Raw genomic sequence first — 144,179 nt, forward strand, 5'->3', positions numbered from 1 at the left:
CGCGCCTTCCCCTCCACACCACCCACCCATTATAGATAAACATTATAGATAAGCTGTGCTTCGCTCCCTGGGACAGACAGGACAGGCTATGCCTTCTCCCCCCCCCCCCCCCCCCCCCCCAAACCGGGATGGACAGACAGACAAACAGGACATGCCGCGCCTCCCCTGGGACCACCCAGACTGGCCGAGCCAGATAGAAATGTAACTGGGGGCTGGGATATTTCCCACTTAGTCCCAAATAACCTTGCAAGCCAGTGCCATAACGCAGGGATGTCCAACCTTTTGGAGCTGAGGGTCATATCTGTATTCAAAACAGTGAGTGGACTGCATTTCAAAACCCCCATACACACATAAAAGCAAGACCTCCCTGTTGACCATTTGTAATGGATAACTTCTCAGGTTCAATGTTGTCATTTGGTTCTATAAGTGGATCCCATGTCCCTTAAGTGCTGATGTTAATTCACACAGCCCAATATTTACTTATATGATAATGTAACAAGGGTACCTTTCTGTGATCTGAACTGGATATTCATGTCTTTCACATGTACTCCCACACTTGCCTCCAATTTTTTTTGAAGGCAGAACAAGAAAGATTGATTAAGAGGGGAAAAATAGGGTATGAGAGTAAACTTGCAAAGAACATAAAAGTGGACTGTAAAAGCTTCTACAAATATGTAAAAAGAAAAAGATTAGTGAAGACAAATGTAGGTCCCTTACAGTCAGAAAGGGAGAATTTATAATGGGGAACAAGGAAATGTCAGCAATTAAACAAATAATTTGGTTCTGTCCTCACAGAAGAGGACACAAATAAATGCTAGGGAACCAAGGAACTAGTGAGAAGGAGGAATTAAAGGAAATTAGTATTAGTAAAAAAATAGTGCTGGAGAAATTAATGGGACTGAAAGCCAATAAATCCCCAGGGCCTGATAACCTGCATCCCAGAGTACTAAAAGAGGTAGCCATGGAAATAGTGGATGTATTAATTGTCATCTTCCAAAATTGTATAGATTATGGAACAGTTCCTGCAGATTGGAGGGTGGCAAATGTAACTCCACTATTTAAAAAAGGAGGGAGAGAGAAAACAGGGAACTACGGAGCGGTTAGCCTGACATCAGTAGTAGGGAAAATGCTAGAATCTATTATAAAGGATGTAATAACAGAACACTTAGAAAATATCAACAGGATTAGACAAAGTCAACATGGATTTATGAAAGGGGAATCATGTATGACAAACCTACTGGAGTTTTTTGAGGATGTAACTGGTAGAATAGATAAGGGAGAACCAGTGGATGTCGTTTATTTGGATTTTCAGAAGGCCTTTGATAAAGTCCCACATAAGAGGTTAGTGTGCAAAATTAAAGCACATGGGATTGGGGGTAATATACTGGCATGGATTGAAAATTGGTTAACAGACAGTAGGAATAAATGGGTCTTTTTCGGGGTGGCAGGCAGTGACTAGTGGGGTACCGCAGGGATCTGTGCTTGGGCCCCAGCTATTCACAATATATACCAGTGATTTGGATGAGGGAACCAAATGTAATATTTCCAAGTTTGCTGATGACAAAACTAGGTGGGATCGTGAGTTGTGAGGAGGATGCAAAGAGGCTTCAGGGCGATTTAGACAAGTTGAGTGAGTGGGCAAATACGTGGCAGATGCAGTATAATGTGGATAAATGTGAAGTTATCCACTTCTGAAGGAAGAACAGAAAGGCAGAGTATTATTTGAATGGTGATAGATTGGGAATGTTGATGTACAAAAGAACCTGGGTGTCCTTGTACACTAGTCACTGAAAGCAAACATGCAAGTACAGCAAGCAGTTAGGAAGGCAAATGGTATGTTGGCCTCCATTGCAAAAGGATTTGAGTACAGGAGCAAGGATGTCTTACTGCAGTTATACAGGGCCTTGGTGAGACCACACCTGGAGTATTATGTGCAGTTTTGGTCTCCTTGCCTAAGAAAGGATATACTTGCCATAGAGGGAGTGCAGCGAAGGTTCACCAGACTGATTCCTGGGATGGCAGGACTGTCGTATGAAGAGAGATTGGGTTGACTCAGCCTGTATTCGCTCTAGTTTAGAAGAATGAGAGGGGATCTCATTGAAACATATAAAATTCTGACAGGGCTAGACAGACTGGATGCAGGGAGGAAGTTTCCCCTGGCTGGGGGGTCCTGAACGAGGGGTCACAGTCTCAGGATAGGGGGTAGGACACTTAGGACTGAGATGAGAAATTTCTTCAATCAGAGGGTGGTGAACCTGTGGAATTCTCTACCACTGAAGGCTGTGGAGGCCAAGTCACTGAATAAATTTAAGATAGAGGTAGATAGATTTCTGGACACAAATGGCATCAAGGGGTATAGGGAGAGAGCGGGAATATGGTATTGAGATGGAGGATCAGCCATGATCATATTGAATGGTGGAGCAGGCTCGAAGGGCTGAATGGCCTACTCCTAGTCCTATTTTCTATGTTTCTAAGAAAACACTTGACAAGATGAGGCCAAATTTATATTGTTGAGCTGTTTTATTTCACAGCAAATGTAGATATGAAGCAACAGTTATAATCAGACTCGCTTAATCCAATCAGGACAACATTGTCTTCACGTAATAATATAATATAATGAACATGCTACACTTCACCTCAGCAATAGGGCATCTTGCTTGGTTTAAAGAAAATAATTCCTTACTACCCTCTTGCATTCTCCTTCTGAAGCTGGTCAAAGCTTGCTGTAACGGCTTTCTGTTTAAAAGTCTGACTGACATCCCATGTCTCTGTCTCTTTTAATGTGTCCCATTGTTCAGCCAGAAGGGATGGTCTTACAGACATGTACATGGGATCAGAGATGTCCCAGCACAATGGGTGTGAGCTGTTTACAGATCACCAGGACAATCTAATTGCTTATTGTTCTCAGTCTTTGGGGAAACAGCAGAACAAACACATATACAAAAGTTTAAGACCCTTGGACATAAAAATGTAGAGACCCCAAATCATACAAAATTAAACCCATTCACATCCTCTCTGTATCCTTCCAATCCCCCCATCCTCCCCGATCCTCCTCCTTCATACCTACCCAAAGCCTCTTCCATCTTCCTCATCCTTCCCTTCCCTTCTCCACCCTACTCCTTCCCCTGCCCCTCCACCTTGCCCCTCCTCTCTGCCTTCCCTATCCCTTCCTCCTTCCCCTTCTGCCTTCCCACATTCTTTTCCCTCTCCTTCCCCAACCCCCACCTCCTTCCCCTTCTCCTGTCTTCCATTCCATCCAGGCTCTCTCACCTGCAACCTTTGATCTTCAGACTCTGGCCTTCTGAGCATCCAACCCTTCCTCTCCTCTACCAATGGTAGCAGAACTTTCAGCCGCCGAAGCCTTGCTCTGCAGGATTCCTTCCAATAGTTCCTCTGTCTCTCAACTTTCCTCTCCTTCAAAAAGCTCCTCAAAGCCTACATTTACTTCCAACCCTTCAATCACCTTGTCTGATTTCTCTCCCCTGGCTTGGAGTTCTGTTCCTTGTGTGTACTCCTCTCTAAAGTGCCTTGGTATATTTTGTATGTAAAGATGTTTTATAAATGCAAGTTGTTTTTCACAGTATTTGGAAACGAGTATTGTATTTGTGTAGTGTATTTAGATGCTAATATTGCATTTGTCTACAGTTTTAGGATTCCAGTATTGTATTTCTATACAGTACATATTTGGATACCAGTAATTTGTGTATTTATAGTTATTGTTTTTATGTCAGTATAGTATTTATGTATGGTATTTTGGTACCAGTATTATATTGGTATATAAGTATTGTATTTGTGTACAGTATTTGGATACCAATTTTATATTCAGTATTAGATTTTTGCATATTTTGGGGACCATATTTGTATATCAGTATTGTATATGTGTGCAATATTTGGGTACCAGTACTGTATTTATCTGTGAAGCGCCTTGGGGCGTTTTACAACATTAAGGGCGCTGTATAATTGCAAGATGTTATTTATTAGGATTATATTTGTGTGCAACTTTTGGGTGCCAGCATTATAATTGTATATCCATATTTGTGTACTGTACTTGTATAATAATGTTGTATTTTTGTACATTTTGTGGGTACCAGCTCTGCACTTGTATATTAATATTGTATTTACTTACAGTATTGAGTGCCAGTATTATATTTGTAATCTGTATTGTATTTGTGTACAGTTTTTTGGGTATCAGTGTACATATTTGAGCACCAGTACTGTGTTTGTGTACAGTTTTGGGGCATCAGTATTGTATTTGTACATTAGCAATGTACTTGTGTTGAGTGACAGGTGTCCGACACGCCCCCTGTGCAGTGCTTCCTGCTCGAACTGAACATGATTCAGACTGGCACGTGATAAGGGTCCAAGATGGCGCTGCCCAGGGAGCGGTGTTTGCTTTGGCTTTTCGCCGTGTTTCGGTGTCTTTGTTTCTTAAACGCTGTTTCTGTTGATACCGATAAATGCGACGAACTGCGACTCGGGCAATATCCTTTACTCTGTGTCATTTGTCTATTATTGGATAAATCGTTTGTCGAGACAGTCAAGAGTAACAGAGCAACTGCGCTAGTGTTTTTGTTACAGGGACAGTTGAGGACAAGATTCTCATTCTTACAATAATTAGGAATCTAAACTCACGGCCAACAGCGGAGAAACGGCAGGAGGGAGGTTGATGCATGATTTAATAAGTGACAAGTTATAAAGTCAGTTTATTTTTCAATGCTCCGCAAGTAAATAGGTCACACGTTTCAAACCAAAATTCACTGTAAATGAGAGAGATTGTACTCGTCTGATTTAACTGTTCTGTGTATGTTCTCTTCGTGATCATTGTAGTAGGGTTGTTGAACGTATTGATGCAACGGAAGTGAACGTATATATGTGGATAACAAGCTTTGGTTCCTTTCACTACTAACTGCACATACAATAAGCGTTGGAGAGAGTAACATTGCTCTTTTAAGTATTTTTTGGTACTCATTACAATAATAACAACATCTTACATTTGTACAGCATCTTTAACATAGTAAAACGTTCCAAGGCGCTTCACAGGAGCGTTAACAAACAAAATTTGACACAGTGACATATTAGGACAGGTGACTAAAAGTATAGTCAAAGAGGTAGGTTTTAAGGAGCATCTTATAGGAGGAGAGAGAGAAGTAGAGAGGCGGAGAGGTTTAGGGAGGGAATTCCACAGCCTAGGGCCTAGGCAGCTGAAGGCTCGGCCGCCAATTGTACAGCGATTAAAATCGGGGATGCGCAAGAGGCAAGAAGTGGAGGAGCGTAGCGATCTCTGAGGGTTGTAGGGCTGGAGGAGGTTACAGAAATAGGGAGGCCATGGAGGGATTTGAAAGCATAGATGAGAATTTTAAAATACACATTTGCAATATGCAAATGTATATACCCAATTTTACTAATGCAGGGGTTCAGTGTTAAATTGAACTACATAGTTCAGTGGGGATATACTTAGGTTTCTTGAGATTTGCATAAATTGTTTATATTGCTGTAAATTAATCTTATAAAAGGTTATTGTGGAAATAACTTTTTGACAACTTCCCTGTACACTGTATGAACTTTGTATTGATACTATTATTGACTTTCAATATTAATGATAAACACTAAATATACAAACTTAAAAATGTGTGTGTATATATATAATTTTAGAAATGTTTCCTTGATTTTTGTTCTGTACATACATCTGTGAAACACCCAAGATAAATGATGTAACACAAGAACCTGAAAATTGCACGAATTATACAGCTTTTGGTACATTCGATTTTTTTTATTATTATAATATGAAGATTCTGAGTGCAAGGGCAAATGACTTGTTCCCTTGCTCTTATTTATATCACTGACTACCTCTTGAGATGTGTGAGAACAGCTTGAGGTTGTCCTCCTTCCTGTGGTAGAGCACCTGGGAATAATTGTGTACCTTCTAGTGCGGAATGGCTGATATTGCTAAATCGCTGTGTGATAAATTGCTTTAGTGGCCTGTATTTTTCCATTGCATAATGTGGCATTTTGTATTTCCAATGAATTGTATGCTTTTCTGATGCAATATTTGTGTTCTACTGTATAGTTGTTCTTGATAGAAAATATTAATATGAACTGCACCCTCAGTAACTCATGTGCATAGATATACATAGAACTTACAATATGGAAATGGACCATTTGGTCCAACTAGTCTGTGTTGGTGTTTACCCACCACACAAGCAAATAGTTCTAAACACATTTACCAATCCTGTTCCCATATTCCTTCAACTCCTTTTCCTTCATCCATCTATCCAATCTAATCTTGAATGTTGATACAGTTTCTGCCTCAACCACTAACCCTGGAAATGAATCTTCACAGCCTCACAACTCTCTTTGTAAAGAAGTTTCTCCTACCCTCTGTCCTATGTCCTTTACATTCAATCACAAAGGAAGATGGTAGTGGTTGTTGGAGGCCAATCGTCTCAGCCCCAGGGCATTGCTGCAGGAGTTCCTCAGGGTAGTGTCCTAGGCCCAACCACCCAACCATCTTCAGCTGCTTCATCAATGACCTTCCCTCCATCATAAGGTCAGAAATGGGGATGTTCGCTGATGACTGCACAGTGTTCAGTTCCATTCGCAACCCCTCAGATAATGAAGCAGTCCGAGCCCGCATGCAGCAAGACCTGGACAACATCCAGGCTTGGGCTCATAAGTGGCAAGTAACATTCGTGCCAGATAAGTGCCAGGTAATGACCATCTCCAACAAGAGACAGTCTAACCACCTCCCCCTGACATTCAACGGCATTACCATCACTGAATCCCCCACCATCAACATCCTGGGGGTCACCATTGACCAGAAACTTAACTGGACCAGCCATATAAATACTGTGGCTACGGGAGCAGGTCAGAGGCTGGGTATTCTGCGGCGAGTGACTCACCTCCTGATTCCCCAAAGCCTTTCGACCATCTACAAGGCACAAGTCAGGAGTGTGATGGAATACTCTCCACTTGCTTGGATGAGTGCAGCTCCAACAACACTCAAGAAGCTCGACACCATCCAAGATAAAGCAGCCCGCTTGATTGGCACCCCATCCACCACCCTAAACATTCACTCCCTTCACCACCAGCGCACTGTGGCTGCAGTGTGTACCATCCACAGGATGCACTGCAGCAACTCCCAAACCCGCGACCTGTACCACCTAGAAGGACAAGAGCAGCAGGCACATGGGAACAACACCACCTGCACGTTCCCCTCAAAGTCACACACCATCCCAACTTGGAAATATATCGCTGTTCCTTCATCGTCGCTGGGTCAAAATCCTGGAACTCCCTTCCTAACAGCACTGTGGGAGAACTGTCACCACACGGACTGCAGCGGTTCAAGAAGGCGGCTCACCACCACCTTCTCGAGGGCTATTTGAGATGGGCAATAAATGCTGGCCTCGCCAGCGACGCCCACATCCCGTGAACGAATAAAAAAAATTATGTACCTATAGCCCCTCATTCATGAAACGTTGTCAGTGGGAAATGTTTCTGATACAGAAGGAATTTTAACATGAGCTTATCTTCAGTACCTCAGTGGGAAAATTATGATGCAATGATTTTCCCAAATTGTCTATTAAATTTCCCAGTTCATCACAAATGTACTTTTTTGTGCAAATTGTAGCTATTGCAGTTAAATATTGATAACTGTAGAACTAATTGGCTAGGAAATATTATTCCTTGGTTAGAAGTTAGATAAAAGTGAACAGATTGTACATTAAATTCATGCTGTAATATCTCAGTCAGTCTCCATTATGGATCACTTTGCTGATCATTCGCCAGTCCTCACGACAGTTAGGTGTAGAAGTACAATATTTAAAGCGGTGTTTCAGTGTATCAGTTTTCAGAGACATTGCCTTGTGTATAAAGGGCTAAATGTGGAAAAATTAAATGATGCAAGCTTTGTTCATGAATATAAAGTGAAATCCTTCACAATTCAGTTAATATCTCTGGTTTCTTTTGGATTTATTTCTAGTTCCTTGTATACCGGCTCCTAATATCACCTGCAGAAATTATAACGGGATTGTGAACACTTTTAACGGCAAGGAAGTGGGTTTCTATAAACCCTTTTCATGCCGTAATGTGTAAGTATTTAATTTCTTTATATTGTGCCACAGCATGAAAATATTTCAGCTCTGTTTGCTATCAGTTTAATTTTAAAACATTGCATTTATGTTGTGCCTTATTACGTCACAGCCATTATTGAAGCAGAGTCTATAATTTTTTTTTAAAAACACAGTCTGATAGTTGCTTGAAAAAGGAATGTTAAAGTTTATGGGGTTAAACTTGCTTCCAATGGAGAAAAATACCATTTATAGGCCAAATGGCCTGTTTCGGTGCTGTAACATTCTATGAATTACTTTGAAGTACTATGTAGGTAAACATGGTGGCCATTTTGCACCCAGCAAGATCACATAAACAGCAATGTTATCATAGAATCATAGAAGTTTCCATGTTGTAAACTTCTATGATAATGTTCAGTTAGTCTGTTGAACAATGAATGTTGGTTGGGGCACTCAGAACTCCTTGCTGTTCCTGGCTTAGCGATCTTTAATGTCCATTTATACCATTAAATAAAACCTCAAACACAGTAACTAAGGATTTGCTGAAAATTACTAATTTATAATTTTATCCCATCTATTATCTGCTGTATTTAATGACATTTCTTTTGTATAACACTAAAATGTTAAAGTGACTATTTCTCCTTATGTTTGCCAAGTCCCAGGTAGTACCAAAAAAAGGCAAAATAATAAAATAAATTCTGTAATATAACCCTCATTTAGCAACCTGTGGTTGTTGTGCTCACTTTTTTTTGAACGATCTGGTTCTGAAAGTACTGTTTTTTTGTACTTGATTTGGATCAGCTTCGCTTTCTCTTATTTCTTCTGCAGAATGTAGTAGAGCAATAAATTGCGTTAACTGCTGTTGTTATCAGACCTATAAATAAAATTATGTAAAACACACCTAGAAACAGACTTGAAGTAAATGTATAGAATGTTGGCCTGGACAAGCCAAAGATGAGCTTGCAAATGCAAAAGCTGCAATGCTAACCTTGCCATTAACTGCTTTTAAAAAAAAATAGATAGCAGCCACTGGAGACAACTGTAATGAAGAGGAACAGTTCACAGTAATCACCCTTGCCATCAATTAGATATATGATCAGACTGCTAATACCACTCTGAAATTAACAAGAACCTACCCTACTGTAATGATTTCATCTCTTCAACCTGCATTGTCTTCCAAAACCACTTTGTCTTACTACCTCTCTCGTTGCCTTTAAAAGCCTCCTTAAAAACTGACTTTGACTCTCTTTTCCACCCCTCCCCCCACCTTGCACCCCATCTCAAATTCCTGTAACAAAAACAAATGCTGGTGAAACACAGCAGGTCAGTCATCATCTGTAAAAAGAAAAAGACAGGTTTTATGTTTCATCGACAACTAAATTCCTTTAATTCATGCTTGGTGTCCACGAATGGCTGTAATAGTAGTAGGGCTGAGATTAGTTATTCAGTAATGCAGGACACTGGATGCAAATCCATGTTCTACCATTCTGTAGTATTGCATACTGCCGCTCTAATACTTGTATTGCTTTGCCACATTTTTTTTAAACTGGAAGAATACATAGGTTGAAAAAAATACTTAGTACAGCAGAATGTTTCCAGATCCCAATATATCTGTGGTTACTGTCTCTTCAGACAAGGACAGTGATTTTTGTTTTGATATTTTTTTCTTTTATTAAAGAACTGGTTACTCATATAAAGTGGCAGTGGCTCTTTCCTTATTTCTTGGATGGCTAGGAGCAGACAGATTCTACTTGGGATATCCAGCATTGGGTAAGTATAATTGAAATGTTTTCAAAAGCCATGAGAGAATCCAGGAGTTGAATGTTTTTGTAATACATTATCCTTCCATTCTGATTATGTGACTAATTAGCTGTTTCCATGTAAACCATATGGGTGCTGATCAAAAGATGAGAATTATTATTATTGCACCATATACCCCAGTTATACTGAGGCCAGGATTCTAATCCTGGACTACTCTGCCTTTTGATTCTAAATCAACAAAATTATACTTAAAAAATAGAGAAAATAAATGACAAAGTATGTATAGTTTGCATCAGAATGCACCATAAGTATATCCATGACATTGTATCATTGAGAGATGTATTCCAGTGTGCATAATCCAGGACTTGCAGCTACATTGCTACTGGGTACTGCACAAAACAGACTTGTAATGGTGATACTGCACCACGGAGATTGAATTTGGACTCATTTGAGAGCCATCCTAGTTTTCAAGTGTATTATAACTAGCTTTAAAACATGATTTAGAATTTAGTAATCTCTGCTTAGATTTTTGTTTTGTGTAAACTCTGTACAGGGATATTATTCAGTATTAGATGTAGGTGTGATGGACATAGCTATGTTCTTGAAGAACGGGAATTGAATGCACATTTGTAATAATATCCACAATGTATATGCAAATTCTAAAGTAAATGTAGAAAGATCTTCATATTCAATGAAAAGATTAAGTTATGCATCTTGTCAAAAGTGGAGACATTGAGATGTGGTAGCTACTGCAAAAGTAGATTTTTACACCCCCAAATATTGTAGCCTTATGTATTTGGTTTATGAAACCATTCTTTCAAGTTTCAACATGTTGATGGTTTCAAAGTAATGGCTGATTCGAACATACTATGACCTGGACATCAGCAGGGTTTGAAAACTTTATGCAATTAGCCAGGCAAGTCAAATAAGCAAACAGGATGATAGATGCATCATTTTCTATTTTGTCTTGTTTAGTTGATGCAGATTTTCAACATGTGGGTTTAATTCTTGACCAGATAATTCAAATAGAAAGTAACAGAATTCAAAATTCCCAAAAATATTTGCATATGATTCTGTAATTAAAATAAATGTACTTTGAACATATCCTAAAAGGGTATGGTAGTTTTGTAGTTATGGTTGTGGCAAGCAACCCAGAAGTCGTGAGATCAAATCCCAATAAATCTGGTAATTTGTGGGCTAGTTGCTGGATTGTTGTAAAAATCCAACTGGCCAATATCAGGGAAGGGAACCTGCCTCCCCTACCCAGTCTGACTCCAGTCCCACAATATGCGGTGACTCTTGATGCCCTCTCTGTAGCAAGTCATGTCATTGTAAAATAACTGCTACAAATCACGAAGAGTGACTGCACAATCCTTGTAAAAACGAAGTCTCATTTTTACACTCAGGGCACCCTCCATTGTGTAATGTTGCACTATAGCCATGCCAGTGGGACAGACTAAGAACAAAACTGGGCATCCAGCAGAATTGTATATTACTACAATCTGTAACTTCATGGTCTGGTACTTCCCTCACTGCTTCATCTCTATCAAGCTGGGAGATTTCTCTGACTCAATGGGAAATGTAGATGGACATGCCATAGAATGAGTTACCAACCTAATGAGGTTACAATGCAGGGGTACCTGCATGCTAAACACAAAATGCATCAGGTCACCAACAGAGCTAAGCTGTCGCACAACCAATGAATCAGAACAAAGCTCTCTATCCCTACCACACCCGGTCAGGAATGGTGTTGGAAATCCAGGCAACTCCATGAATTTATCCATCCTCAATCATGGTGGAGCCCAGCACCTGAATGAAAGAGACAAGTGTTTATAAGCATCTCCAGCCAAAAACACCAAGTAGGCGATCCTACTTGGCTCCCTTCCGGGGTCCCTCTCCCCATCATAGAAAAACCCTCCAGTGGCTGGACTTATGCCTGGAATGCAGGAAGATGGTTGTGATTGTTGAAGGCCGGTTGTTACAGCCCCAGGATATCGCTGTTGGAATTCTTCAGGCCAGCGTGCTCGTCCCAGCAATTTTCAGTTGCTTCATTAATGACCTTCCCTCCATCATAAGGTCTACAATCTACAAGACTTAAGTCTGCAGTGTGATGGAATACTCACCAGTCGTCTAGATGGGTACAACCAAAACAACACTTGAGAAGCTATGCACTATCTGTAAGCTGCACTGCAGTAGCTCACCAAGCTTACTTCAACAGCATCGCCCAGCTTTGTTACCTCTACCAGCAGAGAGAACAAGAGCAGCAGTGTCACAGGAACACCATCACCTCTAAGTTACACATCATCCTGGCTTGGACATATACAGTCATTCTTTCATCATCATTGGGTCAAAATCCTGAAATTCGCTACCTAACATCATTGTGGGAGCACTATCACCACAAAAACTCCTGTGGTTCAAGGAGCAGGCCCATTTTCTTGGTAACTAAGGATGGGTAATTAACACAGTTTTACGAGCAAAGCATACTTCCTGAGAAATAAATAAATGGGAACTAATTGGATCCATAGTATAGGATGCAGATAGAGTGTATGCAGTAAAATGGTATAGTCATTGGGGACCCACTATAAGCATTTTTAGTTATCTGAGCTCTTTTGGGTCACCGATGTCCAAGTGCTCCAAAAAAGAAAGTAACTCTTTTAGGCTTTAACACTTTTATGTTGACTACCTGAAGAGAAATCCTTCTGATTTTGACTGAAAATGTTGTTATTGCTGTTACAAATTGGATAGCCAGGTGGTGAAGGATAGAACATGAGAGCCCAGTCTTCAGTTACTTCCAAGCCTTTATTCACAGAGCTCCACATTACACTCACACCACACCCTAGATCAGCTCTCTTATAAATGGATTCTCGACTTCCCAATTGATACGCACCACCTGAATACAATTAACACGAATTGATATAAATCACATGGATACAATTAACAATTGCCACGTTTATTTCAACTTCCATATTCAGTTCGAAACATTGCATTTAAACAAAACAGGAGTAGTCAGATTAATTGCACTACCATCAGTGTTCCTTTTAAATTCAAAGGTTTGTGATGACATTTCTGGATAGGATTATGTTTGTCAAAACAGGTACCACTGGACACAATCACCTTTTTTGTTTTAATTAATTCTTTAGAACCATTATTATTATAAATAGTTCTTTAAAATATTAAAATTGCTTCAAAAATCTGTTGGAATATGTTTTGTGTATAAGTGTGCAGTAAGATTTCCAGTAGGTGTCAACATATTAACAATTTTACTTCCCTCTGCCTTGTATAGAGTGGTTGCTGGATCTGTTAAAACACCGTTGCTTTTATGTTTGCACATCAAAATTTCTGAAAATAATACTTCAGAATCATTGAATTCTTATTGGTGACTAATTTGTACCTTCCATCTGTACAGTATGTATGTACAAAGTACATCTTGCAGTTGGAGCGTTTTCTCCTCTCTCAGGATTATGCTAAGTATAAATTTGAGAACAAGAACCCCCTCAAATCATTTTAATAGTTTAGACACACCTTGAGATTTCTGCACTGAGTAATCCAAAGTAACTACTCCTGCATTTGGGTAAGCGGAGGAAGCTGCAGCTCTACCTTCCTCTTAATGCAGAGTTTCTCAAAAATTGCCTCTGTACTATGGCTCACAGACTAAGTCGGGTTACTACATCATCTGTCAATTCAAATGACCCCGGAGATAGGGTAGACAGATTAAGAATGGACACTCTAATTATTTAAAGATAAAATAAATATATTTTTACCGAATAGAATAAAGATACAGGCAATTACATGGTTCATCGATGTTGGAGAATGGAACATTTTTCCACCTTTTGCATCCAATGGTGCTGGGTGAACTAGATGTAAACTAAATCTCCTTTGCACTGCTGCAACAATGTACCCTAATCCCCAACTCCAGAACAGCTGTCCTGCTGCATCAACAATATTTCCTTAAGGATCTTTTTGAGTGAGTCTGCTGGTATATGGGTAGTTTTATGCTATTGATTCCTGATCTCCAGAGTTAGACAAATGAAGTGTAAACTAATTTCACTTAGGACCTTCAAAGTTGTCATAGAAAGGAAATGTTATTCCATCAGTGTTGCCTGGATTTGAGCCATGGTCTCAGAGGTGAAAGGGCAGCATTGAATTGATGTATCACTCAATTCCTGCTATTTTTCCCTAAAAGCCCAAAACATAAATAAGTAAGTAACTTCAAAAAAGTAACTGTGCGCGTAATGCTAAGTATAACTTTGGTTTTTAGTCTTTTCTAACAGTATTTTGGAATTTTCAGAAAATGGCTTGTATTTTATAACAAGATTACAGCCAGAGCCTGGACATGCACATAGTTTGACATGCGAGGCAAGGTTGGGGCACACTGCTGTATGTTTGTACAACAGAACTGATTGTGCATAGTAAATGGTCCTTAAAGTTTGCAACCTCAATCTAATAATCTGGAGGGGAGTGAGGTTAGAGGGGTGATAAACAAAAATTTAAAATGTTTTAAACGTATATTGCTGTACTGAATGTGGCGCAGCAGTTATTGTGAGCTCATAAGAGACAGCTCTGTGCAAATGTCTATAGATCGGGTGATGCAAGGCTTGTTAATTACAATACAAAGCTAGATCACGAGACTGTCAACAATAAAAGAGAATGCTAAAGCTGATACAGAACACAACAGAGCATGCTAAAGATGTAAGAAAAAAGTAGATAGAACAGGTTGAATACAGTTGTACAAGCAAGAAATAAGAGGTAGAACAGGAAGAAAGGGTTATTAAGCAACTTGTTACAGAGGAAGAGTTGATGGGACCCACAGCGACACGTCGTAACATAAACTGAAATAACTTTGTTAAAATTATTAATCTAATATATAAGAATATATTTAACCTGTGATAAATAGTAAACTAAATTCAGCTCTGCCTTATCTGGGTTGTATTTCTGATAGGCCTATGGCCTATTATGTTCATGTTGACAGTGTTCTGTCAAAAACTGAGCAACTACATCAAAATAAATGTGGAGCGCTGTACTTTGCTCATTTTGGCTAACTTAATTCCAACAGTTAGCTTATTTAATGTTCTGTCAGTTATGTATTTGAAAGCAGTTACCCAACATATGATTCTCTTGTATGTTTAACTGGTTTCAATAGATATTAGTTTTTGTGAAACATATCTGACTGCTTTGTGTTGATTAACATTTGATATTTGTACTTGGGCACTCTAAGAATCCAGCACATAATATACATTACATTAAGACCACTACTTCTGTAAGCTTTCCATATAAGAACCTTATATATCATAGTCTGGTACAGCACAGGAGAAGACCATTCGGCCCATTGTGCCTGTGCCGGCTCTTTGAAAGAGCTATCCAATTGGTCCCACAAACCTGCTCTTTCCCCATTGCCCTATAAATTTTTCCCTTCAAGTATTTACCTAATTAAGGCAAATAAGATAAGGCAAAAAAGAAAAGCTTATGTCAGAAACCAAGCACTCAACACTAGAGAAAGCCGAGAGGAGTATAGAAAGTGTAGGGGTGGAATTAACAAGGAAATTAGGAAAGCAAAGAGAGGGCATGAAAAATATTGGCAAATAAAATCAAGGAAAATCCAAAGATGTTTTATAAATACATTAAGAGCACGAGGTTAACTAAGGAAAGAGTAGGGCCTATTAGAGACCAAAAAGGTAATCTATGTGTGGAGGCAGAAGATGTTGTTATGATTCTTAATGAATACATTGCATCTGTCTTCACAAAAGAGGGGGACAATGCAGACATTGTAGTTAAGGAGGGGCAGTGTGAAATATTGGAAGGGATAAACATAGTGAGAGAGGAAGTTTTAAGGGGATTAGCATCTTTGAAAGTAGATAAATCACCAGGCCCGGATGAAATGTACCCCAGGTATTAAAAGAAGTAAGAGAAGAAATAGCGGAGGCTCTGACCATCATTTTCCAATCCTTCCTGAATAAAGGCGTGGTGCCGAAGGATTGGGGAACTGCTAACATTGTACCGTTGCTTAAAAAGGGAGCAAAGGATAGAGTAATTACAGGCCAGTCAGTCTCACCTCGACGGTGGGCAAATTATTGGAATCAATTCTGAGGGACAGGATAAACCGTCACTTAGAAAGGCACGGATTAATCAAGGACAGTCAGCATGGATTTGTTAAGGGACGGTCGTGTCTGACTAACTTGATTGAATTTTTTGAGGAGGTAACAAGGAAGGTCGATGAGGGCAGTGCATTTGATGTAGTCTACGTGGATTTTAGCAAGGCTTTTGACAAAGCCTGAAACGGCAGACTAGTCAAAAAAGTACAAGCCTATGGGATCCAAGGGAGAGTGGCAAGTTGGATCCAAAATTGGCTCAGTGACAGGAAGCAAAGGGTAATGGTCGACGGGTGTTTTTGTGACTGGAAGGCTGTTGCCAGTGGGGTTCCGCAGGGCTCAGTACTAGGTCCCTTGCTTTTTGTGGTATTTATTAATGATTTGGACTTAAATGTAGGAGGCTTGATCAAGAAGTTTGCAGATGATACAAAAATTGGCCGTGTGGTTGATAGTGAGGAGGAAAGCTGTAGACTGCAGGAAGATAGCAATGGACTGGTCAGGTGGGCAGGAAAGTGGCAAATGGATTCAATCCAGAGAAGTGCGAGGTAATGCATTTGGGGAGGGCAAACAAGGCAAGGGAATACACAATAAATGGGAGGATACTGAGAGGTGCAGAAGAAGTGAGGGACCTTGGAGTGCATGTCCACAGATCTCTGAAGGTAGTAGGACAGGTAGATAAGGTGGTTAAGAAGGCATACGGGTTACTTTCCTTTATTAGCCGAGGCATAGAATATTAGAGCAGGGAGGTTATGCTAGAACTGCACAAAACACTAGTTAGGTCACAACTTGAGTACTGCGTACAGTTCTGGTCGTCACATTACAGAAAGGATGTAATGGCACTAGAGATTTACGAGGATGTTGCCAGGACTGGAGAATTCTAGCTATGAGGAAAGGTTGGATAGGCTGGGATTGTTTTCTTTGGAACAGAGGAGGCTGAGGAGTGATTTAATTGAGGTGTATAAAATTATGAAGAGCCGAGATAGAGTGGATAGGAAGGACCTAGTTCCCTTAGCAGAGAGGTCAATAACCAGGGGGCATAGATTTAAAGTGATTGGTAGAAGGATTAGAGGGGAGCTGAAGAGAAATGTTTTCACCCAGAGGGCAGTGGGGGTCTGTAACTCATTGCCTAAAAGGGTGATAGAGGCAGAAACCCTCATCACATTTAAAAAGTACTTGGATATGCACTTGAAGTGCCATTACTTACAAGGCTACGGACGAAGTTCTGGAAAGTGGGATTGGGCTGGGTGGCTCATTTTCGACCGGCGCGGACACGATGGACCCAGTGGCCTCCTTCTGTACCATAAATTTTCTATGATTCTGTTCCCTTTTGAAAGTTACTATTGAACCTGCTTCAACCACCCTTTCAGGCAGTGCATTTCAGATCATGACAACTCACTGTGTAAAAACAAATGTTTCCTCATGCCGCCTCTGGTTCTTTTGCCAATCACCTTAAATCTGTGTCCTCTGGATACCGACCCTTCTGCCACTGGAGACAGTTTCTCCTCATTTACTCTATCAAAATAGTTCATGATTTTGAACATCTCTATCAAATCTGCTCTTAGGAGAACAACCCCAGATTCTATAGTCTCTCCATTAACTGAAGTCCCTCATCTCTGCTACCATTCTAGTTAATCTCTTCTGCACCTCTCTAAGGCCTTGACATCCTTCCTAAAGTGTAGTGTCCAGAATTAAGCACGATACTCCAGCTGAGGCTCAACCAGTGTTTTATAAAGGTTTAGCATAACATTTAACATTTTCCCCCGATTTTCAAAGGAAATTGCAGGGGTGGGGAGGGGCTGCGAAAACCCCAAGCTGGTGAGGAAGCCGGCTCCAACCCACCGACTTCTGGGTTCCTCACAGACGCATCTGCATACCCGCGCGCCCCACGAATGCGGTCGTCCCGCCGGCGATTAAAGCCAGCGGGATGATAGTTAAAGAACCAAATGTACCTCATGGAGGTACTTAAGGTACTTTATTTCTGACATAGTAGATAGCTAAATGATTTTAAACTTACCTGGGCGGCTTTCCCACGGCTTCCGATTCATGCCTGGAGTGAAGGGCCGAATCAGGCAAAAATAAATAAAATAAATTAAATAAAAAACCATTGCACAGAGTTAAAAAGACAAAATAAACCTGCCCTTCCACCCTGCTCCGATGTCCTTCTCAGCCCCCGATGTCTCCCTCTCCAATGTCCCTTTCTAACCCTGATGTCTTCCTCCCCAATCTCACCCTAAGCCACCTGATGTCTCCTCCTCCAGGATCCTCACTCTCTCCCGCCCCCCCGGATCCTCCACTCTCTCCCGCCCCCCCGGATCTTCTACTCTCTTTCCCCCCCCCCCCGATCTTCCACTCTCTTTCCCCCCCCGATCTTCCACTCTCTTTCCCCCCCCCCGATCTTCCACTCTCTTTCCCCCCCCGATCTTCCACTCTCTTTCCCCCCCTCCGATCTTCCACTCTCTTCCCGCCCCCCGATCTTCCACTCTCTTCCCCCCCCGATCTTCCACTCTCTTTCCTCCCCCGATCTTCCACTTTCTTTCCCCCCCGATCTTCCACTCTCTTCCCTCCCCCGATCTTCCACTCTCTTTCCCCCCCGATCTTCCACTCTCTTCCCTCCCCCGATCTTCCACTCTCTTTCCCCCCCCGATCTTCCACTCTCTTCCCCCCCGATCTTCCACTCTCTTTCCTCCCCCGATCTTCCACTCTCTTCCCCCCCCGATCTTCCACTCTCTTTCCCCCCCGATCTTCCACTCTCTTTCCCCCCCGATCTTCCACTCTCTTCCCCCCGATCTTCCACTCTTTTCCCCCCCCGATCTTCCACTCTCTTCCCTCCCCCGATCTTCCACTCTCTTTCCCCCCCGATCTTCCACTCTCTTCCCCCCCGATCTTCCACTCTCTTTCCCCCCCCCCGATCTTCCACTCTCTTTCCCCCCCCCGATCTTCCACTCTCTTCCCCCCCCCCCAATCTTCCACTCTCTTTCCCCCCTCCGATCTTCCACTCTCTTTCCCCCCCCGATCTTCCACTCTCTTTTCCCCCCCGATCTTCCACTCTCTTTCCCCCCTCCGATCTTCCACTCTCTTTCCCCCCCCGATCTTCCACTCTCTTTCCCCCTCCCGATCTTCCACTCTCTTTCCCCCTCCCGATCTTCCACTCTCTTTCCCCCCCCCCGATCTTCCACTCTCTTTCCCCCTCCCGATCTTCCACTCTCTTTCCCCCTCCCGATTTTCCACTCTCTTTCCCCCCCCGATCTTCCACTCTCTTTCCCCTCCCCGATCTTCCACTCTCTTCCCCCCCCGATCTTCCACTCTCTTTCCCCCCCCCCCGATCTTCCACTCTCTTTCCCCACCCCGATCTTCCACTCTCTTCCCACCCCGATCTTCCACTCTCTTTCCCCCCTCCGATCTTCCACTCTCTTTCCCCCCCCCGATCTTCCACTCTCTTTCCCCCTCCCGATCTTCCACTCTCTTTCCCCCCCCCCCCCGATCTTCCACTCTCTTTCCCCCTCCCGATCTTCCACTCTCTTTCCCCCCCCCCGATCTTCCACTCTCTTTCCCCCTCCCGATCTTCCACTCTCTTTCCCCCTCCCGATCTTCCACTCTCTTTCCCCCTCCCGATCTTCCACTCTCTTTCCCCCCCCGATCTTCCACTCTCTTTCCCCCTCCCGATCTTCCACTCTCTTTCCCCCTCCCGATCTTCCACTCTCTTTCCCCCTCCCGATCTTCCACTCTCTTTCCCCCTCCTGATCTTCCACTCTCTTTCCCCCTCCCGATCTTCCACTCTCTTTCCCCCTCCCGATCTTCCACACTCTTTCCCCTTCCCGATCTTCCACTCTCTTTTCCCCCCCGATCTTCCACTCTCTTTCCCCCCCCGATCTTCCACTCTCTTTCCCCCCCCCGATCTTCCACTCTCTTTCCCCCCCCCGATCTTCGACTCTCTTTCCCCCTCCCGATCTTCCTCTCTCTTTCCCCCCCCGATCTTCCACTCTCTTTCCCCCCCCGATCTTCCACTCTATTTCCCCCTCCCGATCTTCCACTCTCTTTCCCCCCCCCGATCTTCCACTCTCTTTCCCCCTCCCGATCTTCCACTCTCTTTCCCCCCCCCCGATCTTCCACTCTCTTTCCCCCCCCGATCTTCTACTCTCTTTCCCCCCCCCCGATCTTCCACTCTCTTTCCCCCCCGAACTTCCACTCTCTTTCCCCCCCCGATCTTCCACTCTCTTCCCTCCCCCGATCTTCCACTCTCTTCCCTCCCCAGATCTTCCACTCTCTTCCCTCCCCCGATCTTCCACTCTCTTCCCCCCCCCCGATCTTCCACTCTCTTTCCCTCCCGATCTTCCACTCTCTTTCCCCCCCCGATCTTCCACTCTCTTTCCCTCCTCCAATCTTCCACTCTCTTTCCCCCCCCCCCGATATTCCACTCTCTTTCGCCCCCCGATCTTCCACTCTCTTCCCCCCCTCCGATCTTCCACTCTCTTTCCCCCCCGATCTTCCACTCTCTTGTCCCCCCCCGATCTTCCACTCTCTTTCCCCCTCCCGATCTTCCACTCTCTTTTCCCCCCCCCCGATCTTCCACTCTCTTTCCCCCTCCCGATCTTCCACTCTCTTTCCCCCTCCCGATCTTCCACTCTCTTTCCCCCTCCCGATCTTCCACTCTCTTTCCCCCTCCCGATCTTCCACTCTCTTTCCCCCCCCCGATCTTCCACTCTCTTTCCCCCCCCCCGATCTTCCACTTTCTTTCCCCCTCCTGATCTTCCACTCTCTTTCCCCCCTCCGATCTTCCACTCTCTTTCCCCCTCCCGATCTTCCACTCTCTTTTCCCCCCCCCGATCTTCCACTCTCTTTCCCCCTCCCGATCTTCCACTCTCTTTCCCCCTCCCGATCTTCCACTCTCTTTCCCCCTCCCGATCTTCCACTCTCTTTCCCCCTCCCGATCTTCCACTCTCTTTCCCCCTCCCGATCTTCCACTCTCTTTCCCCCTCCCGATCTTCCACTCTCTTTCCCCCCCCCGATCTTCCACTCTCTTTCCCCCTCCCGATCTTCCACTCTCTTTCCCCCCCCCGATCTTCCACTCTCTTTCCCCCTCCCGATCTTCCACTCTCTTTCCCCCCCCCCGATCTTCCACTCTCTTTCCCCCCCCGATCTTCCACTCTCTTTCCCCCCCCGATCTTCCACTCTCTTCCCTCCCCAGATCTTCCACTCTCTTCCCTCCCCCGATCTTCCACTCTCTTCCCTCCCCAGATCTTCCACTCTCTTCCCTCCCCCGATCTTCCACTCTCTTCCCCCCCCCCGATCTTCCACTCTCTTTCCCCCCCGATCTTCCACTCTCTTCCCCCCCCCGATCTTCCACTCTCTTTCCCCCCCCGATCTTCCACTCTCTTCCCTCCTCCAATCTTCCACTCTCTTCCCCCCCTCCGATCTTCCACTCTCTTTCCGCCCCCGATCTTCTACTCTCTTGTCCCCCCCCGATCTTCCACTCTCTTGTCCCCCCCCGATCTTCCACTCTCTTTCCCCCTCCCGATCTTCCACTCTCTTTTCCCCCCCCCCGGATCTTCCACTCTCTTTCCCCCTCCCGATCTTCCACTCTCTTTCCCCCTCCCGATCTTCCACTCTCTTTCCCCCTCCCGATCTTCCACTCTCTTTCCCCCCCCCCGATCTTCCACTCTCTTTCCCCCTCCCGATCTTCCACTCTCTTTCCCCCTCCCGATCTTCCACTCTCTTTCCCCCTCCCGATCTTCCACTCTCTTTCCCCCTCCCGATCTTCCACTCTCTTTTCCCCCCCCCCCGATCTTCCACTCTCTTTCCCCCTCCCGATCTTCCACTCTCTTTCCCCCTCCCGATCTTCCACTCTCTTTTCCCCCCCCCCGATCTTCCACTCTCTTTCCCCCTCCCGATCTTCCACTCTCTTTCCCCCTCCCGATCTTCCACTCTCTTTCCCCCTCCCGATCTTCCACTCTCTTTCCCCCTCCCGATCTTCCACTCTCTTTCCCCCCCCCGATCTTCCACTCTCTTTCCTCCTCCCGATCTTCCACTCTCTTTCCCCCCCCCGATCTTCCACTCTCTTTCCCCCTCCCGATCTTCCACTCTCTTTCCCCCTCCCGATCTTCCACTCTCTTTCCCCCTCCCGTTCTTCTACTCTCTTTCCCCCTCCCGATCTTCCACTCTCTTTCCCCCCCCCGATCTTCCACTCTCTTTCCCCCCCCCCCGATCTTCCACTCTCTTTCCCCCCCGATCTTCCACTCTCTTTCCCCCCCGATCTTCCACTCTCTTTCCCCCCCCGATCTTCCACTCTCTTTCCCCCCCCGATCTTCCACTCTCTTCCCTCCCCAGATCTTCCACTCTCTTTCCCCCTCCCGATCTTCCACTCTCTTCCCTCCCCAGATCTTCCACTCTCTTTCCCCCTCCCGATCTTCCACTCTCTTTCCCCCTCCCGATCTTCCACTCTCTTTCCCCCTCCCGATCTTCCACTCTCTTTCCCCCTCCCGATCTTCCACTCTCTTTCCCCCTCCCGATCTTCCACTCTCTTCCCCCCCCGCGATCTTCCACTCTCTTTCCCCCCCGATCTTCCACTCTCTTTCCCCCCCCGATCTTCCACTCTCTTTCCCCCCCCGATCTTCCACTCTCTTCCCTCCCCCGATCTTCCACTCTCTTCCGTCCCCCGATCTTCCACTCTCTTCCCCCCCCCCGATCTTCCACTCTCTTCCCTCCCCCGATCTTCCACTCTCTTCCCCCCCCCCGTTCTTCCACTCTCTTTCCCCCCCGATCTTCCACTCTCTTTCCCCCCCCGATCTTCCACTCTCTTCCCTCCTCCAATCTTCCACTCTCTTTCCCCCCCCCCGATATTCCACTCTCTTTCCCCCTCCGATCTTCCACTCTCTTTCCCCCCCCCCGATCTTCCACTCTCTTTCGCCCCCCGATCTTCCACTCTCTTCCCCCCCCTCCGATCTTCCACTCTCTTTCGCCCCCCGATCTTCCACTCTCTTCCCTCCTCCAATCTTCCACTCTCTTTCCCCCCCCGATCTTCCACTCTCTTTCCCCCCCCCCCGATCTTCCACTCTCTTTCGCCCCCCGATCTTCCACTCTCTTCCCCCCCCTCCGATCTTCCACTCTCTTTCCCCCTCCGATCTTCCACTCTCTTTCCCCCCCCAATCTTCCACTCTCTCTTTCCCCCTCCCGATCTTCCACTCTCTTTTCCCCCCCCCGATCTTCCACTCTCTTTCCCCTCCCGATCTTCCACTCTCTTTCCCCTCCCGATCTTCACTCTCTTTTCCCCCCCCCGGATCTTCCACTCTCTTTCCCCCTCCCGATCTTCCACTCTCTTCCCTCCTCCAATCTTCCACTCTCTTCCCCCCCTCCGATCTTCCACTCTCTTTCCGCCCCCGATCTTCCACTCTCTTGTCCCCCCCGATCTTCCACTCTCTTTCCCCCTCCCGATCTTCCACTCTCTTTTCCCCCCCCCCGGATCTTCCACTCTCTTTCCCCCTCCGATCTTCCACTCTCTTTCCCCTCCCGATCTTCCACTCTCTTTCCCCCTCCCGATCTTCCACTCTCTTTCCGCCCCCGATCTTCCACTCTCTTGTCCCCCCCCGATCTTCCACTCTCTTTCCCCCTCCCGATCTTCCACTCTCTTTTCCCCCCCCCCGGATCTTCCACTCTCTTTCCCCCTCCCGATCTTCCACTCTCTTTCCCCCTCCCGATCTTCCACTCTCTTTCCCCCTCCCGATCTTCCACTCTCTTTCCCCTCCGATCTTCCACTCTCTTTCCCCCTTCGATCTTCCACTCTCTTTCCCCCCCCCGATCTTCCACTCTCTTTCCCCCTCCCGATCTTCCACTCTCTTTTCCCCCCCCCGGATCTTCCACTCTCTTTCCCCCTCCCGATCTTCCACTCTCTTTCCCCTCCGATCTTCCACTCTCTTTCCCCCTCCCGATCTTCCACTCTCTTTCCCCCTCCCGATCTTCCACTCTCTTTCCCCCTCCCGATCTTCCACTCTCTTTCCCCCTCCCGATCTTCCACTCTCTTTTCCCCCCCCCCGATCTTCCACTCTCTTTCCCCCTCCCGATCTTCCACTCTCTTTCCCCCTCCGATCTTCCACTCTCTTTTCCCCCCCCCGATCTTCCACTCTCTTTCCCCCTCCCGATCTCACTCTCTTCCCCTCCCGATCTTCCACTCTCTTTCCCCCTCCCGATCTTCCACTCTCTTTCCCCCTCCCGATCTTCCACTCTCTTTCCCCCTCCCGATCTTCCACTCTCTTTTCCCCCCCCCGATCTTCCACTCTCTTTCCCCTTCCCGATCTTCCACTCTCTTTCCCCCTCCCGATCTTCCACTCTCTTTCCCCTCCGATCTTCCACTCTCTTTCCCCTCCCGATCTTCCACTCTCTTTCCCCTCCCGATCTTCCACTCTCTTTCCCCCTCCCGATCTTCCACTCTCTTTCCCCCTCCCGATCTTCCACTCTCTTTCCCCTCCCGATCTTCCACTCTCTTTCCCCTCCCGATATTCCACTCTCTTTCCCCCCCCGATCTTCCACTCTCTTTCCTCCTCCCGATCTTCCACTCTCTTTCCCCTCCCGATCTTCCACTCTCTTTCCCCCCCCCGATCTTCCACTCTCTTTCCCCCTCCCGATCTTCCACTCTCTTTCCCCTCCCGATCTCCACTCTCTTTCCCCCTCCCGTTCTTCTACTCTCTTTCCCCCTCCCGATCTTCCACTCTCTTTCCCCCCCCCGATCTTCCACTCTCTTTCCCCCCCCGATCTTCCACTCTCTTTCCCCCCCCGATCTTCCACTCTTTCCCCCGATCTCTCTCTTCCCCCCCGATCTTCCACTCTCTTTCCCCCCCCGATCTTCCACTCTCTTTCCCCCCCGATCTTCCACTCTCTTTCCCCCCCCCGATCTTCCACTCTCTTTCCCCCCCCGATCTTCCACTCTCTTTCCCCCCCGATCTTCCACTCTCTTTCCCCCCCGATCTTCCACTCTCTTTCCCCCCCCGATCTTCCACTCTCTTTCCCCCCCCGATCTTCCACTCTCTTTCCCTCCCCCGATCTTCACTCTCTTTCCCTCCCCGATCTTCCACTCTCTTTCCCCCCCCGATCTTCCACTCTCTTTCCCCCCCCCGATCTTCCACTCTCTTTCCCCCCCGATCTTCCACTCTCTTTCCCCCCCGATCTTCCACTCTCTTTCCCCCCCCGATCTTCCACTCTCTTTCCCCCCCCGATCTTCCACTCTCTTCCCTCCCCGATCTTCCACTCTCTTCCCTCCCCAGATCTTCCACTCTCTTTCCCCCTCCCGATCTTCCACTCTCTTTCCCCCTCCCGATCTTCCACTCTCTTTCCCCTCCCGATCTTCCACTCTCTTCCCCCCCCGCGATCTTCCACTCTCTTTCCCCCTCCCGATCTTCCACTCTCTTTCCCCTCCCGATCTTCCACTCTCTTTCCCCCCCTCCGATCTTCCACTCTCTTTCCCCCCCCGATCTTCCACTCTCTTTCCCCCTCCCGATCTTCCACTCTCTTTCCCCCTCCCGATCTTCACTCTCTTTCCCCCCCCGATCTTCCACTCTCTTTCCCCCCCGATCTTCCACTCTCTTTCCCCCCCCGATCTTCCACTCTCTTTCCCCCCCGATCTTCCACTCTCTTTCCCCCCCGATCTTCCACTCTCTTTCCCCCCCCGATCTTCCACTCTCTTCCCTCCCCCGATCTTCCACTCTCTTCCCCCCCGATCTTCCACTCTCTTTCCCCCCCGATCTTCCACTCTCTTCCCCCCCCCGATCTTCCACTCTCTTTCCCCCCCGATCTTCCACTCTCTTCCCTCCTCCAATCTTCCACTCTCTTTCCCCCCCCCCGATAACTTCCACTCTCTTCCCTCCTCCAATCTTCCACTCTCTTTCCCCCCCCCCGATATTCCACTCTCTTTCGCCCGCCGATCTTCCACTCTCTTCCCCCCCCTCCGATCTTCCACTCTCTTTCCCCCTCCGATCTTCCACTCTCTTTCCCCCCCCAATCTTCCACTCTCTCTTTCCCCCTCCCGATCTTCCACTCTCTTTTCCCCCCCCCGATCTTCCACTCTCTTTCCCCCTCCCGATCTTCCACTCTCTTTCCCCCTCCCGATCTTCCACTCTCTTTCCCCCTCCCGATCTTCCACTCTCTTTCCCCCTCCCGATCTTCCACTCTCTTTCCCCCCTCCCGATCTTCCACTCTCTTTCCCCCTCCCGATTTTCCACTCTCTTTCCCCCTCCCGATCTTCCACTCTCTTTCCCCCTCCCGATCTTCCACTCTCTTTCCCCCCTCCCGATTTTCCACTCTCTTTCCCCCCACCGATCTTCCACTCTCTTTCCCCCCCCCGATCTTCCACTTTCTTTCCCCCTCCTGATCTTCCACTCTCTTTCCCCCCTCCGATCTTCCACTCTCTTTCCCCCTCCCGATCTTCCACTCTCTTTCCCCCTCCCGATCTTCCACTCTCTTTCCCCCTCCCGATCTTCCACTCTCTTTCCCCCCCCTGATCTTCCACTCTCTTTCCCCCCCCGATCTTCCACTCTCATTCCCCCTCCCGATCTTCCACTCTCTTTCCCCCCCCCGATATTCCACTCTCTTTCGCCCCCCGATCTTCCACTCTCTTCCCCCCCTCCGATCTTCCACTCTCTTTCCCCCCCCGATCTTCCACTCTCTTTCCCCCTCCCGATCTTCCACTCTCTTTCCCCCTCCCGATCTTCCACTCTCTTTCCCCCTCCCGATCTTCCACTCTCTTTCCCCCTCCCGATCTTCCACTCTCTTTCCCCCTCCCGATTTTCCACTCTCTTTCCCCCTCCCGATCTTCCACTCTCTTTCCCCCTCCCGATCTTCCACTCTCTTTCCCCCTCCCGATTTTCCACTCTCTTTCCCCCCACCGATCTTCCACTCTCTTTCCCCCCCCGATCTTCCACTTTCTTTCCCCCTCCTGATCTTCCACTCTCTTTCCCCCCTCCCGATCTTCCACTCTCTTTCCCCCTCCCGATCTTCCACTCTCTTTCCCCCTCCCGATCTTCCACTCTCTTTCCCCCTCCCGATCTTCCACTCTCTTTCCCCCCCCTGATCTTCCACTCTCTTTCCCCCCCCCGATCTTCCACTCTCTTTCCCCCTCCCGATCTTCCACTCTCTTTCCCCCCCCCGATCTTCCACTCTCTTTCCCCCCCCCGATATTCCACTCTCTTTCGCCCCCCCGATCTTCCACTCTCTTCCCCCCCTCCGATCTTCCACTCTCTTTCCCCCCCCGATCTTCCACTCTCTTGTCCCCCCCCGATCTTCCACTCTCTTTCCCCCTCCCGATCTTCCACTCTCTTTTCCCCCCCCCCGATCTTCCACTCTCTTTCCCCCTCCCGATCTTCCACTCTCTTTCCCCCTCCCGATCTTCCACTCTCTTTCCCCCTCCCGATCTTCCACTCTCTTTCCCCCTCCCGATCTTCCACTCTCTTTCCCCCCCCCGATCTTCCACTCTCTTTCCCCCCCCCGATCTTCCACTCTCTTTCCCCCCCCCGATCTTCCACTTTCTTTCCCCCTCCCGATCTTCCACTCTCTTTCCCCCCCCGATCTTCCACTTTCTTTCCCCCTCCTGATCTTCCACTCTCTTTCCCCCCTCCGATCTTCCACTCTCTTTCCCCCTCCCGATCTTCCACTCTCTTTCCCCCTCCCGATCTTCCACTCTCTTTCCCCCCCCGATCTTCCACTTTCTTTCCCCCTCCTGATCTTCCACTCTCTTTCCCCCCTCCGATCTTCCACTCTCTTTCCCCCTCCCGATCTTCCACTCTCTTTCCCCCTCCCGATCTTCCACTCTCTTTCCCCCCCCTGATCTTCCACTCTCTTTCCCCCCCCCCGATCTTCCACTCTCATTCCCCCTCCCGATCTTCCACTCTCTTTCCCCCTCCCGATCTTCCACTCTCTTTCCCCCTCCCGATCTTCCACTCTCTTTCCCCCTCCCGATCTTCCACTCTCTTTCCCCCTCCCGATCTTCCACTCTCTTTCCCCCTCCCGATCTTCCACTCTCTTTTCCCCCCCCCCGATCTTCCACTCTCTTTCCCCCTCCCGATCTTCCACTCTCTTTCCCCCTCCCGATCTTCCACTCTCTTTTCCCCCCCCCCGATCTTCCACTCTCTTTCCCCCTCCCGATCTTCCACTCTCTTTCCCCCTCCCGATCTTCCACTCTCTTTCCCCCTCCCGATCTTCCACTCTCTTTCCCCCTCCCGATCTTCCACTCTCTTTCCCCCTCCCGATCTTCCACTCTCTTTCCCCCCCCCGATCTTCCACTCTCTTTCCTCCTCCCGATCTTCCACTCTCTTTCCCCCCCCCGATCTTCCACTCTCTTTCCCCCTCCCGATCTTCCACTCTCTTTCCCCCTCCCGATCTTCCACTCTCTTTCCCCCTCCCGTTCTTCTACTCTCTTTCCCCCTCCCGATCTTCCACTCTCTTTCCCCCCCCCGATCTTCCACTCTCTTTCCCCCCCCCCCGATCTTCCACTCTCTTTCCCCCCCGATCTTCCACTCTCTTTCCCCCCCGATCTTCCACTCTCTTTCCCCCCCCGATCTTCCACTCTCTTTCCCCCCCCGATCTTCCACTCTCTTTCCCCCCCGATCTTCCACTCTCTTCCCCCCCCCCGATCTTCCACTCTCTTTCCCCCTCCCGATCTTCCACTCTCTTTCCCCCCCCGATCTTCCACTCTCTTCCCTCCCCCGATCTTCCACTCTCTTCCGTCCCCCGATCTTCCACTCTCTTCCCTCCCCAGATCTTCCACTCTCTTTCCCCCTCCCGATCTTCCACTCTCTTTCCCCCTCCCGATCTTCCACTCTCTTCCCCCCCCGCGATCTTCCACTCTCTTTCCCCCCCGATCTTCCACTCTCTTTCCCCTCCCCCGATCTTCCACTCTCTTCCGTCCCCCGATCTTCCACTCTCTTCCCCCCCCCCGATCTTCCACTCTCTTCCCTCCCCCGATCTTCCACTCTCTTCCCCCCCCCGTTCTTCCACTCTCTTTCCCCCCCGATCTTCCACTCTCTTCCCCCCCCCGATCTTCCACTCTCTTTCCCCCCCCGATCTTCCACTCTCTTCCCTCCTCCAATCTTCCACTCTCTTTCCCCCCCCCCGATATTCCACTCTCTTTCGCCCCCCGATCTTCCACTCTCTTCCCCCCCCTCCGATCTTCCACTCTCTTTCCCCCTCCGATCTTCCACTCTCTTTCCCCCCCCAATCTTCCACTCTCTCTTTCCCCCTCCCGATCTTCCACTCTCTTTTCCCCCCCCCGATCTTCCACTCTCTTTCCCCCTCCCGATCTTCCACTCTCTTTCCCCCTCCCGATCTTCCACTCTCTTTCCCCCTCCCGATCTTCCACTCTCTTTCCCCCTCCCGATCTTCCACTCTCTTTCCCCCTCCCGATCTTCCACTCTCTTTCCCCCTCCCGATTTTCCACTCTCTTTCCCCCTCCCGATCTTCCACTCTCTTTCCCCCTCCCGATCTTCCACTCTCTTTCCCCCTCCCGATTTTCCACTCTCTTTCCCCCCACCGATCTTCCACTCTCTTTCCCCCCCCCGATCTTCCACTCTCTTTCCCCCCCCCGATCTTCCAATTTCTTTCCCCCTCCTGATCTTCCACTCTCTTTCCCCCCCGATCTTCCACTCTCTTTCCCCCCTCCGATTTTCCACTCTCTTTCCCCCCACCGATCTTCCACTCTCTTTCCCCCCTCCGATCTTCCACTCTCTTTCCCCCTCCCGATCTTCCACTCTCTTTCCCCCTCCCGATCTTCCACTCTCTTTCCCCCTCCCGATCTTCCACTCTCTTTCCCCCCCCTGATCTTCCACTCTCTTTCCCCCCCCCGATCTTCCACTCTCATTCCCCCTCCCGATCTTCCACTCTCTTTCCCCCCCCCGATATTCCACTCTCTTTCGCCCCCCTATCTTCCACTCTCTTCCCCCCCTCCGATCTTCCACTCTCTTTCCCCCCCCGATCTTCCACTCTCTTTCCCCCTCCCGATCTTCCACTCTCTTTCCCCCTCCCGATCTTCCACTCTCTTTCCCCCTCCCGATCTTCCACTCTCTTTCCCCCTCCCGATCTTCCACTCTCTTTCCCCCTCCCGATTTTCCACTCTCTTTCCCCCTCCCGATCTTCCACTCTCTTTCCCCCTCCCGATCTTCCACTCTCTTTCCCCCTCCCGATTTTCCACTCTCTTTCCCCCCACCGATCTTCCACTCTCTTTCCCCCCCCCGATCTTCCACTTTCTTTCCCCCTCCTGATCTTCCACTCTCTTTCCCCCCTCCGATCTTCCACTCTCTTTCCCCCTCCCGATCTTCCACTCTCTTTCCCCCTCCCGATCTTCCACTCTCTTTCCCCCTCCCGATCTTCCACTCTCTTTCCCCCCCCTGATCTTCCACTCTCTTTCCCCCCCCCGATCTTCCACTCTCATTCCCCCTCCCGATCTTCCACTCTCTTTCCCCCCCCCGATATTCCACTCTCTTTCGCCCCCCGATCTTCCACTCTCTTCCCCCCCTCCGATCTTCCACTCTCTTTCCCCCCCCGATCTTCCACTCTCTTGTCCCCCCCCGATCTTCCACTCTCTTTCCCCCTCCCGATCTTCCACTCTCTTTTCCCCCCCCCCCGATCTTCCACTCTCTTTCCCCCTCCCGATCTTCCACTCTCTTTCCCCCTCCCGATCTTCCACTCTCTTTCCCCCTCCCGATCTTCCACTCTCTTTCCCCCTCCCGATCTTCCACTCTCTTTCCCCCCCCCGATCTTCCACTCTCTTTCCCCCCCCCCGATCTTCCACTCTCTTTCCCCCCCCCGATCTTCCACTTTCTTTCCCCCTCCTGATCTTCCACTCTCTTTCCCCCCTCCGATCTTCCACACTCTTTCCCCCTCCCGATCTTCCACTCTCTTTCCCCCTCCCGATCTTCCACTCTCTTTCCCCCCCCCGATCTTCCACTTTCTTTCCCCCTCCTGATCTTCCACTCTCTTTCCCCCCTCCGATCTTCCACTCTCTTTCCCCCTCCCGATCTTCCACTCTCTTTCCCCCTCCCGATCTTCCACTCTCTTTCCCCCCCCTGATCTTCCACTCTCTTTCCCCCCCCCCGATCTTCCACTCTCATTCCCCCTCCCGATCTTCCACTCTCTTTCCCCCTCCCGATCTTCCACTCTCTTTCCCCCTCCCGATCTTCCACTCTCTTTCCCCCTCCCGATCTTCCACTCTCTTTCCCCCTCCCGATCTTCCACTCTCTTTCCCCCTCCCGATCTTCCACTCTCTTTCCCCCTCCCGATCTTCCACTCTCTTTTCCCCCCCCCCGATCTTCCACTCTCTTTCCCCCTCCCGATCTTCCACTCTCTTTCCCCCTCCCGATCTTCCACTCTCTTTCCCCCTCCCGATCTTCCACTCTCTTTCCCCCTCCCGATCTTCCACTCTCTTTCCCCCCCCGATCTTCCACTCTCTTGTCCCCCCCCGATCTTCCACTCTCTTTCCCCCTCCCGATCTTCCACTCTCTTTTCCCCCCCCCCGGATCTTCCACTCTCTTTCCCCCTCCCGATCTTCCACTCTCTTTCCCCCTCCCGATCTTCCACTCTCTTTCCCCCTCCCGATCTTCCACTCTCTTTCCCCCTCCCGATCTTCCACTCTCTTTCCCCCTCCCGATCTTCCACTCTCTTTCCCCCTCCCGATCTTCCACTCTCTTTCCCCCCCCCGATCTTCCACTCTCTTTCCCCCCCCCGATCTTCCACTTTCTTTCCCCCTCCTGATCTTCCACTCTCTTTCCCCCCTCCGATCTTCCACTCTCTTTCCCCCTCCCGATCTTCCACTCTCTTTCCCCCTCCCGATCTTCCACTCTCTTTCCCCCTCCCGATCTTCCACTCTCTTTCCCCCTCCCGATCTTCCACTCTCTTTCCCCCCCCCGATCTTCCACTCTCTTTTCCCCTCCCGATCTTCCACTCTCTTTCCCCCTCCCGATCTTCCACTCTCTTTCCCCCTCCCGATCTTCCACTCTCTTTCCCCCCCCGATCTTCCACTCTCTTTCCCCCCCCCCCGATCTTCCACTTTCTTTCCCCCTCCTGATCTTCCACTCTCTTTCCCCCTCCCCGATCTTCCACTCTCTTTCCCCCTCCCCGCTCTTCCACTGCTTTTTTCCCCCCCGATCTTCCACCCCCTGTCCCCCTCCCCCGATCTTCCACTCCCTGTCCCCGTCCCCCGATCTTCCACTCCCTGTCCCCCTCCCCCGATCTTCCACTCCCTGTCCCCCTCCCCCGATCTTCCACTCCCTGTCCCCTCCCCCGATCTTCCACTCCCTGTCCCCTCCCCCGATCTTCCACTCCCTGTCCCCCTCCCCCGATCTTCCACTCCCTGTCCCCCTCCCCGATCTTCCACATCAGTCCCCCTCGCCCGATCTTCCACTCCCTGTCCCCCTCCCCCGATCTTCCACTCCCTGTCCCTCTCCCCCGATCTTCCACCCCCTGTCCCCCTCCCCCGATCTTCCACCCCCTGTCCCCCTCCCCCGATCTTCCACCCCCTGTCCCCCTCCCCCGATCTTCCACCCCCTGTCCCCCTCCCCCGCTCTTCCACCCCCTGTCCCCCTCCCCGATCTTCCACCCCCTGTCCCCCTCCCCCGATCTTCCACCCCCTGTCCCCCTCCCCGATCTTCCACCCCCTGTCCCCCTCCCCCGATCTTCCACCCCCTGTCCCCCTCCCTCCCTCTGTTCCAGTGCCGGATGACATCTTGCTCTCTCTCTTTCTCCCCTACCGCCCCCCCCTCCCCCCAGCATTGACAGGCTGGCTGCTGACAGGAGCTGCAATCAGGTTGGCCGCCGGGCATGAAACCTGGAAACAACTTCAATCAACATCAATTATATTGCAATCACATTGGAAAAGGTAATTTTTTTTTTATTCGGGTTTGCCATGCACACCTTCACCCCCCACCCCGCTCCTGCTGCCAACCTGCCATCATTTCAAAATTGAGCCCTATGCCTCTATTAATAAAGCCAAGGATCCCGTATGCTTTTTTAGCAGCCTTCTCAACTTGTCGTGCCACCTTCAAAGATTTGTGCACATACACCCCCAGGTCTTTCTGTTCCTGCACTCCCTTTAAAATTGTACCATTTAGTTTATATTGCCTCTCCTCATTTTCCTACCAAAATGTATCACTTCACACTTCTCAGCATTAAATTTCATCTGCCATGTCTCTGCCCGTTTCACCAGTCTGTCTGTGTCCTCCTGAAGTCTGTTACTATCCTCCACATTGTTTACTACATTTCCAAGTTTCTTGTCGTCTGCAAACTTTGAAATTATACCATGTATAACCAAGTCAAGGTCATTAACATATATCAAAAAGAGCAGAGGTTCTAATACCGACCCCCTGGGGAACACCACTGTATACTTCCCTCCAGTCTGAAAAACAACCGTTCACCATTACTCTCTGTTTTCTGTCCCATAGCCAATTTTGTATCCATGCTGCCACTGTCCCTTCAACATATTGTGCCAAGAGTATATACCAAGTGCATTTACAATATACTTGCTCTTAAGCCAACTATATATGAATGACTGTGAAGAACATATTTTAAATTAAGCATGAACATATTATAAATCAAACAGGAACAAACATGTACTATACATAAAGCAACTTCTGTTTTTGAAAACCACAAAAGGTGGAGTGCTGGAATTAATGCAGTTTTCAATCTTGTTCACTGTGTATTAAGTCATACATTTACTTTGACTCCTGTCATTGATATTTGAATGATTGAATTCTTTAAAGAACAAAGCTAAAATAATGTACTGGAACAGACAAAACTAAACCTGCTTTCCTGAGTGCAGAAGATAGTTGACACCTGTCCATATTACTTATTTTTTATCTGATTCATGCCAAATTCTAATTAGAACACCTGGTTGCTTTGTTTAATTATAAACTTGTAACAATTAAAGTACTGTTTTCTCTTTTAATGGTTTCACAGCATTTCTGGTGAGCAGACCCTTGTCCCCCTGTCTCCCCCCCCACCCCACAACCAAAATCTGGAAATACACTTGTTAAGCAAACTAGCTACTGGATTTTACATGGACTACTTCTACACCCTCAGTCTGTTGGGTAAGTGGAGTGTTACCACGCTGATCTGGACCTTTTGTAAGCTAAAACTATACAGTATTTAGAAATTAAAGATGCACAGAAGCATCAGGTTAGCATAATGCAGAGCACATATATTGAACATTGTTGAAGAAGTCAGAGACTAAAAAGGTTTATTTACCTACTGGAATCTTGCTCTTATGAAGATGAGTGACTGTTTTGCTGAATAAAGTTCTCAATCAAGCACTGTGACAAAAGCCACCAATTTTCACTCCTGTGCTTTTTGTAATTGCCCCACTTATCTATGCCTTCCCTTTGAACAATGGATACTATATTGATCACTCTCCCATCTTCTGTCACACATCCATACTCTGTCAAGCCCTAAAACGTAATTTCTAAAGCTGTGGCAGTTTTCTCCCTCACCTCCCTCAGGTTCCTAAGATGTATCCTTTCGGGCCTTTCTGTTTTGTTTTCCTTTAGCCTAACCAACTGATCAAAAACATTCCTTTTATCCATCGTTACATTACTGATCTTACTCTCAACTACTTTGGGATTCACTTCCTTGTCAATATCGTTCTCTTTAGTAAAGACAGATGCAAAGTACTTATTAAATATCTGCTATTTTTTGATCATTTACAAATTGATAATCATCACCTCTCAGGGGTCGCACTTTGCTTTTAACAGTTCTCTTTTTTTTATTCGTTCATGGGATGTGGGCGTCGCTGCCGAGGCCAGTATTTATTGCCCATCCCTAATTGCCCTTGAGAAGGTGGTGGTGAGCCGCCTTCTTGAACCGCTGCAGTCCGTGTGGTGAAGGTTCTCCCACAGTGCTGTTAGGTAGGGAGTTCCAGGATTTTGACCCAGCGACCATGAAGGAACGGCGATATATTTCCAAGTCGAGATGGTGTGTGACTTGGAGGGGAACATGCAGGTGGTGTTATTCCCATGTGCCTGCTGCCCTTGTCCTTCAAGGTGGTACAAGTTGTGGGTTTGAGAGGTGCTGTCGAAGAAGCCTTGGCGAGTTGCTGCAGTGCATCCTGTGGATGGTACATACTGCAGCCACAGTCCGCCGGTGGTGAAGGGAGTGAATGTTTAGGGTGGTGGATGGGGTGCCAATGAAGCGGGCTGCTTTGTCCTGGATGGTGTCGAGCTTCTTGAGTGTTGTTGGAGCTGCACTCATCCAGGCAACTGGAGAGTATTCCATCACACTCCTGACTTGTGCCTTGTAGATGGTGGAAAGGCTTTGGGGAGTCAGGAGGTGAGTCACTCGCTGCAGAATACCCAGCCTCTGACCTTCTCTTGTAGCCACAGTATTTATATGGCTGGTCCAGTTAAGTTTCTGGTCAGTGGTGACCGCCAGGATGTTGATGGTGGGGGATTCAGCAATGGTAATGCTGTTGAATGTCAAGGGGAGGTGGTTAGACTCTCTCTTGTTGGAGTTGGTCATTGTCTGGCACTTGTCTGACGCGAATGTTACTTGCCATTTATGAGCCCAAGCTTGGATGTTGTCCAGGTCTTGCTGCATGCGGGCACGGACTGCTTCATTATCTGAGGGGTTGCAAATGGAACTGAACACTGTGCAATCATCAGCGAACATCCCCATTTTTGACCTTATGATGGAGGGAAGGTCATTGATGAAGCAGCTGAAGATGGTTGGGCCTAGGACACTGCCCGGAGGAACTCCTGCAGCAATGTCCTGGGGCTGAGATGATTGGCCTCCACAACCACTACCATCTTCCTTTGTGCTAGGTATGACTCCAGACACTGGAGAGTTTTCCCCCTGATTCCCATTGACTTCAATTTTACTGGGGCTCCTTGGTGCCACACTCAGTCAAATGCTGCCTTGATGTCAAGGGTAGTCACTCTCACCTCACCTCTGGAATTCAGCTCTTTTGTCCATGTTTGGACCAAGGCTGTAATGAGGCCTGTAGCCGAGTGGTCCTGGCGGAACCCAGGACCACTCGGCTCCAGACCTGATACACTTTACTGTTTGTTTTGCTATTCTTTCTCATGCTCCCTCTTAGTGTTTCTTATCCCACTCTTAACCTCTTTTTTTCAGATTCTCCTTTTGATTTTCATCTTCATTATTGTTATTCTCAGAGTCCTAGTAGACTGTCTTCATTTCTAATTGTTTCTAACCTCTATTTATCCATGGCATCCTAAAATATTAACTGATTTCCCTTTTAAATGGAATATACTTATTCTGTACCTTTGCAATCCCTTCAAAACATCCCACTGTTGCTGTACAGACCTGTGTTGCAGTTTCTCCTTCTACCCCTCCTCAGGTAGCTCGCTCTTCATCTTTTTAAAATCTGCCCTAATTCAATCTGCTGCCGTAGTTTTTGTACTGTCTTTTTCTTAAACCTGATCAAATTGTGGTCACTGCTCCCAAGGTACTCATCTACCTGATCTGTTTCATTACTCCTAACCATATATAGCAACTTCTCCACACTTGTCGGCCTACTAACACATTGTTTGAGCAAGGAATCCTGTACACGTTTCAGGAATTCCATTTCCTTTTTTCCATTTACTCCCTCCCTGTCTCAATTGACAGAAATCTAGGTTGTCTATGGCCCTCCCCAAGCCCCAGCCTGAGTTTCTCTCTATGATGTCCTCCCTCCCTTCCACCCTCAACCACTGCACTGAGCAATTCCCCATTCATGGTGATTTTGATCTCCCTTATGCTCTCTGCTCTGAATTCACCACCCTCCTGTCCTCCCTAAATGTCTCCCTCCTTATAAACACTCAGTTATACTCATGATCACCGCTTTGATCTCACTATCTCCTGTGACCTCTCTATCTCAAGGACCACAATCTCCGACTGCTTCATTGTATGTCTTTTCATCGACTACCCCCTTCCAATCCCATTTGATACTGCGTCTCCTCCTCGAAAAAACTCTTCCCCCCAAGTCATTTACAACTGCACTTCCACGTTCCTAACTGCCTAGTCCTTGGCTCTTCATTTACTATGACTTGCTAGAGCCACCACTCTCACCTCCGCATTTGATGTCATTGTCGCAGCAAAACCTTCATCATCGCCCATGCTGGCTGTTCCCTGGTAGAGCTCCCATCTTCACTCCCTCAATTCCAAGGGGTACAGACTTGAGCGTATGTGGCACACAACTGGGTTAACCATCGGCCACCAGTCCTGGCCGGACCTATTCAAGCTCTAGTGAGCCTCATTACCTTTTACCAAAACTACCCAGTATCAAAGATCACCCTGGCTGGTAAAGATAACCCACGACTTCTTTTCTCCATTAGCAACTACATCCCAAAACTCCCCTCTCTTGTCCCCTCTACACTCATCTCTGACATGTGCAAGGATCTTATGGATTTCTTTGTTACCAGGATATATACCATCTGTTCAGCTGACTTCTGCTACTTTTCCCCCCTTCCTCTTGCCCAACGAACAAACCCTCCCCCGACTATCCTAGCCTTTTTTTTTCTCTCGCTCTCACTCTCTCCCCTCCACCTCGTCTCGCTCTCTATCTCTCCCCTCCCCCTCGTCTCGCTCTCTCTCCCCTCCCCCTCGTCTCGCTCTCTCTCCCCTCCCCCTTGTCTCGCTCTCGCTCTCTCTCCCCTCCCCCTCGTCTCGCTCTCGCTCTCTCTCCTCTCCCCCTCGTCTCGCTCTCGCTCTTTCTCTCTCTCCTCCCCCTCATCTCGCTCTCACTCTCTCCCCTCCCCCTCGTCTCGCTCTCGCTCTCTCTCCCCTCCCCCTTGTCTCGCTCTCGCTCTCTCTCTCTCCCTCTCCCCTCCCCCTTGTCTCGCTCTCGCTCTCGCTCTCTCTCCCCTCTCCCTCGTCTCGCTCTCGCTCTCTCTCTCTCCCTCTCCCCTCCCCCTTGTCTCGCTCTCGCTCTCTCTCTCTCTCTCTCCACTCCCCCACGTCTCGCTCTTGTTCTCTCTCTCTCTCTCCTCCCCCTCGTCTCGCTCTCGCTCTCTCTCTCCCCCCCCCCTCGTCTCGCTCTCTCTCTCCCCCCCTCGTCTCGCTCTCGCTCTCTCTCTCTCTCCCCTCCTCCTCGTCTCGCTCTCGCTCTCTCTCTCCCTCTCCCCTCCCCCTTGTCTCGCTCTCGCTCTCTCTCTCTCTCTCTCCACTCCCCCACGTCTCGCTCTTGTTCTCTCTCTCTCTCTCTCTCCTCCCCCTCGTCTCGCTCTCGCTCTCTCTCTCCCCCCCCCCTCGTCTCGCTCTCTCTCTCCCCCCCTCGTCTCGCTCTCGCTCTCTCTCTCCCCTCCCCCTCGTCTCGCTCTCGCTCTCTCTCTCTCTCCCCTCCCCCTCGTCTCGCTCTCGCTCTCTCTCTCCCCCCCTCCCCCTTGTCTCGCTCTCGCTCTCTCTCTCTCTCTCCCCTCCCCCACGTCTCGCTCTTGTTCTCTCTCTCTCTCCTCCCCCTCGTCTCGCTCTCGCTCTCTCTCTCCCCCCCCCTCGTCTCGCTCTCTCTCTCTCCCCCTCGTCTCGCTCTCGCTCTCTCTCTCCCCTCCCCCTCGTCTCGCTCTCGCTCTCTCTCTCTCTCTCCCCTCCCCCTCGTCTCGCTCTCGCTCTCTCTCTCTCTCCCCCCCTCGTCTCGCTCTCTCTCTCTCCCCTCCTACTCGTCTCGCTCTCTCTCTCTCCCCTCCTACTCGTCTCGCGCTCTCTCTCTCTCTCCTCCCCCTCGTCTCGCTCTCGCTCTCTCTCTCTCCCCCCCTCGTCTCGCTCTCTCTCGCTCCCCTCCTACTCGTCTCGCTCTCTCTCTCTCTCTCTCTCTCTCTCCTCCCCCTCGTCTCGCTCTCGCTCTCTCTCTCTCCCCTCTCGCTCTCGCTCTCTCTCCCCTCCCCCTCGTCTCGCTCTCGCTCTCTCCCCTCCCCCTCGTCTCGCTCTCGCTCTCTCCCCTCCCCCTCGTCTCGCTCTCGCACTCTCCCCTCCCCCTCGTCTCGCTCTCGCTCTCTCCCCTCCCCCTCGTCTCGCTCTCGCTCTCTCCCCTCCCCCTTGTCTCGCTCTCGCTCTCTCCCCTCCCCCTCGTCTCGCTCTCGCTCTCTCTCTTCCCCCTCGCTCTCGCTCTCTCCCCTCCCCCTCGCTCTCGTTCTCTCCCCTCCCCCTCGCTCTCGCTCTCTCCCCTCCCCCTCGCTCTCTCCCCTTGCTCTCGCTCTCTACCCTCCCCCTCGCTCTCTCCCCTCCCCCTCGCTCTCGCTCTCTCCCCTCCCCCTCGCTCTCGCTCTCTCCCCTCCTCCTCGCTCTCGCTCTCGCTCTCTCCCCTCCCCCTCGCTCTCGCTCTCTCCCCTCCCCCTCCCCCTCGCTCTCGCTCTCTCCCCTCCCCCTCGCTCTCGCTCTCTCCCCTCCCCCTCGCTCTCGCTCTCTCCCCTCCCCCTCGCTCTCGCTCTCTCCCCTCCCCCTCGCTCTCGCTCTCTCCCATCCCCCTCGCTCTCGCTCTCTCCCATCCCTCTCGCTCTCGCTCTCTCCCCTCCCCCTCGCTCTCTCTCCCCTCCCCCTCGCTCTCTCTCCCCTCCCCCTCGCTCTCTCTCCCCTCCCCCTCGCTCTCTCTCCCCTCCCCCTCGCTCTCTCTCCCCTCGCTCTCGCTCTCTCTCCCCTCGCTCTCGCTCTCTCTCCCCTCGCTCTCGCTCTCTCTCCCCTCGCTCTCGCTCTCTCTCCCCTCGCTCTCGCTCTCTCTCTCTCTTTCTCTCCCCTCCCCCTCGTCTCGCTCTTCCCCCATGGATAATTTGAAATTTCTTTCAGCTAAACAATGGGAGGACTGAAGACGTTGTCTTTGGCCCCTGCAACACACTCCAATACCTTGCCATCACCTCAATCCCCCTCCCTGACCATCATCACAGGCTGATCCTGACTGTTAACGGTCTCGGCGACCTGTTCAACCTCCATCCTCTTTATCGTAAAGACTGATGCAGCTGAAACCTTGATCCATGTCCTTGTCATCTTCAGACTTGACTATTCCAATGGTATTCTGGCTGGTCTCCCATCCTTCACCCTCCATTCATTTAATCAAAAACACTGCTGTACATGTCCTATCGCACCGTCCTGCTCACCCATCACCCCTGTCCTGCTAACCTACATTGGTTCCTGGTCCTCCAACACCTCTAAATTAGAATTCTCATCCTTATGTTTGAATCCGTCCTTGACCTCTTCCCTCCCTATATCTAACCTGCACAAGCTCTACAACCCCCTCTCTTCCTCCCCCCCCCCCCCCGACTGTTCATTCCTCTGACTCTTGCTTCTTATGCATACCCCCACTCTTTGCCCCACCATTGGTAGCCATGCCTTCAGCCGTCTAGGCCCCACACCTTTGGCTCCCTGAACTCTCCACCTCCCTCTCCTCCTCTTAAGACGCTCTTTAAAACCCAACTCTTTGACCAAGCTTTTTACTTAGCCCTCCTCATCTCTTACTTTGACTCTGCATCCATTTTCCCCCCCTTATGTCTGTATGAAGCGTCTTGGGATGTTAGTCTATAAAAAATATGCTATTGTAAATTCAAGTTGCTATTACCATTTTTTTCTGCGTTTGCTATTGATGATCAAGTCAATGATTCTGTAACTGTAATATGGATTTCTAAGGTATGTATTGTACATTTCATATCTTCCTAGCTACTCATTGGCAATTGTAGAATTGAGTGAAGTTTGGGTGAAAAATTTTCTATTCACATTGAACAAGAAATTAGTAAATAACAGAGGCAATTGGTTTAGCAAACTGCAAGGTTAATCAAGTTACCTTTTATGGATACAGTAAGAAGTTTATACCACTTAAAGGAGTAACTTGTGAATGCAGAGTTCAAAACATTCTTGTGGTTTGGCATAATGCTCAACCCAACAGGGATGAACAATAAGTTCAGATTTAACTGCTGTGGTATTTTGATATGTTCTGCCAGTTTAGGGATGCTTGAAAAAATTACTGCTGCTCGAGGATATTTTTGTTTGATTATTTTGTTCTTGTAAAAGTAAGTTCTACCCTCACATGCCCAAAGTAAACAAAAGATTAATGTAAAAATACCACAAATATCAGAAGAAAACTATGAGAAAATTTGCAAGCGGTAACTGGGGAAAGAAAGCATATCTTCATTGCCACAAAATAAATTGAGAGGGCCCCAGTACTCCACGATCCCATAGCTGCATGATTTAGTGTCCACTGTGGAATTTCTCCCCTGCCTTTTCTCCCCTCTTGTTTCCCTTCCCTAAAGTTTTCCCCATTGTAGTTGTATTGAAACCAATTTTCTACTCTCCATTGATATGCAATTAGTTCCCAGTAATTTCACACACGTAGCATAAATATGAAATGCATAGGCATTATGTCTGCTGTTGTACTGCCATGTCAGTGCAGCAAGCATCAACCCCAAAGTTGGTTGCTAGGAAAACCTGGTTTAAGAATAACAAAATTACATCCACAAGTCTGCTGCCAGGACACGAAGCAGGATGTAGCAACATAAATGCAGAGTTTCTGAATTAAAACAGTACCAATATAAAAGTAGCTTATTATTGGATAAGTGTGAAATGCATGGGGATTAATGAATTGCAAATCAGTGAGGATTGTGACACTATTCCAATTCAGAACACCATTACAGATTCCTGTACTAACCATTAAACTGCATAATTTTAGGACATTGATCAAGGTGTATTTGGTAGTTTATGAACGAGCTAGTAAAGAGAGTTGGGAGGTGGCAAGGAGAATAAATTCTCTTTGAAAATTTCAAGTTATTGATCAGTTGCCTTCCAGTTGCTAATTTGCAGATATGCTACATTTCAGTACCACTATTGGATCATTCTTAAGATAACAATATTAGATTAAAAATTTGTCTGTAGCAAGTCAAGGCTTCACGAATAAAACCCCAATGTGTTGCCATAGTAGATTTAAAAAGACAGCAAACTTGTTTTTTTCTTGGATCAGGCTAACCCCAACATTAACATCCCTTACCTCGGAGCAAAAACATCATAAAGAAGGTAGAAAAGTAAATATGAAGCAGTTATCAACAAGACAACCAAGTATTCTAGGGATATTTGATTACAAATCGAAACAAGTTACTTGTATCCTCTAGCTTTGTGCTTACAAAATTAAATAACCTCCTTATATCTACATTAGCCTTGCCTCTCAGCATTTTAAAAATCTCTCAACTTTGTTTGACCACAAATTTAGCTCCGACAAACTTTCTTCATAAGGTAAGCTTCAAGCCTTGGAATCATCCTGGCTACTCTTCTCTGAGCCTTGGGTCCGAATAACCCTCTCCACTCCCCATATACGTAGCCTGTCCAAGGCCAGCTGATTCCCTATGTTTGAGGTCTGATGTAAACAGACAATTTGAGAGTTGGACTTCAATGTAGCAGATTACAATTCCCAGGAACCACCATTTGATAGAGACTCCAGTGAATGTGAAAAAAAATGTACTACTTCTGTTTCTGAGAGCTAAAGAAAGTGGTTTTGGTTTTGCTGACATTAAGCTGGAGGAAATTTTGGCTCATCCAGCTGCTAACATCAAATTTGTAGGTGGAGATCGTGGCAATGACCATTGGATCAATGGAGGAAGTGGCAAGGTCGAACCAGGTGTTCACAGCAAATGTGTACAGGTGACCCTGTGCTTCTAGATAATGTCACTGAGGAATAGCATTTAAACGTTGGAGGAGGAGTGCCGGTGATAGAACCCTGGCTCCCTTCTCCATAAGTTACATGCTACCCCATTTAACCAACAGACCCAATATGCATATGGTTAGAAGTCCATCGCTGATGAACAAACTCTCAATTGTGTTTCAGCAGCATTGCAGCCTGGGGAATGTGGAAACCACAGGGGCAGTTGATTTGGTTGGAGAGAGGGAGAGGAAAAGAAACTCTCTCTTTGTAGAATGTAAACTTGGTTTTGGTGGTTATCTCTATCTTTGCTGGGAAAAGGAGACAATTTCATTTGAGCCTTATTGGATCCATGTTATAAAACGTAGCATTCTTAGACTCATCTTGAGCAACACCACATGAGAGTCAACTTTTATAATTCAATTCCTCTCATTCCACCAGGAGAAAACCACCACTGCCATTTAGTGAGGAAACAGCAACGGTCTGGGCTTTAGACTTCAGAACCACTATCAATATTGCTTTGTGATCTCTGAATAGGAAGGGCATATATAATGGGGTTCAACTGACTTGTCAGCCTTTCTACCATGAAACACATTGCTCAATGATCTACTAAAGTACTTGTAGTGCCCAGACCTGAGAAAAAGCTTCTTTCAGACTATGTTGGATTAATATAATTGACAGTTCAGTAGGTATTCTGGGATTTGAGTATGCAAGTATTGGATTGTGATTTAGGCACTGTATTGTCTATCAGGCCTTTGCCAGCATATGCTTGTTCAATCTTCATTGTTGCAGTCTATAAGATCCAAGCATTTTCAGTGACAGAATTAAATGTATGTTATAGGTAATGCCCTATAATCTTGCAGAAAGCCTGGGATCTATGGTCCATTGAACTTACAGATGACTAGCTAAGAAAATTGGAGTGGGTGTGTTTTTTTTCATATACTTAAATTGATGAATATCATTATGTTTTATATTTTCTTAGAAAAGCAGTTACTTATTTTTAATTTCTTCTTGGCATGTGGATAAGGCAGCATTTATTGCCCATTCTTAGTTGCCCTGAGGGCATTAAGTGTCAACCACATAGTATGGGACTGGTCACATGTAGGCCAGATCAGAATGTCATTCGGGACCATTTGGGTTTTTATGACAATCTGGCAACTGTCATGGTTATTCTTTCAGTTGCCCACTCTCAAATTACTAGATCTATTGAATTCAGTTTCAAAAATTACCAAGCTGGATTTGAACCTTTGGGCTGCTAGTCAAGTATGATAACCACGACACTACCGCTCATGATGAAGAGTTTGAAGATTCACGCTTGTGATTTTTATTTCGCTTCTAAAACATAAAAGATAGTAAGCAATAACTTTAGTGTATACCTGATGTTCTGATTTGCTTAATTGTACTTTTTGATTTGATTTGCTACCGGCTGTATGCAAAAATCACTCTATGTACTTAAAAGTGCATACAATGGAAGTATATTAATGTTTTTTTTAAGTGAACATTGAGGTATATATAACAGCTCTTTGAGATGTGGTAAAATGTTCAGCTAACTGAATGCCCCAGATGTTGTGATCTGTGTACAGAATAATGCACAAGGATTTAATTAAATCTTTTTGTTTTCTATCCAGGCTTGTTGAAGTTCTGCACTGTTGGGTTTTGTGGAATTGGCAGCCTTATTGACTTTGTTCTTATCTCTGTGCAGGTGAGTTGATACCATCAGTTCAAGAGATCTGCCAACCTGCTAGAAATCTTGTATGTTGAGTGATGTGTGGATTATGTTTCTGTAGACTAAGAGGTAATACCATAATTAAATGCAATAGCAACCATATGCAGGCGTGCATTAAGTTGTGTTTATTAAGGATAATTAAACAGATAAATGGTTAAACTGGAAATTCTGTTAAATTTCAGCTTAAACTGAAATGGGACTAAGGTGAATGGTGCTGTTAGGCCATCATAAAATTGTCATACTGTGACATAAAGTTAGATGACTTGCATCCTCAGCCCTATTTTGTATATGTGAGCAAAAAGCCAATTCAGGGATGATTGTACTCATTTGTGTTCATCTTTGTAGTAACATGGCATCAAAGCTAAAGACAAGCGCCAACACATGAAGAGTTGAGATCAAGTGTAGTCTTCAGATGAAGTGGGGCTAGAGAGCAGGAGACGATTGGACCATGAAGCACAGATAGAATTCAATTACAATTTTAAAGTCCTTATTTTTATGTAATAGTTTGATTTTTTTAATATAAATAGCAAAATATATCTTAATTTGGGAAGCAGAGTAGTAGTGTTGGTTGGAGCATAGAAGTTTCTCTGTAGTACAAGCTGAGGAGCTGGAAGACTCACCTCAATTGTTCTGTGGTGGCACCACTGGCTGGAGGGTGTAATTACAGCAAGAAAAATTTACTTAGGCAGATGCCATTATGAATGGGAACATAGGAATTTTACAAAAAAAAAATTCAGCTTAACTGCAACAATTGAATGGATATGAATACATTGAAATCCTTTAGTCTAGATATAACTTAGAGTAAGGACTCTGACCACTGGACTTTAGGATCAACCTATAAGGACATAAGAAATAGGAGTTGGAGTAGGCCATACGGCCCCTCGAGCCTGCTCAGCCATTCATTAAGATCATGACTGATCTTCGACCACAACTCCACTTTCCCACGCGATCCCCATATCTCTTGATTCCCTTAGAGTCCAAAAATCAATCGATTTCAGTCTTGAATATACTCAACCAATGAGCATCCGCAGCCCTCTGGGGTAGAGAATTCCAAATATTCACGGCCCTCTGAGTGAAGAAATTCCTCCTCATCTAAGTCCTAAATGTCTGACCCCTTATCCTGAGACTATGTCCCCTAGTTCTATACTCTCCAGCCAGGGGCAACAGCCTCTCAGCATCTACCCTGTCAAGCCCTCTTAGAATCTTCTATGTTTCAATGAGATCACCTCTCATTCTTCTAAACTCCAGAGAGTATAGGCCCATTCTATTCAATCTTTCCTCATAGGACAACCCTCTCATCCTAGGAATCAATCTAGTGAACCTTTGTTGCATTGTCTCTAAAGCAAGTATAACCTTCCTTAGGTAAGGAGACGAAAACTGCACACATCACTCCAGGTGTGGTCTCACCAAAGCGCTGTACAATTGCAGCTAGACTGCCTTACTCGTGTATTCCTACCCTTGCAATAAAGGTCAATATGCCATTTGCCTTCCTAATTGCTTGCTGTACCTGCATGTTAACTTTGTGTTTCGTGTACAAGGACACCCAAATCCCTCTAAACACCAACATTTAATAGTTCTTCACCATTTAAAAAATATTGTTTTTCTGTTTTTCCTACCAAAGTAAATAATTTCACATTTCCCCACATTGTACTCCATCTGCCACCTTCTTGCCCACTCACTTAACCTGTTACATCGGAACAGGAGTAGGCCATTCAGCCCTTCGTGCCTACTCTGCCATTTGATAAGATCATGGCTGATCTGTGATCTAACTCCATATACCTGCCTTTGGCCCATATCCCTTAATACCTTTGGTTGCCAAAAAGTTATCTATCTCAGATTTAAATTTAGTAATTGAGCTAGTATCAATTGCAGTTTGCGGAAGAGAGTTCCAAACTTCTACCACTCCTGAAACGTCTGGCTCTAATTTTTAGACTGTGCCTCCTACTCCTAGAATCTCCAACCAGCGGAAATAGTTTCTCTCTATCCACCCTATCTGTTTCCCTTAATATCTTATAAACTTCGATCAGATCACCCCTTAACCTTCGAAACTCCAGAGAATACAAGCCCAATTTGTGTAATCTCTCCTCGTAACTTAACCCTTGAAGTCCGGGTATCATTCCAGTAAACCTATGCTGCACTCCCTCCATGGCCAATATGTCCTTCCGAAGGTGCGGTGCCAAGAACTGCTCACAGTACTCCAGGTGCAGTCTAACCAGGGTTTTGTATAGCTGCAGCATAACTTCTACCCCCTTGTACTCCAGTCCTCCATTAGCCTTCTTGATTATTTTCTGCACCTGTTCGTGACACTTCAACGATCTATGTACCTGAACCCCTAAGTCCCTTTGGACATCCATTGTTTTTAACTTTTTACCATTTAGAAAGTACCCTGTTCTATTCTTTTTTGATCCAAAGTGGATGACCTCACATTTGTCTACAATGAATTCCATTTGCCACAGTTTTGCCCATTCACCTAATCTATCAATATTGCTTTGTAATTTTTTGTTTTCATCTACACTGCTTACAATGCCACCAATCTTTGCGTCATCGGAAAACTTAGATATGAGACTTTCTATGCCTTCATCTAAGTCGTTAATAAATATTGTGAATAATTGAGGCCCCAAGACAAATCCCTGCGGGACTCCACTAGTCACATCCTGCCAATGTGAGTACCTTCCCATTATCCCTACTCTCTGTCGCCTTTCGCTCAGCCAACTTCCTAACCAAGTCCGTACTTTTCACTCGATTCCATGGGCTTCTATCTTAGCTAACAGTCTCTTATGTGGGACTTTATCAAATGCCTTCTGGATGTCCATATAAATAACATCCATTGACATTCGCCTGTCCACTACTTTAGTCACCTCTACAAAAAATTCAATCAGGTTTGTCAGGCACGACCGACCTTTCACAAATCCATGCTGGCTCTGTTGATATCCCTTTGCAGACTCTTTGCGTCCTCCTCACAGCTTACTTTCCCACCTAGCTTTCTATCATCAGCAAACCTGGATACATTATACTTGGCCCCTTCATCTAAGTGATTAATATAGATTGTAAATAGCTAAGGACCAAGCACTGATCCCTGTGGCACTCCACCAGTTACAACCTACCAACCCGAAAATGACCTATTTGTTCCTACTCTCTGTTTTCTGTCCGTTAACCAATCCTCAATCCATGCTAATATATTACCCCCAATCCCATGAGTCCTAATCTTGTGTAACAACCTCTTATGTGGCACCTGATCGAACAAAGGATTAGATCCCACATTGAAACTAACAAATATTTGATGCACGTTTTCTGTCATTTCTTTTTCTGTGCATAAACTGAATACGAGCAGTCCTAACAAATTAAGTAATTGTATTCCATTCAGATCATCCTCATCTAAACTCAGTAAATTTCTGTGGTACAATATATAGTAAAGAGGGACAAGACTCTTGTCTTCAGTTGCTAAGAACTTGGTGAAAGATCCCTCAACCTTTTTGGAGAAAAGTGCTGTGAAACTTCTTTTTAAATGTGCCTATTGTATTAAAGCATGCCTGCTATTATTATTGTGACTTTTCAACATCAATTTAAAAAGAAATGTGGCCTGACTTGTTGTTAATTTAGCTTTAGGCTTTGTGTACCTGGATGCTCTTTCATTACAAGTACTGTCCGTGCAGTTGCTGGCCTATTTATATACCTTAATGCAAGTGTATTAAAATACGGATCACATGCAAAGACTTCTTTCCACACACATAAGAGTGCATTCAGTAGCTTTCAATTTATGTTTCATAGCTTCAGATGAAGAGGTGCTCTCAAGCGATTAAAAGGAATGTGGTTTTAAGATTTAATATCTCCACCCAACTCTCCTCCAGGTGTAATGAAGATGTGCAGCAAACCATAAATTCTGTTGGAACATGCCATGTATCCCTTGATTTGAATAGCACATCAGTAATGGATCATTTGCGTACAGAATATGAATGTTTAAAAATGAGGAATGTAATGTGGTTTCGATAATACAGAATGCAGATAACCACAGCTTATTTAGGCACTGAGTCAATGGGGCCGAGAAGGAAATTTAATTTATTAGACTGCAAAGCCTAGAATATTTGCTAAATTACATAGAAAACATACCATTTAGTCACAGTCATTTGTAAGTTGTAAAAATGTTTTAAAATGTCATTGGATGTTTTAATTGTCATGTTGCTGTCCTAAGGCAGTGATGTCAATGGTTCAGTACAAAAGGGAGACAAAAAGTTGTGCACCATTATGAGAACACAAAAAATCATTGCATGCTCACAGTTTGCTTGTATAATATCTATTTTTACCTGATTCATTTTGATTGGAATGGATCCAATATAAATGTAATACCTTGTTAATTATCTCATTGCCTAGATATGAAGCATGCTTTATTGTTAGTGACAGCTGTGGCTGAGCAAAATAATCTTTCTTTTGCTACGCTGAGATTGTCTTAAACGGATTATGCATTGAATGCTTTGGCTTATACCAAATGCTAGAATTACCTTGGGTATGATTGCATGTGTGTTTATCCTGTTTGCTTGTATAAAAACAAAAACAGAAACTATAGGTAATTTATTATGGACCTCACTAAAATGGCATAGATTAAGAAAACATGAGCCTTGCAAAGGCCATTTGGCCCATCAGGACTGTTTCCACAAAGCATAAACAATCTGTCCACTCATGTTCTGTATAATTTCTCCCTAACCCTCAAAGATAAGTGAAATTCCATAATGTCAATGCATCCCAAGTTTCTACTGGTCCAGTGCTTTCATAGATGATATATTCCTTGGTCTTGGTAGTACAGGAGGAATATTGAGTTCGACGGAGTATCCTCAAACTGGGTCCCACTGAAAAATGTTCAAAACGTTTTGTGCCTTACTAATTAGGTACCAGTAAACCTGTTCTTCAAAAAAAAGCCTACAAGGCTTACAATACCACAATTCTTGGTCTTCTCCTTCCCCTCTGCTTTTTACTGCCCTGCTCTGTGTCAGCTTCTCTGCTTCAGCCTGCTTCCTCCTTCACTTCTGTTACTCTCATGTCTCTCCATGTTCTTTTCTCTCCTTCACTTATTATTTCCTTGTCCATTACTATTCTGTTTCATCTTTTCACTGTCCCTTTTTCCTTCTTGTTTTACTGTTTTTACCTCTGCAGCATTAAAAACTGGACTATTTTAAATGTTTGATTCATGGAGCAGAACAAAGCAAGAGAAAACTGATCTATTGGTCTCTGTGAATTGTGGAAATTAACAATGGCAATGAATGGTTAACAGATTTGCAAATGGTAACAATGCAGTCTGTTTCATGTTTGCCTCTAAAACGTCACTCCACCCCTCCCGTTCGTCACCTCCTCCCAATTCCTGAGAAATAGAAGTGTGTGCATCTCCAATCTTTCCGAAGATAGACTAAAAAATACTTCAGTGAGATTAGGTCAGATGAGAATTACTAAACTGCTTTATTTTACAGACAGCAACTGAACATACAGAGTAACAGTTAAAGCAAATCTTACTTCCTTCACTTAATCTTGCTCCTTTCCTTGAAAAACAGTAAACCATGCACTCTGTCCCTTTTGTAGGCTGACTTACTTTTTTGACATTGCCTTTCTTTCAAGGCCAATTTCTAACTGCAAAATTTGGCCTTCTCCGTCTTGCCTTTCAGCTTCAGGTCCAGGCTTATACCTCAGTCTCCTGTGTAGAACCTGAGTAACTACCCAAGTGTTTATTTTTCCCCTTTTCTTCAACTACTTCCCCATTCAGGGATTCACCAATAGGTCTGTCACCCAAACTGACTACCTCCTCTCTCAAGCATCTATTCCCAAAGACACCTCCTGATGGGCTCACATAAATAGAATTATCCCCATCATAATAGGTGTGGTTGTTTTGTAGGCCATCTGAGATGAGATGACAAATTGCTTAACGTCCCCAGTTGACAGGACAAGGATAGTTGGCTAATCACCACATCAAATCCCCCATCTGTCTCAGTGGTTGTAGCCTGTGGCTTTTTAGACCTGTGCAAATTCACTTTGTTTTCGAAGTATGACACTTCGTAAATATAAAGCTATGCTCGCAGTTTAAACAATTAGAATGTTTCCACACATTTTTGTAGATTCCTGCAGTTGCTTGTGAGGTAGGGACACCTGTTATTTTTAGTTCATCCATATTTGGGAATGCTTGTCCCCCACCAGGGAGCAGAGCATTTGGGTGGGGAAGTGTCAGGTGGGCATTACAGCATGGAATCAGGAAGTGGAGCTGGCAGAATAAATTAAATATAAATTTTGTTTTTTCTGGAGCAGGATCAACTGATCTGTGGTTCCCAAGGCTGCAGGACTAGTCAGGGGAACTGAACTTAGGCTGAGAAATATTACAAATATACAAATTAATGTTGAATTAAATACCCAAACTTTACATTTTAGTAGAAACTTGAATAAAGCTTGAGTTGGATTTGTAAGAACATAAGAAATTGGAGCAGGAGTAGGCCATACGCCCCCTTGAGCCTGCTGCGCCATTCAATAAAATCATGGCTGGAACTGTATAAAACACTGGTTAGGCCGCAGCTTGAGTACTGTGTCACCACATTACAAGAAGGATGTAATTGCACTAGAGACAGTACAGAGGAGATTTACGAGGATGCTGCCAGGACTGGAGAATTTTAGCAAAGAGGAAAGATTGGATAGGCTGGGGTTGTTCTCTTTGGAACAAAGGAGGCTGATGGGTGATTTAATTGAGGTGTCCAACATTATGAGGGGCCTAGATAGAGTGAATAGGAAGGACCTATTTCCCTTAGCAGAGAGGTCAATAACCAGGGGCATAGATTTAAAGTAATTGGTAGAAGGATTAGAGGGGAGCTGAGGAAAAAAATTTTCACCCAGAGGGTGGTGGGGGTCTGGAACTCACTGCCTGAAAGGGTGATAGAGACAGAAGTCCTCAACTCATTTAAAAAGTGCCGTGACCTACAAGGCTACGGACCAAGAACTGGAAAGTGGGCTTAGACTGGGTGGCTCATTTCCGGCCGGCGCGGACACGATGGGCCGAACGGCAGCCTCCTATGCTGTAAATTTTCTATGATTCTATGGCTGATCTTCGACCTCAACTCTACTTTCTCACCCAATCCCCGTATCCCTTGATTCCCTTAGTGTCCAAAAATCTATTGACCTCAGCCTTGAATATACTCATCCACTGAACACCCACAACCCTTTGGGGTAGAGAATGCCAAAGATTCACAGCCCTCTGAGTGAAGAAATTTCTCCTCATCTCAGTCCTGAAAGGCTGACCCCTTATCTTGAGACAATGCCCCCTAGCCAGGGGAAACAACCTCTCAACATCTACCCCGTCAAGTCCTCTAAGAATTTTATACATTTAAATTAAATCACCTCTCATTCTTCTAAACTCTAGGGAGTATAGCCCATTCTATTCAATCTCTCCTCATACGACAACCCTCTCATCCCAGGAATTAATCCAGTGAACCTTCATTGCACCGCCTCTAAGGCAAGTATATCCTTCCTTAGGTAAGGAGACCAAAACTGCACTCAGTCCTCCAGGTATGGTCTCATCAAAGCCCTGTACATTGCAGCAAGACTTCCATACTCTTGCCCCCATGCAATAACGGTCAACATACTATTTGCCTTCCCAATTGCTTGCTGTACCTGCATGTTAACTTTCTGTGTTTTGTGTGCAAAGACACCCAAATCCCTCTAAACATCAACATTTAATAGTTTCTCACCATTTAAAAAATATTCAGTTTTTCTAAATTTCCTACCTCACATTTCCCCACATTATACTCCATCTGCCACCTTCTTGCCCACTCACTTAACCTGTCTGTATCCCTTTGCAGACTCTTTGTGTCCTCCTCACAGCTTACCTTCCCACCGAACTTTGTATCATAAGCAAACTTGGATACATTACACTTGGTCCCTTCATTTAAGTCATAAATATAGATTGTAAATCGCTGAGGCCCAAGTACTTGCGGCACCCCGCTAGTTACAGTTTGCCAATCTGAAAATGACTCGTTTATTCCTATACTCTGTTTTCTGTCCATTAACCTCCAACCCCATGAGACCTTATCTTGTGTAACATGGCACGAAGCCATAGAGATGAAATAATGGCATGGGGCTAAACTTGGACTGAAAAATAAATACAAATACAAATTAAATGCAAGTAAAATGTGAATTGTTCACCAAAACATCTGAAAAAAGATTAATAACATTTTTAAACTGAAGAAATCTGCCACAAACTGGTAATCAGTCAGTAATCAAATCCAACCCTCTGACAGTGGTGGTAAAGATGCATTTAAAAAATAACAAATTGTATGGTAACTAGTGACCAAGTGTTGACATCTCTACAGGGTCTTTTTTTTGTTTTCAGTATTGTTAAAAGGCTGCAATTTAAATTCATTCTGGTTATTAAACACACTTTTTAAATATAAAGTGAATTGTTCTCAATCCAAAAGTTGTCTACTCTGGCCATTAAGCTGCTTCATTTAATACCACCAAAATCTAATTTTTATTGTAGATGCAAATCAGTACACGGATCACAATATATCAATTAATTGGTAGAATGGGAAGTTTCCACACATTTTTCATCATTATAGAAAATCACTGTCATGTGAGACATGCACAGCTTGTACATTTTTTAAAAAACAGAATTTGCAGCACCTTTAGTTTTAGTAGATGCAGCAGTTTCCCCAATTCATTAAGTTTTGGGATATCACTGTAATAATTGCAGGCCTTTCAGATATTATAACCGTTATTTTCCATTGTAATAAACAGAATAGTGGTTGTTTTTTTATTGAGCCAGTTTATCTGCTTGCTATTGTTTATGTTGCTGATTTTTTTTTAATGTACAGAAATTTTATTTGGAACTAGTATTTTCTCAGTTTTTTTGTTAAAACTTACTAATTAAGCAGTCGAGTCCAGTGTAGCATAGGGATTTATTCAGTTTTTGTCTGGATGCACATTTTATATTGTTCTGAGCTAGCTGTGGCATGTACCCCAGTTTAAAGGAATGGTCCTTTCCTGAGGGTCCTTTGGAACTGAGCTTCAGAAGAAAAATATGCAGATTGGTCACACAAACCAATTATACCATGAACATTTTTACTTTCTTTTTAAATTCCATCTCTCGGCTCAGTGATCTGCAAAATACTGCTCGAATTATTGCACAGTGTACAATAATGCATCTCCTTCCTTATGTAAGGTTAGAAAGTAAAGAATGAAAATCACAGCTGTACAAACATTTATCTACTGATCTGATGAAATCTACGAATTTTTAGCTTTGCCTTTTCCGCAAATTAATTACTGAAGCCATGAAATTTGGGTGGAGCAAAGTTATAGCCAACATTTTAAAAAAAAATCATTTTACATGGATAAAAGCGAGCAATATGGCTCATGAACACTGCTTTTAGATGTGAACCAGCTGTGACTGCTGTGGAAAGTTTCTCACACTGCGATAAGATGTCTGGATATTTCATAATAAAAAGCGAAACACGACTTAACGTGACTTGAGCCTATCAGTAACTGCAAACTTTGGTATGTCCAAAGTTAAAATAAACTGTTTTTCACGTTGCCTATCTTTGTAGATGTTATTCTAAAGTATCAATGTAGTATATGGGCAGTTTGTGGTAAGAAAGGTACACAGTGAAATCATAAGTTGTGCACTGTAAATTCTGGCATGCTGGGATTTTGTCACAATAGCTGCCAACTGCTTTCACAGATCACATTCATACAGTCTACTCCAAAATCATTTATGCACTAAAAAATTTGAATTATACAATGTAACTATCACACCCAAGATGGGAATTTGATGTTAAAAATTCAATGATAAGACTTTGAGTTAAGAGTGCACATACATATATAGGTATAATTATTTTTTAAAAATTGTTTCTGCTTCTAGCAAGCAGTGGTGTGATGTCCCTAATCCAATGAGCTAACCTGATAAATAATAGGTAACATATTATACTATTAAACATTCAATGAATTGGAAGTACGAGCTGCCACAATGCATTCATATTGTGTGTAAAAATAAATGTGTCACAGTTCAAGTCTTAGCCTATTTTTACCAAATTGGTATAGTGACCTTTCTGTGCAGGTAGGGTAGACAACGGGTGTAATTGTTTGGTACAACTCCCGGATTTAGTCCGATTTGCACATTTTGTTTCCAAAAACAGACAATCGGCAGCAACGGTCTATTTCTTCCCCCACCCACTCCCCATCAGAAAAATTAACAATTATTACTTGGCCCAGTTTATTTGTAAAAATTGTTGATATCAGTCAGTGTATGGAACATGTTGAATTGTTTATTTCTTGATCCTAATGGTCTCTTTTGAGGATTGGAAAAGGAAAAGAAAACAATCACAATCACAGTAAAGTTTTTATAAGTTGTGACTCGTGATTTGTAAAGCTAATAAATCTACTTTACTGAATTGTATGTGTAAAACTGATCGCCATTCTGAGTCAGAGTTCTGACATCAAAAGCAGCTTGAGAAACAATTACAGTACATTGTCTAGTTAACAGCTACTGTCTAGCAAATACAGTCGCATCATTCATTGAATTCTAATTTTTTTAAAATTACAGAACAAGTTTTTATATTAAACAAAACTAGCTCAAGTAAATGAGATGTTTGTAAATGAGAAAATGCTGGAAATGCATAGCAGATCAGTCAGCACCTGAAAGAGAAACATTTTGGATGAGGCTCTTAATCAACATTTTCTGTTTTAATTTCACACTTCTAGTATTTGCATTTTTTAACCCAATGTAATCCATTAATCAACTTCCAAAGTAACTGTGCAAAATATATTCTTTTCTTCTCTGCGCACAACTCAAATGTAATTTTTATTATTAACCATGAAAAATTGAATCTGGTTCTGTGGTTGACCACCAGGAATTTGGGTGAGCCACTGAAATTCTACTTTGCTGACCACATTTCTGGCTGATTTTAGAGTTCTGAATTGTAAAAATTCACATTGTAGTTAATTCATATTGTCAAATATAGAAATAAAACCACTACATAAGCTCGCATTTGGCTTTGTAGGTACATGGAATTGTGTACACTTAAATTATTTGGACATGGGCTTAGAGAGAATAATATCGCAATTTGCTGATACCAAATTAAGAAGCATGGCAAACTGAGAAAGAATATAGGAGACTACAGAATGAAACAGGTTAGGGAGTGGCAGATATGTGGGAAATGCAGTTCAACAAAGATAAATCTGAATTGGTGGATTTTGGGGGGGTGGTGGTGGGAGAAAGAGTATGGAAATATACCACAGAGCATTAATAATGTAGTGAAACAGGGCTTTTAAATCAGATTTAAAGGTGGAAAAAAACATAAAAAGGGCAAATGGAATTCTGGGTTTTATATTCAAGGGCATTGAATATCAAAGCAAGGAGATGGTAATGAATCTGTGCAAAACACTGCTTAGGTCACAATTGAACTACTGTGTGTAGCTTTGGGCATGTTTTATAGAAAGGATATTGGAGCCATGAAAAAACTGCAATGTACATTCATGAGCATGATACCAGGATGAGAAGATGTAATGTTTCAAGATTTCTTGACCAGTTTTCTACAGAAAGGATTTGAAAAAAGTTGTTTAAAATGTGTTTTAAAAGCATAGTGTGTTACTGCACGTACAAAAAAAAGGTTGAAGGCGATAAATAGTTAAGATGCCAATGAGCAGGCTTTGATATAGTTTTCTCATAAAATGTAAATAATAAGCTATTCAGTGGCTTGTCTCTGAAATTGGTAAACACCTCACATCCTTTGCGTTGAAAGTATTTTATCTCTTTCTGACTGAATAGTCGGGAAATAAAGCAGAATGTCAGACACCTAAATGGCAGTCTGGCTTTTGGAAGGAGGATGTTGCACAGGTAGTCAGGTAGCAAAAGACAGGAGTCTGCAGGGAGGTTTTGCCCTGATTTGATGCAAGATGCAGAGGAATTAGTCTGCTGAAGTTAAGGAAGATGTCTCACTGAAGTGGGGTAGTGTAGCATATCTATTAAAAATATTATGTGAAGATAAATTTTACTGATTGAACTAAGGGAATCTGATCATGATTGTTAATTTGTACGTATACTTTACTATAGAATTAAATCAGCTTAATGATATAATACAAATTTACAATACAAATAGTACAAACAGTTGTTCAAGAACAAGTGAAAGGGAAAAGCTTGGAGCAGCAGAAAGAAAGTGTACTTTAGACACTACAGATAAAGTGAAAACTAGAAGGTGTAAGGCGATTAACCCAGCATCAAAGCTGAAGGTCAGGCTAGGGTGTGTGGCCCAACTAAGTTCTATATACAAATGCACGGAGTATAAGGAATAAATTAAATGAACTACAGGTTCAAATTCAAATTGGAGGGTATGACATGATAGCTATCACTGAGACATGGCTGCAGGATGGTCAGAATTGGGAACTAAATATACTGGGTTATAAGGTCTACAGGAGAGACAGGGAAAATGGAAGAGGGGGAGGAGTAGCCTTAGTGACTAGAGATGAAATCACTTCAATGATAAAGGAGGATATAACGAGAGGGTAAGCAGCCAACAGAGACCTTATGGGTTGAACTGAGAAATAGGAAAGGATCTACGATTATAGTGGGAATTGTGTATAGGACCCCTGGCGGCAGCTCTGAAGTGCTAGATTCTATAAATGCAGAGATTAGACAAGCGTGTAAGAAAGGCATAGTGGTCTTAATGGGGGACTTTAACCTTCACATAGATTGGGAAGAGCAGACTAGCACCTGTCAGAAAGGTAGTGAATTTCTTGAGTGTGTTCGGGATAGTTTTCTACAGCAGTATGTCCTGGAGGCAACAAGGGGGCAAGCCATACTAGATTTAGTAATGAGTAATGAACCAGATTTAGTTAACGGCTTAACTGTGCGTGAACATCTATCCAATAGCGATCATAACATGATTGAGTTCAATGTAGTGTTTGAAAGGGAAAAAAGTGAGTCAGCTGCTAAGATTCTAGACTTGGGTAAGGCCGACTTCAATGGGATGAGACCGAGACTGTCCACAGTAAACTGGGCAAATCTGTTAATGAGTAAAATGACTGATGATCAGTGGGAAATGTTTAAAGAAACATTTAACGTGATACAGAATTGGTTTATACCCCTGAGGGGCAAGAACTCTACTTGCCAAAAAAAACAGCCATGGACAACTAAAGAGGTAAGGGACAGTATAAGACATAAGGAAAGGGCATACAAAAAGGCAAAAAATGGCACAGATCCTGGCGAATGGGAAAGATACAAAGATCAACAAAGGGTCACAAAACAGATAGTAAGAGCTACAAAAAGAGAGTATGAAAAGAAACTTGCAAGGGATATCAAAACCAATACAAAGAACTTTTATAGTTACATTCGGAAAAAAAGGGTAGTCAGGAGCAGTGTTGGCCCCTTAAAAACTGAAAGTGGGGATATTGTCATTGTCATTGACATTGGGGAAATGGAGGACATGTTGAATAATTACTTTGCGTCAGTATTTACAGTAGAAAAAGAGGATAGCATGCCGGAAATCACAAGAAAACTAATATTGAATCGGGGACAGGGACTCGATAAAATTAACATAAGTAAAGTAACAGTAATGAAGAAAATAATAGCACTAAAGAGTGACAAATCCCCAGGACCAGATGGTTTCCATCCCAGGGTTTTAAAGGAAGTAGGTGAGCACATTGCAGATGCCCTAACTATAATCTTTCAAAGTTCTCTAGATTAGGAACTATCCCTCTGGATTGGAAAATTGCACATGTCACTCTGCTTTTTAAGAAAGGAGAGAGAGGGAAACCAGGGAATTATAGACCAGTTAGCCTAACATCTGTTGTGGGGAAAATGCTGGAGTCTATAATTAAGGATAGGGTGCCTGAACACCTCGAGAATTTTCAGTTAATCAGAGAGAGCCAGCATGGATTTGTGAAAGGTAGGTCGTGCCTGACAAACCTGATTGAATTTTTTGAAGAGGTGACTAAAGTAGTGGACAGGGGAATGTCAATGGATGTTATTTATATGGACATCCAGAAGGCATTTGATAAGGTCCCACATAAGAGACTGTTAGCTAAGATAGAAGCCCCTGGAATCGAGGGAAAAGTACGGACTTGGTTAGGAAGTTGGCTGAGCGAAAGGCGACAGAGAGTAGGGATAATGGGTAGGTACTCACATTGGCAGGATGTGACTAGTGGAGTCCCGCAGGGATCGGTCTTGGGGCCTCAATTATTCACAATATTTATTAACGACTTAGATGAAGGCATAGAAAGTCTCATATCTAAGTTTGCCGATGACGCAAAGATTGGTGGCATTGTAAGCAGTGTAGATGAGAATATAAAATTACAAAACGATATTGATAGATTAGGTGAATGGGCAAAACTGTGGCAAATGGAATTCAATGTAGACAAATGTGAGGTCATCCACTTTGGATCAAAAAAGGATAGAACAGGGTACTTTCTAAATGGTTAAAGGTTAAAAACAGTGGATGTCCAAAGGGACTTACGGGTTCAGGTACATAGATCATTGAAGTGTCATGAACAGGTGCAGAAAATAATCAAGAAGGCTAATGGAATGCTGGCCTTTCTATCTAGAGGACTGGAGTACAAGGGGGCAGAAGTTATGCTGCAGCTATACAAAACCCTGGTTAGACCGCACTTGGAGTACTGTGAGCAGTTCTTGGCACCGCACCTTCGGAAGGACATATTGGCTTTGAAGGGAGTGCAGCGTAGGTTTACTAGAATGATACCCGGACTTCAAGGGTTAAGTTACGAGGAGAGATTACACAAATTGGAGTTGTATTCTCTGGAGTTTAGAAGGTTAAGGGGTGATCTGATTGAAGCTTAAGATATTAAGGGGAACGGATAGGGTGGATAGAAACTATTTCCGTTGGTTGGGGATTCTAGGAGTAGGGGGCACAGTCTAAAAATTAGAGCCAGACCTTTCAGGAGTGAGATTAGAAAACATTTCTACACACAAAGGGTGGTAGAAGTTTGGAACTCTCTTCCGCAAACGGCAATTGATACTAGCTCAATTGCTAAATTTAAATCTGAGATAGATAGCTTTTTGGCAATCAAAGGTATTAAGGGATATGGGCCAAAGGCAGGTATATGGAGTTAGATCACAGATCAGCCATGATCTTATCAAATGGTGGAACAGGCACGAGGGGCTGAATGGCCTACTCCTGTTCCTATGTTCCTATGATTAGAACCAAATCTCACCTTCATTGATGAAAATAACAGTATTCTAACCTGCATCACTGTCCAGTTTGTTGTGCAGTACTCTTTTTTTTAAAATTAATATTGGCCAGTGTGTTTATTGTAAGGATGCTTATTTCTTAGACTGTTGAGTAACAAAACACATGTTATCATAAAGATGCTTTACTGGATAGAAATTTTGAATTATACAGATACAGTATTTTAATACGAACCTTTATTGTTTTGAAACCATGAGATTCAAATTATTTTAATGCGAAGTTAAATGTATTATGTCACACAAATGGTTATTTGGAAATGGAGTCGTTTACACAAGTGATAATTGAGACAGAAACTATAGCTTAATTTAAAAGAGAATTTGATAAATATTCAAAAAAGAATATTAAAGGATGTTGGGAAGGTGCATATCTGCTAAAAGGATACGTGGAACACAAAAAAGTCACTGACATTTTTGGTGGGGGAGCAGTAAACAATAAAGCCAACTACAGAATTTCATCCACCTCAAGTGATGGTTGACTTGGGAGATGAGTTTGTAGTAGATATCTCCAGTTGAAGTGCTTGCACTACACAGATGCAATGGGCCAAATAGCTTGGTGTGATAATTTTTATGATTCTAATGATTTTCTCCCATATTACATAGAATGTACAGCACAGAAACAGGACATTCGGCCCAACAGGTCCATGCTGGTGTTTATATTCCACACGAGCCTCCTCCCTCCCTACTTCATCTAACCCTGATGTGGAGATGCCGGTGATGGACTGGGGTTGACAATTGTAAACAATTTTACAACACCAAGTTATAGTCCAGCAATTTTATTTTAAATTCACAAGCTTTCGGAGGCTTCCTCCTTCCTCAGGTAAATGTTCAGGAGCTCCTCGAAGCCTACGCATTTATACATATAGAACAATACATGGTGTATTGTTCTATATGTATAAATGCGTAGGCTTCGAGGAGCTCCTGAACATTTACCTGAGGAAGGAGGAAGCCTCCGAAAGCTTGTGAATTTAAAATAAAATTGCTGGACTATAACTTGGTGTTGTAAAATTGTTTACAATCATCTAACCCTATCAGCATATCCTTCTATTCCTTTCTTCCTTGTGTGTTTATCTAACATCGATGCTAGTCGCCTCAACTACTACTTGTAGTAGTGAGTTCCACATTCTAACCACTGTCTGGGTGAAGACGTTTCTCCTGAATTCCCTATTGGATTTATTAATCACGATCTTATATTTATGGCTCCTGGTTCTGGTCTCCCCTGCAGGTGGAAACATCTTCTCCACGTCTACCCAATCAAACCCTTTCATAATCTTAAAGACCTCTATCAGGTCACCCCTCAGTCTTCTCTTTTCTAGAAAAAAGAAACCCAGCCTGCTTAATCTTTGCTGATAGGTATAACCGCTCAGTTCTGGTATAACTAATTTGGTGTTTTGAAGTCCATTTAAAACAAGGACATCCCCAGTACAAAAAAAATGCATATGTGGAAAAAGAAGTATACAAAATAGTCCACCACAAAATGGATGCCCTACTTTTAAATTTAGCTCTTCGATTTTAAAACAGCTGTTTGAGTCAATATATGGGATTCGTTTTTGTAAATGGTATGAAGTTATTGGAAATGACTGTCTTCCTTTTTTTTAACTCCCTCTAGATTGTTGGACCTGCAGATGGTTCCAGTTACATCATAGATTACTATGGAGCAAGACTTACAAGATTAGTGATAGACAATGATACATACAGAAAGAAACAAATGGAACAGTGAACCCTGAAATTTCTAATTCTGGTAGGTTTTCACTGCAGGACTAATCTTTGCACATGTAATTTTACCTGATGACCTCCAGTTAGAACTAATTTTTTTGACTTCTCGTTGGAGACTATGCATGACCTTTGACAACAGTGGGATTTGATCATTTTAGCTTGTGATTAAGGCCTGTGCCTTATTTTAGATACCTACCATAAGAAAAAAACTTTTTTTACTTTGGTGTTGAAAATGGCCCCTAGTTAATGTTCTTAGAGAACTTGGGGGCATTTACGCGAAGCCTTTTTTGTAAAAGGTGTAAACTAACAAAGGTAAATATTGGCAAAATTCTGATTAAAGCTCTACTGTGTTTTGCATAAGATACTTAATAATATAAAGTTTTATATCGTAGTTTTGTGAAGAAATTCACAGGCTACTCAGACAGTGACATTTCCAGTACAATCTTATGTTGCCATAGGGGAATAATATCCTAACCATAGAGACAGAATCTCTGAGGTTAGAGAGGCTTGAGAAAGCCTAATAGACTTAACATGAATACAAGTTACTGTATAAATATTTTTAAAAGACAAAGTGAGCCACATCAAAGTTAAGATACTCAATATTTTTTCCACCGTGGCACTCAGTGTCAGCACAATGTACTTTGAGTTCAGGTATAGAACGGGCTCCCATCCGCCCCTGCAACGTACCTTAACCCAACCTCAAAAGGGCAGCCATCATTGTAACCTCTTTGAGACTGCTATTTTATGCTGAATTATGGGCAGTATTTTGCTATGGCCCACGTCTAACGTGGAATTGGTTGCGACTGCTCAAACTTATTTACATAGAACCCTTACAGCCAGCAGAGAGGGGAGACTTCAATCCAATCAGTCTGGGCTAGGTTCAGGCACTTGATCCAAAGATAAAGGAACTGTGTTCTAACTCACTTACTTCTCTTTAGTTCCTTCTCTTCCAACCTACATGCTTAAAATGTTAAAATTGCCAATTCAAGCAACTGATAATGTTAGGAAAATGAAACCATTGAAAGATATATACAAATTATTCCATTTTAAAAATTTAATGAAAGAAATACTAAGTTATGCTTAGGTACTTCTGAACTTTTGCAGTGGTGTTCAAATCTGGAACAGATGATTAAATCCTTCAAACTTTTTCAATATCATTTTTTCCTGTAATTGGTAAATTATGTTTGCACCTTGAAATGGAAGGATTGTGCTTAAAAAATAAAGGGAAGTAAGAGTACATAGCACATTAAAACTGATAAATTTCCCCCCTCCCCCTCCCATTTGCACCATTCACATTTATGGCAATGTTAATAATCACTCAAGTTCAATCAAAGCATTCTTTTTATAATGTGACTTTACCATAATTCAGCCCTTAATATGGATAGTCAAACTTTATACTGAATTTAAATATACCAATATGTAGTAGACTTTCTGAGACTCCCGTTTTGTCGGCCACACGATACAGATATATTTCTGTAAAGTTAAGCCAGGTGCTAGAGAGGAAAAGGGGGTGGAGCCCCTTTAGGTCTGGTCTCCCTAAGTGGGTGGAGCAAGCACTGTTTCTGCTATAAGCACACTCGATGCACTCCACCTGCCCTGCATTCAGGCAAGGGGAAAATTAATATGGGACCATTCATTCCTTTTATTACAGCAACTATATCCATTGTTGGTAAAGGCTATGTATTATGTCCAATTAATAGTCTATGCTTACTATACTGAAAGTCATAATACTAAAATTAACCACATAAGCAGTGCCCCAGTCGTACAGTATTTTTGTGATATTGTAAATTAGTACATGAAGTAGTGGGATGTGGGCATATCCCTCTTTTCCACATGCTAAGTTCCTGATCTCAATTGAGCTACTGGTGGCTGTGAGCTGGGTTCTTGAGGTTGGAAGAGTTGCCTCCGCTTGGTTTGTCCACCTCCTCGCAACTGGTTACAGAGCAGCAATGACAGAGGTTTGGAGCAGATCTTGTTAAAAGAAATGAATTAGAAATTAAAACAAAACTAGCTATTATTTCAGTTTCATAGTTCCTGCTCCAGACAAAAAGATCTTTTATGATACAATATTTTTAATACTTGTATATAGAAATGTGCCACCGCCCAGATTACAAAATCTTTCTATCCAGGTTTCCCACAAATAGCAGGTGAGCAGATCTCAGATGAAGCAGCAGAGGGCACTCTCAAACTGTTCAACAGACATATTGTAAAAGTGAAAATTCCTTCCTCAATGTTAGCTTATCATACCAGTGACTAGTTTTATACCAGTGGAGTTCTTAACCAAGTACTCTACTGAGAATTTTCACAAAATCATCCTTTGTGATCACAGATGGGATGAAATATTTATCAAAACTGAAATCTATAGCCCGGGCCTCATATGAATCAGTTTTGCAAACTGCGGCTGCCAAATGGGCACGCCAGGCAGCTTGCTGTTTTTGGGCGACAGGAATGTCGGCTGAATGGGACGCAGTGGCAACTGCAGATAGGTCCTGAGATGGTCGGGGGTGGGGGGCGGGCGGCAAGGCTGTGGGGGTGAGCCCTGACCAGCAGCGGCCTACAGTACTTTTGTGGGGTCTGGAGGAGCCCACAAAAATAATTTAAAACTTACAGGGCTTCTTTGGTTCTATTGCCAATGAAGCTGGTCGGAGAGAGCACGGTGCATGCTCTGACCCGTTCTGACCTAAAGTGGCAATCAGGGTCCTATGTACATCATAGGACTCCAATTTACATTTTTAAAAATTCGTTCATGAGATGTGAGCGCGCTGGCAAGGCCAGCATTTATTGCCCATCCCTAATTGCCCTTGAGAAGGTGGTGGTGAGCCGCCTTCTTGAACCGCTGCAGTCGATGTGGTGAAGGTTCTCCCACAGTGCTGTTAGGAATGGAGTTCCAGGATTTTGACCTTTAAAGGATTAAAAGGCGCCTACCGCCTGAAGCAGGCAAGAACTCCAGCTGCCTGGTGGTAGAGCCCTGTGAAAGTTGCAGCAGGCTGATCATCATGGTTACTGGGGCGAAAAGGCTACCAATCCCATTTTGAGGCCATTACCACCCCTTAATGCCGATTTCAGCAGATTAAAATCAAACCCCCTGAGTGTTTTAATAATCCTAATAGTTTGGATTAGTTGGAAAGTTTCTTTTTTTTTTCTGGATTGTATGGTTTTATTAAACCATGGAATAAAAAATGCATGATCAATGTGAAATTTAAATGAAGATATCTAGAACAGTATTCACTTGAAACTCATGATTCAGTACAAAGTGTATTAGCAACATTTAACCTTGCACATAAGATCCATGCAAATCAGACCAGCTAATAGTTTGCTTATCTATCATTTCCTTTTAGTGCTCCAACTATCCAAGATTTGAACCAGATCTTAACACCCACCAGTGGATAATCTGATGGACATTATTTCAACTCCACCATTAACCCTTTGAATTTAAATGGGTTACACCAGCATTAAATATTGCCCATCAGAAAATCTAAGCCCAATACGCCTATACTCATCAGTGAAATTAACTTGTACATATAATCCTGCATTTGCACTTTGGCTGCAGTTCATTCATATAATGCTACTATCATACTGGAATGAACATAAGACTATATTCTGGAGCAGCTAGTCATATAATGTAGGAAACGTGGCAGCCAGTTTGCGCACAAGAAGCTCCCACAAACAGCAGTGAAATAAATGATCAGATCATCTGTTTTAGATGTCCGTTGATTGATAAATTTTGGCCAGGACATTGAGAGAACGCCCCTGCTCCTCTTCGATTAGTGCAGTAGGATCTTTTACGTCCACCTGAGAGGGCAGATGGGGCCCCGTTTAACATCTCATCCTAAAGATGGCACCGTCCAGCAGTGCAGCACTCTATCAGTAGTGCACTGGAGTGGGACGAACCCACATCCTTCTGATTCAAAAGCGAGAATACTACCACTGAGCCATGGCTGACACTTGTCATGTCCCTAATCAGACATTGCCCCTAAACAGACATGTTTCAACTTAAAGCATTTGAATGTATAAAATATGCCCATTTCTATCTATAAAATAAATTTCCAATTTCAAATATAGCTCTGAAATTTAAGACAAAACATATGTGTGAAATACTTCCTGCCACCGCCCCACCGCCCCCACCCCCCCCCAACAAATTAATTGTTTTTTAAAAAAGGTATTCCTAAAGGAAAAGTTTGCCATTTGTTCTGGCCCAAAAGTATCTTCATGGAACCAAATTGGTCTGTCTCAAACTGGCTACCACTACATTGAACACAAATTGGAATCAGTCCCAGTGCAGGAATGTAACTGAAAAGCTAAGTATCAGTCAGGACTCAAACCTTCATTGGTACTGAGCCTTTCAGTTATGTTCAAGTGCTAGCCTTTGTGTCTAGGACTAGGAAAAATGCTAATCCTTGATTAAGCCAATTGCACTCCGAGATGGACCCATCTACCCTCAGGAAGGAAATATATTTACTTTTTTACTTAAAAACGCTCTTTTGGGACAGAGGTTTTGTAGTAAATGTACTTTAAATCTTTCCCCTACCCCAAAAAAAAGTTCCTCATCAGGAATAGGGAACCAGAGGACATAGATTTAAGGTAATCGGCAAAAGAACCAAAGGTGACATGAAGAAAAACTTTTTTACACGACGAGTGGTTAGGATCTGGAATGCATTGCCCCAGGGGATGGTGGAGGCAGATTCAATCATGGCTTTCAAAAGGGAATTGGATAATTACTTGAAGGGAAAAAATTTGCAGGGCTACGGGGATAGGGCAGGGGAGTGGGACTAGCTGGATTGCTCTTGCACAGAGCCGGCACGGACTCGATGGGCCAAATGACTGCCTTCCATTCTATGATTCTATGCTTTAATTTTGGTTTTACCAAGGTTTAAAACAAAAATTAAAATTAAGGATATTACTGGAATACTTGTCCTTAGACTTTTTTAGCAGCCGATCTATGTTTTAACAGCTTTGTGATTTCATAGTTTTATTTTATTTAGTTAAATTTGGGGGAATTAGGTGATGTAAAATGTTAACTTGCTGTCACCTCCTAGATCCAGGTCTGAGTACCCTGTACTGCTGGCTTCTACGTGAGTTGAGCACGGTTAGTCTCTACAATGTTCCTAATAAGCACATACATGAGGCTCACCATTTCTCACTGTTCAGCACAATTTGGCACCAGAATAGGCAGTCTTACTTACCTCTACACCCACCCCCTTTTTCCTCCAGTCGCAACTGCACAATATAAAGCTGTCTATAACTCGGTGGTGAATTGGTGGTGTCACTGAAGATAGCTGATGTAGGAGGGTTTGAGATGTGTACAGTATTGGTCTCCTTACCTAAGAAAGGATATATTTGCCTTAGAGACGGTGCAACGAAGGTTCAGTAAATTGATTCCTGAGATGAGAGGATTGTCCTATGAGAAGAGATTCAGTAGAATAGGCTTATACTCTCTGGAGTTTAGAAGAATGAGAGATGATCTGATTGAAACATAAGAGTCTGAGAGGCTGTTTCCCCTGGCTGGATAGTTTAGAACTAGGGGGCATACTCTCAGGATAAGGGGTCAGCCATTTAGGACTGAGATGAGGAGGAATTTCTTCACTCAGAGGGTTGTGAATCTTTGTTATTCTCTTACCCAGAGGGCTATGGATGCTGAGTTGTTGAGTATATCCAAGGCTGAGATAGATAGATCTCTAGAGGAAATCAAGGGATATGGGGATCGGGCGAGAAAGCGGAGTTGAGATAGAAGATCAGCCATGATCTTATTGAATGGCAGAGCAGGCTCGTGGGGCTGTATGGCCTACTCCTGCTCCTATTTCTTATGTTCTTATGAGGCAGAATTATCACAATGTTGTATTAGAGGTGATATTCTTAGTTTGGGTTTAAGGCATATTGTTGGTCAGTGTAGAGGGAGCAGTGCCCTGCATCTACCTTGTGTTAACTTGACTTTGACCTGTTTGAACCTGACATTAGCTAACATAAGTGGTGAGTGCTCCATTTTCCAGCATTGATCTGGTTGATCATTTTTTTTAAATGGTGCTTTGATGCCATCAGAGCTGTTTGCCATTTTTGAAATCGGACTTCAATGTTAGGAAGAGATCTTATCAATAAAATGGTTTGTTTACTTTGTTTTTAAAGAGTCATTGACTTTTTCACAATTACATGGCATGTTTGTTTTTGGCACGGGAGAAAATCCAGGAAAATCAAGATGATGTCTTATGCAATTGGCACAGTGATTTTGAAATGATCTGCTTCACCATGTTGTGTATTTGTAAACAAAGGTTTGTCAAAAACTTTTAAATTAATTCTGTGTCCTTTTAACTATCATAAGTATTTTGGCTATCATGTAACAAAACTCTGTCGTGTTTTTAATTCAAGGTATATGCGTATTTCTAGAATGCAGTGGTTCTCAAACTGAGCCCTGTCCACGTGGGTGTGGCAAGAGGTCAAGAAAAAGTAAAAGAAAAGGGAAGGGGGAGCATGTAAGATATGGACTGGGAAATGTTGTAGGAAGTTTACAGCAGGCAGTGCAGCACAATGTGGGGTTCAAATTACTGCTGTGAGACAACAGAACAACTGGTCCGAAATTGCTACAATGACTGGTTTGGCGGCGACCATTAATTGGATTTTTGTGCTCACCATTGACATTGCACTATATTTGTGCTTCAAATTGCTGGAGCATCAATCCGACAACAGCGCAGCGATGCCAATGTCATTTCAGGGATCTCGTGAACGTTGTGGCGAATCTACTTAACCAATGAAAGAAAAGGATAGAGAAAAAAAACAGCAAACGACGGAGAAGGGGTGAATTAGAGTCAAACTAGAGACAAAGAGTGAATTAAGAGAGAGAAAAAAGAGACAAAGGAAAAGTAAGAAAAAAATGAAAAAGAACAAGCAGAAGAGAACGACGCTATAACCCAGTTGTGTTTGTGAATTGCTGTATTGGTCCTTGAGAAGTTATGAGTGAATGACAGGGTCGATGTGCAAAATATACAAACATCCTTTACCCATGAAGTATAGAATCAGCGGCCCCATCCGTCATGATCAAGAGCAGTGGAACACCCAGTGGGTACGCCATTGCACTGCTTTCATAGGAACATAGGAATTGCTAGATGATAAAAGACCAGGATCCATCTATTTCGCCTTCTACCATTCTGGTAGTCACATGATATAATGATGCATGGAGTTGTTGACTAATCATAGCAATCAACCTCCTTCAATCAGTCTAGAACAGATCCAGACATGAGGAAAACCCCAGTGGTGGAAAGCTTTAGGAACCATAGGTCCAAAGTTACCTTTTTCCTCTCAAGCATGTCACACTTACCACATGTCATGCCTTAAATTACTCACATACTATATCCCAAAATGTTATTTTCTGAAAGAAATCTATCGAATTTGCATTTGAATGAGTGACCCTCTGACGGTCGAAACAGCTTTGCATCCTGAAAATTATTGCATTCTGGCACTAACAGGAGTGTGGATAGCAAGACTGGCACAAAATACTGCCAAAAAGATACTAAACCTATAGGAATAATTCACTACCTGCTGAAGCTCCACACCTTCATTGGTCCCTTCATGGGCCTCCAAGTTTGAGTGTCATGTCAGGACCATAAATCACGTCATTAACAGAGTCTTCACTGTCATTAATTACCAGACCTAAATGGCTGTGGTGGGATAATTCATAATAGTAGTAAGTCCAGCAATTTCCTGATCGCAATTAAGTTCAATGGGGAGCCTCATGGCGAGAAAGAACCTTTATCAGCTTTGGTGATGCAAGCAGAGGAGCAAAGCAAATTGCCCAGCAATTTGCGGAGAATTGGATCTCATGGCCTTTCTCTTTTACTCTGCAAATTCCTCGATTCTTTTTACAAATTAATAATGGCAAGCACCATTAATGCATCAATGTAACGATGCGACTTCCCGGCAATTTCTGGCCCAACAATAGAAATGGAAACGGGCTGCAGTGGGGAGCTCAGCCTCTTAGTAACTGATGCTTTACTGTAGCCAGGTGTGCAATCCATTGCAGGAAATTCATGTGTGGGATTCACAATGCTCACACTGCATTGTACTAAACCTGCTCTTCTCCCTAATGTGCATGACATTGGATATCTCATTAGATCCACTGAGTGGAATGCAGCCAATGTGTGTGTTTAGATATGTTAATTTGCAAACACTTCATAATGGACAATGAAGCGTACATACTATATTCATATTTCCCTCTCTGCATCTAATCTATCTTGTTTTTTCAAACCGGAGTGCGGTTTAATAGTTGAGTTTAATAGTGGTCTGCACTGATTTAATATATTTATTTACCCAGTTCCACTGCTCTATTTTGCTGACTGTTTGGCTTTTGTTGACTGGGTTGAATCTGATATCTTTGATTTTTAAACTGCTATAGAGACAAACACCATCCATCTTTTAATACACAGAAAAAGCCTATCAAGGAAACAAAGGCACGGCACGAACCATGCATGGATGATAGTGGCAAAAACTTTGGACAACCTGACCGAGATTTAAGAACAATAATTGGTGTGGATATGGCAAACAACAGACTCAAGCATTTTATGTGGGAATTAAACAGCTGCCTTTCTGCAGTGATGAACACCTGGCAACCATCATGGCTGCATGTAAATAGCTGGATCAAGCTGGCGACACTGTGACTAAATGAATATGCATGTGCAGTCTACATATATCTTTCTAAAATTTTGGTAATTTAAAAAAAATCTGTACAAATAAGTGTTTGGAACAATTCTGCTCACTGGCTATACACTACTTGCACATGTGAACTGATGTACTTCAATGCTTTGCCACTTTTACAGTATCCAAATATCTCCCAATCATCGCTGCATTTCAAAACATGTTGATTTTTGCAAAGTTTTCACAAATGCTCTTGAAATGATTCTCTGGGCATTATTGCTTTGTGTTCTGTAGCTCATTAATGTTCTGAAATGAATTAGATTGTTAAAATTACAAGTGTCAGCTTTGGCTCAATGGTAGCACTCGCGCCTCTGAGCCAGAAGCTTGACTTCGAGCACATAATCTAAACTTCAGTGCAGTACTAAGGGAATGCTGCACTGTCGGAGATGCCGTCTTTCACATGAGACGTTAAACCAAGGCATTGTCCGCCCTCTCAGGTGGATGTAAATGATCCCATGGCACAATTTGAAGAAGAGCAGGGGAGTTCTACCCAGTATTCTGGCCAACATTTATCCCTCAACCAATATCACTAAAACAGATTATCTGGTCATTATATCATTGTTGTTTTTGGGCCCTTGCTGTGCGCAAAATAGCTGCCATGTTTCCCTACATTACAACAGTGACTAACACTTTAAAAGCACTTCATTGGCTATAAAGCACGTTGGGCCGTCCTGAGGTTGTGAAAGGCGCTATATAAATGCAAATTCATTCTTTTTAAATAATGTTTGTGTGTACTTTAAAATTATAGAAAGCTGGTAAATTGCACTGTTACCTTTTGAAGGTTTTTTTTTAGTGGCATTTGGCTCAAAAAGGAGTAAGCTGTAAATACTTTTTTGGTAAAATGTATCATTGTTAATTATCATTTTGTTATGCTTTTTTTCCTCCTTGTATCGTGGCTTTATGTCTAGTCAACACTTTTGAAACAAGAAAAGCAACGTAAGTGCCCTTTCAAAACTTTGCAACAGTTTCCTTTCCAGCATACTTGTGAAAAGTTTGAAGTGAACATTCAGACATTTTTTATCTGTACAGATTCTCCAAAAATGATACAAACTACTTACAATGAAATTCTCAACAGGTCACTGACTTTCAGTCCAGAGGGAATGGTCTTTGTCTGCAGAATAGCATAAGATTTGTAATGATAGCAAAGACTTCCTCAAAATAGTTGCTCTCCCTATAATGTTGTTTATTTAGACATTCAGAAAGTTGAACATGAAAGTCTACTAGTTAAAATAAAAGCCCAGGCAGAACATCGAGCTGGTTAAAGATACTGATTAGGTAACAAAGAATACTTGTGAGTGGCGAAATGTCAGACAGGAGAATTGTCGAGTCCAGCAGGGGTCAATGCTTGGATCCCTGGAATCAATGAACTGGATATTGACACTAACTATAATCTTGTCAGACTTGTAGGGAAAGTAATAGGGACAGAGATTATAGCTGAATATTTGCAAAATGATTTAGACCATTTTTTGCAACTCATAGCTACATGAAATTTAACACTTCCAAATGTAAAGTACTCCTCATAAGCAAGACCTCTGTGTTGTAGTTTTCACAGAAAAATGGACAGAATCAGTGAATGCGATACCCAAAACAATGATAAAAATCCCATAATTCTATGTAGTAATAATAAAATTTGGCTTATTCAATCACCAGAAACCTATGGGCCTAATTTATAAACAGATAGAATTGTAGAATACGATCCCTGAAACAACAGTAAAAATCTCAGAACTCCATGTAATAAACATGGACTTTGGCTCATTGAGTCAGTGGAAAACAATAGATCAAAAATATACAATGAATGCAGTTGAAGTAACACAAGGAAATTTTGAAAGAAAGGTGAGAACAATAATAGACACGATAGTTACAGCACAGAAACCACCTGGTAAAAGTCACCAATGACATCCACTGTGACAACCATGTGCATTATCTCTTATCCTCAGCACGATTGTTCATACCATGGTTCTACATTGCCTCTCCTCTGTGGTCCACCACCAGAAGAGTTGCATGGTTTCATTCCTACTTACCCCAAAGCACCAGAACCTCTTCAACAAAGGCTTTTCCACACAGTTCAATATGCACATCAATGGTGTGCCCCAAGGTTCAATCCTCAGCCCACTCCTCTTCCTCATTTACATTTTGCCTCTTGGGAGCATCATCCGTAGGCATGGAGTCAATTTCCATATGTTTGCTGATGACAACCAGCTCTACCTTTCCACCACTTCCCTCAACTCCACAACTACTTCTGACATCAAGTTGTGGATGAGCCAGAATTTCTTCCAGTTGAAAATTGGAAAGGTGGTAGAGGCAAATGTAGTTGAAAATTCTAATGAGAGAGTGGGGTAGCAGAGGTATAAGCTTCAATGACTTTTTCTCACTCCTAATCTGGTATCATCTTTTCTAAAATTTACAAGTATAACAGGACGTTGCAGTCATTGGTGAACTGCCAATAGCTTCCTATGTGAATTTTAATTTGCCAACTCACTCATGAACAAATGAACGTTTCTACTGCATGTAGGCGATTAGAGAGAAAGACATTTGTTTTAAACATTGGAATTTCCACATTGCATGTTTTGGAACAAGGCATTTTAAATAGTTTGTTGGTTATTTTATTACAATTTTAATGTTGGACTCCTTCCTGAAGAGTAATACAGTCTTGAGGTTCAGGTGACTATAAATGTTGAAGTTTCACTTGTGGTTTGAAATTCTTTGAAAGTAGTAGATAGTTAATCAAAATTCAGTGATCTAACTGACTCATTAGAAGTACTGAGTCCCAGATTCTTAGAATGTAATTAAAATCTCAAAGCAGGATCATGAAATGAACGGTCCACAAATGCCTTGCAGTATATGAAAGTTGATTATTATCCAAAAATGATTGTATTTTGATATATGGTATCAGTAATATTTATTAATATCTTCCATATTTTATGACTTCCTGTGGAACTCAGTGAGAATTAGCTATTACTTCCTAAAAAAATTAGATTATTATAGTCTTTTTTTCAGCACAGTGATTTTAGGAAAAATAAGGTAAAAATCAGAGAATAATTGTATTTCATTGTCCACATTACATGTTTTGAGAAAAATTGAATTTGCCTTTGAAATCAAACAAATATTAATGACTCCAAGATGGTGATCCTTATTCACAGTGGTTACAATGTGATTTATTAGCTGACATTCAAACAATTTATCACTATTTGGTTTCTGGTTCCACCCATTCCCCAGAGGGAAACAATTTGAAGCAATGCAGTTAATAATTTCTAAATTTAGAGAGAGCAGCAGAGGATAAGTTACTGAGGAGCATTATGTTGGTTTTTATATTTCAATGTTGCGAACCATTTCATCACCTGTGTAGGTCATGGAGGGGTAATGTTAAATATTACACAAACATTGACAACAATTGAGGGCAGTGATAATGAACTGTCGAACAAAAGTTTTTGCAGTGATGATTGAGCTGTGTTATATTTCAAATAATTTCTTATAACCCAAGGAGCAATAGTTTAAAAAAAACACATTCCCTCTCCTACTCAGGTTACATGTTGAGCGAAATGTCATTCATAAAGTTTTTTGCATCAGTGGAGCATGAAAACCATGTTGTATGAATGCAAATATTTTAGTATAATTGGGCCATTAATTTGAGCTTCCCGTCATTATCCGGTGCCCTAGTGTGCCTACTTCCATAGGCCTCAAACTTGCTCTCCTTAGGAACGCTCCCAACCACTTTAAAGAGTAAGAGGGGATTGAGACCCATGATGACAGTTGTCTCGCCTTAATTACCTGCGTTGCATCCAGTGGTGCCCATTTACTATGGAACATCTGAGATAACCAGGCAGCAAAATGAAAAAACTGATAGGTCAACCAGACTACTTGTATTACAGAGATCTATTGGAATTTTGGCCATGGAGGCTTTCTAGCAGTTGCCAGGGAGTGGGCCTGTGCCACAAATGTGACTGGGTAATGTTCATGCACCATCATGTTAATGACCTGGTCCACCAAATTTAGGCGTACTTCAGCATGTTCTGTTTGTCCAGTTCTGGGCAAGCAGAACGGAGCAGTATTGAGGCCATGCTTTATTTCTCTGAATGCCTTCATCTATAACTCAAGAAAACGTGAGAACATTTTTCCTTAGGTCCTCCCTCACCTTTTTTGTAGCTTGTAAGTGCAAATTTTTGAGGTGCTATCAATTATTTGGCTTGCTTAAAGAAGTTTTAGCTTTTTCAATTGCAAGGAACATTTTTGTTTAACACATGTCATGATGTTTGCTGCCTTCTATCACACCATTACTGTGTGTTGTGGCAATTCTGTGAATGTTTCAAAGAAAGGCCAAAATAAAATAATCTTCAATGGGTCAATAGGCTTTCAATGTCTGTACTGATTAACTTCATGCTTAAGCGTAATAAGAACATATGAAATAGGAGCTGGAGTAGGCCATACAGCCCCTCGAGCCTGCTCCGCCATTCAGTCAGATCTTGGCTGATCTTCGACCTCAACTCCACTTTCCCGACCGATCCCCATATCCCTTGATTCGCCTAGAGTCCAAAAATCTATCCATCTCAGCCTTGAATATATTCAATGACTCAGCATCCACAGCCCTCTGCGGTAGAGAATTCCAAAGATTCACAACCGTCTGCGTGAAGAAATTCCTCCTCATTCTTGAATGGCCGGCCCCTTATCCTGCGACTATGTCCCCTAGTTCTAAACTCTCTAGCCAGGGGAAACAATCTCTCAGCATCTACCGTGTCAAGCCCCCTCAGAACCTTATATGTTTCAATGAGATCACCTCTCATTCTTCTAAACTCCAGAAAGTATAGGCCCATTCTACTCAACCTCTCTTCATAGGACAGCCCTCTCATCCCAGGAATTAATCTAGTGAACGTTCGCTGCACCGCCTCCAAGGCAAGTATATCCTTCCCTAGATAAGGAGACCAACACTGTATGCAGTACTCCAGGTGAGGTCTTAATAAAGCCCTGTACAGCTGTGGTAAGACTTCCTTACACTTGTACTCCAACCCCCTTGCAATAAAGGCCAACATACCATTTGCTTTTCTAATTGCCTGCTGTACCTGCATACTAACTTTTTGTGTTTCTTGTACGAGGACACCCAAGTCTCTCTGAACACCAACATTTTAAAAATATTCAGTGTTTCTATTCTTCCTACCAAAGTGAATAACCTCACATTTCCCTACATTATACTTCATCTGCCACCTTCTTGCCCACTCACTTAATCTGTCTATATCCCTTTACAGATTCTGTGTTCTCCTCACAGCTTACTTTCCCACCTTTGTATCATCAGCAAACTTGGATTCATCACACTCGGTCCCTTCATCTAAGTCATTGATATAGATGGTAAATAGCTGAGGCTCAAGCACCGATCCTTGCGGCACCCCACTAGTTATAGCCTGCCAACGTGAGAATGACCCGTTTATCCTTACTCTCTGTTTTCTGTTCTTTAACCAATCCTCTATCCGTGCTAATATATTACCCCCAACCCCATGAGCCCTTACCTTGTGTAACAACATTTTATGTGGCACCTCACTGAATACCTTTTGAAAATCCAAGTATACTACATCCACTGGTTCCCCTTTATCTGCTCTGTTAGTTACATCTTCAAAATAAAAACATGCCAAGAAATTATTTTCCCATAGCAGCTTCCACTGCAAAAAGGGTTCAGTAGGAAAGAGATTTACCAGGGTGTAAACAGGTATATCGAGATCCAAACCTGCATTGGTATTAGTTTGTTTTCCAGATTTTTTCATATATGCTCTTTAAGGCCAAACTTTTAATTCAACTCTACTTATTGAAATGGGTGATATTAGAGAAGGGATCACACTGTTATGGTCCTGACTCCCTTATCCCAGGCACCAGTGCAGCAAAATCTAGTATTACTATCTCAAGACATATTTTATAGAGCAAATTTTGACAAGTCTTTTATGCACATTAAGCACTTTGAGAAGATTTGACATTTTGAGACAGATTGCCTAACTATAAGAATACGTTTTATTTTGTGTACGGGGTTACATTTAAAATGCCTCTACATCAAGAGAGTCCCATTCTAAAGTTACTGTGTGGTTACATGTAAACAGTACCATATATTCTTGTCTTGTGTGTTGTTTGGGGGTCTGATTAACAACTCCATTATAGTATCAAGTAGATTCAAAGCTTTTATAATGGAAAAGGCTTGCTGTTTGGTAATGGGAGAGGAAATAGGATGCCAGATTTATGAAAAGAATGTGGAATGTTAGGTCTGTCTCTTTTTAGTACTACAGAGCCTAATGTAATCTCTCCTTAAGCCTATGACTGTTGTTTGACATGAGAAACCTTTTTCATATATATATATATAAAAGCATCTTTAAACACTGTGTGGAGCTGAGTGGCTGTCAGGTGCTCCATTGCTTTTACTGAGAAATTGGAGAGGGTACTCATAGGTAATAAGTTCCAACTGGAACACTAGCATCAGAAAGCTCTTTTTTAAAAAAAAACTGTTCAGAATTCAGTTTAATTATTATTATGTAGCATAACTGTAAATTTTCCTTTACAAGTAGATCTACAGAGTAGAGGCCCAAGGAAAGGTACTGACATTGTAAGGTGCTGTTGCATCTACGCTTAAGTACTGTATTCAGTTATGTTCACAGTATTAAAAAAAAGACACAGACATTGGAAAAAGTTGAAAGACCACCAAGAAGTATGTTATCACATCTTAAATCAAGAAGGCAAGAAGAGAGGTTATGGGAGCTAAATATGTTCTGATCGAATTAAGACGACTAACAGTAGGAAGGAATTGAACATAAAACACGTTTCCAAAGTCACGCGTGAATGAATATGATGGGTATGGAGAAATTATTTCTGTAGAATCGAGAGAAGAGAATTGATCAACATGATAAGCTAAAGGAACCGTAAGATTAAAATAATTCATGGTGTAATTACTTCACCCAGGTTTGTTAACTTATCAAATATATTGCTACCTAATACAGTAAATGAAAGGGTCAATGGCTTCCCACTAAGTTGATGAAAGAGGCAGGTCTTGAACATGGACCTAAACATCTGGTGGATGGCTGTCCATATGTCCTTATACAAATTAATGGTTTATTTAATGAAGACTTAACAAGCTTAGTTACATGCAGAGGATTAGGTAAATACTGAATATGGTGTTTTGCTATTGAGAATGACTCCAACCATCACCATAGTTTTCAAAGATTTTGTCCAATACACTTCAATACACTGTCTGGTTCACTGATGTCATAGAAGTAACTATACCTAGTCAGTAAGGAATGTCAGAAACAATAATAAAGTTGTATTTAGTTGCTTATTACATTTGTTCTAATATGTGTTTCATAAAAGCATGATTCAGATTTGTTTTTAGTTTAGATTTGCCTGTATGTTCCCATCTGCTAGTGAAGCCCTCATAGCAATGATTCTGTGTCTCTGGGTTCCTGGTTCCCATCTGTCAGACATAAGAACATAAGAAATAGGAGCAGGTGTAGGCCATACGGCCTCTCGAGCTTGCTCCGCCATTCAGTAAGATCATGACTGATCTTCGACCTCAACTCCACTTTCCCGTTTGCTCCCTATATCCCTTGATTCCCTTAGAGTTCAAAAATCTATCGATCTCAGTCTTGAACAACTGAGCATCCACAGCCCTCTGGGGTAAAGAATTCCAAAGATTCACAACCCTCTGAATGAAGAAATTCCTCCTCATCTCAGTCCTAAAGGCCAACCCATTATCCTGAGACTATGACCCCCAGTTCTAGTCTCTCCAGCCAGGAGAAACTTCCTCTCAGCATCTACCCTGTCAAGCCCTCTTAGAATCTTATATGTTTCAATGAGAGCACCTCTCATTCTTTTGAACTCCAGAGACTCTACTCAATCTTTCCTCATAGGACAATCCTCTCATCCCAGGAATCAATCCAGTGAACCTTCATTGCATCGGTGAGTAACTGGAAATGAGGGTTCCAGTTGCAGTAATATGGAAAGTGAAATATTGTTCTTCCTTCATTATACTCCGTATGCCAAATGTAGGTTTGCCAATTCAACTCGGGGGGGGGGGGGGGGAAAGGACATCTTTCCTTTTCTAGAAACTTTTTGGATAGATCTGTACCTTCTTAAAAAGGTCTGTCTTTTGTTTGTTTTTTTTATTACCAGCTGCATTAGATCTTTTGAGTTGCAAGAGAAGCCTGGCATCCAAAGTAAAGCTTTCTTATTTAAATATTTTGATCTTGGTACTCTGAAAAGTTTGCTTTTCAGCTTTAATAATTTCAAACTGGAATTAGTCCTGCAATTACTGCACAAAATCATTTTCCAATGCTAATATAACACATTCTTGCAAATTTATCTTCATCTCGTGTGAAATTGATTCAACCTTCCAAAGAAAATAAAATGAAAAATATCCAACAGTGGTTTTCTTTCATCATAGCGTTGGGTGGTTGTGCCTAAAAATTGGAACGTAAATTGGGTCATTCACATCATAGGTCTTTGTCCTCCCACACTTTTAGAAACAAGGTCAACTCAGAAGTGATATAAATTGAGTTGCTGGTTTACCTGAGAAATGTGCCCTAGCCAATTAAATCGTGCTGGTTTTAATTATCTAAGATTAGCCTGTATGCCACCATCTGCTAGTGGAACCTTCATTATCATTCCATCTTAATCTGAACAAGTTCATATTGTTGTATTGCTTCTAAATTGGTACACACCAACTTCAAGTCTAAGGCCTTGCCTTCATGTTCCACGCTCAGCTGCAGAATTATGAAGAAAATAAATTAGCCATAATGGCTGCTCACAGCTTTGCTGCGAAGTCAATGCTTCTTGACTGACCTCTGGACCACCAAAAAGACTTTCATTAAAAGGGTTACATTCAGTAGGCTTCAAAACATCCCCATTCACAGAAGGTGAAATAGCAACTCCTGGGAAATGAAGGTGGGAGTACAGAGACACTGGTAACCAAAGCTTCTGATATCGAGGAAGCAATTAGTTACATACTCGTATATCCTGTGAAATAATTAGTTCTGAATTACTTCTTGAAAATGTGAATTTATAATTTTTGTTATTTTTCTTGAATGCCATTTAGTCATGGATTTTATTACAAGTTTTTTAAAAATGGTATGGGACGCATACGGCGTTAAAAAAAAAACAGGATTTATGCCAGTGATTTTCCCCAGTGATCAGTTCCCAATAGCTTTCCCATTCAGAAAAAGAAATAAATTGGTGGTAGTCACACCAAGTTAATTCATACATGCTCAGCTCTCAGAATAGGCAGCATTAAGAAAGGCCTAAGATCTGCTTGCTGTCTCATGCAGGATTATGTGTGCTGTTTGCAGTTTTCTGAAAGGAGAAGGGGGAAATAACTTAAAAGTTTGATCATTTGGAGTTCCCCTATTTCTGTACTTTTGTGACACAATGAAGAACTTTTAAACATTTTCTAACACCTGATGAAGATTTAAGATAGCAACCTGAAATTATGCTTCAACAGCTTTGTCGATAATAATAACTAGAAATTCCAGAGAATTCTCAATGGGTATTACTGTAGCATGTATCCCTACATACTTTCAGAAAATGCAGAGCAAACCACCAGAAATGAAAACTTACCTTGTTGACGTCAGTTTACTTTCTGCATTCATTTAGACATATTTCTGTAAAAATTAAGCATTTTGTGACATCATTGCATCATCTACACTTTGTAGAAACTTGAACTCTCAGACATGCACTGACTAGCAATGTAAAATTACACGAATTGACTTGTTTTACTCCTACATTTCAGTATTGCTTTGTGAATGATGAACTTGCTTAGACTGCTATTATATCCAGTTTGCAAAAAGCAGGCTCATTGGTTTGATAGAGGCACTAACTTCATATCACCAGGATTCTCTACTTATTTCAACATGAATATTATTATACATGACTGTTTATGTATAATCTGTAATCTTTCAGTGCAATAATGCAGGCGTATAATATGTTTTCACCAAATTCTTGAAGAGGCCCGAGGGCATGAAATCATTCATGACCATTTTTATCTTGTCATTTTTGAAGACATTCCCATGTATTTATTGGTTCTGGTTCTACCCGGAATTCCATGTTGGTAATGTATATTAGCCAATTTTTAAAATATTGTCAAGTCAAATCAATTCCAAATTAGAATAGAGTGAAATCTTTCCTTTAAATAGTAAAAAAAAATTGTGGAAAAAATGCATAGTGAAATGGTCCATGTTTTCAAATCTAATTTCCATGCGAACTGTCAATCTGTATTTTCACAATCTGTTTTACTATTCACATGATTATTATATTCCCATTTTCAGCTGTCCTCAACACCATGCTATTATTTAAATAGGGCAGAGTGGATGGACTAGGAATTGCTGCCACCTGGACTGCTCTGATTGGTCAACAAGGGTTGTGCCAACTTCATGCGTGTTAGGAACCCTACCCAATCTCTCTTCACCCACTCCTTTGAGTTGGAGTGCCCGACCTTTATGAAGCACTCATCTAAAAACTGCCAAAGATTGCCCATGTAGGATAGCTGAGTTTGAGTGTCAGTCAAAGCAAAGATTTGAACTCATGAGGGATGAAATTGGTCTGCAACGGTAGCATGAAACAGGCGATAATGAATTGGCAGCCCACTTTAGATCTTGACATCAATGGAAAAGAAAATCAGGCAGTGTATAAAATGGGCCACTGATTGGCTATTGCCTGTTTTACAAAACCGCCAAAGAACAATTTCACCTCTATCTAAATTAAAGTTTGTTACAGCAACAGAGTTGACCATATATACTTTATGCTTTATGTTGAAAGTTTTCAAGTCTCCCAGTGTCTTGTTTATCTATGTACTTTAGCAAATATACAAAGTTCAGTTTTTTCAAAAGTATTATTTAATCAAATTGATTTCATTTTCTGTGCAACTCTGGACCAGAGATGTTCCAGCCTTTCAAAAAAAAACTTTTAACATTTTCTATCTGATTTGTTTGTATCATCATCCACGATTACTTACTTTCAAGGGCCTGCTTCCAGTTATGAAATTATCATTTTTGAGTGCTGATGTTCTAGAGTGTAAACATATTATAAGTACTGAACACCATGCTTGGCTTTTTTTTTCATTCGTTCTCTGGACGTGGGGTCATTGGCACAGTTGACATTTATTGCCCATCCTTAGTTGCCCTTGGGAAGGTGATAGTGGGCCATTTTCTTGAAACGCTGCAGTCGTGCGGTGAAGGTGCTCCCACAATGCTGATAGGTAGGGAGTTCCAGGATTTTGACCCAGCGACAAAGAAGGAACGGCGCTATATATCCAAGTCAAGATGGTGTATGATTTGGAGGGGAACCTGGAGGTGATGGTGTTCCCATGCACCTGCTGACCTTGTCATTCTAAGTAGTGGAGATCACTGGTTTGGAGGTGCTGCCAAAGAAGTCTTGCCGAGTTGTTGCAGTACATCCTGTAGATAGGACACACTGCAGCCATGGTACGTGAAAGGTGGAGTGAACGTTTAAGCCAGTGGATGGGGTGTTGATTAAGCAGACTGCTTTGTCCTGGATAGTGCAATACTGAGGGAGCGCTGCACTGTTGGAGGTATCGTCTTTCAGATGAGACGTTAAAGCGAGGCCCTATGTCCTCTCAGGTGGATATAAAAGATCCCATGGCCTTATTTTGAAGAAGAACAGGGGACTTCCCCCTGGTGTCCTGGCCAATATTTAGCGCTCAAGCAACATCACAAAACAGATTAACTGGTCATTATCACATTGCTGTTTGTCGGACCTTGCTGTGCACAAATTGGCTGCCACGTTGGTTAAACCTGAATTTGTAGAGCAAAACGTATGACAGCAAAATCTTAGTACATTTTTCTTGGGCAGAACGAGCACTTCTCAATGAATAGGTGACAATACAGTGGAGTGGAATTCAGCTTATAAATAATAATGAATAACGGTATTGTTCTGTTTAAAATGAGATGAAAAATGTGTCATGCCATCAGATACAGGGTGGAAATTGCAACACTCAGGATGAACAAAGTGTAATCTCATGAACATATATTCTTTTGAAAGCTTAAAATGTAATTCAGAAACTCAGTGGATCTGCCCTCATGTTGTCGGCATTTTCTGGCATGAGATTAAAACAAACAGAAGAAATTCCAGCAAAGTGCTGTACCCTTAATCTTTGTTATACATTTTTTGAGTCTGTAAATTTCATCTTTCTCATTGTTTAAGTGCCTTTTTCTCCCTTCTCATTGGCTATTCCATCCCCATATCCTACCAATCTCATTATATTAATCATTTTTTAATTCACAGCTACTTATCTCACCAATCAGATCCCACAAAACACTGGTTCTTTCCTGATTGGTTGCCGCAACTCCTACTCTCACCAATCACATTCCATAAAAAAGATACAGCCATTGTGACAGTTTCCCACAAACTCCATCTTCAGTCTGTACAGTCAACCCAAAAAACATTTTAAAAAATGAGGTGAGTGCTATTAAATGCTTTTGTGTGCATCCTCTGCAACTGTGGCAACCCAACCACCAGAATTGTTACGCCTACTTCCCACTTGCTCCCTTTCCTCCTTGGACATAGTCTGTCTCCTGCCAGCTACTTTGAGCCACCCACTTTTTCCATATTCCAGCTGTACAGATAAAAACAGCCATCTTTCACCAACAGTAAGTAAACATTTGAATCTTTAACTAATAACCTAACTGCAGTGGTCAGTGCTAAGTCCTTAAATGTTTAATCACATTTTCATCAAAGCCAACAAATATGTTGTTTTTCAAAATGGAAACTATACATGTGTTGACCATACTTTTCTAATCGCCATTGTGCTGCCACAAAATTTTTAATTCACATGCTTATTTTTGACATCTCATCACAGTTGATGTGATGTCCTCATTGAAGACTTAGTTTCTTGTGAAAATTATGTGGGTATTTGTACAAATGTCCAACATGACCAGATTATAAACCTGTTCATGACATTTGTATATACTTGTATGTTTACTTCTTTTCTACTTCCTATCGAATTTCCAGAATTACTTTTGTGCATGTATTTTTATCACCAGGTGAGGTAAGTGTGGTTTTTATTTCTGTTGGTCAATTTTCTTTTTTTTTAATATGATATTTATTTGACAAGTTCAAATTCTAAAGAAAAATTACCTAGATAAGGAGTTTACAACAGAAAAAAATTGACCTGTGCACAATTTCTAGACTCCTCCCCACACCAAAATATGACTTGCCAAAGGGCAATTTCTGTGGACGATGTAATTACCAATGTTTACATTTGTATTTTAGTTACATCTTACTTTTGTATTTATTGTTTCTGATATAGTTTTTACACAGCTTGCATAATAGACTTATAGTTTAAAGTTTTCCCTTTCATCTAATGCACAGGCTCCAACTAGGCATATGTGTCAAACATAGCTGTATGATCCATCTGAGTGGGGTTAAAGGTTGATGAGTAAAAATTTAAAATAATAAAACCCTTCGCCTTTGTAAATAACTCAGTAATTACTGACTATGATCACAAAAGTATATAATTTATAATGGAATGTATTCTGCAAAACTATCAACAATATGAACAATAATTAATATCAACTATAACATTTTAACTATATTAAATTTCCCAATAGTGTTAGCCAGACAAACTTGTGTTTTTCTGTTAACTGTTTTTTGCAAGTAAGTTATTAAAAGGATGTGTAAGGAATTTTCTAAAAATTGTTCTTTTCGTACCAAAAAAAGGGTTGACACTCCTTTAGAAATATGAGAGCCCTATGCTTTTAAGAATTTACTTTGGAATGTCTCAAAGTTACTGTCACAATATAGCACATGACTTCCTCCCACACTGCATTTAGATTCTTCCTACTCCGTGTCTATTTTGAAAAGCATTTCAAGACATTTTGAAGTTATGCTTCATAGTGCAGACCTATGGGTGTGCCTGAAAATTTAGGATCTGAACATATGTGAATACAGACCTTGCAAATGAGTCTTTCTACTTAGTCCATCTGTTTTGCAGACATACTTTTGTATCATAACTGCTGTTTTTTTGTAAATTAAAATAATTTCTGATATTAGAAGGTATGTTTGATAATTATGCATCATCTTTAACAGTGGGGAATTGGATGCTACCCACTGAAGCGAAATGTGCAAAAATTCTGCTCGAACATTCCCACTACTTGAGTACTGAGCAGGTTCTTGCTGTTAATTCCAAGTGAAGGACCAGTGGCAGCACTCTCTGGTTATTTTATAGTGTAATTTTATCATTATTAAATCTTACAATTCATATAGCTCATTGTACTTGTGAATAATAATTAGTACCACCAAGTCTTGAAGATCAGTTGTGACCAGTTGAACAGTGAACAGCTTTTCATTATAGAGAATATCACAGTTTTTGAAAACTTAACAAAGAGTATATAAAAATGTGGTAAAAGACTTTCCCTCAGACTTTCAATCCATCAGTTTCAGAGAGAAATTCCAAGTTGAAAGGAGTGAAGAAGATGAACAGGGTTTCCACCATGTTTTTGTTTTCTTTTTGTTTCCACCATGTTCCTTTATAGAGAATGCTCTATTTATCCAGATGAAACAAAATTCATGTCTAAATGATCAATGTACTCTAAGGAAAAAAACACTTTAGAGATGCCTCTTTCTTGAACTATATATGTGCATTATATTTGATATTTATCCAGCAGAAATTGGCTGAGGTTGGATAGGGCCATCCAACTGAAGCAATAATTATGCTAGTGGAGAAGCTAAAAGCAGTCTGTCTTTAGGACTCTCAAAATCAATGCTGGAGCAGTATGCAAATAAACCTAGAAATTACTGTTGGCAATATTAGCAGATGAATTTTCACCACATTTGTATGATATACCCCTGTAACTCTTTTAGTGAAGGCTTTAACTAATTTAAAATAAATGGGTTAACTCCTGCATTAAAATAGCAAACAGGAATATCATGGAAGCATTCAGCATTCGTCCACTAATATTAGCAACAGTAAGCTCTAACCCAAAGAGTTCCGATTAAGGGTTACAATAACTTCCACCTATATACTACTTAGGGCTGCCCACTCTGGTTGGACGTATTCTTGGAGGTTTGATTACATGACATTTCATCGCATGATGTTTGCAAATGTTAACTGCATTTACCTTATAAAGGTTGGGTCCCCTGTAGTTGTATATCTTCGCTTGTGGTTTCACGGCAGTAGCTCTTGTCGAGAAGTTCTGAGAACTAGGAGGCCACCAACAGGCAAAGGGAAATTGAGGGTGGAGAAGAAGGAAAACCGGAGGTGGGGGAGGGATTTGCAGAGGGGAAACCAGAGGTGAGAGGGACCTTGATTCCACCAGCAACTAATAGTAACACCTGGTAACACTCAGATTCCCCTCGTAACCAACAGTAATACAGTAACTCACTGATAGTCTGTGTATTTGGTAGTAATACGTGTAACTCCCCGAAACCTACCTGTAACTAATAGTAATCCCATAACCCACTGATATTCACCCTATAACTACAACCAGAATCCCCCTGCACTGCATAAGGTGCAGTCAGGCTCCCCAGTCGATGTCACTTTTAATGGGCACCATCTCTATCTCCTTGGACTCTGCACTAAGGTTCTATGTCAAGGTGATAACTCAGAACTGGGAGCCTTAGTCAGATCTGATCTGCACTTGAACTTCACATGTCAAAATCGTCCGGCACTGACTGACATGAGCCAAACTGAGAGATCGCACAATGCGCAGCGGGCTCTGTGTTTAGGTCACTTCTCACGGGACACATCATCCTAAACTCAGCTCAGCACTATTATTTCTAAATCACCCCCTGAGCTCTGACTCGATAAAGGAGAGTTTACATAGAATGATTGATTGACATCAAGGCAGCATTTGACCGAGTGTGGCACCAAGGAGCCCTAGTAAAATTGAAGTCAATGGGAATCGGGGGGAAAACTCTCCAGTGGCTGGAGTCATACCTAGCGCAAAGGAAGATGGTAGTGGTTGTTAGAGGCCAATCATCTCAGCCCCAGGACATTGCTGCAGGAGTTCCTCAAGGCAGTGTCCTTGGCCCAACCATCTTCAGCTGCTTCATCAATGACCTTCCCTCCATCATAAGGTCAGAAATGGGGATGTTCGCTGATGACTGCACAGTGTTCAGTTCCATTCGCAACCCCTCAAATAATGAAGCAGTCCGTGCCCGCATGCAGTAAGACCTGGACAACATCCAGGCTTGGGCTCATGAGTGGCAAGTAACATTCGCGCCTGGCAAGTAACATTCGTGCCAGGCAATGACCATCTCCAACAAGAGAGAGTCTAACCACCCCCCCTTGACATTCAATGGCAGTACCATTGCCGAATCCCCCACCATCAACATCCTGGGGGTCACCATTGACCAGAAACTTAACTGGACCAGCCATATAAATACTGTGGCTACGAGAGCAAGTCAGAGGCTGGGTATTCTGCAGCGAGTGACTCACCTCCTGACTCCCCAAAGCCTTTCCACCATCTACAAGGCACAAGTCAGGAGTGTGATGGAATACTCTCCACTTGCTTGGATGAGTGCAGCTCCAACAACACGCAAGAAGCTCGACACCATCCAAGATAAAGCAGCCCGCTTGATTGGCACCCCATCCACCACCCTAAACATTCACTCCTTTCACCACCGGCGCACTGTGGCTGCAGTGTGTACCATCTACAGGATCCACTGCAGCAACTCGCCAAGGCTTCTTCGATAGCACCTCCCAAACCCGCAACCTCTACCACCTAGAAGGACAAGGGCAGCAGGCACATGGGAACAACACCACCTGCACGTTCCCCTCCAAGTCACACACCATCCCGACTTGGAAATATATCGCCGTTCCTTCATCGTTGCTGGGTCAAAATCCTGGAACTCCCTTCCTAACAGCACTGTGGGAGAACCGTCACCACACGGACTGCAGCGGTTCAAGAAGGCGGCTCACCACCACCTTCTCAAGGGCAATTAGGGATGGGCAATAAATGCTGGTCTCGCCAGCAACGCCCACATCCCATGAACAAATAAAAAAAAATTACAGCAGAGAAGGAGGCGATTCGGCCCCCGGTGCCTGTGCTAGTGCTGGCGCTCTCTTCAATAACACCATTTCCCCCCCTGCCCCCACCCAGATCCTTTTATAGTTATCTTTATACTTATCCCCTTGGTCCCCATTCACTCATCAGTGGAAACAATCTTTCACTATTCACTCTTACTTAACCCTTTCACTATTTATCCATAAACCCATACTTTTCACTATTTACCCATACTTATCCCTTTCCCTTTTAAACAATGTTCTAGCCTCTGCTTCAAAAGCCACTTGTGGTGAAGCATCCCATGGTCTAATAGCCCTCAGTACAAAAACCTTCCTTTTCCTTTCCCTCTTGGTTCTTCCAGTGAGAATCCTCAGTCTCTGTCCCCTGGTCCCCATTCACTCACCAGTGGTAACAATCTTTCACTATTTACCCGCAGTAAAGTTCCCAGGTTTCACTCACTGCTTTACTGGCTGCTCATCTCAGTTCCGTTCCCACTCACCACCTTGCTGCTGCTGCTTCTCTCAGCTCTGTAGGAAATGCTGGGCCCCATGCCCACCCCATTCTCCGGTCTTCCTCTCTTTCCCCCCCCCCCACTCCTGCCCAAGTCCCAATCCCACAGACCCCCTGCCCATTTCCCAGTTACCTTCTCCTACTGACCCCGAGTCCACTATCATTCTCTGCCCCCACCTTGAGCCTCAATCCACAGTCCCCCCCTCCCCCCCCGCCAAGTCCCTGGTCACCCACTCTTCCCCCCCCCCCCTCCCGCCCCCCCCACTCCGAGCCTGATCCCCTGCTCCCTAGTCCCTGTTCATCCTCTTCCAACCCAGCTGTGCACCTCTCCCCGTCTCGCTCTCTGTCTTCTCCCCCCCTCCCCCCCAGACTCCCGACTACTTCTCTACCAGCCAGTCCTGTTTCCGGTCACCCCTAATCAGGCAAGGCTCTCTGCAGTGGGGGGGTTATCTGGTGGGACTTGGACCTGAGCACAAATAGGGAGAAGAGTTGGGAAAAATGTCTAATGACATCATGGAAGAGGTAGGTTTTAAAGAGAATTTTGAAGGTGGGGAGAGATATAGAAAGGGCAAGAAATTTCAGAAGCGAATTCCAGACTGCAGGAGTGGGATGGATAAAGGTTTTGTCACCAACGGTAGAATGGAGGTAGGGAGAGGACTTACAAGAGACCAGTGTCAGAGGACCAGATGGCACAAGTGAATAGGGCTGGAGGAGCTTACAGAAGGTAGAGTTATGCAAGGTCGTAGAAGGATTTGTAAATGAGACCAAGATTTTGAAATCATTTGTCGAAATAATGAGCAAGTGGACAATGCTAGTAAATCGAGGGGAGGGCTTAGTACAGGATACACCCAAATGATTAGCCTTTTTCTCTTTAGTTTTGGATTTTGGCAGACAGTTATACATATTCATCATCCATCAGTCAGATCTAACATAGTGTGCAATTGTCAAGTTGCCTAGTTCCGTAAAATTGAATGATGTAAACTAGTTTTGTGTGTTACTAGCTGAGCACAGGGATAAGACACTAGGTAGCCTTACATCATAGCTCTGTAGCTGTTTTTAAATTGATATGTTAATAATTAAATATCTCTCCTAATTTGGAACAGGGCAAATGTATCTACATTATAGAATGAAGCTACATGTGATAGCAGAAGACTGATGTTTAGGCACTTAAATGCAAATTTGAAACTAGGCTTGTATACATTTTAAGCTTTTTGCATTGCTGATTTGGAGTTAAACCCATTATATTCCTTTAGAAAATTTAGAAAATTATGATTGCTACACAAGCAATTTTTTTTTAGAAATATATTTAAATGACGCAAAAAAGATTCTCTATTCAGTTTGTGTTCTTGTATAACTTCACACTGGGCCCTACAGTCCTCCAACCCAAATTATTTCAGATTTCCTTTAATAAATCATTGATGCCAAATATATTTTTCACAATCAAAGTTACAAATGATACCAGTTGGAGCTTCACTGATTTAGATGCTGTCATTATTTACATAACTTTGAATATCAAAAGCAAACTGAAACAGTTTGAGAAGAAAGTTTAATTGTATTAGAATGGCTGAATGCCAAGTATACTTGGAACTATGCATAATACACGCAGATAACATTACAGTGTCTAATGTAACAACAAGGATAATTGAAAAGGTGCACTTAGAAGCTGGATTTTTATAGAAGAACTAAATCTTTCAGATTTACATCTATAGTTAATTATGTTCAAGTACTGAACATACTAATAAGTGATCAGCTAAGCTGGCTTTTAAGATGTTATATCTAAGTGGAATATTAATCAAACTACCTTTACAGAAAAATGTTATGTTCTATGCTTACGTTCTACAGCTGTCATTGATTTTCATGCCCAACCTCAAGGACATCCTGTTCTTCTGGCAAGTTTTGCCTGTATGAAATCTTTCATAGTAGGTCACGGCTTTTAAATATTCATGTGAGGTTACAGGCCATATGTGTTTAATCAAACTTCAATTATTACAGTGTGCATGCTCCAAACTGATGATTCCAGGTTATAATGTATGACAAAACAGGTCATTCTAATTGGATCAGTATGGAGACATTATCAACCAAACTCATTATGATGAGTTGCTTCCTGTGTTAAAGGTTCTCTTGAGCTTATAAGCTTGGCTCACTACCTTCAATCAGGTTATATTATAGTGTCCAGGGAACAGCAGCGCTGCTTTCCCTACTGGACATCATGCAGCCAAGAAGCAGTGTTTTTCCCCAGTTCCATCTTGTCTCTCACTTTACAATCCAACTGATCCTATATCCTAACCATTTAGGAGTGGCAAATACTGACCCGGATAGGATAATGATATTAAAGTTTTTTTTTAATGCAGTGGAGACTTCGTATATTGAACTTTCATATGTCATGAGGCCAGGCCATAAAAGTCAAATTGCATTGGATTTAACATTAATATATATTTATGTAACATTTTGATGTAGCAAAGCATTTTTTTGGTTGTACCGCCTATTCGTTGTCTTATTGACTGATCACCCAAAAACTAAGCCAAATGAATTTGGTTGTGTGGCACACTTCTGAGCCATACTACTTTTTATGTGTGGATACTGTTATAAATCTTATTGACCACATCGAACACCTATGGTATGCCTATAACTTGTCATACTAAATCCAATTACAGCGCATAGTGTGCACGTGATTTGTCTTACCAAACCTGATTATAGCTTGCAGTTTGTATGTGACTTATGGTTCCCAATCTGATTATGATTTGCTTCACCATCATAATCAGCCTAAGAGACAAGAAAGCGGTGGCAAAGCAAAAGCACGTGGAAATTCCATCAAAATTAGGTGCCACTCACAAGATAACCATTGCAGCAGTATCCAGAAAAAAATGAAATTATTCAGAGTAGCTGTTGAATGCACTATTGTTGTAGCCATAGAACAGCGCAAAACTCTGTCAGCATGTAAAATCGATGGTAACCTCAACAAGTGAGTGAAGCACAGTCAATTTCTACAACTGGAAGAAGTAGAAGATAAAGTGGCTTACCTAATTGAGAACAAGCCCAGCCCTGTCAGCAGTATTTTGCTCATTGGGAAAGGCAAGACACTTGGTTTTGCTGAGGATGGTTTCTGAGGCAGCGCTGGCTAGCTTCACAATTTTAAAAGTAACATGGGATAATGTTTGAATGATCCATGATGAGGCAACTCCATTATGGCAGAAGTGGCAAAAGATTGATGCAGCACTCTACATTGTGCGTATTACTGTCCAGAGGATGTTTATAACGCAGTTTTTTTTTCGTTTGTAAACTCTTGCAAAACAGAACAGTTAGCTTCAAAGGGCAGAAATGCTCAGGTGGAAAAGGCAGCAATTGGCAGCTTACATTCCAAATACTTAGGCAAATCAGTGACAAGAAAAGGCCTCTAATATGTGTTAGCAAATCTATTTCTCAAGAACATTTGCACTCTACTAAGATGCAAAGCAACAATGAGGCTAGGATGATATAAACTTTTAATAGAATGAGTATGGGAATTCAACAGGCTCAAGGCAAGGCAGAAGAAAAAGGTTACACCAATTGTACATAGTAGCCATTCTCACTCAAAAGATATTTGGTGTCATGGGGCAATAAAGATCGTCTATCTGCCCCAAATATGATTAACTCTACTCAGCCTGTACATCTAGGAGTGAAATTAAATTTTAAGGATGTCTATTATTGCCACCCGATGAATAATGCGATCACGTCGTCTGGAAAGGAGAGACAACAGGCTACATCATTGTCATGCAGATTAATTGTCATGTATGGAAACCAAAAGAAACTGTTACCGCGACTGAACTTTCATGAATGAAAGAACCATGGAATAGTTTTCTCTTGTAGTTAAGGATGTAAATGAGGACATGCAAACCCTCAGGTGAGATAAACATGGATGAATGTGTCAGAAACTGTGCTGAACTTATAGATGCAGCAAATATTTTTGCTGTCATTGCAGAAGAGGTGAAAGTGAAGAAGACAATGATGCCAGTTTGCTGAATTGGTCATCCACTTAAGCGAGGCATTGGTAATGATGAACAAATATTAATTGATGAAGACAATGTGCAAATATGCCTCAGTGTATTACACAAAGTGCAAAGAATGATTGAACAAGAAAGGATGACTGCCAAAGGCAATCAAAGATAAGTGACTTTTTTGATTAACATCTTGCCTTACCTACTGTGGTACTGTAAATGTTGTGTAAATGCCTGCACTGTGTTTTAAATTTGTTTTTATTATAAAATATACAACTTGTCATTTTTTTGAAATGTGAATGCACACAAACAAGATTATGGCAATTGTTCCTAGAAAAATGTTGGTATTTCAATATATTGACGTTTGTTGATATTTTTAAGATTCACTACCTTAATAATTTTCCCTAATCTTTTAGTTTCAATGTAAGGATACTCCACCATGTAAAGATTAACATTAAATAATGACCAGCATACTAACAAAAGAATGTTCACCTGACAGTACTAAAGAAAATTCATGGGCATTTATGAGCCTTCAATATCTTGGGCTGTAGGCACCCAATACACCATAAGGCTAAATATATGATTTTATACCTTGTTCTCTAAAAGATAACTAATTTTCCAGAGGAATGTATTTATTCTTCTATTCATTTGACATTTACTTATGATTACTTTGTATTCCAGTCCAAATTCCCATAGCACCCTTTGAGTGCTATGGGAATTTGGACTAGAATACAAGTTGAGATTAGATTCTTTGCACTATATGTAATACTCTGAGGCATATTTGCACATTGTCTTCATCAATTAATATTTGTTCATCATTACTAATGCCTCGCTTAAGTGGATGACCAATTCAGCAAACTGGCATCATCGTCTTCTTCACTTTCGCCTCTTCTGCAATGACAGCAAAAATAATTGCTGCAACTGTAAGTTCAACACAGTTTCTGACACATTCATCCATGTTTACCTTTGTCAAAGTTAATGCCTGCAATTAGGGTTTTCATGTCCTCGTTTATATCCTCAACTACAAGAGAAAACTATTCCATCGTTCTTTCATTCATGAAAGTTCAGTCACGGTAACAGTTTCTTTTGGTTTCTATACATGACAATTAATCTGCATGACAATGATGTAGCCTGTTGTCTCTCCTTTCCCTATGATGTGATCGCATTACTCATCGGGTGGCAATGGTAGACACCCTTGAAATTTAATTTCACTCCTAGATCTACAGGCTGAGTGTAGCCCATTATATTTGGGGCAGATAGATGATCTTTGTTGCCCTAAGACACCAAATATCTTTTGAGTGAGAATGGCTCTTCTGCCTTTCCTTGTCCCTGTTGAATTCCCATACTCATTCTATTAAAAGTCTGATATCATCCTAGCCTTTTTATTGCTCTGCATGTTACTAGCAGAATGCAAATATTTTTGAAAAATGGATTTGCTAACACATATTGGAGCCCTTTTCTTGTCACTGATTCTCCCCAGTGTTTGAAATGTAAGCCACTATTTGTAGCTTTTTCTACCTGAGCACTTTATTCCCTGTGAAGCCAAGTGTTTTGTTGGCAAGAGTTGAAAATATCAAATGGAAGACCTGAATCATAAAGGCTAAAATATCTACCATATTTACTTGCACATTAGACAACACAACGGCCATAAGATAGTAATGAGCACAACAATCAATTACAAATGTTCTTTTACCAAGATCACTAGGGGTTAATTTCCCTCTCCTAAAGGTTTCCTCACCACAGAACTTACTGTACAGTCTTTTGTTAATTTAAACAGAGGCTGAGATTTTCTGCTTCTGCACTCAGCATCCTGCGATTTTCTTTGCTGCTAAAATGAATAGGGGAAAATTGAGAGCTGGTGAGTGCACTAGCGGAAATCCCCAGCTAGACAACCCAACACGCACTCCTCCAACTTTCAGGTATTGAGGTTTTCTTTTGTGATGCAGGTAATGCCAGCTTACAGTATGGAGATCCTCCATCTGATTGCTCAAGATTCAGAATGAATAGAGGACCTGCACAATACCATCCAATTTTAAGCTCAAATCTCTTTGAACTGGGCTTCCATATAATTTTTTTAATGGGCCGGATTTTCCTCTGAAAGTAATGGCGAGGCTAACAGAGCTCACCGTTATTTCTGTGCATCTGATACAGCAACTTCCGACGACCGCACATGAGCAGTCAAACGTGGAAAGCTGAAGTTGTTCTACCAGATGCCCTGCTCCTCTGTAACCTCCACAAGAACTGCATCTCACCATCTGACTCACCATTCAAATGAATGGAACGACGTGACGTTCCTGTACTGCCCTGATGGATACGAACTAATCTCACCAAAAAAAATACATCAAGTTATTTAAGTCTAAGCACATTTTTAACAGAGTAGTAAGTCTTAATGACTGCCAAACAACCTCTCTGGCACTGAAAATTAACTTTTAGAAGTGTGGAGTCTCAATCCTTCAGACTTTAATTGTTTTTTACTTTTTCCTGCTCTTTTATTTCTGTCTCTTAATTCAATATTTCTTATCCCCTCTTCATTTCGCTTTCTGTACCTGACAATGGATTCACTATTCTAAATTAGACTTCCTGGTTCTCATTTCGCTGTTCATCAGATGCTTTAGTTTGATTGGTTAATGGGATAGACAGTTGCTTGCCCCGTTGACACATGTCCCAGCTGCACTGTAGAGGGCGCTGATTTGGATTCAGCGCCCGATGAGAGGAACTTGCTATGAAAAAAAACCAAAAAAAGTTTATGGGTAAGTGCAAGTCTAACGAGCGGCAGGCACTGTTCATTCGCCACATAGAGGAAAACCTGGGCCATTATATTTATTCTTGGAATGTGGCCAATGCTGGCAAGGTTGTATTTATTGTCCATCCCTAATTGCTCTGTGGGCATTAAGAGTCACCACACAGTATAGATTGAAGTCATGGGGAGGGGTGGCAGATTCCCTTCCTTGATGGACATTGGTGAACCAGTTGGATTTTTATGATATTCCAGCAGCTTTCATGGTCATTTTTTTCTGGTGCTAACTTACAAATTACCAGATTTATTAAATTTAATTTTACTACTTGCCATGGTGGGATTTGAATTCATAACCTTGAATAGATCAACCCTCAGTCTTATAAACAAAAGGGAATACAAACCAAGTTTATACAACTTGTCCCCATGGGGACATGCACTGTAGAGGATCTGCACTGTATCTGCACTGTACTCCTTCCAAGGCCAATATATCGACCCCATGGTTCAGTACCCAAAACTGAATGCAGTACTCCATATGGGGTCTAACTAAGACTCGATACAACTGAAGCATCACTTCCTCACTTTTTCCAACCCCCTTGAGATAAAGGCCAACATTTATTTAGCCTTTTTGATTACTTTTTGTACCTGTACACTAGCTTTTAGTGACACACATGTTATTCTGACTTCATAATGGATTGTTTCAAGCTTGGAAAATGCAGTCAAACTAGAGACAGTTATCATAGACTTGCATTACTATGTATTTGCTAGTTAGCTGTCTTAGAGTTTGTTCAGTCCTATAATGAGTAAACTAATTCCAATAATTTGTCTGTTGAAATGATTTGAGTTATGCAATAACGATAACATTGTGAAAAATATATGCAGAATGATAATTACCATAATGTGCGCTGATTGTGTCCACTAAATCTGATTGTCAGTACTGGAATAGAAAGACTCTAGCTTTTGTATTCCACTCTTAACATTGCTAGTGATTGTTTTAACAATTCGCACAGATCAATAAAATATGTGGTATTATTGAGACAGTCAGAATCAACAGCAGGATCCTCAACAATATGTACCATTACAAGATGTGCCAATATGGTATTGTAACTGAATTTCATGATGGTGTGCTTGTTAAAGCAAAATTTTGCCTTACATGGAATGAAAGTAGAACATTACAATCTGCTTAACTGGACTGTTCCACGGGAACAGGTACATTTCATGAAGCTCTTTTAAACAGGAAATGTGTATCAACATAGTCAAGTGATCACTGTAGTATGAATGTAATAGTCATTAATCAAACCATAAACAAAGTATACTTGCCTGTCTTATTCCACTAGGGAGGTTGTAATTATAGCAAAGACATTTGGAAAACTACATAGCATCTATTTGTAGGGAAGATGCCAAAACAATTTATGTTTTAGCTGCACTACTCAACTTTCTGAAAAAGGACTCACTTATTCCATCAGATGGTTCAAGATTTCACTTGTGAAGGGAGTGGTGGTTACGTAGGAACACTTCCAGGCATCCAGCAGTGATAGAGAAAAAATAAATGAGTTGGAACAGTCAGAAGTGGTGCCCAGGACCCTACCAAATCATCAATTGTTGCTGAAGGAGCTTGGGACGATGCAAAAGTTCAACATCATCTGATAATTGTTTCTGGAATCAGTTCAATAACATTGAAAATCCCGTCCATAGCCTGAAGGACTTACAGCTGAATGTTTTACATTTTCAACTTTTAACAGGCAAGTCATATCTGAATAGTGAGTGCCAATTCATATTGTAAGTTAATACATTATTTATAGCCAGCTCTGGAAAAAGTGGTGGAATATCCAGACTATCCTTTCCACTGGTGTTATACTTGCAAAAGACTTTAGAAATCTTCCCTAACTACAGTTCTCCCAGTTGTGCTATTAGGAGCTTGCTTTCATCAAACAGACATTACATGACACTGTGAAATGTAGATAGAAACAACATTTAAAAGTTAAAATAACTTGAGGCAGGAGGCAAATAATCTGCTGATCTTTCAAAGCAATCTCAACAGCCATAATGAAAACATCATTGTTGAAAGTATTTATGGTTTACACAGTAACGATGTTAGATCTCATCATGAAATATCAATGTCTGATGCTAGTAATAACCACAGGTGCTGATGGCCAATTTAAGTGCCCATAAAAGGGTTAAATAATCTCAATTGTGTTTTAGAAATAGCAGACCGTGTAATGCATGCAACAAGAAAAGTCACATTGATACCAAGCTCATATTGGGTACATTTGTTTTTATTCCTTCATGGGATGTGGGTATCGCTGGCAAGGCAAGCATTTATTGCCCATCCCTAATTGCCCTTTAGAAGGTGGTGGTGGGCTGCCTCCTTGAAACGTTGTACTCTGTGTGGTGAAGGTTCTCCCACAGTATTGTTAGGTAGGGAGTTCCAGCATTTTGACTCGGCAGCGATGAAGAAACAGCAATATATTTCCAAGTCGGGATGGTGTGTGACTTGGAGGGGAACGTGCAGGTGGTGTTGTTCCCATGTGCCTGCTGCCCTTGTCCTATGTGGTAGAGGTCACGGGTTTAGGAGCTGCTGTCGAAGAAGCCTTGGCGAATTGCTGCAGTGCATCTTGTAGATGGTACACACTGCAGCCATGGTGCGCCACTGGTGGAGGGAGTGAATGTTTAAGTTGGTGGATGGGGTGCCAATCAAGCGGGCTGCTTTGTCCTGGATGGTGTTGAGTTTCTTGAGTGTTGTTGGAGCTGCACTCATCCAGGCAAGTGGAGAGTATTCCATCAGACTCATGACTTCTGCCTTGTAGATGGTGGAAAGGCTTTGGGGAGTCAGGAGGTGAGTCACTCACCGCGGAATACCCAGCCTCCGACCTGCTCTTGTAGCCATAGTATTTATGTGGCTAGTCCGGTTAAGTTTCTGGTCATTGGTGACCCCCAGGATGTTGATGGGGAATTCGGCGATGGTATGCCGTTGAATGTCGAGGGGAGGTGGTCATTGCCTGGCACTTGTGTGGCGCGAAAATTACTTGCCACTTTTCAGCCCAAGCCTGGATATTGTCCAGTTCTTGCTGCATGCGGGCACGGACTGCTTCATTATCTGAAGGGTTGTGAATGGAACTAAACACTGTGTAATCGTCAGCGAACATCCCCACTCTTGACCTTATAATGGAGGGAAGGTCATTGATGAAGCAGCTGAAGATGGTTAGGCCTAGAACATTGCCCTGAGGAACTCCTGCAGCGATGTCCTCGGGCTGAGATGATTGGCCTCCAACAACCACTACCATCTTCCTTTGTGCTAGGTATGACTCCAGCCAGTGGAGAGTTTTCCCCTTGATTCCCATTGACTTCAATTTTACAAGGGTTCCTTGATGCCACACTCGGTCAAATGCTGCCTTGATGTCAAGGGCAGTCATTCTCACCTCACCTTTGGAATTCAGCTCTTCTGTCCATGTTTGGACCAACGCTGTAATGAGGTCTGGCGCTGACCGGTCCTGGCAGAATTCGAACTGAGCATCGGTGAGCAGGTTATTGGTGAGTAAGTGCCGCATGATAGCACTGTTGACGACACCTTCCATCATTTTGCTGATATTTGAGAGAATACTCCTTCACCACCGGTGCACCGTGGCTGCAGTGTGTATCATCTACAGGATGCATTGCAGCAACGTGCCATGGCTTCTTCAACAGCACCTCCCAAACCCATGACCTCTACCACCTAGAAGGACAAGGGCAGCAGACAGATGGGAACAACATCACCTCCATGTTCGCCTCGAAGTCACACACCATCCTGACTTGGAAATATATCACCGTTCCTTCATCATCACTGGGTCAAAATCCTGGAACTCCCTACCTAACCGCACTGTGGGAGAACCTTCACCACACTGACTACAGCGGTTCAAGACGGTGGCTCACCACCACCATTTCAAGGGCAATTAGGAATGGGCAATAAATGCCGGCCTTGCCAGCAACGCCCACATCCCATGAACAAATAATAAAAAAAAACCTTGGCCATGGGGTGCTCCATTGCAGAAGGTCCAACAGCGGCCTCATTCTCGATGGTGGCCTGCAGCTCTGTCGGAAGATACTGCACAGAAACTGTTCGTGGCATCCAGGGAAAGCCCCTAAACTGTACAGGCAGTATGGCACAGCCCCAAATGACTCCATGAGGTGCTAGTCTTGAGCTACCAAAGAATGTTTGCAGGGAGGTCCCGTGAGGCCTTGATCCCTGAGCACATAGGAACATAGGAACAGGAGTAGGCCATTCAGCCCCTCGTGCCTGCTCCGCCATTTGATAAGATCATGGCTGATCTGTGATCTAGCTCCATATACCTGCCTTTGGCCCATATCCCTTAATACCTTTGGTTGCCAAAAAGCTATCTATCTCAGATTTAAATTTAGCAATTGAGCTAGTATCAATTGCTGTTTGCGGAAGAGAGTACCAAACTTCTACAACCCTTTGTGTGTAGAAATGTTTTCTAATCTCGCTCCTGAAAGGTCTGGCTCTAATTTTTAGACTGTGCCCCCTACTCCTAAAATCCCCAACCAACGGAAATAGTTTCTCTCTATCCACCCTATCCGTTCCCCTTAATATCTTATAAACTTCGATCAGATCACCCCTTAACCTTCGAAACTCCTGAGAATACAACCCCAATTTGTGTAATCTCTCCTCGTAACTTAACCCTTGAAGTCCGGGTATCATTCTAGTAAACCTATGCTGCACTCCCTCCAAGGCCAATATGTCCTTCCGAAGGTGCGGTGCCCAGAACTGCTCACAGTACTCCAGGTGCGGTCTAACCAGGGTTTTAGTATAGCTGCAGCATAACTTCTGCCCCCTTGTACTCTAGTCCTCTCGATATAAAGGCCAGCTTTCCATTAGCCTTCTTGATTATTTTCTGCACCTGTTCTTGACACTTCAATGATCAACGTACCTGAACCCCTAAGTCCCTTTGGACATCCACTGTTTTTAACTTTTTACCATTTAGAAAGTACCCTGTTCTATCCTTTTTTGATCCAAAGTGGATGACCTCACATTTGTCTACAATGAATTCCATTTGCCAGAGTTTTGCCCATTCACCTAATCTATCAATATCGCTTTGTAATTTTATGTTTTCATCTACACTGCTTACAATGCCACCAATCTTTGTGTCATCGGCAAACTAGATATGAGACTTTCTATGCCTTCATCTAAGTCGTTAACAAATATTGTGAATAATTGAGGCCCCAAGACAAATCCCTGCGGGACTCCACTAGTCACATCCTGCCAATATGAGTACCTACCCATTATCCCTACTCTCTGTCGCCTTTCACTCAGCCAACTTCCTAACCAAGTCCGTACTTTTCCCTCAATTCCATGGGCTTCTATCTTAGCTAACAGTCTCTTATGTGGGACCTTATCAAATGCCTTCTGGAAGTCCATATAAATAACATCCATTGACATTCCCCTGTCCACTACTTTGGTCACCTCTTCAAAAAATTCAATCAGGTTTGTCAGGCACGACCTACCTTTCACAAATCCATGCTGGCTCTCTCTGATTAACTGAAAATTCTCAAGGTGTTCAGGCACCCTATCCTTAATTATAGACTCCAGAATTTTCCCCACAACAGATGTTAGGCTAACTGGTCTATAATTCCCCGGTTTCCCTCTCTCTCCTTTCTTAAAAAGCGGAGTGACATGTGCAATTTTCCAATCTAGAGGGACAGTTCCTGAATCTAGAGAACTTTGAAAGATTATAGTTAGGGCATCCACAATCAGCTCACCTACTTCCTTTAAAACCCTGAGATGGAAACCATCTGGTCCTGGGGATTTGCCACTCTTTTGTGCTATTATTTTCTTCATTACTCCTGCTTTACTTATGTTAATTTTATCAAGTCTCTGTCCCCGATTCAATATAAGTTTTCTTGGGATTTCCGGCATGCTATCCTCTTTTTCCACTGTAAATACTGACGCAAAGTAATTGTTCAACATGTCCTCCATTTCCCCATTGTCAATGACAATATCCCCACTTTCAGTTTTTAAGGGGCCAACACTGCTCCTGACCACCCTCTTTTTCCGAATATAACTATAAAAGTTCTTCGTATTGGTTTTGATATCCCTTGCGAGTTTCTTTTCATACTCTGTTTTTGCAGCTCTTACCATCTGTTTTGTGACCCTTTGTTGATTTTTGTATCTTTCCCGTTCGCCAGGATCTGTGCCATTTTTTGCCTTTTTGTATGCCCTTTCCTTATGTCTTATACTGTCCCTTACCTCTTTAGTTGTCCATGGCTTTTTTTTTTGGCAAGTAGAGTTCTTGCCCCTCAGGGGTATAAACCGATTCTGTATCACGTTAAATGTTTCTTTAAACATTTCCCACTGATCATCAGTCGTTTTACTCATTAACAGATTTGCCCAGTTTACTGTGGACAGTCTCGGTCTCATCCCATTGAATTAGGCCTTGCCCAAGTCTAGAATCTTAGCAGCTGATTCACTTTTTTCCCTTTCAAACACTACATTGAATTCGATCATGTTATGATCACTATTGGATAGATGTTCACGCACAGTTAAGCCGTTAACCAAATCTGGTTCATTACTCATTACTAAATCTAGTATGTCTTGCCCCCTTGTTGCCTCCAGGACATACTGCTGTAGAAAACTATCCCGAACACACTCAAGAAATTCACTACCTTTCTGACAGTTGCTAGTCTGCTTTTCCCAATCTATGTGAAGGTTAAAGCCCCCCATTAGGACCACTATGCCTTTCTTACACACTTGTCTAATCTCTGCATTTATACATCAGCTGAAGCAGGTCTTGAGCTGGTCCTCCAGCTAGCAGGTTGCTGCAATTCCTCCTGTACTTTCCTCCAGATATTTTACTTGGCTTTAGCATTTCAGACCACCCTGTAGCTGAGCAGTGCACCCCCGAACCAACATCTCTGCTTCCTCTTCTTCATCACCCTCTTCGTGTGGATTTCCTGTCCTATTGGCCTCCTCATCCTTGGCTGGACTGTAGATCAGTGCCCTGTTACTGTGGGCCAAACAATGAAACCATAGCTTAAGCGTCCCTATGGGACATTCCACAGTGACTTGGACAGTGGTGTGCTTGTCGTTATTTCTGTGCTGCGCTGCTGTGCAGGGATTCTGAATTGCAGTCAGGAGCCATGGTTGTAATGGGTAGCCCTGGTCTCCCAAGAGCCATCCAGACATCCTATTACCATCTTCAAACATACAGGAAAACAATAAATAGAATCATAGAAAATTACATCACAAAAGGAGGCTATTCGGCCCATCATGTCAGTGCCGGCCGAAAAAGAGCTATCCAGCTTAATCCCACTATCCAGCACTTGTGGTTTCTGTCTCTACCACTTTTGCAGGCACTGAGTTCCAGACCCCCAGGTGAAAAAAATTCTCCTCAACTCCTTTCTAATCCTTCTACCAATTACCTTAAATCTATGTCCCCTGGTCACTCACCCCTATTCTAAGGGAAATAGGTCCTCCCTATCCACTCTATCTCGTCCTGTCATAATTTTATACACCTCAATTAAATCACTCCTCAGCCTCCTTTGTTCCAAAGAAAACAACCCCAGCCTATCCAATCTTTTCTCATAGCTAAAATTCTCCAGCCCAGGCAACATCCTCGTAAATCTCCTCTGTACCCTCTCTAGTGCAATCACATCTTTCTTGTAATGTGGTGACCAGAACTGTGCACAGTACTCAAGCTGTGGCCTAACCAATGTTTAATACAGTTCCAGCACAATCTCCCTGCTCTTGTATTCTGTGTCTTGGCTAATAAAGGAAAGTATCCCATATGCCTTTTCAAACACCTTGTCTACATGTCTTGCTACCTTTAGAGCTCTGTGGACATGCACTCCAAGGTCCCTTTGTTCCTCCATACCTCTCAGTATCCTCCCATTTATTGTATACTCCCTTGCCTTGTTTGCCCTCCCCAAATGCATTACCTCACACTTGGATTCCATTTGCCACTTTTCTGCCCACCTGACCAGTCCATTGATATTTTCCTGCAGTCTACAACTTTCCTCTTCACTCTCAACCACACACAAACAATTTTTGTATCATCTGCAAACTTCTTGATCAAGCCCCCCCCACATTCAAGTCCAAATCATTAATATATACCACAAAGCGCAAGGGACCTAGTAATGAGCCTTGTGGAACCCCACTGGAAACAGCCTTCCAGTCGCAAAAACCATTACCCTTTGCTTCCTGCCACTGAGCCAATTTAGGATCCAACTAGCCACTTTCCCATGGATCCCATGGGCTTTTACTTTTTTGACCAGTCTGCCATGTGGGACCTTGTCAAATGCTTTGCTAAAATCCATGTACACTACATCAAACACGTTACCCTCAAAAATTCAATCAAGTTAGTTCGACACGACCTTCCCTAAACAAATCCATGCTGACTGTCCTTGATTAACCTGTGACTTTCTAAATGACGATTCATGCTGTCCCTCAGAATCGATTCCAATAACTTGCCCATTACCGAGGTTAGACTGACTGGCCTTTAATTAATCGGCCTATCTCTTTCTCCCTTTTTAAACAACGGTACAACGTTAGCAATTCTCCAATCCTCCGGCACCATGCCTGTAGCCAGGGAGGACTGGAAAATGACGATCAGAGCCTCTGTTATTTCCTCCCTTGCTTCTCTTAACAGCCTGAGATCCATTTAATCCGTGCCTGGCGATTTATCTACTTTCAAAGATGCTAAACTCCTTAATACTTCCTCTCTCACTATGTTTATCCCATCCAATATTTCACACTCCTTCTCCTCCTCCTTAACTACAATCTCTACAACGTCCCCTTCTTTTTTGAAGTGGAGATGCCGGTGATGGACTGGGGTGGACAAATGTAAGGAATCTTACAACACCAGGTTATAGTCCAACAGTTTTATTTGAAAATCACAAGCTTTCAGAGATTATCTCCTTCGTCAGATGAGTGAGTGAAAGGTTCTCAAATCGCATATCTTATATTAGGCTGGGACACGATCACACCAATCAAAGGTGTCGTTGGTGTTCAGACAGGTTAGCCACGGAAAACAGTACATCCCAGTATACTGAATACATAATGGGTCAGATTACAAAGCCAGAGAGAGAAAGAGACCCGAAAGTCAGAGAGAGAGAGAGAAAGAATGTCCAGTTGTATTAAAAACAGATAACTTTTTTTTCCTGCTGGTGGGTTTACGTGTAGCGTGACATGAACCCAAGATCCCGGTTGAGGCCGTCCTCATGGGTGCGGAACTTGGCTATCAATTTCTGCTTGACGATTTTGCGTTGTCGTGTGTCTCGAAGGCCGCCTTGGAGAACGCTTACCATGCAGACACTGCGACAATGGATGAACGGACACCGCACAACAATCGCCAGACAGGAGGGTTCCCTCCCAGTCGGGGAACACTTCAGCAGTCAAGGACATTCAGCCTCCGATCTTCGGGTAAGCGTTCTCCAAGGCGGCCTTCGAGACATATGACAACGCAAAATTGTCGAGCAGAAATTGATAGCCAAGTTCCGCACCCATGAGGACGGCCTCAACCGGGATCTTGGGTTCATGTCACGCTACATGTAACCCCACCTGACGTAGAGTTATCCAGACTCAAGTCATAGTTGGCTTGTTCTCCATACACAGATGCGGCCGGACCTGCTGCGATTTCCAGCAAAAAAAAGTTATCTGTTTTTAATACAACTGGTCATTCTCTCTCTCTGTCTTTCTGGTCTCTCTCTCTCTGTCTTTCTGATTTAACCCCTTGTGACCCCACCTCAGTATTCTTGGATGTAATGTTTCCCTGACTAACCTGTCTGAACACCATTTACTCCTTTGATTGCTGTGATTATCTCTCTGCCGAGGTGTGATAAAGGGCAGTTAGAAAGATTATCTGTAATCACCAGGCATTGTTCTCTGACTCTATATGCTGTGCCTTTATGCAACTCTTCACTCACCTGACGAAGGAGCAAAGCTCCGAAAGCTTGTGATTTCAAATAAAGCTGTTGGACTATAACCTGGTGTTGTGCGACTCCTTACATTAATCATTGCAACCTCAGGGCATTGCTGCTGGAGATGCTGCCACGTTCGTGACCCGTCCATTTTCAGCTGCTTCATCAATGACCTTCTCTCTGTCATAAGGTTAGGAACGAGGCTGTACACTAATTATTTGGTTCACTCCATGTGACATTAAGAAGCAGCTGAGTGCACTGGATACAGCAAAGGCTATAGACCCTCATAATATCTTGGCTATTTTCTGTGATTAAGGCTGGTTTCAAACTTTATTTGTACCATGACAGAAAGAAAGAAACTAATACTATGATACATTATCAACAAAAATATTTTATTTTTGTCACAACTTTCCACCCTCCAGATTGAATATAACTTTGATGGTGTTTGCCATTATAGGAGTGGGTGATACAGAGGGCTGTGAGATGCTAGGCTGAAGCTGTATTGTTGGCTCGGTCACCTTCTCCTCATGGGTACCTGGATGAGCAAAACAAGAACAGATTTTACAATGCAATCATTAAGATTGCATTGGCAAGGGTTTGCAGTGTGTTACAATGTGGGCTTGTGTGTAAGGGAATGAATGAGTGAGTAAATAAGGAGTTAAGTTAAGAAGAAAAGCAAAGAATACTAGTCATGAGTTTGAGGGAGGCTTCTATCTAGATGTTCCCATATTCATGCTATTCATGGTCTTCCTGTCCATAATCTTGATGATGTTTCCTCGTAAGGAGTCATGGGTCATAACTTTGATGACTCCCTCCACCCCCCCCCCCCCACAACTGTTACCACTTATGTGTTGCTGTATCAAGTTTATAACAAGAAGCAATAAAAAAAAGCTTGGCAAGACAACCTATTAAGATGTTGTCACATGTTTATACACTTACCTTGGTAAACTTGGGTAGGTCACAACATTTCATCCTCACCTGCTCCCAGCTTTGGGCCACAGCCAGATGTGCGGAGTGGATGATCCTTCTCAGACTCCTTTCGAGGATCCCACCTTCACTGATTTCAGTCTTCAGTCAATTCGCTTCACTCCACATGACATCAAGAAACGGTCGAGTGATTTGGACACAGCAAAGGCTACGGGACCCAACAAAATCCCAGGTGTAGTCCTGAAGACCTGTGCTTAACCTAACCCTAACCCTAACCAAGTTGTTCCAGTACAGCTACATCCCTGGTATCTACTCGACAATGTGGAAAATGGCTCAGTATGTCATGTCCACAAAAGGCAGGACAAATCCAACCTGGCTAATTACCACTTCATCAGCCTACTCCCAAGCATCAGCAAAATGATGAAAGGAGTTGTCAACAGTTTTACCAAGCAGCACTTACTCACCAATAACCTGCTCACCGATGCTCACTTTGGGTTCTGCCAGACCCACTTGGCTCTAAACTTCAGTACAGGACAATCATGGACACAAGAGCTGAATTCCAGAGCTGAGGTGAGAGTGACTGCCCTTGATATCGACAACAATAACTTGCATTTATATAGCGCCTTTAACATAGTAAAACCTCCCAAGGCGCTTCATGGGAGCGTTATCAAACAAAATTTGACACCGAGCCACGTAAGGAGATATTAGGACAGGTGATCAAAGGCTTAGTCAAAAAGGTAGGTTTTAAGGAGTGTCTTAAAGGAGGGGAGAGAGTTTTCGGAGGGAATTCCAGAGCTTACGGCCTAAACAGCTGAAGGCGTGGCCGCCAGTGGTGGAGCAATGAAAATCGGGGAAGCATTCAAGGTAGCATTCGACTGAGTGTGGAACCAAGGTGCCCCAATCAGATTGAAGTCAATGGTGATCAGGGAGGAAACTCTGAAGTGGTTGGTCGTACCTGCACAAAGAAAGATGGTTGTTGGAAGCCAATCACCTCATCCACAGGACATCACTGCAGGAGTTCCTCAGGATAGCATCCTCAGCCCACCTGTCTTCAGCTACTTCATCAACGACCTTCCCTCCATCATAAGGTCAGAAGTGGGGCTGTCCACTGATAACTGCATAGTGTCAGATCCAATCATAATTCCTCAGATATTGAAGCAGTCCATGCCTGCATGTAGCAAAACCTGGAGAACATCCAGGCTTGGGCTGATAATATTTATGCAAGTAACATTTGCACCACACATGTGCCAGGCAATGACTGTCTTCAATAACAGGGAGCCTAACCATTTCAACACTCACTGGCAACTCGGTCTCTGCCTCCTTCACATTGATTCAATTCCCTATCTCTCTTCCATTCACATAACACCAGTTTTGCACCCCTCTCTCCCACTGCTGGTTCCATGTAGCTCCAGTAACCTAATTCTCTCCTTATCCTCTTTAGATTTCCTTCAACAGCACCTTAAAAAAGATACCATTTCCTCAAAATATAAATACAATATATAAAATGCTATGTATAAATTATGTAAAATAGTATATACAAATTATATAAATATATGTACTCTATATATACATTATATAAAATACTCTCTGTAAGTAACTATATATAAATACATTTTAATTTATTTACTTTAACCAATGTTTCCTTTATTTGTAAACTTGTAAAGTTCCACTTTTTATACAATGGAATGTAATTTTTCATTTAATTCAATTTCAATTCATATCATTTCTACATTCATATATCATTTCTATATACAATTTTATTTATTTATTTTTACCCTACATTCACGCTATTCCCAACTGCAAAAAAAGTATAACACCATGATAATACATTCCCCGTTACATACCGTATAAAATCCTCCTATCCTGATGAAATGCCGGGAAAATTTTTCAATCACTAAGACTGAGGTGGAACATGTCCTGGGGGACTGGAAAATCTGATTCTGCTCCGGAAAGTCATATATGCACCACTGTAACACCAAGCATGGTTTGCCTGCCTGTTTTTGTTCTCCCTTCTGTTATTAATTTTTGTTGGCATTTTTATGAAATATTATTTGTCATTTTTTTAAGTGTTCAAGTTTTTTTGTTCTTTCTCCTAACTCTACCTAATGCCTGTATGAAACACAAAATAGCCAAATATCAATCTGTCAATTCACCAAAAAGCCAACTGTAATTGAAACATTTCCAAATATTCAGCAGAACAGGAAGTGTTAGGAGTGTAATATGTGGGAGTTTGTGGACAGCAAGACTGTCCCAGATTTCCACATCTGCAGTAAATGTCTCTGGCTTGAGACACTCCGGTTCAGTGTCTTTGAGCTGGAGTGCGAGTTAGAGACTCTCCGACACACAAGGGAAGGGGAAGTAGAGAAGTCGGTCCCGCAGACACTGGTCCTATCCAACAGGTATGAGGTACTTGCTACCCGGGAGGATAAGGATGAAGGCTGCAGGGAGGATGCCCAGAATGCTAACCATGGCACCGTGGAGCATGAGGCAGTCCAAGGGGGGAGGATCAGAATAGAAAGGTTGTAGTCATATGGGATTCTATAATCAGAGGGATAGGCGTAGTCGCGACCGAGAGTCCAGAAGGGTGTGTTGCCTACCTGGTGCAAGGGTAAAGGACATCTTCGAGGAACTTGGAAAGGGAGGGGAGGATCCAGTTGTCGTAGTCCCTGTCAGCACCAATGACATAAGGAAGAACAAGGAGGAGGTCCTGCTAAGGGAACATCAGAAGCTAGGAACTAAATTAAAAAGCAGGTCGTCATGGGTGGTAATCTCAAGATTACTACCCGAGCCACATGCTAATAGGGATAGGCAGATCAGAAAGATGAATGCATAGCTGAAAGAGTGGTGTGGGAAGAAGGGGTTCCATTTCATGGGACACTGGCACCAGTACTGGGACAGGAAGGAGCTGTACTGCTGGGATGGGCTTCACCTGAATCAGAATAGGACCAGAGTCCTAGTGGAAAGGATAAATAGGGTCGTTTAAATCAGCAAGATGGGGGGAGGAATCTATTTGCAATAATAAAAGCCTAAAGATAAAAGAAACAGGAGGTGAATGTAAAGGTCAGACCAGGGTAAGGAATAAAGATAACATAAATGGTCAAGGAACAAATACAGTTATAAAACCAAGGTATAAAAGGATTCTTCTATGATTCTATAAGGCTACAGGACGGAAGGAGGCCATTTGGCCCATTGAGACCGTGCCGGCTCTATGCATGAGCAATCCAGCTAGTCCCACTGCCCCGCCCTATCCCCGTAGCCCTGCACATTTTTTCATTTCAAGTACTTATCCAGTTCCCTTTTGCAGGCCATGATTGAATCTGCCTCCACCACTCCCTTGGGCAGTGCATTCCAGATCCCAACCACTCGCTGTGTAAAAAGGTTTTTCCTCATGTCACTCTTGGATCTTTTGCCAATCACCTTTAATCTATGCCCTCTGGTTCTTGACCTTCCGCCAATGGGAACAGTTTCTCTCTATCCACTCTGTCTAGACCCTTCATGATTTTGAACTCCTCTATCAAATCTCCTCTCAACCTTCTGTGGGAGAACAATCCCAGCTTCTCCAATCTATCCACGTAATTTAAGTCCCTCATCCCTGGAATCATTCTAGTAAACCTCCTCTGCGCCCTCTCTAAGGCCTTCACATCCTTCCAAAATTGCAGTGTCCAGAACTGGACACAACACTCCAGTTGTGGCCGAACCAGTGTTTTATAAAGGTTCATCATGACTTCCATACTTTTGTACTCTATGCCTCTATTTATAAGCCCAGGACCCCGTATGCTTTTTTAACCGCTTTCTCAACCTGCCCTGCCACCTTCAACGATTTATGCACATATACCCCAGATCCCGCTGTTCCTCCACCCCTTTTAGAGTTGTGCCCTCTAGTTTATATTGCGTCTCCTCATTTTTCCTCCCGAAATGCATCACCTCGCACTTTTCCACTTTAAACTTCATCTGTCACATGTCTGCCCATGCCACTAGAGTGTCTATATCCTCTTCAAGTCTATCGCTATCCTCCTCACTGTTCACTACTCTTCCAAGTTTTGTGTCATCCGCAAATTTTGAAATTGTGCCCTCTACTTCCAAGTCACTAATATATATCAAGAAAAGCAGTGGTCCCAGCACCAACCCCCGGGGAACACCACTGCACACCTCCCTCCGCTCACCATTACTCTCTGTTTCCTGTCATTTAGCCATTTCGGTGTCCATGTTGCTATTGCCCCTTTTATTCCATGGGCCACAATCTTAATAGCAAGCCTACCATGTGGCACTTTATCAAACGTTTTTTGAAAATCCATACACACCACATCAACCGCATTGCCCTCATCTACCCTCTCTGTTACCTCATCAAAAAACTCTATCAAGTTGGTTAAACACGATTTGCCTTTCACAAATCCATGCTGACTTTTCCTAATCAATCCACACTCGTCCAAGTGACTGTTAATTCTGTCCCGGATTATCATTTCCAAAAGTATTCCCACCACTGAGGTTAAACTGACTGGCCTATAGTTGCTGGGTTTATCTTTACACCCTTTTTTGAACAAGGGTGTAACATTTGCAATTCTCCAGTCCTCTGGCACCATCCCCTTATCTAAGGATGTCTGGAAGATTATGGCCAGTAACTCCGCAATTTCCCCCCCTTACTTCCCTCAGCATCCTAGAGTGCATCCCATCCGAACCAGGTGACTTATCTATTTTAAGTACAGCTAGCCTTTCTAGTACCTCTACTTTCTCAATTTTTAACCCATCTCATACCTCAACTACATCTTCCTTTACCGAGACTCTGGTAGCATCTTCTTCCTTGTAAAGACTAATGCAAACACTCATTTAATACCTCAGCTATGCCTGCTGCCTCCATGAGCAGATCTCCTTTATGGTCCCTAATTGGCCCCACTCCTCCTTACTACCCGTTTACTGTTAACATGCCTGTAGAAGACTTTTGGATTCCCTTTTATGTTGGTCGCTAGCCTATTCTCATACTCTCTCTTTGCGCCTCTTATTTCCTTTTTCACTTCACCTCTGAACTTTCTATATTCTGCCTGTTAAAAATAAAGTAAAAGGAACAACTATTAAAGATGAATTAAATTATCTGTACAGCAATGTATACAGCATCCAAAATAAAACTGAGGAACTGGAGGCAATAATCCATCGTGAGGAACCAGATGTAGTAGGAATAACTGAAATGTAGCTACATGAAGAACAGGACTGGCAACTAAATATTGCAGGTTATAATATAATCAGAAAGGATACGGAAGGATGAAGGGAGGGTGGAGTAGATGTACTAATTAGAGATAACAATGGTAGTAGAAAAAAAGGGACATAACTAATAGAAGGATAGAAATAGAATCCTTATGGATTGAAATAAAAGACAAGAAGGGATCGATCACGCTAATAGGGGTGTACTACTGATCACCTAAGAGTGGAAAGGAGGTGGATGAAGAAATACATAGGCAAATGTGAGAAATGAGTTATGGACATGGTATAATAATCATGGGAGATTTTAACTATCCCCAAATAAACTGGCAAGAAGAGGTAGATAAGAGGGTATAAGAAATGGAGTTTTTACAGGATGTGCAGAATTTCATTCTTACCCAGCATGTGAAAAGTCCAACAAGAGAGGAACCACTGCTGGATCTGGTAATGGGAAAAGAACCAGAACAAATAAGAGAAGTAAGCATAGGGGAACATCTAGGCAATAGCAATCAAAACGTAACAAGGTTTAAGATAAAGATTGAGAAGGATATAAGTAAGACAAAGGCCAAAGTAATAAATTAGAAAAGAGATGATTTTAAGGGGATGAGAATGGAACTAGAGAAAATAAACTATAAAAATTCACTGACAAACAAAAAAATAGAACAGCAATGGGAAACATTTAAAACGGTAATCAATAGAGGAGAAATATATCCCACTAAAAAGCAAGAACAACATAGCCAGTAATGACACACTATGGATGAATAAAGAAATGAGAGCAAAACTGAAGCAAAACAAAGAAAAAGACATACACTAAGTACATAGACAACAGAAAGGGTGACAAAAGTGAATACGAAAAGGTTAGGAAAGAAGTTTTTAAAAATCACTTTAGGAGAAACTACAAAATTAAATTATCAAGGAATGTAAAAAGAAATAGTAAAGTATTCTACAGACACATAAATAACAAAAGAAACATCAGGATAAGGGATAAGGCCACTAAGGAATACACATGATAAACTCACAGGTAATGACAGTGAAACGGCAGAAATATTAAATAATTACTTTGCCCAGTATTTATCAGGGAGAATAACATGGTGGGCATGACATTAGAAGAAGAGATCAAAAAAGATATAAAGACATTTAAGATAGAAAGGGGGAGATAATTGATAAACTATTCAAACTTAGAGAGGATAAACCCGCGGGTACGGATGGATTGCATCCAGCATATTAAAAGAAGTTGGGTAAGAGATAGCATAGACTCATAGAAAGGTTATAGCAAGGAAGGAGGCCATTCGGCCCATCGAGACTGCGCCGGTTCTATGCAAGAGCAATCCAGCTAGTCCCACTGCCCCGCCCTATCCCCGTAGCCCTGCAAATTTTTTCCTTTCAAGCACTTATCCAGTTCCCTTTTGAAGGCCATGATTGAATCTGCCTCCACCACCCCCTCGGGCAGTGCATTCCAGATCCTAACCACTTGCTGTGTAAAAATGTTTTTCCTCATGTCACCTTCGGTTATTTTGCCAATCACCTTAAATCTACATCCTCTGGTCCTTGACGCTCCCGCCAATGGGAACAATTTCTCTCTATCTACTCTGTCTAGACCCTTCATGATTTTGAATACCTCTATCAAATCTCCTTGCAACCATCTCTGTTCCAAGGAGAACAACCTGAGCTTCTCCAGTCTATTCACGTAACTAAAGTACCCCATCCCTGGAATCATTCTAGTAAATCTCTTCTGTGCCCTCTCTAAGGCCTTCTCATCTTTCCTAAAGTGCGGTGCCCAGAACTGGACACAATACTCCAGTTGTGCCCGAACCAGTGTGTTATAAAGGTTCATCATGACTTCCATACTTTTGTACTCTATGCCTCTATTTATAAAGCCCAGAATTCCGTATGCTATTTTAACTGCTTTCTCAACCTGCCCTGCCACCTTGAACGATTTGTACACATATACCCCAGATCTCTCTGTTCCTGTACCCCTGTTAGAGGTGTGCCCTCTAGTTTATATTTCCTCTCCTTGTTCTTCCTAAAATAATGTATCACTTCGCATTTTTCTGCGTTAAATTTCATCTGCCACGTGTCCGCCCATGCCACCAGCCTGTCTGTATCCTCTTGAAGTCTATCACTATCCTCCTCACTGTTTACTACCCTTCCAAATTTTGTGTCATCTGCAAATTTTGAAATTGTGACCTGTACACCCAAGTCCAAGTCATTAATATATATCAACAAAAGCAGTGGTCCCAGTACCGACCTCTGGGGAACACCACTGTACACCTCCCTCCAGTCCAAAAAACAACCGTTCACCACTACTCTCTGTTTCCTGTCCCTTAGCCAATGCTGTATCCATGTTGCTACTGCCCCATTTATTCCATGGGCCGCAATCTTGACGATAAGCCTGCCATGCGGCAGAGGCACAATTACATATATATAAAAATTAATTAGAAAAGGGAATAGTGCCAGAGGACTGGCGGACAGCTAATGTGATTCCTATATTTAAAAAGGGAGATAGAACAAGTCCAGTGAACGAGAGACCAATTAGTTTAACGTCAGTGGTAGGAAAGATAATGGAATTCTTTCTCAAAGATGTAATAGAAAAGCATCTTGAAACCGAAAATACAATAAAGAATAGTCAACAAGGATTTCAAAAGAGAAGGTCATGCTTGACCAACCTTATTGAATTCTTTGAAGAAGTAACAGAAAGTGTAGACAGGATAATGTTGTAGATGTAATATATTTGGATTTTCAAAAGGCCTTCGATAAGGTACCACATAGTAGACTCATGACTACAGTCAGAGCATGTGGAGTCAGGAGACAAGTAGCAGAATGGCTAGCAAGCTGGTTACAAAACAGAAAACAGAGAGTAGGGGTTAAGGGTTGTTCCTCAGACTGGCAAAAGGTGGGAAGTGGTGTTCCACAAGTATCGCTGGGACCACTGTTGTTCACAATTTACATAAACGATTTGGACTTGGGAATCATAAGTACAATTTCAAAATTGATGACACCAAATTGCAGATTTTGTGTCATCTGCAAATTTTGAAATTGTGACCTGTACACCCAAGTCCAAGTCATTAATATATATCAACAAAAGCAGTGGTCCCAGTACCGACCTCTGGGGAACACCACTGTACACCTCCCTCCAGTCCAAAAAACAACCGTTCACCACTACTCTCTGTTTCCTGTCCCTTAGCCAATGCTGTATCCATGTTGCTACTGCCCCATTTATTCCATGGGGGGTATAGTTAATATTAAGGAGGACTGTAACAAAATACAGGAAGACATGAATAAACATGCAGAATTGGCATGTAATTGGCAAATGAATTTCAATATAAGTAAGTGTGAGGTGGCACATTTTGGTAGGAAAAATAAGGAGGCCACATACTTCTTGGAATATAAGAGTCTAAATGGGGTAAAGGACCAGAGGGATCTCGGGGTACAGATACACAAATCACAAAAAGTAGCGTCACAGGTTAATAAGGCCATAAAAAAGCAAACCAAGCACTGGGGTTCATTTCGAGAGGGATAGAATTGAAAAGCAGAGAAGTTATGTTAAATTTGTGTAGAACCTTGGTTAGACCACATTCCATATTGTGCAAAGATATAGAGGCACTGGAGAAGGTGGAAAAAAGATTCACTAGGATGAAAACAGAAGATTGAACAGGCTGGGACTCTTTTCTCTAGAACAGAGAAGACTGAGGTGTTACCTGATAGAGGTCTTTATGATAATGAAAGGGTTTGTTACGGTAGATGTAGAGATGTTTCTACTTGTGGGGAGACCAGATCTAGGGACCATAAATATAAGATAGTGACTAATAAATCCAATAGGGAATTCAGGAAAAACTTCTTTACCCAGAGAGTGGTTAGAATGTGGAACTCGCTACCACAAGGAGTAGTTGAGGCAACTAGCATAGATGCATTTATGGGAAGCTAGATAAACACATGAGGGAGAAAGGATTAGAAGGATATGTTGGTGGGGTTAGATGAAGTAGGGAAGGAGGAGGCTTGTGTGGAGCATAAACACTGCATGGACCAGTTGGGCCAAATGGCCTGTTTCTGTGCTGTACATTCTATGTAATTCTAGTTGAAAAAAAGGAGGAAACAAGAAAAAGGAGCTCTTATATAGACAGGAGCTCTGGGAACAACATGGCATTTAAGTGGAATCTGTAAGATAGCCACTGTGTTGGATTGACACATGGAATGGCCACTATATTAAATTGGGAAACTGTTGCTAGGCTGACTGTTAATGAGAAGATGGGTCATGAGGCTCACTGACCAAACTGATCAAGTGAGTCTCCGGACTTGAGGCCCACTGACCAAACTGATCAAGTGAGTCTCAGGACTTGAGGCCCACTGACTAAACTGATCAAGTGAGATTAGCACACAATTGATCATCATGTGTTTATGCAGCCATGATAATTCAGAACATAAATATGAGGGTAGTAAGAGATCTGGGCACTGCAGTCAAGAACAAGTCCTTGGTTTGGTCACCAAGTTGAGGCGCCCAGGGCAATTTTAGCTTGACCAGCACTTGAGTCTGGGTAGCATAAACAGGAACCCTTAAGGTATTTAATCTGTGCATGTTCTGCTAAAATTGTGTTTATCTAACTCGAGTTAGACAAATAAAAGTGTTAATGGTTAACCCAACATTGTGTGTATGTCTGTAATTCCCTGAGTCACGAACGTTGTAACGTAAGGTAAAGGCACATTCCTTTTTGCCTACAAATCTCACAGCAGTTGGGAAGTCAAGTTAAAATTAACCTTGATTTTGAAGTATCTGGAATACAATCTGTCATAGTTGAAGTGGTACAAAATGGAAAAAATACATGCCAAGGAGAACTGCAGGTACCAGACCTACTATTTCTGCAACCACCATTATGCCACCAACCATATCTCCAGGCCATGGCAAACGTATGTGGTAATAATCATGTTAAACTGAATCTGCAGGCTTCAGATCAGCATGATGTCAATCAGATCTGACCCATCTGAACTAAGGGCATATATATCCAATCTGCATCATAGGAACAGTGCTGCTGGTGAAAGTCAAGGACACCTCCTCCCTCAACTATTTTTGCTCCCCACCTCCTTCCGGGCTAGCATTGGGATAATCTGCAGTATCGATCAATTTCCTGTCCACAAATGGATCAAACATGTGACTGATGCATAGATCAACATGGTGGCTGCTTTCAACTCCATACGCACTGAATAATAACAACTGATGACCCAGGTACGCAAAGTCATTGCACTGCTACATTTCCCAAAGTAGAGCAGTCATGGGTGACAGCGAAGTGGCCATTCCCTGTGGTAGATTCCATGGCCTTGATTTTAGGAGGGAGGCGGGTTGGCAGCGGGGGGTCGACTGGGCGTGAATTCGGGGTGCTCTGCACGCGATCGCAGCCTAATTGAAGGCACTTACCTTGGCTTCCGGGTTTCCCAAACTAGACCTGCGTAGCGGGTGCACTGCGCAGCCGCATCACAGGCTGTCAGCAGGAGGAGCCCTATTTAAAGGGGCAGTCCTCCAATGCTCCTCCTGCAGCAAACAACCAATTTAGGAGCATGCAGCAGGCCAGAGGCAAGGCTGCTCCAAGGTTTTCTGACTCTCACTCCAGGTGCTGCTCGATGGGGTAAGGAGTAGGAGGGAAGTTTTTTCCCATCGGATGGGAGGAAGTGTCCTCCCTCCAGCACCAAGAAGGCCTGGCTGGAGGTGGCCGAGGAGGTCACCAGCAGTGGCAATGTGTCCAGAACCTGGGTGCAATGCAGGAAGAGATTTAATGACTTAACCAGGTCAGCCAAAGTGAGTATACTTACGCATTCTCCCACACTCCGTCTTCCACATCACCTCCACCACCACACAACCCCTTCTGCACTGCCACCACAACCTTCTCACATCACTCCTCACATCCACTCAACTATCATCCTCACCTTGCCTGCACGGACTCACCGCCCCAGTTCCCATTCGAACACTACCACGCAACCCAATCCTCATACAATCTCATGGCTATGTCTCACATGCACCCTGCCATGCATCTCCCTCACGCTCAACCCCACCCACACCAGTACATGCAGCGGGTCACCATGCAACCATCACTCAATCATGCCTCTGTGTTTTGCCTTGATAGGAGAAGAGATGCCAGAATGCCCAGGAGAGGGCAAGGACCGGAGGGGGCCCGCCACACCAGGTGGTCCTAACAGATGCGGAGCAGCAGGCACTCAAAATAAGCCGGACGCTGGAGTGCCTGTCCATGGCGGACACCGAGGCTGGGAGTGCACAAGCGGCTGGTGACGGAAATCTAACACTCAGCACTCATGATAGCGAATGATCTTAGCATCACTTGGCATCTGCAGCACCTCAACATCTGTCCACATGCTTAATATTGCTTTCTGTTCTCTTGCAGGCCCATCTGCGACCACCGTGACTGTGGAGGGCGATTCCTCAGAGGACCTGCCAGCCTCTGAGGGTCCATCGTCACATCTGAGCCATCCATCCACCAGCGCAGATACACACACCTCGGTGGGTCCCCGTCCTCACTTAGTTGGGCTTGCACATGGTGAGTCACCACGCACATGTGAGCATGAGCAGACCCTGGTGGCAGGGGCAGCAGTGGAGAGTCCCCGTCGGTGGGAGCACTCTTCTCCAGGCTCTGCTCAGCTGGACCCAGATGCTGAACCCTGGGGGCCAGCCATGAAAAGGAGAGTCATCGAGGGGCAGCAGCACATTTCTGAGGTACTGGAACAGGTGCCACGCACACACTCCACAATCGCGCAGAGGATGGAGGAGTCCAACTCCTGCATGCGTGGAATACTGTCACAGGGACGTGAAGGCATCTCTGAGATAGTGTCGCGAGTAGGTGTAGGAATGTCTGCGATAGAGGAAAGGCTAGCCTCCATCAAGCGTCAAGCACGGCTCAACAATGAGTCCATTCAGGCCCTGACAACGGCCGTTCGGATTCAGGGTGAGCAATATTCTGCCACCTTAAACAGGCTGACAGATACTTTACAACTGGCCTTCCAAGGCTTCACACAAGTCCTCCAGCAGGGTGGAAGGAGTGATGTGGGCCTGGGCCAGGAGAGGGATGATGGTGAAAGGGGACATGGAAGTGGGGACGCCACTCAAAGCGCTCCAACGTCTCACCCGTTGCCCCCCTCTCAATCAGTACCCACAATGCTGCCCCCTCTCCAGGTGGCCGAGTCTGTCCCTGCACAGGTGCAGGTGGAGCAGTCTTTGGAGGGGCCCTCACGGGCACCGTAACCCAGAGGGCATCCGCGCAAAGCATCTCATCGGTCAGGGCATGAACAAGAGCAACCTGCCACTACCTCTGCTGAAGCCACAGGGGTAGCACCACGTAGGGGTTCCCGTAAACGTAAGGCGAAGGATTTGTGAGCACAAAGGGGATGCGCAGGGGTGAAAGGCGAAATGTCAAGTTTTTCATTTATTTTCCTTTGTTTTGCAAAAAAGCATAAAAATTGTTATCACCACTACTGCCATGTCTTTGAAAATCTTGTCTGGTTTGCGCAATAATGCCCTTTCCTGAGGATCACTATGAAGACCCACAACAGATGCCACCCATTGTGTCACTGCAGAGTGGGTGTAGGTGTATTTGCAGGGCTCTTTTGTGCAGACGACTGAGAGACCCCGGCCATGTCCCCGGTGGCACCCTGGAAGGGTGCGGAGGAGAAGTTGTTGAGGGCAGTGGTGACTTTGACAGCGACAGGTAAGAAGATGGTGCTCGGAACAGCCGGGAGCAGCTCGGCATGAAGGAGGCTGCAGGTGACTGCAACTACATGTCGAGTGACTCTGAGTCTCCGTGTGCACTGCTGCTCAGAGAGGGCCAGGAAGCTGAGCCTCGGTATGTAGACCCTGTAGCAAGGGTAGTGCCTTCTGCGACGCATCTCTCTTTGCGGTTGCCCTCCCTCCTGCTGTGCAAGTGGATGTGTCACAGCACTGTGTTGTGGAGCTCTACGTGTCAGAGGTGGACGGCGTGGCCGGCGAGGCTGGTGATGCTGTTCGCCCTCCGAGGAGGTCATGACTGCAGCTACGGCGGCCCCCATCCGGAAGATGTATGTTTGAGGGGGTCAGCAAGGTAGGTAAATGTGTCTGCACACCGGGGTTGAGGTTACAAGGTTGTGAATTTTATTGTCAGGAGGAGGGTGGTGGAGGCCAAACTTTGTCTAAAGTGACAGAGTGGCCTTCTGCAATGAGTGAGGGTCTTCCCCCCCCACAAGTTGATGGCTGCAACACGTCCATTTCAACTGGGAGTGTTTCCCCCAGTACGGGAAACAGTCTCAGTTTAGTTGATAATCCCACCCCTCCTAAAATATCATGTCAATCAGGTCTGCAAATGACCTGAAGTATCTACTTAATTGGTTTAAGTGGGATCCCGCCAGCTTTAATTGCCGGCGGGAGTCCCGCATACGGGGGCTGCGCGCGCATCTAAGCGCGTCACTGGGGAACCCGGAAGTGGGCGGGTTGGAGCCGGGCTCCGGACCCGCCCCGGGAATCCCTGATTTTCGGAGCCCCCCCGCCACGAACCCGCCGGCTTGGAGGTCCGAAAATCGAGCCCCATGTGTCAGTAAGTGATGTTGTTTCATGCAGGTTAAGTCATGTTACAATGTCTTTATATGTGAAGCCCTTTAAAGGCGTGAGTATGCCAAATGTATCACTTTTAAGTTTTAGTCTAAAAGTGTGATTAGCAAAGAAAGAGCTGCAAGGTTGTGTGATGGGACGCACAACACCCGGTTATAGTCCAACAGCTTTATTTGAAATCACAAGCTTTCGGAGCTTTGCTGCTTCGTCAGGTGAAGTGAAGGGATGCATATAGGCACAGCATATATAGTCAGAGAACAATGCCTGGTGATTACAGATAATCTTTCTAACTGCCCTTTATCACACCTCGGCAGAGAGATACTCGCAGCAATCAAAGGAGTGAATGGTGTTCAAACAGGTTAGTCAGGGAAACATTACATCCAAGAATACTGAGGTGGGGTCACAAGGGGTCAAATGTAGCAGATGCTGGGGTTTGTATTAAAAACAGATAACTTTTTTTTGCTGGAAATCGCAGCAGGTCCGGCCGCATCTGTGTATGGAGAACAAGCCAACTACGACTTGAGTCTGGATGACTCTACGTCAGGTGGGGTTACATGTAGCGTGACATGAACCCAAGATCCCGGTTGAGGCCGTCCTCATGGGTGCGGAACTTGGCTATCAATTTCTGCTTGACGATTTTGCGTTGTCGTGTGTCTCGAAGGCCGCCTTGGAGAACGCTTACCCAAAGATCGGTGGCTGAATGTCCATGACTGCTGAAGTGTTCCCCGACTGGGAGGGAACCCTCCTGCCTGGCGATTGTTGTGCGGTGTTCGTTCATCCGTTGTCGCAGTGTCTGCATGGTCTCGCCGATATACCATGCTCCGGGGCATCCTTTCCTGCAACGTATGAGGTAGACAACGTTGGCCGAGTCGCAGGAGTATGAACCATGTACCTGGTGGGTGGTGTCCTCTCGTGTGATGGTGGTATAGGTGTTGATGATCTGGCATGTCTTGCAGAGGTTGCCGTGGCAGGGTTGTGTGGTGTCGTGGACGCTGTTCTCCTGCAAGCTGGGTAATTTGCTGCGAACGATGGTCTGTTTGAGGTTAGGTGGCTGTTTGAAGGCGAGTAGTAGAGGCGTGGGGATGGCCTTAGCGAGGTGTTCGTCGTCATCGATGACATGTTGAAGGCTGCGAAGAACATGGCGTAGTTTATCTGATTATCTGTAGATTATCTGTAATCACCAGGCATTGTTCTCTGACTATATATGCTGTGCCTATATGCATCTCTTCACTTCACCTGACGAAGGAGCAAAGCTCCGAAAGCTTGTGATTTCAAATAAAGCTGTTGGACTATAACCGGGTGTTGTGCGTCTCCTTACATTTGTCCACCCCAGTCCATCACCGGCATCTCCACATCAAGGTTGTGTGAGAGTGTGGTATGGGTGAGCAGTAAATGTGGAACAGTTCGACAGGCAACACTTTGTGGCATGCATATATGGGACCTATAAGTGGTACTGTTGCTTGGCAGCTTTCTTAAGATGTGCCATTTTTTCCACATCCCTTGCCAAGTCATTCAGGTACTGTGATGTACGTTGTCCTTTGGGATGGTGTCCTGCAGTGCCAAAAAGGGCAACCCTCATTTAACCCACTTCATGCAGCAGCATCTCTATTTTCCCAGCCACTAAGCAGGTGGTTCAAGTGCTGCATTGCTCCATCACCTGTCCATAGACTTGGGACTTCAGCCCTGTGAGAAGCCGATGAAGCTTAACGCTGGGACTGGAAAATATACCCTACTGTGCCCTCTGACTTCCTGCGAGCAATGCTGTGGAAGATTCACTCATATTTTACATTTAAAAAGGCTGCAATTTCAGTAGTCTTGTTTTGTATGAATGAAGGGCATTTTTGTACACACAAAATATTTTCAGGTTAACAATGCACATGTTTGGAGAAATACAATTTTTTCTGTATGATACGTTGAATTTATTTATTTTTTCTTGTCTATGTGTCAAATTAAAAATGTTCCCTAGTTCTGATTTTCATAGATATTTGAATGGCCTCTCATTCTTCTGATTTATTTTTCTACTTTTTGCTGTGTATTCTCTCTTTAGTGTTATGTTCTATAAGAATGAACCGCAACAGCTTGTCAAAACTCAATATCCATAGGTTGACACAAGACCAGGCATCATAACATGGAATAATATTGGGGTCCTTGGTTTCATGACATTATCTATTCCCAGCATAATGCTGGGAATTTACTCACTGTGATTATGTGTAGGTCCCTGATGTAGCTATGTATAGGCGCTTTCACCTTCTGTACAGCTTTCAACACTGCTGGCCTGAAAATGGCCCTGTTAGTCATAGATGATGTGGAGAATTCAGCATGTGGCCACCATATGGAAAAGAAACATCTGTTTGATCTTGAAGCATTCCAACAAGATTCACTGCAGTGCCTTTAGTCAGCCAAAGGTGACCTCTACCACCATCCATGCACTGTGCAGATGATTGTTGAATGCTTCTTCACTAGTGAGGGGCTATGTTGAGATTCCCCTTGGGAAAGAGTTTAATCAACCAGTGCAGTAATGGATAGGCAGTAACATCAATCAGGAAAACACACAAGGAAAAGTATGGAAATAATGAAATCACTATGATATTTTACTAAGTAGTAAAGAAATACAATATGCGAAGTGTGTCTCAAATGCATAAACCCGTGATGTTATTTGAATGCTGCATGAAATTTGTGGCAGCATTTAGACTTTGGAAACACAACACAGCATTTTGGAAATCGATAGAAAATGAAAGTCCTAAGTCCAGTTAGACAAATTTTCCCTCTAAACTGTGCACATTATTTGGATAGTCTAGTAAAATGTATCTCCTGTCCAGTGACTGTCAATACTATTATTGTCAAAAGTCTGTGCAACATGGGTATTAATTTTAAAAATGCCCCATTCTGGCATTTTTGGATGCTGAATAGTATTTCCTGTACTAGTATTTGCAATAGGTCTTGATGCATGAAGATACCATTCACTAATCACAAACTGTTTTTGTCTATATAGAGTATCATGCCAGTTCTCCTGCCTCCATAGGAATTGTATACTGACTGTTTAAATACATAGAATTACAGAGAATGTACAGCACAGAAACAGGCCATTCGGCCCAGCAGGTCCATGCCGGTGTTTATGCTCCGCATGAGCCTCCTCCCATCATTCTTCCTCTAACCCCATCAACATATCCTCTATTCCTTTCTCCCTCGTGTTTATCTAGCTTGCCCTTAAATGCATCTATGCTAGTCACCTCAATTACTCCTTGTGATAGTGAGTTCCACATTCTAACCACTCTCTGGGTAAGGAAGTTTCTCCCAAATTCCCTATTGGATTTATTAGTCACTATCTTATATTTATGGCCCCTAATTCTGGCCTCCCACGCAAGTGGAAACATCATCTCTACGTCTACCCTATCAAACCCTTTCATAATCTTAAAGACCTCTATCACCCCTCAGTCTTCTCTTTTCTAGAGAAAAGAGAGCCAGCCTGATCAATCTTTCCTGATAGGTATAACCTCTCAGTTCTGGTATCATCCTAGTGAATCTTTTTTCCACCTTCTCCAGTGCCTGTATCTATTTATATAATATGGAGACCAGAACTGTTCACAGTTCTCCAAGTGTGGCCTAACCAAGGTTCTATACAAGTTTAACATAACTTCCCTGCTTTTCAATTCTATCCCTCGAGAAATGAACCCCAGTGCTTAGTTTGCATTTTTTATGGCCTTATTAACCTGCGTCGCTACTTTTAGTGAGTTGTGTATCTGTACCCCGAGATCCCTTTGCTCCAAGGAGCATGTGACCTCCTTATTTTTCCTACCAAAATGTACCACCTCACACTTACCTATATTGAAATTTAATTTGCCAATTACACGCCCATTCTGCTAGTTTATTAATGTCTTCTTGTATTTTGTCGCAGTCCTCCTCAGTGTTAATTACACCCTCCAATTTGGTGTCAACCGCAAATTTTGAAATTGTACTTCCGATTCTCGAGTCCAAATCGTCAATGTGGAACACCACTTCCCACCTTTTGACAGTCTGAGTAACTACCTTTAACCCCTATTTTCTGTTTTCTAGCCTTCTTGCTATCCATTCTGCTACTTGTCCCCCAACTCCACATCCTCTGACCTTAGTCATGGGTCTACTATGTGGTACCTTATCGAAAGCTTTTTGAAAATCCAAATGTATTACATCTACTGCATTACCCTTGTCTACCCTTTCTGATACTTCTTCAAAGAATTCAATAAGGTTGGCCAAGCATGACCTTCCCTTTTGAAATCCGTGCTGACTATTCTTCATTATATTTTCGGTTTCGAGATATTTTTCTATTACATCTTTGAGTAAAGATTCAATTATCTTTCTTACCACTGACATTAACTTAATTATAGAATCATAGAATCATAGAAGTTTACAACATGGAAACAGGCCATTCGACCCAACATGTCCATGTCGCCCAGTTTATACCACTAAGCTAGTCCCAATTGCCTGCACTTGGCCCATATCCCTCTATACCCACCTTACCCATGTAACTGTCCAAATACTTTTTAAAAGACAAAATTGTACCCGCCTCTACTACTGCCTCTGGCAGCTCGTTCCAGACACTCACCACCCTTTGAGTGAAAAAATTGCCCCTCTGGACCCTTTTGTATCTCTCCCCTCTCACCTTAAATCTATGCCCCCTCGTTATAGACTCCCCTACCTTTGGGAAAAGATTTTGACTATCTACCTTATCTATGCCCCTCATTATTTTATAGACTTCTATAAGATCACCCCTAAACCTCCTACTCTCCAGGGAAAAAAGTCTCAGTCTATCCAACCTCTCCCTATAAGTCAAACCATTAAGTCCCGGGAGCATCCTAGTAAATCTTTTCTGCACTCTTTCTAGTTTAATAATATCCTTTCTATAATAGGGTGACCAGAACTGTACACAGTATTCCAAGTGTGGCCTTACTAATGTCTTGTACAACTTCAACAAGACATCCCAACTCCTGTATTCAATGTTCTGACCAATGAAACCAAGCATGCTGAATGCCTTCTTCACCACCCTATCCACCTGTGACTCCACTTTCAAGGAGCTATGAACCTGTACTCCTAGATCTCTTTGTTCTATAACTCTCCCCAACGCCCTACCATTAACGGAGTAGGTCCTGGCCCGATTCGATCTACCAAAATGCATCACCTCACATTTATCTAAATTAAACTCCATCTGCCATTCATCGGCCCACTGGCCCAATTTATCAAGATCCCGTTGCAATCCTAGATAACCTTCTTCACTGTCCACAATGCCACCAATCTTGGTGTCATCTGCAAACTTACTAACCATGCCTCCTAAATTCTCATCCAAATCATTAATATAAATAACAAATAACAGTGGACCCAGCACCGACCCCTGAGGCACATCGCTGGTCACAGGCCTCCAGTTTGAAAAATAACCCTCTACAACCACCCTCTGTCTTCTGTCGTCAATCCAATTTTGTATCCAATTGGCTACCTCACCTTGGATCCCGTGAGATTTAACCTCATGTAACAACCTACCATGCGGTACCTTGTCAAAGGCTTTGCTAAAGTCCATGTAGACCACGTCTACTGCACAGCCCTCATCTATCTTCTTGGTTACCCCTTCAAAAAACTCAATCAAATTCGTGAGACATGATTTTCCACTCACAAAACCATGCTGACTGTTCCTAATCAGTCCCTGCCTCTCCAAATGCCTGTAGATCCTGTCTCTCAGAACCCTCTAACAACTTACCCACTACAGATGTCAGGCTCACCAGTCTGTAGTTCCCATGCTTTTCCCTGCCTCCCTTCTTAAACAAAGGCACAACATTTGCTACCCTCCAATCTTCAGGCACCTCACCTGTAGCTGTCGATGATTCAAATATCTCTGCTAGGGGACCCGCAATTTCCTCCCTACCCTCCCATAACATCCTGGGATACATCTCATCAGGTCCCGGAGATTTATCTACCTTGATGCGCGTTAAGACTTCCAGCACCTCCCTCTCTGTAATATGTACACTCCTCAAGACATCACTATTTATTTCCCCAAGTTGCCTAACATCCATGCCTTTCTCAACCATAAATACCGATGTGAAATATTCATTTAGGGATCTCACCCATCTCTTGTGGTTCCGCACATAGATGACCTTGTTGATCCTTAAGAGGCCCTACTCTCTCCCTAGTTACTCTTTTGCCCTTTACGTATTTGTAGAAGCTCTTTGGATTCTCCTTTGCCTTATCTGCCAAAGCAATCTCATGTCCCCTTTTTGCCCTCCTGATTTCTCTCTTAACTCTACTCCGGCAATCTCTATACTCTTCAAGGGATCCACTTGATCCCAGCTGCCCATGCGTGTCATATGCCTCCTTCTTCTTTTTGACTAGGGCCTCAATCTCCCGAGTCATCCAAGGTTCCCTACTTCTACCAGCCTTGCCCTTCACTTTATAAGGAATGTGCTTACCCTGAACCCTGGTTAACACACTTTTGAAAGCCTCCCACTTACCAGACGTCCCTTTGCCTGCCAACAGACTCTCCCAATCAACTTCTGAAAGTTCCTGTCTAATACCATCAAAATTGGCCTTTCCCCAATTTAGAATTTTAACTTTTGGGCCAGACCTATCATTCTCCATAGCTATCTTAAAACTAATGGAATTATGATCACTGGTCCCAAAGTGATCCCTCACTAACACTTCTGTCACCTGCCCTTCCTTATTTCCCAAGAGGAGGTCAAGTTTTGCCCCCTTTCTAGTCGGGCCATCCACGTACTGAATGAGAAATTCCTCCTGAATACACTCAACAAATTTCTCTCCATCCAAGCCCCTAATGCTATGGCTGTCCCAGTCAATCTTGGGAAAGTTAAAGTCCCCTACTATTACCACCCTATTTTTCTTGCAGCTGTCTGTAATCTCCTTACATATTTGCTCCTCAATTTCCCGTTGACTATTTGGGGGTCTGTAGTACAATCCTATCAAAGTGATCTCTCCTTTCTTATTTTTCAGTTCTACCCATATAGACTCAGTGGGCGAACCCTCGGATATATCCCCTCTCACTACTGCCGTGATGTTCTCCCTAATCAAGAACACAACTTCCCCTCCTCTCTTACCTCCTGCTCTATCTTTCCTATAGCATCTGTACCCTGGAACATTGAGCTGCCAGTCCTGCCCCTCCCTTAGCCATGTTTCAGTAATAGCTATAACATCCCAGTCCCATGTACCCATCCATGCCCTGAGTTCATCTGCCTTGCCCATCAGACTTCTTGCATTGAAATAAATGCAGTTTAATCCAGACTTCCCTTGGTCTTTGCCCTGCTTTCTCAGACCATCTGTCCGGTCATGTTTTGTACACTCTCCCTTACTGCCTTTTGTTTCTGTCACCACTTTACTTCCCATTGACTTCCTGCATCGGTTCCCATCCCCCTGCCACATTAGTTTAAACCCTCCCCAACAGCACTAGCAAACACTCCCCCTAGGACATTGGTTCCAGTCCTGCCCAGATGCAGACCGTCCAATTTGTACTGGTCCCACCTCTCCCAGAACCGGTTCCAATGGCCCAGGAATTTGAATCCCTCCCTCTTGCACCATCTCTCAAGCCACGTATTCATCCTAGCTATCCTGTCATTCCTACTCTGACTAGCCCGTGGCACTGGTAGCAATCCTGAGATTACTACCTTTGAGGTCCTACTTTTTAGTTTAACTCCTAACTCCCTAAATTCAACTTGTAGGACCTCATCCCGTTTTTTACCTATATCGTTGGTACCTATGTGCACCACGACAACTGGCTGTTCACCCTCCCCCTCCAGAATGTCCTGCAGCCGCTCCGAGACATCCCTGACCCTTGCACCAGGGAGGCAACATACCATCCTGGAGTCTCGGTTGCGTCCGCAGAAATGCCTGTCTATTCCCCTTACAATCGAGTCCCCTATCACTATAGCTCTGCCACTCTTTTTCCTGCCCTCCTGTGCAGCAGAGCCAGCCACGGTGCCATGAACCTGGCCGCTGTCACCTTCCCCTGTTGAGCCATCTCCCCCAACAGTATCCAAAACGTTATACCTGTTTTGGAGGGAGATGACCGCAGGGGACCCCTGCACTGCCTTCCTACTCTTCCTCTGTCTGTTGGTCACCCATTCACTATCTCCCTCAGTAATTTTTATCTGTGGTGTGACCAACTCACTGAACGTGCTATCCACGACTTCCTCAGCATCGCGGATGCCCCAAAGTGAGTCCATCCGCAGCTCCAGAGCCATCAAGCGGTCAAACAGTAGCTGCAGCTGGACACACTTCCCACAGGTGAAGGAACCAGGGACACCAGTTCTTCTGCTACCCACTGTTCAGTGGAGGTGACTGAGCCGACTTCTCCCAGAATACCCCTCTGTCTCCTCTGCTGGATTGGTTTATAGTTCCCTGGACTTGTTCTATCTCACTTTTTAAATATAGGAATCACATTAGCTGTCCGCCAGTCCTCTGGCACTATTCCCTTTTTTAATATATTTAGGAAAATTGGATCTTTAGATATATATAAAATATTCATGTGTGTGTGTAAACTGTATTATAGATCTAATATGGCAGGTGGCAGACAGCTGATGCAGGATGGGCATGCGATGCCTGCCAAATTGGACTTTTAGCCGCCTGCAAAAGGTGTGCAATGTGATCAAATTTCTAGAGTATTGTGTGTGCTACTTCCCTGATACATGTGTGAAATGCAGACTATGATATGTGCGTTATTTGACCGATGTCTCCTGGCATGGCTTGAAGGATCTGAAAGCATGATAGCTTCATGTTTGGTAAACTTGTCCTCTACCAGAAGAGCCATCAAGATAACAAGATAGGTAAGGATGAGGAAGACTATTTGCCCCATCTATTTTCATCCATCCACCCATTGCAGCATCCAATTGTTTCTTAAATGATTCTAGGAATTTTGTTTCTGCTATTCTATCTGGAAGTTTATTCCATATGTTGATCACTCTCTGTGTTAAGAATTTGCTGATATCAGTGCTGACTTTATCTTTTACTAGTTTGAACCTATGGCCCCTTTTCCTACACTTGCAATTTAATTGCAAGTAGTATTCCAAATTTTCCTTAATGCATTCCCTCAACCAACATCGATGTCTCTATAAAATCACCTCTCAGATGTCTTCTTTCCAGACTGAAAAGCACGACTTTCTCCAGTCTTTCCTCATAACTCAGAGCTTTGACACTTGAGATCAGCCTTGTGGTTCTTCTCTGTATGACCTCCAATGCTTGAAAGTCTCCCTTATGTCTTGGTGGCCATCGGAACAGAAGAAGACCATTCAGCCCCTCGTGCCTGTTCCACCATTCAATTAGAACATAGCTGATCTGTATCTTAACTCCATTTACCTGCCTTGGCAACATATCCCTTAATACCCTTACCTAACAAAAATCTATCAATCTCAGTTTTAAAATTTTCATTTGACCTAGTCTCAACAGCTTTTTTGGGGGAGAGAGTTCCAGATTTCCACTACCCTTTGTGTGAAGAAGTACTTTCTGACATCACCCTTGAATGGCCTAGCTCTAATTTTAAGGTTATGCCCCCTTGTTCTGGACTCCCCCACCAGAGGAAATAGTTTCTCTCTATGTAACCTATCAAATCCTTTAATCATCTTAAACACCTCAATCAAATCACTCGTTAATCTTATATACTTAAGGGAATACAAGCCTCGTCTTTGCTATGTAATTCTATGCAACCTCATAATTTAACCATTTAGCCCCAGTATCATTCTGGTGAACCTACGCTCCACCCCCTCAGAACTGGATGCTGTATTCATGATTTGTTCTTTCCAGAGCACTGTACACTTTGATCACAACTTCTTTTAGCTTGTATTCTACTGTTTTGGCTTTATAGTTCAACATCCATTTGGTTCTGCTGCTAGCTGCTCTGCATTGGTTGGACATGTTTAGTTTTGAGACTACTAAGACTCCTAGGTCTCTTTGAGCTTCAACATAGCTATTTAAACACCATTCATTGAATATGTGCGTTGCATATTTTTCTATCTTATGTGCTGTACTTTGCACTTGTCTGCAATAAATTTAATCAACCATTGTTCTGCCCACATACATAGTTTTTTGAACTCATTCTTTAATTTCTGAGCTGCCTCCTGCAATTCCACTGCCCCTCCTAGTTTGGTATCATCTGCAAATTTGATCACTTTGCTTTGAGTTTCTGATTCCAGGTCATTGATGTAAATTATAAACAGTAGTAGTTCCAACAGCAAAACCTGGGGCAACTAACTCCGACAACTCCTCTAAAGAGTACTCACATTCCACCCTACAGCTAGTTTGTTATCCATTCCCAGGATTTACTCTGAATCCCCACAACTTAGTAATCTTTTGTGTAGAACTTTTATTAATTGCCTTTTGGAAATCTGGTACATTATATCATAGGGCTTTCCACAGTCCACCTGGGATTCCATTTCCTCAAAGCAATTGAGAAGATTTGTCAGGTAGGGATCGTCCCCTGCTGAACCCATGCTGACTTCTGTTTATTAGGTTATTATTACTGTTGATAATCCGGATGTTGTGCAGCAGATGCAGCCTGTTTTGACAAGTGGAGGCAGCAAATACAGGTCTCCTGTAACATGTTCAGGTACAGATCCCAAGATAATGACAGGTGGGGCCAAAATGTCTCAGGGACTTTTACACCTACATTTGTTGGTCCCTTCTAAATTCTTCTTCCTCATATCAATTCTGTGGAACCAGAACATTTGGAACCAGCCTGCCTCACCTCCTTGTAAGATATGATATTAAAGCCAACAATAAGCAAGAATAATGAAGAAATGCATTGGTGGCAGAAAAGTTGAAGACCACCAAACAAAACCAACTAATGCAGCTGTGGGTACATAAAAATGCAAAATTTTAAAAAAACAGGCTTAGGCCTCTTTTAAGCAGGTGCTTCATTGCCTGCAGAACCCTGCAGCTTAATAACGGAGACGGCGGGGAAGAGTCGAGTTCTGATCAGGTAAGTAACCTGCTCGTTTTTAATTGTCCACCCGCTCGGTTTCTGCCAGGCAATACCCTTGTTTCTACGTACAAAAAGAAAAAAAAACTATAAATGCTACAAATCTGAAGTAAAAAAAACAAAATGCCAGAAATTCATAGCAGATCCATAAGTTTCTGTGAAGAGACATGTTCACACTTTAGGTGTGAATTCTTTGTTAGAATGGGTCTACACCCAAGTTCTGATAAAGAGCCTGCACTGAAATATTAACCTGACCTTTTTTTTTCACAGATACTCATGGACCTGCTGTGTATTTCCAGCATTTTTGTTTATATAATTGACTGGATATTTTCAGTCAATCACCCAAACCCTTTTCCTTTGCCTCTTTGCTGATAGATATCTCTTCAGCATGTACCAATGTGCATAATCTTTTATTTACATTAAAATCCATCACTACATTATAACAGGGACCATATTTCAAAAGTACTTCATTGGCTATGAAGTACTTTGGAATGTCCTGAGGTTGTAAAAAATGCTATATAAATGCAAGTCGTTTATTTCATTCTGCTTTTCTTTAGCCTATCTAATATTTGGTTCAGATCCCTCTGAATGCTCTCAAATTCTCTCATACTTGTCACCTAGCCAGATAACAGGGTGAAGAGCGGGATATTGAGAACAGATTTCTGCAGAACTTTGCTAAGCAGTACCTCTGTCCCCACAATCAGTGTTTTTATAACCACTTTTTCTATTACTAAGACTTTTCAACTCAATTAGCTACTCATGAGTGGTATAAAGATTGTATCCTTGAAGAACTTCCTGTAATTTTTGTTTGTACCATGATTGAATTTGAAGTAAAATGTTAAATATTCCAAGTGATCCTCAAATACTAAAATCTTTTTTCATCCTTACAGTTAAAAAATGTGACACAGAATGATTTTAATTTGACATAGTTCTACCTCTGGTATTATTTGAACATTTGTAATTGTATTTCTTCTGTCTGCCAAGAAGATTGTGAAAAACATGGAAGTGTACCGGTCATTATATTTCCATCTATTCTTTCTCACACTATATTTGCTAAGGGACTTTCGTCAAATAGATCAGGATTCCCAAAAATACTTTTGGCAGATCATAGTGAAAACACTTTGAATTAGGACTTTCTAGATTGAAATCTGCATTGCAGATGTAACTAAAATTTAAATATTATAAGCGACAATTTTAATCAAGCCTGACCGGCAGGATCAAAGCAGACTGGGGATTAAAATTGCATCGGTGGGCTTCCTGCACCATTCTCACCCCCACCATTTTAACTCACCAGTTTCTGGCTGGGCGTCAGGTGCCCACCCCAGGGAAATAATTAGACGGTCAAAGTCGTGCTCCGATTACGTCATTCCTGCCCCCACTGCATTTTAACACCAAATTGTGGATGCCAAACCCAGTCCCAGACCCTCCAGCAAAACCTAGCAGGATTGGTGTCTGAGAGTATCCTAAAGCAATATAAAACTAGCTCATTGGATCACAGGATCTTTTGCTGTCTAATTTTCCAGGAGAGTTTCCAGCTTCCAGTTCGTTGCTTCTGCACTTTTGTCTTATAACTCTTCAGTCAGCTTTCTGTCCTTAATATGGGTGCCATTCTTGTTTCTTTGTTCTGGATGGAGTGAGACTCGGAGGAGGAGGAGGAGCTTTAAAAACCACTATCACCAGCCCCTTGGCCTCTCAGAAGACAACAGATGGAGGGGAGTGATTGGGGGTGGTTTGTGTGCAGGAGGCCATACTCAGCACACAGGGTCTACAGGCCAAGAGTCACCTGGACCTAGCTGAGGAGCAGTGCAGCAGGAGGCTACGCTTCTCCAGGCAGGTTGTCACAGACCACTGCAACCAACATGTTTTCCAGAGTTGTTGAGTGAAAAATGCATAACTTTAAGAGGTGCATCGCCGCTTTAAGTACAGTTGGGAAACGCACTGGAATTGCACGGATCATGTGGGCTGGCTGCCCAATTTTGCAGGAAAGCAGGAGGGCAGTCCATCCTTCAAATTTGAATGAGGCCCGGGAGTTAAAAAGACTCGACATCATCAAGGTTGGTTGCCACCTGCCCCACCCACACAAATCCTGCTCCGAATTAAAATCAAGGCTATAGAGTTTCCTAGGCTATATTTTCAGGCAAATATTTCAACTTCAATTGCAATACTGAATTATAGGAACACAGGAACAGGAGTAGTTCATTTAGCGCCTCGAGCCTGTTGTGCCATTCATTGAGATCATGGCTGATCTGCGACCTAACTCCATATACCCACCTTAGCCCCATATCCCTCAATACCTTTGGTTAACAAAAATCTATCAATCTCGGATTTAAAATTAACAATTGAGCTAGCATCAACTGCCGTTTGCAGAAGAGCGTTCCAAACTTCTGCCACCCTTTGCATGTAGAAGTGTTTCTTAACTTCACTCTTGAAAGTCCTGGCTCTTATTTTTAGGCTATGACTCCCCAACCAGTGGCAATGGTTTCTCTCTATCTACCCCATCAGTTCCCCTAAATACCTTGAAAACTTCGATCAAATCACCCCTTAATCTTCTAAATTCCAGGGAATACAACCCTAGTTTGTGTAATCTCTCCTCGTAATTTAACCCTTGGAGTCTAGGGATCAATCTAGTAAATTTACGCTGCACTCCCTCCAAGGCCACTATATCCTTCCTAAGGTGCGGTGCCCAGAACTGAACACAGTAGTCCAGATGGGAGCTAGCCAGGGTTTTGTGTAGCTGTAGCATAACTTTTACCTCTTTCTATTCTAGTCCTCCTAGATATAAAGGCCACCTGATCATTTTCTGTACCTGTCCATGATATTTTAATCTATGTACATTGACCCCTAAGTCTTTTTGGACCTCCAATGTTTCGAGCTTTTCACCATTTAGAAAGTTCTCTGATCTATCCTTTTTAGGTCCAAAGTGGATGACCACACACTTGATTACACTGAAATTCATTTGCCACAGTTTTGCCCATTCACTTAATCTATTAATATCTCTCTGTAATTTTATGCTTTCATCTACAATGCTTATAATGCTGTCTATCTTTGTGTCATCGGCAAACTTGGATATGTGGCTCTCTATCCCGTTATCTAAGGCATTAATAAATGCAGTGAATAGTTAAGGTCCCAACACAGATCCCTGTGGGACACCATTAGTCACATCCTGCCAATTTGAGTACCTGCCCATTATCCCCACTCTCTGTCTCCTGCCATTTAGTCAGTTTCCTAACCAGGTCAATAATTTGCCCTCAATTCCATGAGCTTCAATTTTAGCTAACAGTCTCTTATGAGGGACTTTATCGAATGCCTTCTTGAAGTCCATATAAACATTTCCCTGTCCACTACTTTAGTCATCTCTTCAAAAAAATTCAATCAGGTTCATCAGGCATGAAGTACCCTTTACAAATCCACACTGGCTCTCTCTGATCAGCTGAACATTTTCAAGGTGTTCAGTCACACTATTCTTAATTTATAGACTCTAGTAATTTCCCGAAGTCTAACTTGTCTTTAATTCCCTGGTTTCTCTCTCTCACCTTTCTTAAATGGTGGAGTGACATGTGAAATCTTCCAATCTCAAGGAACGATTCCTGAATCGAGAGAACTTTGGAAGATTATGGTTAGGGTATCTGCAATGTTCTCACCTACTTCCTTTAAAACCCTGACATGGAAACCATCTGGTCCTGGGGATTTGTCACTCTGTAGTGCCATTATTTTCTTCATTACTGTTAATTTGCTTACATTAATTATGGTGAGTCTCCGTCCCTGATTCAAAATTAGCTTCCTTGGGGCATCTGGCATGCTATCCTCTTCCTCTAGTGTAAATACTGATGCAAAGTAATTATTTAATATGTCTGCCATTTCTTTATTTTCATTTACAATATCGCCATTATCAGTTTTTAAGGGGGCCACAATGCTCTTGACCACCCTCTTTTTCCTAATGTAATTGTAAAAGATTTTTGTGTTGATTTTGATATCCCTTGCAAGTTTCTTTTCATACTCCCTTTTAGTAGCTCTCACTCTCTGTTTTGTCACCCTTTGCTGTTCTTTGTATCTCTCCCAGTCGCCAGGATCTGTGCTTTTTTTTGCATTTTTGGATACTTTTTCTCTTAGTTTTATATTGTCCCTTACCTCTTTTGTCGTACATGGCTGTTTTTTTTGGTAAGTAGAGCTCTTGCCCCTTAGGGGTCTAAACTGGTTCTGTATCATGTTAAATTCTTTTTTGAATACCTCCCACTGATCTTCTGTTGTTTTACCCATTAACAGATTTGCCCAGTTTACTGTGGACAGTCTCTCTCTCATCCTGTTGAAGTTGGCCTTACCTAAATTTAAAATCTTAGTAGCTGATATGGATTTCTCTCTTTCAAACACAACTTTGAACTCGATCATATTATGATCGCTAATAAATAAATGTTCACGCACCGTTAGGCTGTTAACTAAGAACATAAGAAATAGAAGTAAGCCATATGGCACATCGAGCCTGCTCCATCATTCAATAAGATCATGGCTGATCTTTTACCTCAACTCCACTCTCCCGCCCTATCCCCATATCCCTTGATTCCCTTAGTGTCCAAAAAGGGATCTGGCTCATTATTCATTATTAAATCTAATATGGCCTGCCCCTTTGTTAGTTCTAGGACATGTTGTTGCAGACAGCTGTCCGGAACACACTCAAGAAATTTGCTACCTTTCTGACATAAACTCATCTTCTTATCCCAATCAAAATGAAAGTTAAAATCCCCCATTAAAAGCACACTGCCTTTGCTACATGCTTGTCTAATCTCTGCATTTATACATTCTGTCACTTCACAGCTGTTACCAGGGGGCCTATACACAACTCCCACTACAGAATTAAAATCTTTTCTATTTCTTAATTCTACCCATAAAGTCTCCACTGCCTGCCCTCCTCTCGTTATATCCTCTCTAATCATTGAAGTAATTTCATCCATAATCACTAAAGTGACTCCTCCTCCTCTACCAGTTTCCCTATCCTTCCGATAGACCTTATAACCTGGTATATTCAGTTCCCAATCCTGACCGTCTTGCAGCCATGTCTCAGTAATGGCTACCATGTCATCCCCTCTAAGTTGAATTTGCGCCTGCAATTCATTCAATTTGTTCCTTATGCCCTGTGCGTTTATATAAAGAAGTTTATCTGGGCCACATACCCTAACCTGTCCTTCTGCTCTAATGTTGTTTTTCTCACACGTTTCCCATTTCTCTCTCCTGATTTAATTACTTTACATTTTTTAGTTTTCCCTTTACTGTAGTACCAACAGCATAATTTCTGACTATTACCTTACCTTCTTCCTTTTCATTTGTTTTAGAATTATTGTTTATACTACTTTTTCCACCTGAGCCCCCCCCCCACCATTTACTAGTTTAAAGTCCTTGTGACCGTCCCATTTATCCTCCCTGCTAGGACCCTGGTCCCAGCCAGGTTCAGGTGGAGCCCGTCCCAACGGTACAGTTCCTTCCTGTCCCAGTATTGGTACCAGTGTCCTATGAAATGGAACCCCTCTTCCCAGACCACTCCTTCAGCCTGTTCACTTCCCTAATTTGCTTATCCCTACACTAATTTGCACGTGGTTCAGGCAATAATCCAGAGATTATAAACCCTTGAGGTCTTGTTTTTTTAATTTAGCTCCTTGGTCCTGGTTCTCTCTGAACAGGACCTCTTGCCTACTCTTTCCTATGTCGTTGGTCCCAACATGGACCACAACAATTGGATCCTCCCCCTCCCTCTCCAATATCCTTTCAAGCCAGTTCGAGATGTCCCGGGCACCAGGTAGGCAACATACCATGTGGGACTCTCGATCTTGCTTACAAAGGATGCTATCGGTCCTCCTGATCATTGAATCCCCTACAACTACCACATCACGCTTCATCTCATCCTCCTCCCATTGGACAGCCTCCTGCTCCAGGGTGCCATTCTGGCTGTCCTTCCGACAGTCTTTATCCTTATCCTCACAGGTAGCAAGTACTTGGTACCTGTTGATTAGAATCAGTTTCTGCGGATCCTCGTTCTCTATCTCACCTGGGTTCCCCCTACCCAGTACACTATCGGCCAATCCCGTTCTGATCCTGTACCTCTCTACGAGGTGTGACCGAGGTTTGGAACAAACTGTCCGGATAGTCCTCCCCCTCCCTTATGGATGTGTATTAGCAATATATTCAGCAAAATACATGAGATCACAATATATGTTGACAAAATATGTATAAAGTGATTTTGCTTGGCGATGATAGCTTTAATAAACTTCAATATTTATAGCAATTTTTATTTTAAGATATCCAGTCCAAACCACTTGTGAATGCAAACTTGTAGACCAATTATCAATGTCCGCTCATGCATGGCAAAACAGTAAGCTTCTCTGGCCGAGTAAGACACTCTTAAGTTTGGTATATTCTAATTTCAGAGCATTTAAGTGGTGATAAAGATGTCTTTTTAAAAGTTTCTTTGAGTTAGTTTATTTCCATATTGTAAAGGCAAATTTGGTTGGTAGTAAAGAAAGTTCTTTTTGAATATTCTCAAATACAACATAAATGTTCCCAGCATTTCTTACATAACCGGCTACGTTCAACAAAAATTACAATGATAAAAACAAGCTGCACAGAAATATAAATTGAGTAGATCAAAAATATACTACCATTGGCCATATAAGGTTAAGAATAAGTCAAAACAATTTTTCATTTGTTCAGTCATATTTCATAAGACACTTGAGTCATTTATAATACATATTTTCCCATGAATCCAGATAAGCTTGTCAAACATTTCTAGCAACTGCTAAAAATGTGATGCAAAAGTAAGTTTGCATTTACAGGGCAGTGAAGTATTATCAATCACTGCTTTCAAAAATACTGAATTGTCTCCAAAGGGCTCCCAGGGTACAGCTGGGCTGCGGATTGGCATAGATTCTCAGTTTCCTCCATTTATTTAGAGAATTCCAGTGTATGATTAAAATTGATGGGATAAAGGAAAAAAATTTGGGAAGAAGGTGTACCGATATTATATATTAGTCACATCATGATAAATGTTGGTGTTGCTTAGGCAATGAAGTGAATGACACAATAACTATGGAAACTTTTAGGAGCAGTTACATCAATTAATATATAAACTTGTCCGTAAAATAAAAGAATAATGTTGATGTAATCTATACAAGGATAATGAAAATTGCCAGAAAAGACTAAAATTATTTGACTTCATCACTTAATTCACTGAGAATTTTGCAGGGGTAAATATTACATACATATGGTGCATTATTAGAGTTCTTTAATAAGAACGAAAAGCCGCCTTAATGATTATCAAAGATGCTTGTCACAATTAAAGAATATCTGTAATGCACTGACAATGGTTTCACGTTCTATTAGCGGTTTACAGTTTAACATGTTCTGGAAAGTGCCTTCCAGATTGAACAGTTAAGTGACAAATCCTTGCACTATATGAGAAATGTATATAAGCATGTAATCAGGGGACTGAGCAATAAAATTATAATTCTTAGCCATGGAGCTCAGAAAAAAGATAAATGTTTTTGTATTGATTTAAAAAAGTGAATGCCGGAAATTTGAATTAAAAAACAGAAAAAGCTGCATATATATTTCCAACATTATCGTTTTTAATTTCAAACCTTTATGTAAGGTGCTTTTTCGAAAATATAATACAAACAAAAACATGTTAAACTACCTCAATTAAAAAAAAATACACTCTGAAATAGTAGAGCCAATTTTAAATGCCCGCACCTGGTGTAAACTGGGCGGTGGTGGCCTGAAAATGGTTTTGGGTCACTTACTGCTGCATTTATGCCAGTGCTCCAGCTGCCACCATCTTGGATAGGACCCTGAGATGGGCAGCCAGAGCACCCACCTGTTTCAGGTGGGAGGCCACTTGTAATATGAAACTCAGGCTCTTATGAAGTACATAGAACCCTGATTGCAATTTTGAGGTACAAATAGAGCGTACGCCATGCTCGCTCCACCCATTGGTACCAGTGTTGAGAGGCCTAACCAGCAGTTCTTAAAGGGACCACAGGTGGCCCAGAAAATGGCTCCACAAAAAAAAAACGCTGCACACTGCCGGCCCATACAAGTGTCATTCCCCCCTGACTCTGCATTGGGCAGGGTGCCCGCTCCTCCCAACTGATCAATTTTGGTGAATATGCCTCATTTAAAGATGAGTGGTGAGCTGCCAGTGCTAATTTCTATTACTCTAAGTAAAGCCCTGCAACACTATATTTTTCTCCCAGCACAGTCATCATTCTTTGCTTCTCCCATTGCACAAGCCCCGTCCAATAACAATTGAGCACTTTAATACATCTCCCATTGCTTACACTCACACACAAAAAAGGGCTGTCAAAACTGGCACAAAAAACATTCTGCTTTTATTTGGTTAGGACTTGGATTAATTCTCACATTTCTGTTAAGTTCTGTAATGTTTCACAATGCATACACTTTCTTTCATCCAATGACGTCCCCTCCTGCCCACACTTAGAAACATAGAAAATAGGAGCAGGAGTAGGCCATTCGGCCCTTCGAGCCTGCTCCACCATTCAATATGATCATGCTGATCCTCTATCTCAATACCATATTCCCGCTCTCTCCCCATACCCCTTGATGCCTTCTGTGTCTAGAAATCTATCTCGCTCCTTCTTAAATATATTCAGTGACTTGGCCTCCACAGCCTTCTGTGGTAGAGAATTCCACAGGTTCATCATCCTCTCAGTGAAGAAATTTCTCCTCAGTCCTAACTGTCCTACCCCGTATCCTGAGACTGTGACCCCTTGTTCTAGGCCCCCCAGCCAGGGGAAACATCCTCCCTGCATCCAAACTGTCCAGCCCTGTCAGAATTTTATACGTTTCAATGCTGCTTCTTCCTCCCAGTGCTGCCTCATGTATCTCCACAACCCTTTCACATGCAACACATTAAACCACTCTCACTCTTCTTGGAGAAGCAACTGGCACACACCAGAAAGGAGTATGGAAGAACCAGAGCAGTTGCAGCCACATTGCAAACTCTCACTCCTATGGATGATGCTACTACCATTAACATCATTCGCAGAGGGAGGAAATGCTTTGTTGGAGATGACAGGGCTGGAAGCCATGTATGGCTGGGTGTTTGACGAGTTTCACTTCCGTTACTTTTTCTACTTGACTCTCTAATGCTACCATTCATCTGCTACTGATTACCCTTGCCATTGCATTCTAATCCTTATCCCTCTGCCCTTTTTCTAGGTCCTACTGACAAATCGGACTCTGCAGCCACACAGAGGGAGGGGAACCACCCACTTAACAATACACTGTTATTCACTCCGACCTTCCCAAGCACCAGAACAGTGATTGGCCTGCATGGTATAGTTAGTGAGTTATAGAGGTCTGTGCAGGGTGATTCACTCAGCACAAGTGAGGAGGAACAGGTGCAAGTGGAAAGGACAGCCCAGGAAATGGCTCACTGGAAGACAAACTTGTCTCCCAGCTCAGCTGAAGAGGACAAAAATGCAGACTTTGGGAGCCCAGCCTTTAAAAGTAAAATATTTTCTATGCACCAGCAATTGCTCAATGTATTGGAAAGCATGCCAGGGAGCTGCCGCCACATGTCGAAGATTGTGAAGGAGCCAGCTTCCAACTTGTGTAGGGTTTTAGCTTGGGCTGCCAATTAATCGTAGTTAACTTCTGTAATTAACACATTCATTTTTATGGCGATTAATTTTTTTAACTCGTTAATCATGGAATTTACACGGAAAGTATTATTTACTGATAAGTATTAGCTGAAGTAGTGGAATTGTATTATGTTTTGAACATACTGTAATGAACAATTCTAGGGATAAAATCTATTTTCAAGATGGGGGAAAACTAAATGGTCCATAAATAGAGGCCTTGATGTTTTCAACACAGTCCATTGTTTGCATCCAAAAACTCTTGGAGACAGAGATCTCTAGGTTTTTCAGGTAAAAGCCCTAAGATTATGATTAGTGTTATGTAGTGATGAGGGAAGGCAGTCTTTTTGGTTTGCTAAATGGCAGATTACTGGATAGCTGCAGCATATATTTTTGAAGGTAAGTAAGATTTGAAGTTATTGATAGTAATAAATGAATAGGAACAAGGTACAAAAATAAATAAGGAAGGAGCATAACTGTGCAGGACTTGGAAAAGCCTATTTAATTTCAGACATAATTGCAGGATAAGACAGAAACTGGTACCGTTTGCTATTCCATCCAAATAAATTATTTTGCAACTAAAAACAATTTATAAATGATGTCACCATCCTGTCCATAAATTACTAAATAATCTTTATATAGTCTGTTAAATTGCTTTTTATGCTAACAGTACAGAGATCCAGTTTATTTAACAGGATAAAGTTTAATTTATCCATCTGTAATAAAAGTAATTATATGCATAAAAGGGAAAGGTGCCGAGAAGCCCATAAGCAGAAGAAGGAAATGGGAGTCCGGGGACATTAAAATGTGAGAAAAAGTATTGGGGATGAAAAAAGAATCAGTTGAATGTAATAAAAGTAAATCCCTCCTACATTTTATTTTACATGGCATAACGTTATATGTTTCATTTGTAAATAACTTTGGTTCAGATGGGGTTAGCCAATGTATGATTCTGTGTAAATAAATATGAAACTATGAAGAGGGACTAGCCGACAAACATTTTCCCTATTGCCTCTTCTCGAACAACCCTCTATAACTCCAAGATTCCCTGAAAAATAAATGTTGTATTAAAAAATACTCTTCAGTACCAATAAATGACTGTATACTCGAAAAAGATCAATTTTTTGTGTTTTAACTGAGACAGTATTGCAACCGAATCTAAACCTTCATTGAAAACTGCAGTTTTTCACACATTTCTAATATATTGTCAATCTCAACCTGGCAAAACTTAACTAACTCTTTCTTGAGACCAATGTTTGGTAAAAGTGACTCAGGATTGAAAAGAAACAAACTTTATATAGAGCATTTTCTATATTCAAATACAAATGAAAAGCAGATACTCTCATTAACTTCAAGCCAACAATTCTCATATTTAGTCACTTTCATGTGTCCTGGTATTTACAGTTGGCCAGTGCATGTAAACCTGTTATTGATCACAGCACAAGAGCAAATTTGTTACATAGAAAAATTAAACTGTATTCACGATATCAGCACGAACACAGTAATTCTTCATATCAATTCACTAACATACTATTGGACTGGTAAAGTGCAGCTTTTCTCTGCAATTATCCATCTCAACAAGAGTATCTACTCAAGACAATGAGTGGAGGCAAAGCAGAGGAAATTCAGAGAGTGATTCGACATGTAGCTTTTACCAACTGCTGTAAAAGGGACATTTTTTCAGTATGTCAAAAAAATATATATTTTTGTTAGAAAATGGAAAATGATCAAAAGCCAGTAAGATGCTCAGAAAGACTCGAAACGGTAAAATGTACTGAAGGAAGAAACATTTTTATTTATATGTGTGTGTGTGTGTGTCTGTGTTCGTTTCTTTGTGTTTGAGTATATTTGCGTGCACTTCTGCGTGCTTTGAAGTGCCCCCACATGCTTTGGCTCTTACCAGCTTTTGCAAAATTGATGAAAGTAATGAAATTGGTTTCTCCTGAGCATTACAATGCTCTGAGACCTGTTCTACACATTCCTCATGAAAGCAAAATGCAGTCTGTTCCTTACTGCTTACTCCTGTGGGCCTCCAGAAGATCCATTTGCACCACGACAACTCAAAGAACCAACTTCAGAGCCCGAGGGTCCGAAATGCCCCTGACCCTGGCAAATGGGACAAGGTTGGGCAGCAAGCAACAGTGACTCCCATTCAATTCACCACTGGTCAAACAACTTTTTAATTTAATTGATTTTTGATCAAATACAAGCAGCCTTGTTCCCGTATATGAGATAACACCAGCCTGGAAGCCTTGAAAAGACATGGCCTCCACTTTGAAAATTTGAGCTGCTATTGCTTTAAAATCTATGGGTTAAACCAAAAACAAAAATATCCCAGCTGAAGATAACTGTTAAGGTTAGGCTAAAAAAAAATCTTAAATACCAAATGCCTGTCCTAAGTAGATATGCCACAAAATGCACCATCATAATCTGTGAATAGTTTTGTGCTAAACCATCCTAACAATGAATAGAATCTTATCCTGTGCAGTAGTTATGGGAAACAGCTCACTGCCTGCTTTCTATGTATAGTCATATTGTAGCATGAGGGAAGTCCAAGCAGCAATATATAACTCAAATCATAAGCACCCAGGAATCTTAAAGGGCTTGATACAGGAAATCTTTGTAAGTCCACCTAGCTGCATGATGCATATTCATTTAATGCCAGACAGGATGAGTTTCAGGATGGATGCTATCTAAACTTGCATAATCTCAAAATCAAAAGCAAATTGCTCCGGATGCTGGAAATCTGAAATAAAAACAGAAAATGCTGGAAATAACCAGCAAGTCAGGCAGCATCTGTGGAGAAAGAAACAGAATTAATGGGCATCATTTTAGCACCCGCTATCAGGTGCGTTCCTGGCGGGGGGCTCCGAAAATCGGAGAATCTCGGAGCTGGACCGGAGCCCGCCCCGAACCCGCACACTTCCGGGTTCCCCGCTGACGCGCGGCGTGCGCACGCAGCCCCCGCTGGTGGGAATCCCGCAGGCAATTAAAGCCAGCGGGATGCCACTTGGAAGTATTTATTTAGGTATTTCAGGTCATTAACTGGCCTGATTAAGGGATTAGGGGCTCGAATTTGCCAGGCCTGCGGGTTTCCGGCGGGTTGGGTTTCGGGAGCGTGGTCAACACGCTCGGCGAAATTAGTGGGTTGCCCGCGCGATCGTAGCAGGCAACACACTAATAGGAATCAATTACCTGCTCCTCTGGGGTCCACGGTGCTGGCCTGCGCGTCGGTCGGGCTGCGCATGCGCAGTACGATCTGTCAGCTGGAGGCTCTCTAGTTAAAGGGGCAGTCCTCCACTGACAGATGCTGCAACCAATGGAACAAATTGCAGCATGGAGCAGCCCAGGGGGAAGGCTGCTCCCAGTTTAATGATGCCTCACCCCAGGTATCATCAGATGGGGTGAGGAGGAGGGGGAGGACACAGATCTTCCCCCCGGCGGGCGGGAGGAAGCGGCCTGCCTCTGCCACCAAGAAGGCCTGGCTCGAGGTGGCAGAGGGGGTCACCTGCGCCACCAACATATCGCCCACCTGCATACAGTGCAGGAGGCGCTGCAATGACCGCAGAAGGTCAGCCACAGTGAGAACACGAAGTCTTTCCCCTACACTCCATCTGCCACAACACTGCCCCCACCCCACATCTCCTTCAGCACCGCCAACACTACTCTGTCACATCACCCTTCATACCCACTCAAACCCCATCCTCATCTTACCTCCACCTACTCACCTCGCCAGTACTCATCCTGCCACTAACACGCAACCCAATCCTCATACAATCTCATTGCTCCATCCCATACTCACCCTCTCGTGCATCTCCCTCACGGCCAGCCTCACTCAACCTGCCACCACCTGTGCTGCAGCCACAGGGCATGCATCACATATGTGCAGTAGGCAGCGTAAGGCAAACGTATCGTGAGCATGAAGGGGGTGCACAAGGGTGTCTGAGGGTTTGTCCTGGGTGTTACCTATATTGAATTTCAGAGCAACAAACAGCACACATTATATTGACACCACCACTGCCATGTCTCCGCGAATCCTGTCCGTTGTGTCCAATAATGCCCGCTCCTGGGTATCACTATGAGGACCCACCACTGATGCCACCCATCGTGTTACTGCAGAGTAGGTGCAGGTGTATTTGCAGGGCTCTTCCGCGCAGACCACTGAGAGACATCGGCGGTGTAGCCGGCTGCACCCTGGAAGGATGCGGAGGAGAAGTTGTGGAGGGCAGTGGTGACTTTGACAGCGACAAGTAAGCAGTTGGTGCTGGGGCCAGCCAGGAGCAGTTCGGCATGAAAGAGCCTGCAGATCTCCACGACTACATGTCGAGCGAATCTGCGCCTCCCTGTGCACTGCTGCTCGGAGAGGTCCGGGGAGCTGCGCCTCGGTCTGTGGACCATGTGGTGAGGGTAGTGCCCTCTGCGATGCGTCTCTCCCTGCGGTTGCCCTCCCTCCTGCTGTGCAGGTGGGCGTGCAACAACACCGTGTTGGGGGGCTTCACGTCTCTGCGGCGGACGGCGTGGACTGCGAGGCTGCTGGGGCTGGTCATGCTGTTCATCCTCCGAGGGTGTCCACGCACCACCCATCTGGCAGGTGTTGGTCTGAGGGGTTGTGCAGGGTAGGTGGGTGGTTCCTCGGACTGGGGCTGCGGTTTCGTGTCGGTCTGTCCTCTGGCTTGGCGGGGGGTGGTGGAGGGCAGGGGTTGCCCTATGTGACGCGGTGGCCTCCTGCGTGGGTGAGGGCTCTCCCCTGTGGAGTGCACCTTGGCACCTGCCACAGGCTGCTGGCTGCAACACGCCTGGTTGGAGAGAGACTGTTTCCCCCAGTGTGTGAAACTCACTGCCTTGAACCTAAAATCCCACACTTCCTCTTTTGACAGCTGCTTCAGCTCATTAAATGACCTCAACAAGCAAGGTAAGTACTCTCAAGTGGAACCCCGCTGGCTTTAATTGCCTGCGGGATTCCCACCAGCGGGGCTTGCGCGCGCAGCCCCGCACGTCA

General features: G+C 43.4%; 1 protein-coding gene across 6 annotated transcripts; it reads left to right on the top strand.

The window, feature by feature from the left end:
• Positions 1-4,352: 4,352 nt before the first annotated feature.
• On the top strand, positions 4,353-70,661 carry tm2d1 (TM2 domain containing 1). Of its 6 annotated transcripts, none has more exons than XM_067990269.1 (9): positions 4,353-4,481; positions 5,681-5,754; positions 7,979-8,087; positions 9,745-9,836; positions 32,651-32,759; positions 33,836-33,966; positions 44,102-44,175; positions 61,017-61,148; positions 69,504-70,661. In XM_067990269.1, exons 1-8 carry the CDS (start codon positions 4,366-4,368, stop codon positions 61,125-61,127), a joined length of 816 nt encoding a protein of 271 aa, XP_067846370.1. In that variant the 5' UTR covers positions 4,353-4,365; the 3' UTR covers positions 61,128-61,148; positions 69,504-70,661. The 6 variants fall into 6 exon arrangements, 5 of the variants coding, with proteins under 5 accessions (XP_067846370.1, XP_067846369.1, XP_067846373.1 ...); XM_067990268.1 differs by having other exon boundaries at positions 69,535-70,661; XM_067990270.1 differs by having other exon boundaries at positions 4,372-4,481; positions 5,685-5,754; positions 69,535-70,661.
• The last annotated feature ends 73,518 nt before the right edge of the window (positions 70,662-144,179 follow it).

The sequence above is a fragment of the Heptranchias perlo genome, chromosome 9, assembly GCF_035084215.1.
Source record: "Heptranchias perlo isolate sHepPer1 chromosome 9, sHepPer1.hap1, whole genome shotgun sequence".
NCBI classification, from domain to species: domain Eukaryota; kingdom Metazoa; phylum Chordata; class Chondrichthyes; order Hexanchiformes; family Hexanchidae; genus Heptranchias; species Heptranchias perlo.

Excerpts from the sequence above, each read along its gene's own strand:
- tm2d1 (XM_067990269.1), top strand. The coding sequence starts at position 4,366 with ATGGCGCTGCCCAGGGAGCGGTGTTTGCTTTGGCTTTTCGCCGTGTTT. Across the intron at positions 33,967-44,101 it reads CTACACCCTCAGTCTGTTGG|GCTTGTTGAAGTTCTGCACT; the intron begins GTAAGTGGAGTG and ends TTTTCTATCCAG. Across the intron at positions 44,176-61,016 it reads TTGTTCTTATCTCTGTGCAG|ATTGTTGGACCTGCAGATGG; the intron begins GTGAGTTGATAC and ends AACTCCCTCTAG.